The following is a 144179-nucleotide window of genomic DNA, read 5'->3' as shown; positions in this document are numbered from 1 at the left end:
TGCTGCGTGTAGTATTGTAGGTCTGTCCTGAAGAAATGGGTGACGTCAGAAGTGATGGAGAAAGCCATCCAGTACTTGGTGCTGAAGAGTGGAAATAAGCCCAAAGAAAGGGATCAAGGAGAGACTGGCTTATTGTTGGGGGATGGTCTAATTGACGCTGGACTTCAGGGAGTGAGTTGTGCCATGCAGATACTTTCACCAGACTCCTGACTTCCTAGCCAAGTGGAAAATTACTTGTGGTGACTCAAGAAAGGAAATAATTCAAGATTGGGAAACAGATAGACCACAATTTCCTCATTCACAGGATAGTTAGAAAATGAAGCTCATTACCAAAGTCATAGTGAGGCAAACAGCTTAGGTGTATTTAAGGAGAAGCTAGATAAACATGACCGAGAAGGAATGGAGGATTAATTGTTAGGTGAGATAAAATAGATTAAGATGTGGTTCGTGGGAAACACAAGCTAGTAGACCAGTTGAACCAAATAGCCTGTTTCTCTGCTGTAAATTCTATATAATTTCATGTAATCCGTTATACTGTCACTATAATAGTAAAGTGGAAAATACAGGGTTTAATTGTGGAATATACAAAGAATATTGGTATAAAGGAGGATGATGACATAAGAAAGTTATCTTGTTGTTTTGCAAGCTCTTTGGGACGCCAGAAAGAGGAACGTTTATTTTCAACACTTCCAGATATTGGAATGGTTGGGTTCTATGGCAGGCAGAGGTTAATGGCCCTCAACAGCAACTATCTCTGCTGGGAAAATGAACCAAGTTAATATACCAGTGAGTAGGGATGGGGTAAATGAATAAGAACAAAGGCATTGAAGAAAGCAGATCAATTCAAAGCTCAAATCTCATCACAGTGCTTGCATGTCAAACCAGGATCTTGATACAGAAAGAAAGTGAGGGCTTCTGTTTGATTGCCAAAAATTGAGTGCCAGCATGGACACAAATTATTAGGACTTTGGGCACCCTTAATGAGATGCACGTTGTGGGTTGGCTGCTTTTATGTATGAAATCAATGAAAGGAATTTCTTGTTTGCCCCCATGGCAAACTTGGAGGTGTGTGGGAGCGTTAGCATCTAATCTGCCTGTCTTGGGGGGGCCAGACTGCCTTCCTACCTCTGCCCTGATGAAGTCTAAGGCAGTGTGGCTCAAATGGATGACCTCCCAGCCCAATGTCTATTGCAGTCCTTAGGGGCACAATCAATGCCATTTAAGGGCTTCTCCCACTGCCACTGACATTTAACCAATGATGGAGTCACCATGTGGGGAACCAAAAGCAAACCCTAAAAGTCATCCATTCTTGATTGAGGGACCTGACACTGGCAAGTGGGACTGTACACAGCTAGTGTCTGCCCATTCTTGCAAACCTCTGACCTTCCCTCACTTCAGTGACTCTTTGCCCATGACCTCATCTCCATGATTCCCTCCCTATGATTCCCAACCTGCTGTCATTCAGCTACAGCCTGGTCTCTTACTGAGCCTGGGCCTATGGCATTGCTGCTAGGTGCCCCCATTCCTACACTGGCACTGCACAGTAATGTGGGGGGTGCTGTCAACCCAGGTTCATGGCAACTCTCAAAGGTCTAGGATATCTCACTCCCCTTCCCCTCTCAGAGTATGCGGGGGGTGGGGGGTGGGGGGGTGGGTGAAGTCAGTTAAGTGCCTGAGAAGCTCTCGATATTCTCTGAAAGAGGCAGCACAGGGCACTCGCCAGCTGATAACAGCTCCATTGCCTGGACTAAATTGTGCCCTGTGTCAGTAAAGAGGAAAATGTAAGCACTGTTATGGTCTCTTTAAGGGAGGCAACAGCAGTGAATAAGGCAGAATGCTTGGAGAAATGCAGTTGTACTTAGTGGACTGCCTTGCTTGCCATCGTCATGTAGTCTCCCCCTCTGCTGCAACTGCCTTTATGTGACAGCCTTGAAACACAGAGAGCTGTCCTGGGCGTCCTAGTATACAGCAGCACCAATTTTAGACTTACTTCTGGAAATAACATCAAGATTTTGCTTCAACAGAGAGATTGTGGCAACAAGGTATTTTTAAGACTGGCCTGCGTCAAATCAAACACTAAGCATTTTCAGTGACAACCTCAGACAGAAATAGTGAAGGCCTGTCCAATCTGACCAGGGATTCTGCCCTCTAATGCCCTTGTTTTGGTTTACTGGTTAACCACAGAATGACAGATGCTGAGTTTTTAATCTTAAGTGACTAGATTCTACAATCTGCCAGCTAATGAACCATGAGGAATTCAGATCAAATGTGCACTTTTGGTCATTTACTGTCAGGAACCTGCCTCCAATCTCTCCCCCACCTCCTTCATTGCTATTTTCAACCACTCCCATCCTCCCATCATCCAAGCAGACCGCTCATCCATACTGTTTCTGATCACTTCCACTCTGTTTGAGCAGAGGATGGAGCTGAGGCCTTGGAAGTAAAATGCCTCATCGCAGCATTTTGTGCAAACCTTACCAACCTTGTTCCACTTGCTCACTGTGAACAGAATTGCAGAGGGTCATAGATTTGGGCAGCATGACAATGATTCCATCCCGGACTCCCACCTTCTTTGCTCATGCCACTGAAATATTACCACTGCGGGGGGTGGGGAGGGGTGGGGGGAGTGGGGGATGGTGGATGGTGTGGGCAGTAAGGCTAACATCAAGTACCTAGTTTTCCCAGTCAAACCGAGGCTGGTAACAGCCAAGGTGAAGGTAACCTCCTTTTAGAGTCTTGGAGTTCCACAGCACAGAAACAGGCCATCACCACTGTTCCAGTCAAAAATAATTCCCTAACTAATCTAATCCCATTTTCCAGTACCTGGCCCATATCCTTATATGCTTTGGTTTTCGAGCCCATGTTTGACCACAGCCCCTGAAACTTGATGGAGTCCAGAATCAATGTTGGGGAATCCTAAGCAAACTCCCTCCCACCCTAATTTTTAAAATGCGCTCTTGGGACGTGGTTGTTGCTTTCTAGGCTAGCATTTAATGCCTTTCCCGAGCTGCCTTGAAAAGGTGATAGTGAGCCTCCTTCTTGAACCAATGCAGTCTATGTACTAGACTGGGAATAGAGAGGGAATTCCAGTATTTTGACCCAGTGACATTGAAGGAATGGCAATATATTTCCAAATCAGGATGGTGAGTGGCTTGAGGGGAACTTGCAGGTGGTGGTGTTCCCATGTATCTGTTGCCTTTGTCCCTCTAGATGGATGTGATCATGGCAATGGTGAGTTCGCAGTTTCAACGGGGCTATGTGTGCCATTGTTATTTTCATTTCCTTGGTTAATACCAGATGGTCTGTGGCAGGTGGGACTAGATTGGGTTGGGATATCTGGCCAGCATGGACGGGTTGGACCAAAGGGTCTGTTTCCATGCTGTACATCTCTATGACTCTATGTGGTTCTACAGTCACTCACAGACCAGACGCTGTGGGGGAAGGCAAATGTTTGCCTTCTCCAAGAACATTTGTGAACAGATAGGTCTACATGTGAATAGTAGCCTTTATAAGGGGAATTGATAATTTAACATTATTAAAATTACACAAAATTTAAAATAACAAATATTTTAAAGGAAAAAATAAAGCTGAGTAAGAAACAAGGGATAGGACCACAAGGGTAATTGTTGTAAACAATTTGGCTCACACGAGGTCAATGAGTTCTATAACCTCCCTTTTGCACTATGAACTTATGCGGTTCAATTATATCACTCACAGAATATGTGGCACTGACTGGGCCAGTATCTATTGCCCATCTCTAATTGCCCTTGGGAAGGTAGTGGTGAGCTACCTTCCTGAATCACTGTAATCCATGTGCTGTAGGTAGATCACACTGCCATTATGGAGAGAGTTCCAGGATTTTGACCCAGTGACACTGAAGGACCAGTGATATATTTCTAGGTCTGGATAGTGAGTGGCTTGGAAAGATCTTCCCATGTATTTGTTGCAGACTCCTCGGAGCTGCTGAAATTGTGTAACTTTCACATCACTAAATGTGAAACAGAAGCCCAATTTACACACATAGGCAAGATTTCTGTTGCACTTCCAGTCAATATTACAGTGGCAAAGTAGGCAAATTTCTTTCTGTCATTTCAACACTGCAGTTTGGAGATCAAATTCCTCTTTGTGTGAAATAATGCTCTATTGCTACAGTTATTATTCATAGTCATATAAAAATCATGTGTTCCCTTTTTCCATATGGTCCAAACCACTTGGCATAGTCTAACAACTCAGTGGAATAGAACTTGGCTCTCATGAAGCTAGCCTTCCCAGAATACATTGCATAAAAGACATGCAATGGCTCCCCCTAATGGTATAAAATTGCACTGTGACAGTGAAGCACAGCAGCTGAGTATTTTATATCTAACACAGAAGCATAGAGACACAGAAGATCGGAGCAAGAGGACTCCATTCAGTCCCTTCAAGCCTGCTCCACAATTTATCATTATCATGGCTGCTTATCCAGTTCAATTACTTAATCCTGCTTTCTCCACATAACCTTTGGTCCCATTTGCCTCAAGTGCTTTTTTTAGCCGCCTCTTGAATAAGTTCAATGTTTTGGCATCGACTACTTCCTGTGGTAATGAATTTCACAGGCTCACCTCTCTTTGGGTGAAGAACTGTCTCCTCATGTCAATCCTAAATGGTCCACCTGAATCCATAGATTTTGGCACCTGGTTCTAGATGCACCCACCATCTGGAACATCCTCCCTGCATCTACCTTGTCCAGTCCTGTTAGAATTGTATAAGTCTCTATGAGATCATCTGTCCTTTGTTTGAACTCTAGCGAAAACCATCCTAACCTAGTCAATCTCTCTTCACATTGTCAGTCCTGCCATCCCTAAATCAGCCTGGTAAACCTTCCCTGCACTCCCTCGAGAGCAAGAGCATCCTTCATCAGAACAGGAGACCAAAACTGCACATGATATTCTAGGTGTGACCTCACCAAGGCCTTGTATAACTGTGCATAAACGAATGAAATGTAGAACATTTTTAAGTGTCATTTTTTTAAAAAATCAACGAATGCTGATTGGTGAATATTGTGCTTGCTTAAACCATGAGTGGCTCAAAGTTATGAACAGAAATAGCATGTTCTTATGGAAATTAAGGATAAGTATTTCAGCTGTCTAATTTGGCATCGTCTGACCTCATGCTTCTGCTAATCGTCATGTGTAGTGACTGTCATAAATAGAATGAAACTGTCTTTCATTCAAACAGAACTTTGTTCATATGATTTACATCAACAGACTGTTGTTCAAATGAAGAGACTGTTTGTTTCTTAAGTTTTCGATGTTTTGGCAGTGATGTAGTTATCTCTATCTGATCAGTGTAGGTGGCTCAAACCATTTCCATGGCAATAAGATTCGATGGTAAAAATAGTTTTTAAATGCCTTCCTATGCATAGCTGAACTTGATCCCAAACTGCTGATTTTTAAAAAAATGTCATAATCCACACTTGTAATCAAATCGTATATTTTGTTCTTAAACATTCCTCCAGGGCCTTAATGCCAAATCATCTTAACTGGGTCAAAGACAATAAAACGAATAGTCTCTACTTGATCCTAAAATAACTATAGACCATGCCTGGAACATCCTCGTAGCTATTATCTTCTAAAAACATTGTCCACCTTCCTGTATGCTGAGGAAACTCTATCACAGAACTTTTTCCTCTTTAGGTGGGATTGGAAACTACTTGCTTCCACTCTACCCTGATGAATTCTGGAATGCCTGACAAGTTCAATGCGCAATCTGCAGATTTTGCAGTACACCTTGTTCTCAGTTAACACTGTTTCAATTAACATGGTTACATTATAACATGGTTTTTATTTCACTACCCATGATTCTAATAACACATGCTTGATTTGTGATAGCACAGTTTTATCAGCAACACAGAGGAATAATTGCATGCCAAGTTCCTGTTCATTCAGTTCAGTTCACCACTGCCTGCCTCAATTAAAGCTGGATAAATGATTACAATCCGTCCCCAGTGACACTTCACCCTCCACTTCAGAATCAGCAGGAGATCAATCTGATGATCCACAACCTTTAACTTCCAGATGGAGTTGGATGAAGATTCACAGCCTTCTACTTGCAGAAAAGCAATCTTGCACATGAGGCAAGAAGCTTGAAAAGATATTAATTTTGCACATATTCATTTCTATCTTGGTATTTTGCATTAACTGTGTGTTTATTGTTTGTACTTGTTTGATACTTGATCAGGTTATTTTCCCAATGCTTTGTTCAGGCAAGATAGTCTACACATTTACATGGGTTTCGATGGGGAATATGTATTTCCAATAACACAGTTTTGCTTAACAGTATGATTTTCAGGAATTTAGCTTCCAAGTTAGGCGAGGGCTATCCATATGAGGATTAGGTGCTGCCTAAAGGGTTACTTAGAGTCATAGAGATGCACAGCATGGAAACACACCCTTTGGTTCAACGTGCCCATGTCGGCTAAATATCATAAATTAATCTAGTCCCATTGGCCAGCATTTGGCCCATATCTCTCTAAACCCTTCCTATTCATGTGTTATTAGAATCATGGGTAGTGAAATAAAAACCATGTTATAATGTAACCATGTTAATTGAAACAGTGTTAACTGAGAACAAGGTGTACTGCAAAATCTGCAGATTGTGCATTGAACTTGTCAGGCATTCCAGAATTCATCAGAGTAGAGTGGAAGCAAGTAGTTTCCAATCCCATCTAAAGAGGAAAAGGTTCTGTGATAGAGTTTCCTCAGCATACAGCATAATTGTACCAGCCTCTGCCACTTCCTCTGGCAGCTGATTCCATACATGCACCACCCTCTGCATGAAAAGGTTGCCCCTTGGTCCCTTTTAAATCTTTCCCCTCTCACCCTAAAACTATGTCCTCTGGTTCTGGACTCTCCTACCCCTGGGAAAAGACCTTGTCTGTTCGCCCTATCCATGCTCCTCATGTGTCATTTATTGTATCCGTCACTCCTGATGTGGTCTCCTCTACATTGGGGAGATTGGACGCCTACCCGCAGAGCGCTTCAGAGAACATCTCCAGGACACCTGTACCAAACAAACCCACCACCCCATGGCCCAACATTTCAACTCCCCCTCCCACTCTGCCAAGCATATGCAGATCCTGGGCCTCCTCCACCGCCACTCCCTCACCACTCGACGGGACCCTTCAACCCCATGGCATCAATGTGGACTTCACCAGCTTCTTCATGTCTTCCCCCACCCCCCACCTTACCCCAGTTCTAACCTTCCAGCTCAGCACCATCCTCATGACCTGTTCCACTTGTCAATCTTCCTTCCCACCTGTCCGCTCCACCCTCCTCTCCAACCTATCACCTTCACCCCCACCTCCATTCACCTATTGCACTCTCCCCAGCCCCACCCCCCCTCCCACTTATCTCTCCATCCCCGAGGTTCCCAGCTTCATTCCTGATGAAGGGCTTTTGCCCGAAACATTGATTTTCCTGCTCCTCGGATGCTGCCTGACCTGCTATGCTTTTCCAGCTTGACTCTGCCTCCAGTGTGTTCTGGGACAGTGTGTATTTTGCCTGCTTCTCCTTAAAGGCATTAATACTATCCTCAACTGCTTGTGTGATAGCAGGGTCTACATGCTAACTACCTTCTCATTGAAGAGCTTTCTCCTCCATTATTTATTGGTGTCCCATCAACTCTTACAATCTGCCTTCCTTTTAACATATTTGATATTGTTGTTTATTAAAGCACTGTAAACTGTGACAGGCTCAGTAACACGTGATACTTGAATTTCTTTATTTCCTCCTGGACTTGAGTTATGCTAGTTGAGATGTCGAATGCTGAGGAACCTGTCCTATTGGCTGTTTGCACATTGTCCTTTTTACAACATCCGTAGTTCAATTAAACATCCTAAAATATTATGCATTTCTTTTACTGAATGAGGAAACAACTTACAAAGTATACTGATTTATTTACTGCATTTCTCTTATAAAGTGAATAGGAGGCATTGTTTGAGTTGACAATGATAATGATTATATTGTGTCTTTGATAACACTCTCTAAACCAAGTCTAGAAGGATAAGGCCAGCAGATGCCTCCAAATTCCTCTCTAAGTCACACACCTTCACTATTGCTGGGTCAAAATTCTGGAATGCACTTCTGTCACAATGCTGGTCCCTTTTTTCGAAAAGCTGTTCCTCTCTCAAGGACACTGTGTCCTTGCTTTTCTTTCAGAGGAGTCATAAACCAGCTCCCAGTTCTGATCAGACTGGTTTGGTACAGAGATTAAAAGGCATTGAGAGGCTTTTTTGTTTATATGTACACAGATGAGACTTCAGGCCAAAGTGGTCATGTTTTAGAAGTGGCCTGTATAATGAAAGGGGAGTGGTCTGCTCTGGAGGCAAAAATTAAGTTGGGCGTTCAACAGTGAGCTGTGTGGAAACATGTTGCGAAACTCCCTTTCTCCTTCTGCCCTTCTAACGTCAACCTGTAAGCATGTGTTCTGTTTATACTGGTTTTTAAAGGGGATTTGCTTATTAGGACTGCTATGTATATTCGGAACAACATAATTAAGTCTAGCTTGGATAGATTGAGTTCTGTAGGGGTTCTTTATTCTGTTCTGTGTGTATCATTGTGTAATTGTGTGAATAAATTTTTTGCCTGTTTTTAAATCTAGTAGTCAGCCTAACTATCTTACTCCAGGTAATTTTCACTGCACATTACCAAAACAAATTGCAAAGTTATGGTCTGAGCTGCCTGCTTAAGAATGTTTTGAGTGGTCTGGCCTAATCCATAACACTTCCTTACTGCACTGTGGGGCTATCTATACCCCAGAGACTGCAGCCGCTCAAGAAGACAGCTCACCACCATCTTCTCAAGGGCAATTAAGAAAAGGCACATGCCGGCCCAACCAGCAATGCTTACATTCTGTGAATGAATAAAACAATCATGAGACTGAATCAATCTTTCAAAGGAAATGCAAATTATGATCAATGCCATGAAATTTGAATATAACAGTGGCACAAAGTTAAAAACTCAAAGACCATACAGAGTACAAAGGGATCTCGATCAGGTGGGGCAATGTGCTGAAGAGTGGCAGATGGAATTTAATTTAGATAAATGCGAGGTGCTGCATTTTGGAAAAGGAAATCAGAGCAGGACTTATACACTTAATGGTAAGGTCCTAGGGAGTGTTGCTGAACAAAGAGACCTTGGAATGCAGGTTCATAGCTCCTTGAAAGTGGAGCTGCAGGTGGATAGGATAGTGAAGAAGGCATTCCTTTATTGGTAAGACCATTGAGTATAGAAGTTGGAAGGTCATGTTGCGGCTGTACAGGACATTGGTTAAGCCACTTTTGGAATATTGCATGCAATTCTGGTCTCCTTCCTATCAAAGAGATGTTGTGAAACTTGAAAGGGTTCAGAAAAGATTTACAAGGATGTTGCCAGGATTGGGAGGTTTGAGCTATGAGGAGAGGCCGAACAGGCTGGGGCTGTTTTCCCTGAAGCGTCGGAGGCTGAGGGGTGACCTTATAGAGGTTTATAAAATCATGAGGGGCATGGATAGGGTAAATAGACAAAGCCTTTTCCCTGGGGTCGGGGAGTCCAGAATAAGAGGGCATAGGTTTAGAGTGAGAGGGGAAAGATATGAAAGGGATCTAAGGGGCAACTTTTTCAAGTAGAGAGTAGTGCATGTATGAAATGAGCTGCCAGAGGAAGTGGTGGAACCTGGCACAATTGCAGCATTTAAAAGACATCTGGAGGAGGTTTAGCAGGATACGGGCCAAGTGCTAGCAAATGGGACTAGATTAGGTTAAAATATCTGGTCGGCATGGATGAGTTGGACCGAAGGGTCTGTTTCCGTGCTGTATATCTCTATGACTTTATGACTACTTATTTTGTGATGATATGAGTAATGTGTACAAACTGAAATCCACCATGCCACTCAAATGTTAAGATATGAATTGCAAAAAGTGTACATTAATTTCGAGTATTTGTCAAATAATTTCTAGAGATTGGATAGTTTATCCCTGCAAAATCTCCCATTTATTTTTCAACTGGGAATTATCACAATAAGGAAGCTCTCATTTTGTAATTTTATAACACAGAACTTGAGCATTGCTGAAAAATGACACTTTGCTCATTGCAGTTTATGTGCAGTGTGGTACATTAGTAATGCACTGGAAGCTACATACACTAATACCCAATATCTCCATCTTTGTAGGTGGAAAAAAAATGCGCACACACCATACCTATTTCAAGTCAACTAAATAGATGACAAACATTACCAATAAAGAGAAAATGCTGGAAAATCTCAGCAAGTCTGGCAGCATCTGTAAGGAGAGAAAAGAGCTGACGTTTCGAGTCTAACTGAGCTTTTGTCAAAACAGCTTTGACAAAGGGTTAGTTAGACTCGAAACGTCAGCTCTTTTCTCTCCTTACAGATGCTGCCAGACTTGCTGAGATTTTCCAGCATTTTCCCTTTTTTTGTTTCAGATTCCAGCATCCGCAGTAATTTGCTTTTATCCAGATGACAAACATTCACTGGTTCATTTCTCAGGGCAATGCCCTAACCAATTAGAGTCAACCAGCCTGGTTTAAAATTTAAACAAAACTTGGCTGTTGGTTGTCAATCAGAATTCTATAGAATCCGTCTACCAGTCCCACTGTCGAGGAAAGGCCGCCAGCATTCTCAAAGATCCATCCCACCCTGGCAATGTTTTTCTACAACCTCTACCATCGGGGAGAAGGTACAGAAGCCTGAACACACGCACCAGCCAGTTTCAAAACAGCTTCTACCCGACTATTATTAGAATAATGAATGGACTCAAACTCATTCACATTCGCCTGTACTTGTGCTCATATTTTTGCCACTGTCTACCTATTATTTACTTATCTATGCTACTTAACGTTATGATCTGCCTGTATTGCTCACAAGACAAAGCTTTTCACTGTGCCTCGGTACACGTGACAATAAATTCAATTCAATTCAATTCTCCAGGTTAATGTTTCTCCCAATCTGAGTCCATTTGTCAACACTTGCCTCTCACATTGTGTAACTGTTCATTTGCCCCTTGAATTAGCGTTCTTGTGAATTATCCTGAGAAGTGTGATTCTAAAGACTTTGACAAAATATGTCCTTTTCCAGCAATCTCATTCTTTGATCATCATGGTCCTTACACAACTGAGGATGAGGCAGAATTGGGGGAACAGCCTTTACTAACACTCGTTTGATCAGTTGTGCAAAGATTGGACTGATTTTAGTTTACCGCTGCCATCCCCTTTCGAGCCACTCCACCAACTGAGGTTTCCAATTTTAGAGGTTGACAATTCTTTATTTAGTCAAACATAAGGATATAAGACCATGAGACATAGAAGCAGCAATCGGCCATTCAGCCCATCAAGTCTACTCCACCATTCGATGAGATCGTGCCTCATCTGATAATCCTCAACTCTACCCTTCCTGTCTTTCCCCACAAACTTTGATTCCCTTACTGATTAAAAATCTGTCTATCTCAGACTTGAATGTACCTAATGACCCAATCTTGACAATCTTCTAGAGTAAATAATTCCACAGGTGCACCACCTTCTGAGAGAAGAAATTCCTCCTCATCTCTGTTTACATGTGTAATCCCTTTTTCTGAGATTATGCCCTCTGCTCCTAGACGTTCCCGTATGGTGTAAGAACCTTTCTGCATCTATGCCATCAAGTCCACTGAGAATCTTGTATATTTCAACAAATTTGCCTCTCATCCTTCTAAATTCTAAACATATAGGCCCAACCTACTCACCCTTTCCTCATAAAATAGCTCCTCCTGATATTATTCAAGAGAATCTCTTCTGGACTGCCTCCAATGCCAGTATACCTTTCCTTAAATATCACCCGGGCCTCAATGCAAATTCTGCCTCCTTGCTGGGTCATACAAGGTCCAACACCTAGTCCAAGAATCCATTCATTATCTGTCACATGTTTCTGACATGACTGAATAACAATGAGCTAGCCTTTCACTGGGGCATCACACTCAAATCCAATCTTGTCAAATCAAGAGCACAAAGAAATGCTAATGTTCCCTTTCCTTGCCTGGGACTCCGAAGCTGATTGCTATCACTATCCTGGCCTAGACCAGCGAACTTAACTCCAGCCAACAAAGGAATTTGAGACTTCAAGATCTGTACAGCTGATTAAAGCTAAGTGCTGAGCAAATGGGGGAGTTAGTTGACATTTTATTCAAAGTCGTAAACAATTTAGTCAGTTATTCTGGCAAGGGCTGTTAGCAGGACAGCTCTGAAAGATGGAAAACGGAACATTGTTTTTGGCTAGAAATCACAATCAACACCACCCCTTCCTCACTTTAATCCTTAAAATTAAAATATAAAAATGCCACCAAATTGATTTACTTCTCTTCTAACACCTTACCATTTTTCATTTGATAATTGCTATGATAAACAGCTCTAAATTAAGATAGTTCAAATAAAATAGCTGGAGTTTCACTTTAATTTTGCCTTTTCTGAGAATTTGACACATTTATTAGTAAGATGATGGAAAATATTTTTATGATATTTTCTTTGATTTCTATCAGAAACTGAATCTATTGCAGTGAGGTGTCAACATTAGACCCTAACATGAAGCAGACTATTGATCATTTCCTTACTTTATGATAGATTAATTTTAATTTGCAAATATTTGCAGCATTCAATCTGCAGAAACATAATATAACTGTACTGCAGGGAGTAAATAAGGACATATTATTTCAGTGTATGCCAGAACACACATACAAGGAAGTGCTTTACATCAGATTCACAACATAGAAGAGAAAATTTTTTTTTAACTAAGTGCCTATATTCAGCATGACATTATCTGGACACAATGTAATGCAAAGCAGAAACAGGAAACTATGCTACATGGGGAATCCGGAGTTTGTTTTGATTTGTTTGGGAAAGAAGGAAATTTTAGTCTGTGCCTTTCTCAATAACATCACAGTTCCCACGGTATATCCAGCCACAGGCTCTGTAAACTTCGTACCACAACTTAGCAATACTGATTACACAGAATAAAGATAATCACTATTTCCACATGCTTGCAACATGTTCATAAAGTATTGTTATTGCATATTTCCTGAGTGGGAAAATGTACCTCCTTGTGTGGTACTGAGACATTCAGGCACTATTCCTGGTGGATTAAGTGATCTGGTCTTAGTGGAGGTGGTGGGGCTGTGATGGAGACAATAAAAAAGGAATTTACATTTACATAGATCCTGCCACTTTCTCAGAATGTCCCAATGACATTCAAAGCGATGGATTACAGCCGATACAGTAAATTGGGTGGAATTTGCAAACATCAACACTAGCACATACACAATGTGCCTGGCCCAGGAGACAGACTGCTGGTTCAAATTTCACTTGGACATCATTCAAGGAGAGGAGATACCAATATCGGCTGCAAGATCACAGGTAATGTGTGTTTCTGTGGGAGCAAGTGTTGATTGAAACAGTTGAAGCAAGACTTCAGTACTCCAGTATTAAAATCCTCCTGCGATGTAGGCTAGCATTCCATTAACCTTCTGAATAACTTGCTGCTCCTTCATGTTAGCCTTAAGTGATTTATTGACAAGAACATCAAGGTCCCTTTGTACATCTCCACTTTCCAACCTATTACCATATAACAAATACTCTGTACATCTGTTTCTCTTATCAAAGTGGATAAAGCCCAGATTTCTCCACACTGCATTCTATCTATCGTGTTCATGCCCATCACCAAGCCTTTCTAAATTGTTCTGAAGCCACTTTAAACTTCACCTACAACACAAATTCCCTTCTAGCTTTGTATTAGCTGCCAATTTGGAAATAGTACATCCAAATCATTGATATATGTTGTGAGCAGTTTGGGCCCAAGCTTGCTGTACCCCACTTCTTACAACCTGCCAACATGAAAATAAACCATTTATTCCTATTCTTTTCTTACTGTCTGTCCAATCATTCTTCAATGCCAGGACATCATCTCTTATTCTATCTGCTTTAATTTTGCTAATCAACCTTCTGTGGGGGAGCATTTTCAAAACTCTTTTAAAAATCCAATTATGCTACATCCACCAACTCACCTTTATCAATTTTGATACAACAGCCTCAAAAAAACTCAACCAAGTTCGTCAAGTATGATTTGTTATTCACAAACATGTGCTGTCCATGCCTGATCAAATAATTATGTCCATATATGCCATCCTTTACAATAGATTCTAACAATTTCCATATGACTGCTGTAAGGCTAACAAATGTGTAGTTCCCTGTTAGCTCTTTCTCCTTGTTTTTAAACTGTGAGGTTACGTTTGCTAGTTTCATTCTGCAAGTTTCATTGCAAAATCTACAGAAATTTGGAAGTTAATCAGGGATGCATTGATTTATCTTGATAGCTTTCTTCTTCAGCTCTCTGAGATGCGGAATTTCTGGTCCAAGGGACTTATCAACTTTCAGTCCCATTACTTTCTCCAGATCAGCTTCCTTACTAATGCTCACTCCTCCAGCTCCTCATTCAACTGAATTCCTTGAATGTCTAGCTGTGGGAGACTTGTATCTTTCTCAGTGAAACAGATAAACACTGATCATTTAGATTCTTAATAATTCTCTAATCCCCATTGTAAATTCTCCTTATTCTGCCTTTACTGGGCCCTCATTGATTTTAGACAAATGTTTCTTTTTTACACATCTATAGAAACTTTTGCAGTCTGTTTTTATGTTTGAGTTTGGTAGATTGATTTCTCAGTCCTCCTTTACTATATTCAAAAAATGTTCAAAGTCTTATATTTACTATTATTTTTGACAAGTTTATAAGTCTTTTCTATTAATCTCACATAAATCCTAATTTCTATTGTTAACTATGATTAGCTGACGTTTTTGAGTTTTGGCATTATGAATGAATGTGTAAGCCATGTAATAATTCTTTAAAGAATATGCATTGTCTACACATAGTTATGCCTACTAATGTTTTTCCCAAACCATGTCAAATAGCGGGTTTTGAGAAGATTTGTAGCTCAGGTTGAGGTTCTGGGTGTAGATTTGCTCGCTGAGCTGGAAGGTTCATTTTCAGAAATTTTGTCACCATACTAGGCAACATCTTCAGTGAGCCTCCAGATGAAGCACTACTGATGATTCCTACTTTCTAATTATATGTTTGGGTTTCTTTGGATTGGTGATGTCAGTTCCTGTTGTAATGTCATTTCCTATGGTAATGTCAGTTCCTGTTGTAATGTCATTTCTTCTTCTAGGAATTCTCGAGCGAGAATTGTTTGGCCAAACAGAGATATGCACGAGAATTCCTAGAAGCATGGCATTTCAACTGAAACTCTATCAACAAACACATTGATTTGGACCCGATTTACCACCCACTGAGAAAAAGAACAGGAAATGACATCACCATAGGAAATTACATCACAACAGGAAATGACATCACCAACCCAAAGAAACCTAAACATATAAATAGAAAGCAGGAATCATCAGCAGTTCTTCGTCCAGAGGCTCATTGCAGATGGTACCTAGTATGGTGATAAAACGTCTGAAAATGAACCTTGCAGTTCAGCGAGCAAACCTACATCAATCTCAAATAATTTGGACCTCATACCTTCAAAATTTCTCTACTCAAAATTACAACCTTTGCTCCATATTGAACGACCTCACTTTTGAATATAATGTCAAACTCTATGTTATCACATATCAATAAAGGTACTTTTAATATAAGTTTATGAACTAGACCATTTTAATTATGTAATACTGGATCTACAATGGACTGTCCTTTTGTTGTCTCCTCAGCATACTGCTCTAGAAACCCACTTAACATACTTTAGAATCTTAGGTTAAAAACAAGGGCTGCAGATGTTGAGAACCAGAGTCCAGATTAGAGTGGTGCTGGAAAAGCACAGCAGGTCAGACAGCATCCGAAGAGCAAGAAAATCGACGTTTCAGGCGAAAGCCCTTCATCAGGATGAAGGCTCACTGCAGATGTTACCAAGTATGGTGATAAAACATCTGAAAATGAACCTTCCAGTTGAGCGAGCAAACCTACATCCATCTCAAATAATTTGGACCTCATGCCTCCATAATTTCTCTACTCAAAATTACAACCTTTGCTCCATCAGGATGATGAAGGGCTTTTGCCCGAAACATCTATTTTCCTGCTCCTCGGATGCTGCCTGACCTGCTGTGCTTTTCCAGCACCACTATAATCTATACTTTAGAATCTTGTCTTCCCCAGCTTTACTGTTCAATTGTTTTACCCAGTTTATATGGAGATAGAGGTCATAAATTGTAATTGTGTTGCCCATGCTATACGCTTCTCTCATCTCCTGATTTACACCATAACCCACAGTACCATTTGATGGTCTATAAATAACACAATTAATGTTGTCTGCCCTTTGTTATTATTTTGCTTCATCCAAACATTGCTGCTTTTCAATCATCTGTCTTATTGCGAATGCTGTGTGCATTCAAGTAGACTGCCCCTTAACTTTATCTTTGTGACATCATTCACATTCAAGGTTTACTCGGTGCTCCGCTTTCATTCTCTTGTCTTCCTCAGAGCTTTTCTACTTCCTGTTACCAACTTTACTGTTTTTAAGTTTGCATCATCCCTCGGGTTTCCATCACCAAACAAACTAGCTCAAATCCTATTCAATAGCACTCTGTCAAATTTCCTTGCGATGGTCCTGGTTCCAGTCCTGTTAATATGTAACATACATAGTTTGTATAGATGCCACCTGCTCCAGACTGGTCCTAATGGCTCTTGCCCTCCCTCCAGCCATGCATTCAATTAATCAATCCTCCCCTTTCTAGCTGACTAATATGTAGTACTGGGAGTTATCCTGAGTTTACTGCTGTGGATGGCCTGCCCTTTCATTTCATTGCTATCTCTTTAAATCTGTATTCAGGACTTCTTTTCTCTTCCTACGTATGTTGTTGGTTCCAATGTGGACCACACACCCAGTCTGTTCATCCTCTGACAGAAGGATGGCTAGCGTCTGTTCCGTGATAACCTTGACTCTCGCATTAAAGAGGCAACACACCATCATGCACTTGTTTACTCCTGCATATACATTCATCTGATCCCTTCACTGTGGAAACCACTATCACAACACCCTTCCACTCTTTCTCCTCCCTTCTGCCTTCCTGAATTAACCATGGTACCACAGACTCATCTTTGGTTGCAGTCCCCTGACAAACCATCGCTTTCAACAGTATCTAAAATTGCTAGCTAAATAACAAGCAAGATAGATTCAGGGTCACTTCAACTTACTGCCTGGTGCTCTGAAAGAACCTGGTGGTCACCCATTCCCTCTCTGTCTGTAGTGTTTCCACCACCCTAAATGCGATATCCATAGATTTCTCTACCTCATGGATGCACTACAGTAACTCCAGTTAACATTGGAGTTCCAAATCCCCAAGCTCAAACTTGTATAGCAAGTGGCACCTACTGTAGATGTTTGGGTCTAGAACATGTGGTGTACTCATGTCATCTTCCATTCTATTGGCTGTACATTCCACTTGGCTAAGCTGACCTGCCATTCCTAAATTTTAAAATCCATTTATTACAATTGGAATAAGAAGGATATCTAATGAGTTATTCACCAATTAACTACTTCCAGTCTAGCAAAGAGTCAATTTCTAGAGGAAAGGAGTAGCTCTTTCCCCTCCTCACCAAATCCCCTTTCTCACCAAACTCCTACTCTACATTGTGCACTCAAAGCACCTCGCAAGTAACACTGGAAGAGCCTTCATTTTTATCTTTTGTTTAGAACAGCGGAGTTCAACCTTCTGAAAGCTAGTTAGAACAAGCATGTCGTTAAGAATCCAGAGCTGCTGTCAGAGAGTTGGTTTATATCTGTTTTAAGGCTGGAATAAAGCTTAACTTTCTTTAGTGGAGGAGTCATTTTTAGTCAGTTGCTAAATTAAAGAAAGATCAGACTTTAGATAGCAATTCATTTTCAAAACTCACCTACTCAGTAGCTCACTTGCCAGCTCTCAGTGTAGATGAGCTCTGTGCTGGATACTTGTATCTCCAAGACACTACATAGACTCACAGAGTTGTACAGCATTTATGATATCACACAGGAGATTCCATTAGACTGCTAGTGAGGCTTAGAGATGTACAGCGCAGAAACAGACCCATCGGTCCAACCCATCCATGCTGACCAGATATCCTAACCTAATCTCATCCCATTTGCCAGCACTTGGCCCATATCCCTCTTAAACCCTTCCTATTCAGATGCCCATTCAAATACCTTTTAAATGTAATTGTACCAGCCTCCACCACTTCCTCTGGCAGCTCATTCCATACACGCACCACCCTCTGTGTGAAAAAGTTGTCTCTTAGGTCCCTTTTATATCTTTCTCCTCTCACCCTAAACCTATGCCCTCTAGTTCTGGACTCCCTCACCCCAGGGCGAACCTTGTCTATTTACCCTATCCATGCCCCTCATGATTTTATAAACCTCTAGAAAGTCACCCCTCAGCCTCCAATGCTCCAGGGAAAACAGCCCTAGCCGATTCAGCCTCTCCTTGTAGTTCAAATCCTCCAACCCTGGCAACCTGCTTGCAAATGTTTTCTGAACTCTTTCAAGTTTCACAATGACTTATTTTGTCCTGATGAGGAGATGCTAGTGTTGGACTGGGAGAGGGGAGGTAGTGGACAGAGTTAAAAATCACACAGCACCAGGTTATAGTCCAACAGCTTTATTTGGAAGCACTAGCTTTCAGACCGCTGCTCCTTTGTCAGGTAGCTAGTGAGGCAGGATCATAAGACACCGTATTTATAGCTATGAATTCTGAATCTTATGATCCTGCCCTACTAGCTACCTGCCGAAGGAGCAGCACTACAAAAGTTAGTGTTTTCAAATAAACCTGTTGGACTATAACCTGGTGTTGTGTGATTTTTTAACTTTGTTCTGCACATTTCCTTTTATTCATATTTTCAGCAGATCCATAATTTTCTCTTGTTGCTATTGGATAAATATGAAAGGCTAGACAGCGTAGAGTGTGTTTATTTAAAATTCGCTCATTCAACTGCAACAGAAAAGGAAGACTGAGAGAGACATTATGCAGTTGGAATATTTCCCAGTATGTATATGGATGTCAGAGGAGGATCACTGCTTGAAGAACCTGGAAGATGATGGGTGGGTGTAGGTGGTCTCAATAGGAGGCCATACTCACTCAGGGTCTTTAGGGAGAAATTCTCCCATTGCAATGCCTGGGAAAAGCAGGGCGTGATGTAGCTGTTCCACTGAGAAGGTGCTCATGGAGAGCTGCAAGCTGCTGCAGGCAAATACATCCAGAGAGCATTTACCATCATTGTGGCAGATTTCCTCAAGGCTGGAGCAGGCAAAATCTTCACTCTCCCATTGCATGAATTGTTGTTGATCAATTATAATGAACAGCAGAGCAGACTTGAAGGGCTGAATGGCCCACTCATACAGTCATAGAGTCATAGAGATGAACAGCACAGAAACAGACTCTTTGGTCCAACTCATCCATGTTGACCAGATATCCTAAATTATTCTACTCCCATTTGCTAGCACTCGGGCCATGTCCCTCCAAACCCTTCCTAAGTAATGTAATTGTACCAGCCTCCACCATTCCTCACTACGATGTTCTATATTTTGGTTGTATTAGCTACTAGTAAGTCTCAAGAAAAGGTATGAAACTGGATGGTGCACTTGACATCGACCGAGACACTGGAAACAACAACAGACCTGCCAACTCTTCAAAGTTCTCCTTACTAACATTGGAGGGCTTGTGCCAAAATTGGGAGAGCTGACCTACCAACAAGTCAAGCAACAGCCTGACAATATTCTACCCACAGAATCATACCCTAACAACAATGTCCCAGACACCACTCTCACCAGTCCTGGATATGTTCTGGCCCAATGGAGGGATGAGTTTAACAGAGGTGGGGGCACAGTGGTTTGGAGTTGGGAGAAAGTGTTCTCAATTGTGAACCCAGGAAGTGTCATGACATCAGGTCAAACATGGGCAAGGAAACCTCCTGTGATTACCTTGTGAATCAGTATTCCGTGCATCTTGAACACCATTTGGAGGAAGCAATGAGGATGGCGAGGGTGTGGAATGTACTCTGGTTAGGGAGACTTCAATGCCTAGCACCAACAATCATTTATTGTCCCCACTACTGCTTATGCTTGTTGAGTCCTTCAGGATTGCTGTTAGACTGGGCGTTTGGCGGGTGCTGAGGGAAGTACAAGTGGGAAAACCATTGCTTATCACTCACCAATCTGCCTGTCTGACAGATGTATCTGTCTGCGGCAGCATCAGTAAGAGTGACCACAGCACAGTCCTTGTGGAGACAAAGTCCTGCCTTCACATCGTGTTGTGCAACACTACAGTTGTGCCAAATAGGATAGACTTCTACAGATTTAGCAATTACACACTGGACATCCACAAGGTACTGTGTACCATCATCATCAGCAGAACTGTACTCAAACACAATCTGTAAGCTCACAGCTCAGCAGACCTCCGATTCTAACATTACCCTCAAGCCAGGTGATCAACAATGGTTCAATAGAAAGTGCAGAAGGGCATGATTTCCTAGGAATGAGGTGTTAACCTGGTGAAGGCACCAAACAGGACTACGTACATGAAAAACAGCATAAACACCAAGAAATAAATGGGATAAGCTACTTCACATCAACAGATCAGATCTAAGCTCTGCCATCCTGCCACATCCAGTCATAAATAGTGATAAGTAATTAGTCAATGTACAGGAGGATGAGGCAACACCTTTACCCCATCCTTAATGATGGGGGAGTCCAGCACATCAGCACAAAAAGGAAGGCTGAAGCATTTGAAACAACCTAACCAGAGATACTGAGTGAATGGAGAAAGTGAGGACTGCAGATGCTGGAGATCAGAGCTGAAAATGTGTTGCTGGAAAAGCGCAGCAGGTCAGGCAGCATCCAAGGAGCAGGAGAATCGACGTTTTGGGCATGAGCCATTCCTGAAGAAGGGCTCATGCCCGAAACGTTGATTCTCCTGCTCCTTGGATGCTGCCTGACCTCACGCTGAGTGAATGGTCTGTCACAGCATCTCCCAGGTGTCCCCAGCATCAGATACCAAGATTCACTTCAGCCAATTTGATTTACTTCATGTGATATCAAGAAACATCCGAAAGTTCGAAATATTGCACAGACTGTAGGCCCCAACATTTTCCAGCAATTGTAATGAAGACCTGTGTTCCAGACGTTGCCACCTCCGTAACCAAACTGTTGTCATATAGCTACAACACTAGCACCTACAGAGTAATGTGGAAAGTTGCCCAGGTAGACACTGTGCGCAATAAAAGAATGCCATCTGGCCAAGTGCCATCCCATCAGTCAACTCTGAAGCATGAATAAAATGATTAAAGGTGTCATCAACAGTGCTATCAAGCAGCTCTTGCTCAGCAATAGCTTGCTCACTGAAACCCAGTTCAGGTTCTACCAGGGCCACTCAGCTCCTGACCTCATTACAGCCTTGGTTCAAACATGGACAAAACAGCTGAATTCCAGAGATCTCAATATTGATAGAAGGCAGAGTCTCTATATCCTAGTTCATGCCTTTAGTCCTCTCAAGGTTGATCGTTCGTTCAAAAGCCCTGTAAGCAAACAGCAACTCACAGACTGTTTTGGTCATGGTGCAATGCTGAACAGCTTGCTATTAGTTCTGGCATGCCAAATATTTACAGTAGTAGTGTGTTATATACATCGATAACGTGTATTGCTTTCTTTCTGGTTTAGTTCATTATGTATTTTGACAGTTTTATAGGATTTGAGCTGTGTGTGAAGTCTTCCACAATGGATTCAAGCAATTTAGCAAAGGTCAGTGCGAGTTTGAAGTAACTTTGGAGTTACAACCCTGACCAGTTGCAACATACACACACTGGGTTTAAAGACAAAGCCAACATTTGGCTCTGCTTCTCATATTTTATTAATAACCAGGAGGTTTCTGATATCCATGATGATAAAACCTTGGATTAGAATGATAATGTGAAGTTTACAGCATGGCGATTTATTTCCAAAATACTGAAGCATTTGCATCATGACTCCGTAGGAGTTCAGAGGCCATGTGGGAATTGTGAAATATGGGGGAGGTATTTATTCTGAGTCTACAGTACAATATTCAGTGGCTCATTTGCATAAATCTTGCTGTTTTCAATGGAGCAGAGAAGTTGCTCCAGCCAAATTTGATTCCCTGCTTTTAATTTATTTTATTTTTATCAATATATGTGGCAAAGATTTTTTTTAGTTTAAGTGTGATTGGAATATTTTGGTAAAATGTAAAATTTAGAAGTGTTGATGAAAGATTTTATGTGATGGGATTAGTGAATAATGAAAATATTAAAAAAAATGTTAGAGAGGAGAAAAGCCAGCAAGATGAAGAAAGTAACCATCAACAAGGAATGATTGAAAAGATTCATTTATGACATTGCACAGGAGATTCCATTAGACCTCTAGTGACGCTAAACAGTCAGAGAGATGTACAGCACAGAAACAGATCCTTCAGTCCAACTTGTCCATGCTGACCAGATATCCCAACCTAATCTAGTCCCATTTGCCAGCACTTGGCCCATATCCCTCCAAACCCTTCCTATTCATATACCCACCCAGATGCCTTTTAAATGCTGCAATTGTACCAGCCTCCACCACTTCCTCTGGCAGCTCATTCCATACATGCACCACCCTCTGCGTGAAAAAGTTACCCCTTAGGACTCTTTTATATCTTTCCCCTCTCACCCAACACCTATGCCCTCTAGTTCTGGACTCCCCGCCCTCAGGGAAATGACCCTGTCTATTTACCCTATCCATGCCCCTCATGATTTTGTAAACCTCTGTAAGGTCACCCCTCAGCCTCCGACATTCCAGGGAAAACAGCTCCAGCCTGTTCAGCCTCAAATCCTCCAACCCTGGCAACATTCTTGTAAATCTTTTCTGAACCCTTTCAAGTTTCACAACATCCTTCCAATAGGAAAGAGATCAGAATTGTATGCAATATTCCAACAGTGGCCTAACCAATGTCCTGTACAGCCGCAACATGACCTCCCAATTCCTTTACTCAATGCTCTGACCAATGAAGGAAAGCATATCAAACGCCTTCCTCACTATCCTATCTACCTGAACTCCATTTTCAGGGAACAATGAATGTGCACTCCAAGGTGTCTTTGTTCAGCAACATTCCCTAGGACCTTACAATGAAATATATAAGCCCTGCTCTGATTTGCTTTTCCAAAATGCAGCACCTCACATTTATCTAAATTAAGCTCCATCTGCCACTCCTCAGCCCATTGACCCATCTGATCAAGGTCCCGTTGTATTCTGAGTTGACTTTCTTCACTGTTCTGGTTCAACACTGATAGACTGGATGTGAACACTGACATTGAGAATAGGATCTACACAGAATTCAGAATCAGTAGATCATCTCTTCAAAACTTTGGGTTCCAAACTCCAAGCAGCAGCAATGGACAACTTCTATCCTCTTTTCCAAGAATTTGAGATCTTACAGAAACCCATTCATCATAGAATGATACAGCATGGAACAGTCCCATTGGCCTAGCTTGTCGATGCCAGTCTTTTCTTTCAGTCATTCTGGCATCTCATCTTTGCTGTCTAGGTCAACATTTATTGCCCATTCCTCCTCTTACTGCCCCCTTGACCACGACCTCACTTCCCATCACTAAACCATCATCTCCCAGACCATCCATAACCTCATCACCTCTGGGGATCTCCCATCCACAGTCTCCAACCTCATCGTCCATGAACCCTGCACCACCCTATTCTACCTCCTATCAGAGATTCACAAATCTGACTTCCCCAATCAACCTATTGTCTCAGCCTGCCCCTGTCCCACTGAACTCATCTGTGCCTACCTGGACACTGTCCTGTCCCCCTTTGTCCAGGAACTTGCCACATATGTTCAGAACACCACCCGTGCCCCTCAGCTCCTCCAAGACCTATGTTTCCCCAGACCCCAATGCATTATTTTCACCATGGACATCCAGTCCCTGTACACATCCATCCGCAATGACAAAAGCCTCCAAGCCCTCCATTTCTTCCTCTCATGCTGTCCCAACCAGTACCCTTCCACCGACACCCTCATCCACCTGGCTGAACTGGTCCTCACCCTTATCAACTTCTCCTTCCAATCCTCCCACTTCCTCCAAACCAAAGGGGTAGCCATGGGCACCCACATGAGACCCAGCTCTGCCTACTTCTTTGTCGGTTACATGGAAAAGTCCATCTTCCACCATTACACTGGCACCAATACCCACCTGTCCCTCTGCTATATCAGTGATGTATCAGTGCTACCTTGTGCTCCCATGAGGAGGTTGAACAGTTCATCAACTTTACAACACCTTCCACCCCGACCTCAATTTCACCTGGACCACCTCGGACACCTCCCTCCCCTTCCGGGATATCTCCATTACTGTCTCTAGTGACCGACTAACCACAGACATCTACTACAAGCCCACCAATTCCCACAGCTACCTAGACTATACCTCCTGCCACCCTACCTCCTGTAAAAATGCCATCACTTATTCCCAACTCCTCCTCCATCACCACATCTGTTCCCAGGACAACCAATTCCACCTTATAAAATCCTAGATGGCGTTCATCTTCCAAGATCGCAATTTCCCTTCCCACGTGGTTGATGATGCCCTTCAGCGCATCTCCTTCACTTCCCGCACCACTACTCTTGAACCCCACCACTCCCAACGCAACAAGGACAGAACTGTCCTGGTCCTCACCTTCCACCCCACCAACTTCTGCATACATTACATCATCCTCTGCCACTTCCGCCACCTCCATACAGACCCCACTACCAAAGATATATTTCCTACCCCACCCCTATCAGCGTTCCGGAGCGATCATTCCCTCTGCAACTCCCTCGTCAGCTCCTAACCCCCCACCAGCCCACACCCCACTCCCGACACCTTCCCCCGCCACCACAAGAAGTGCAAAACCTTCACCCACACCACACCCCTCACCTCCGTCCAAGGCCCCAAAGGATCCTTTCACATCCAGCAAACATTTACCTGTACCTCTACCAATGTCATCTACTGCATCCGTTGCACCTGATGTCATCTCCTCTACATCGGGGAGACAGGACGCCTACTTGTGGATTGTTTCAGAGAACATTGCTGGGACCCTTCACCAAGCAATGCCACCACCCTGTGGCTGAACACTTCAACTCCCCCTCCCACTCCACCAAGGACATGCAAGTCCTGGGCCTCTTCCATCGCCAAACACTTACCACCCGATGCCTGGAGGATGAACACCTCATATTCCGACTTGGGACTCTGCAATTAGATGAGATCAATATGGCTTTCATCAGTTTCCTCATTTCCCCTCACCCCACATTTTCCTAGTCCCAAACCATCAACCTGGCACCACCCTCCTGACCTATCCATCAACTTTCCCATCTATCTGCTTCACTCTCCTCTCCAACCTATCACCTTCTCCCACAGCTTCATCTACTTATTGCATTCTCAGCTACCTTACCCCCAAACCCACCTCCCACCTAGCTATCGATCAGTTCCCCGGCCCACAAGCCTAATTTCTGAAGGGCATATGCCCGAAACTTCGATTCTCCTGCTCCTCAGATGCTGCCTGACCTGCTGTGCTTTTCCAGCACCACACTCTCAACTCTGATCTCCAGCATCTGCAGTCCTCACTTTTTCCCATCCCTCCATTGCCCTTGGTAAGATGGTGGCGAGCTCACTTCCTAAACCTTTGCAGTCTATTTGGTGTAGGTAGACCCACAATTCTGTTGGAGAGAGAGTCCAGGATTTCAATCCAGTAACAGTGAAGGAACAGTAACAGATTTCCAAGTCAGGATGATGGGTGGTTTGGACGGGAACTTGTTGGTAGTGGTGTTCAATTGTATCTGATAACTCTTCACAATTTAGATGGTAGTCATGGGTTTGGAAGGTACTCTAATCATTATTACAAATACAAGTATTATTATGATGATGGTACCCATTGAGCAAACAAGGAATCAAAATACTGCAAACGCTTTGCATTAATCTGATATCTCTAGAGCCAGAATCTATTCTGACTTTTTGCAAAGAACAGGGATCTATGAATCAAGATACATTAGCACTGCAAAATGATAGTTCTGAGGTGAAGACTTTGTTACATTGTCAGATATCGAAGAATGATTCTGCAATTTGTTCTGGAAATAGAAAACAAAGACAAGTTCAGGATAAATTATTTTATTGTTCAAGAGTATAGCTATAATCATTCAACATAATAATACTTCTGCTATAAATTTTAATTTGTAAATGGCATCTATATTTGATGCAGAATTTCTATCACGCAATGCCTTTTAGAAATAGTTTAAAAGTCATGTGTATTACATGTATACAGTTTTAAGTCTTTATCTTAAGTAAACTGCATTACAATGACTGCTGCACACACAGTACACACTAATAAAAATATGTGATTCCATCGCAGGTCTTTGTGCAACGAATATCCTCTTCATGAAGTCTTGATTCAGAGATTGATAGAAAAATGATTCAGGATTCTCAGTTTCAAAGCAGAGGCATCTCAACTCAGCTCAGCTCAGCTCATTGTTCTTGTGGACCAGATTTAGCACCAAACTGCAACAAATTAATTGATAACTTTTGTTACTGGATTCTAAAATTTACTTATCACACAGTGGTGGAAGGGGTCACTGACAGGGCTATCAAAGGGGACTTGTTCAATGATAACTTGCTCACTGATAAGTAAGTTATCCACCTCCCCAACCTTACCTCAGAACCAACCATCCAACTCGGAACCTCCCTCTTGGCCTGTCCCACCTGTCCACCCTCCTCTCCAACCTATCACCTTCACCCCCAACTTCATCTACCCATCGCATTTCCAACTACCTTCCCTCCAGCCCTATGCCCCTTACCAGTTATCACTCAGCTCCCTTGGGCCACCCCCTCATTCCTGATGAAGAGCTTATGCTTGAAACATCAGTTTGATGCTGCCTGACCAGCTGTGCTTTTCCAGCACCACACTCTTTGACCATAACTGTTCTTCACATCAAGACAGCGTTTGACCGAGTGTGGCATCAAGGAGTCCTTGCAAAACTGGAGTCAGTGAGAATCGGGGGCAAACTCTCTGCTGGTCAGAGTCATACCTGATACAAACTTGTGGTTGACTAGATTCCCTACAGTGTGGAAACAGGCCCTTCGGCCCAACCAGTCCACACTGACCCTCTGAAGAGTAACCCACCCAGACCCATTTCCCCCTGACTAATGCACCTAACACTATGGGCAATTTAGCATGGCCAATTCACCTGACCTGCACATCTTTGGACTGTGGGAGGAAACCGGAGCACCCGGAGGAAACGCACAGAGAGAATGTACAAACACCACACAGACAGTCGCCCAAAGCTAGAATCGAAGCTGGGATCCTGGCGCTGTGAGGCAGTAGTGCTAACCATTGAGCCACCATGCTGCCCTGTTATTGGGGGTTACATGAACATACAAATTCAGAGTAGGAGTAGGTTATTCAGCTCCCTTCTGATTGTATGTTCCAACGTTCCCTTATAACTTTTCACCCTACCTCGCTTTCCAACACTTTATCCACCTCTGCCTTAAAATCTTCAAGGAATCTGCTTCCACCAACTTTTTGGGAAAAGCATTGTAAAGTCACACAACCCACTGGGAACAAAAAAATCTTCTCATTTCTGTTTTAAATTGGCGACTCCTGATTTTTAAACAATGACCTCTCGCTCTAGATTTCCCCACAAGAGGAAACATATCTTCCGTGTCAAGACTCTTTAAGATCTTATTACTTCAAAGGGTAAGGTTGACGACTTGATTGAAGGAGATAAGATCCTGAAAGATATGGAGATAATGTTTCTTGTTCTGAGCGAGTCCAGAACTTGGGGGCACTCTTTTAAAATTAGGGATCACTTCTTTAAAGTAGAGATGAGGAAAAAAATATTTTCTGTCAGAGGGTTGTGCAATGGTTGGGGGGGTGGGGGAGTGGAATCTCTTTGTCACAGAAGGCAATGGGGAAAGGGTTCTTGAATAGTTTTAAGGTAAAATTAAATAGATACTTGATAGGTTCGGCAAACAAAGGTTATCAGGAATGGATTGGAATGTGGAATCGGAATCACAAACAGATCAGTCAGTATCTTATTTACTGACCTACATTTCTAATTCATACATTTGTATTTATTGTTCATTCCTAATTGCCCTTGAACTGAGTGGCTTGTGCGGTCATGTCAGAGGTCAATTAAAAGTCAAGCACATTTCTGTGATTCTGGAGTCATATACATGCCCTGCCAGTTGAGGACAGCAGATTCTATTCTGATTTCTGAACCAGATGAGTTCTTACAATCATTCACACTGGTTTCAGTATTACCACTACCAGCACTAGTTTTTAACTCCAGGTTTATTCATTAAAACTAAATTCCAGCAGCTGCTACAGTGAGATTGAACCCACTAATCTCACTTTTTTAAATAATCAAACCAAAAAACCAAATCAACGGGTCTGGCAGCATCTTCAGAAACTGGAACAGAGTTATGTACAGACCTCTTATATACAGGTAGTTCTTCTATAACACGATGGTTACATTCTTGTGCAACTCCACATTAGAGAAAAATCACGTTTTAGAAACAGCGCTTCAAGTGTTGGTGATGTACAGGGGAACCTTGATTATCGAAACAAGATGGGCAGGCAGTATTTAGTTCGGATAATCAATTATTCGGTTAATCGATGAACTGCCTTTCCTCTGGGGCTCGGAGTTTTTAAAGTCTGCTCCCCGTTCAGGAGACTCAGCAGCTGGACTGGACTGGACACCAACAATAAGACTGCTGCTACTGCCTTTGTGGGGTAAGTCTCACACACACACACACAGCGTTTTACTGCAACGTTTTGCAAGGTTCCACCTCTGCCTTGTACAGGACAATGTTGGTCCGATTATCTGGGGAAGGGGGTGGATTCGGGTACATCCCAAACTCCAGAGAAAGTGTGGGGAGAGAGTGGAAGGTCAGTCATTTGGAGATGGTGCCTGTTTAATCACTGTAAACAAAAGACATGATCGCTGTTAGAAACACGTCCTTGATGTAATGTTTCTATCAGGACCTCGAGATCTCCTTCGGATAATCTGATTTTTGGATAATTGGTATTCGGATAGTCGAGGTTCCTCTGTAGTCACATTACACGTTTTAAAAACTCCCCCTTTAGAAACAGTATCCCCACTTTATCAATTGCGTTACAGAGAATTTGCATTAACAAAACATGTTACAGCAGAACGATCTGTATTTGAGTTGATCTTTCTCTGCACCTTCTTGTAGCTGTAACACTATACTCTGCATTCTGTTCTATTACCCTGATATACTTTTATAAGGTGTGACTTGACTGGATAGAGTATAAGGAGAAAGTGAGGACTGCAGATGCTGGAGACCAGAGTTGAAAAATGTGGTGCTGGTAAAACACAGCAGGCCAGACAGCATCCGAGGAGCAGGAGAATCGACGCTTTGAGCATAAGCCCTTCTTCAGAAATCACTGAATCATTCCTGAAGAAGGGCTTATGCCCGAAGCACCGATTCTCCTGCTCTTCGGATGCTGCCTGGCCTGCTGTGTTTTTCCAGCACCACATTTTTCAACTCTGGGTAGAGTATAAAACAATACTTTTCACTGTATCTCAGTGCATGTGGCAATAATAAAGCAAATCAATCAACACTCAAAGTTTAGGTTAGAGACCGTTTGTTAACTATTATTCACGATGGCCCACATGTTCCTGTGTTCAAATCTGATTCTAGCCATTCCTTAAAATATACAATGGTCCTATCTTCCTTTAGTAAGATATTCTATATTCTACGTAATCTAAAATGTTACTGACTCTCTTTTGGCATTTATCGAAACAATTCAAGAATTATATCCGTGGACTTCATATTCTTCAGCACTTTTCTATTCAGTATATATTCCCATTATTTGTTCTTCTTTCCAAAAGGTAATACCTCAAATATATACACACTAAATTGCTTCAACTGCCTGTCTTCACATTCTGTTAACTAGTCCAAGTCCTTTTGAAATCTTTTATTGTCTTCTCGATTATTTGCAAATCTACTCATTTTGTCTGATCAGTGTATTTCAATGTTGTGCTCTGTTTCCAAGCTCAAATCATGCATATACTGAACAACCTCGATTATCTGAATGAGACAGGTAGGGAGTATTTTGTTTTGAAAACTGATTGTTCAGATAACATTGTTCGGATAACAGATAACATTTTTATGGGACCTTGACATCTTATTCGGATAAGCGCAGCAGGTCAGGCAGCATCCAAGGAGAAGGAGAATCAACGTTTTGGGCATAAGCCCTTCTTCAGGAATGAGGAGGGTGTGCCACGCAGGCTAAGATAAAAGGTAGGGAGGAGGGACTTGGGGGAGGGGCATTGGGAATGCAATAGGTGGAAGGAGGTTAAGGTGAAGGTGATAGGCCGGAGAGGGGTTGGGGGCGGAGAGGTCGGGAAGAAAATTGCAGGTCAAGAAGGCGGTGCTGAGTCTGAGGGTTGGGACTGAGAAAAGATGGGGGGAGGGGAAATGAGGAAGCTGGAGAAATCTGCATTCATCCCTTGTGGTTGGAGGGTTCCTAGGCGGAAGATGAGTCGCTCTTCCTCCAGGCATCGTGTTGCCATGGTCTGGCGATGGAGGAGGCCAAGGACCTGCATGTCCTTGGTGGAGTGGGAGGGGGAGTTAAAGTGTTCAGCCACGTGGCGGTTGGGTTGGTTGGTGCGGGTGTCCCAGAGGTGTTGCCACGCGGCGGTTGAGTTGAACTCCCCCTCCCACTCCGTCAAGGACGTGCAGGTCCTTGGCCTCCTCCATCGCCAGACCATGGCAACACGATGCCTGGAGGAAGAGCGACTCATCTTCCGCCTAGGAACCCTCCAGCCACAGGGGATGAATGTAGATTTCTCCAGCTTCCTCATTTCCCCTCCCCCCACCTTATCTCAGTCCCAGACCTCTGACTCAGCACCGCCTTCTTAATCTGCAATCTTCTTCCTGACCTCTCCGCCCCCACCCCCTCTCCGGCCTATCACCCTCACCTTAACCTCCTTCCACCTATCACATTCCCAACAACCCTTCCCCAAGTCCCTCCTTCCTACCTTTTATCTTAGCCTGCTTGGCACACCCTCCTCATTCCTGAAGAAGGGCTTATGCCCGAAATGTCGATTCTCCTTCTCCTTGTATGCTGCCTGACCTGCTGCACTTTTCCAGCAACACATTTTTAAGCTCTGATCTCCAGCATCTGCAGTCCTCACTTTCTCCTATCTTATTCGGATAATTGAGTTCAGATAACTGAGGTTGTTCTGTACATCAAAATCCATCCAACACTGACCCGTGAATTAAGCTATTTCTAACCATTTTCCAAACCAGGTGAAACAGATTAATCCTGATGTTTTATCTCCTGTTCAGAAACACATTTTCTAACCATTCTATACTAGTTCCTCTTTACTGTAAGCCTTTTTTTTCCAACGAGATCCCCCCCATCTTGTTAGATGCGTTATCAAATTAATTCTTAAATCTATATACGCAGCTGCAGTATTAATTCACCGGCAGGTTCTCTTCTAATTCACTTCTTTAATGAAATAATGACATTAAATATGTCAAACGTAACACTTCTTTAGAAAATCCATTCCAGCTACATTTTATATGATTTGATGCTAATTTTAGACTGAATTGTAACTCTAACCACTGGAAGAAGAAAGAGGTACTCAGCAGTACAGCTAAACATGACAGGAGCTAGCAGGTCCAAGGGAGATCCTTAAAGGTTAAACCCATATTGATCTCTGGACCTAGGGAAGACTTTGCAGTTGCCTCAAAGCTGGTGCCATTTAAACTCACAATTTCTCTGCTTGCGGTACCAAGTTCTCAAAATCTGTGTGATGAGTGATTGAATCTGTTTGTATGTCCATAGCAAATCATTCCAGTTACAGGAGAAGAGCAGAAGAACATTGTGATATGATTCTTATTCTCCTACACTTCTTACACTTGGAGTAACTGACAATAGCATATTGTACATTAACGTTCTAGGCTGCAGTACCTCATTTCAACAAGGACAAATAAAATGTCACCAAAGATGTATGAGGAATTTGGAAAACTTTAATTGATATTTTGGAGGCTCTGTTTTGAGACAGCAAGACTTATTTTCTTGGGCAGTGTTGTCTGCAAACATTATATAATCAAAGTTGCCATAAATTAACACAAATCAGTTTGGCTTTACCTAAAGTCTAGACAGCAAAATGATTGAAGACTCTGAAGGCACGAGTCTCTGCCCGTAAATATCACATCATCACTCACTTTTAACAATGGATAATGACTGTAACGCCCCAGGTCTATTTGCTACATGAAGTAGCACATTCTTTTCTCCACGTGTCCATCATTTGATTAAAGAAAAGGTCCCATCCCCTCATTTATCACTCATGCAGAGAACAAAGAACTTAACATAGGAGACTCAGACACCAAATCAACAGCGCATTCACTTCATACTTACACAATCAGCTTCCAGTTAATTAAATGAATAATTCAGAGAAAGGCAAAGATAAATTCAGGTTTTGAAATTCGTGTGGCGAGCTCACTGGATAGCCTATCATCTGGATCATCAGTTACTTTTGTACCTCAGTAAAACTTTAAACCAAAATGAGGTTTGCAGGTAAAGCAGGACATTGTTAAGATGCGATAGTCTTCCTTTGTGAAAGTACCACCTCTGTTAAAAGTTCATGCATTTGCTAATACAGTCATAAATGGCACCAGTATCAATCTAAGACATAAATGTTTCAATATCTGCTCATAAAATTTGTCCATTATGGGTATCAGCAATAAATTAGACTCAGCCTTAAAATGAAACCCTGAAGAACAAAATGGTAAATTGCACCCTCTTTAAATCTTGGGACATTTTTCTTTCAAAAACACAACCATAATTACAGATGTCTGTTTGGTAACTGTCCAGCTTCTAAATCACCCTGTTTTTAATGTACTCCCTGAGGCAATTTTTTTTCTATTCCTTTGAAGCCTATTCCTTTGAAGCCTTCATTTCCCTCATACAGAAACTGCCTTGGGACTGAACTCCTGTCCACTTGAAAAGATGCCCTGCAGCAATACTGCTGAATATAAAATATAGAGTGAATACATTGCAAAGACAGAGCCCTCCATTTTCCTTGATGATGCTTGCTCACTCAACCACATTCTCACCAAACAGCTGGTCACCTGACTTCCCTTTTTGCTCCTGTGTTGCTGACATCATTAGGTGAAAGTGAGGACTGCAGATGCTGGAGATCAGAGTTGAGAGTGTGGTGCTGGAAAAGCACAGCAGCAGGCAGCATCTGAGGAGCAGGACAATCAACGTTTCGGTTATGCCCGAAACGTCAACTCTCCTGCTCCTCAGATACCACCTGACCTGCTGTGCTTTTCCACCACCACACTCTCGTTGCTGACATCATTAGTGTTTCCTCTCCTCAGGGAACATCGCCAACACTTTCAAATTTCCCTCATCACACCAATCCTCAAAATTTCACCCTTGTTTTTATCCATCCTTTCCATTTCCAAACTCCCTTTCCTTCCTCAAGTCTTTGAACATATTAAAATCCATGCCTGCCTTTGGCTTCATAGAATCTCTACAGTGTGGAAACAGGCCCTTTAGCCCATTCACTCCACACCAACCTTCCAAAGAACATCCCACCCAGACCCGCTCCTTTATCCTATCCTTGCATTTCTGATAGCTAATCCATCTAGCCTCCACATCCCTGGACATTATCGGCAACTTAGCTTAGCCAATCTATCTAACCTGCATATCTTCAGACTGCGGGAGGAAACCGGAGTGCCCAGAGGAAATCCACATAGACATGGGGAGAATGTGCACCTCCATGCAGTTAAAAATCACACAACGCCAGGTTGATTTGGAAGTACTAGCTTTCAGAGCACTGCTCCTTTATCAGGTAGCTGTGGAGCAGGATCATAAAACACAGAATTTATAGCAAATGTTCACTGTGTCATGCAACTGATATGATATGTTGAACAAACCTAGATTGCTGTTAAGTCTTTCATCTTTTAGAATGGGTTGCAGGTTTCAGTTCATTAATATGTAAATCTCAGAGGTTCTTTCAAATCACATTCTTGAGATAACTGAGGTGAATTTACATTTGAAGAATTGTATTTGCAGAAATATTCTATTTTGATCAAAAGGCGCACAATCTGCAGGCAATCAATCCATGTAACATTTTATAAATTCCTACTTTGCAAACGGAACCAGTCTGACTCAAGATTGGGATATAAACAGACTCTAACCTCACACTTTTACTGCATTGTTTGAGATGAGCTATCACCTTTTTATTATAAAACATTAAATTATCTCATGAATGTGACTTGGAAGAAGTTCTGAGATTTACATATTGATGAACTGAAACCTGTAACCCATTCTACAAGATAAAAGACTCAACAGTAATCTAGGTTTGTTCAATATATCACATCAGTTGCATGACCCTGTAATCTTTTGCTATAAATTCTGTTTTATGATCCTGTTCCACAGCTACCTGATGAAGGAGCAGTGCTCCAAAGCTAGTGCCTCCAAACATACCTGCTGATCCATAACCTTATGTTGTGCAATTTTTAACTTTGTCTACCCATCCAACACTAGCATCTCCACATTACAATTCCACACGGGCAGTCACCGGAGGTCAGCATTGAACCTGGGTCTCTGATACTATGAGGCTGAAATATTAACTTCTGAGCCACTTTAATCCCTTGGGAGTTAAACAAGGTGGGGAGTTAGGATTAGTGAGGCAGAGTCTTTAATACATTGATAGGGTCTCCTTCCACAACAAGATCAAAATCCTCTCTTACACTTCATAATAAAGAGGTATTCACCCTCAACAGTTTATCACCTTTAAGTCTCTGTGTCACTTATGGAAATTACTTTGTTTCTGTGGGGAAGTGGAAAGTAGAAAACTGAAGAGAGAGCTAACATATCCTTGATGATAACCACCTATTGTCATTTATCTGTAACACGGTGAGTTGTTATGGAGACTTTATAGAGTTATGGGGACAAAAGGCCATAGGTTAGGGTGGAGGTTTTAAAGCAAATCTTAGCAGGACTTATACACTTAATGGAAACATCCTAGGGAGTGTTGCTGAACAAAGAGACCTTGGAGTGCAGGTTCATAGCTCCTTGAAACTGGAGTCGCAGGTAGATAGGATAGTGAAGAAGACATTTGGTATGCTTTCCTTTATTGGTCAGAGTATTGAGGACAGGAGTTGGGAGGTCATGTTGTGGCTGTACAGGTCATTAATTAGGCCACTGTTGGAATATTGCGTGCAATTCTGATCTCCTTGCTATCAGAAAGATGTTGCGAAACCTGAAAGGGTTCAGGAAAGATTTACAAAGATGTTGCCAGGGTTGGAGGATCTGAGCTACAGGGAGAGGCTGAATAGGCTGGGACTGTTTTCCCTGGAGCGTAGGAGGCTGAGGGGTGACTTTATAGAGGTTTACAAAATTATGAGGGACATGGATATGATAAATAGACAAAGTCTTTTGCCTGGGGTCGGGAGTCCAGAACTCGAGGGCATATGTTTAGGGTGAGAGGGGAAAGATATAAAAGAGACCTAAGGGGCAACTTTTTCATGCAGAGGGTGGTACGTGTATGGAATGAGCTGCCAGAGGATGTGGTGGAGGCTGGTACAATTGCAACATTTAAGAGGCATTTGGATGGGTATATGAATAGGAAGGGTTTGGAGGGAAATGGGCCGGGTGCTGGCAGGTGGGACTAGATTGGGTTGGGATATCTGGTCGGCATGGACGGGTTGGACAAAAGGGCCTGTTTCCTTGCTGTACGTCTCTATGACTCTAGTACTTCCAAATAAATCTGTTGGACTATAACCTGGTGTTGTGTGATTTTTAAATTTGTCCACCCTAATCCAACACTGGCTCCTCCACATCACGAAAATAAATGATTCATCATTCCTTTGACATAAACTTACAAGAAAGACTATTGTGTGTCTTCTTAAAAGTTCCAACTAGACCCCACCACTAAGAACACCTTCCTCTCCCCACCCCTCTTCTGTCTTGGTTTGCACCACTTTCCCTACCAACCCCCAGAAACTCCAGGAACTTTTCCCTGCAACCGGAAAAGATGTAAAACCTGCTGGTACACCACCCCTCTGACCTTCATCCAGGGCCCCAAACAATCCTTCCAGGTGAGACAGAGGTTCACCTGCCTCTCTTCCAACCTAGTTTACTGCTTCAAGTGCTCCCAATGTGGTCTTCCCTACATCATGGAGACCAAACGTAAATTTAGGGAACAGTTTGCTGAGCATCGTATCCGGGCCCACATGGGGCCGACTGGACCTCCCAGTCACTGCCCATTTTAATTCCCCTTCCCACTCCCTTTCTGACATGACCATCCTTGGCCTCCTCCATTGCCATGATGAATCAAACTGCAAATTGGAACAACTAGGACTACTATAGTATTAAGGGCTTAGATGGAGAGGGATTTGTTAAGTGTGTACAAGAAAATTTTCTGATTCAGTATATGGATGTATGTAATGGAAAATGAACAAAATTAACAATTACTCTGAAATCTGAAAGAGAATATTTAAAACTTTTCTGACACTTTGCAACTTTGCTGAAGTCTGCAGTCGAGGGACAGCTTGTTCTCTGCGGAACTTTGTAAACATTCAAATTGGCCTTGTGAGCAGGGAGGAGAAAGTGAGGACCGCAGATGCTGGAAATCAGAGCTGAAAATGTGTTGCTGGAAAAGCGCAGCAGGTCAGGCAGCATCCAAGGAGCAGGAGAATTGACATTTCGGGCATGAGCGGCTCACGCCCGAAACATCGATTTTCCTGCTCCTTGGATGCTGCCTGACCTCCTGAGCTTTTCCAGCAACACATTTTCAGCTCTGGCCTTGTGAGCAGTCGATTTCAGATTTGAGCGAAGGAAAACAAAAGAACAGTATGTTCACAACAAAGGAATGAAAAAAATAACAACTTGAGTTTTCCCGGTCTTTGTCCTTGAGACTGTGATAAGAATGGTATAAGAAGAGTTTCTGAATTATTCTCAAATGCCCTTACACAAGGTATTTTTGCCACGTGTATTGGTCCCTCTGCATTGCAGAGGTTAAAATTAATAAAGCTCTTTTCTTTGCTCTTACTAATAGTTGAGTCGAGTCAATTTAATTTCCACGACAATGTACCTTCTAGAGATGTTCCAGGATACAAATGCTACAGGAAGGATAGAAAGGGAGGCAAGAGAGGAAGGGGAGTGGCATTTTTGTTAAGGGATAGCATTACAGCTGTGCTGAGGGAGGATATTCCCGGAAATACATCCAGGGAAGTTATTTGGGTGGAACTGAGAAATAAGAAAGGGATGATCACCTTATTGGGATTGTATTATAGACCTCCCAATAGTCAGAGGGAAATTGAGAAACAAACTTGCAAGGAGATTTCAGCTATCTGTAAGAATAATAGGATAGTTATGGTAGGGGATTTTAACAGTCTAAGTAAGACTGGGACTGCCATAATGTTAAAGGTTTAGATGGAGAGGAATTTCATAAGTGCATACAAGACAATTTTTTGATTCAGTATGTGGATGTACCTACTAGAGAAGGTGCAAAACTTGACCTACTCTTGAGAAATAAGGCCGGGCAGGTGACTGAGGTGTCAGTGGGGGAGCACTTTGGGGCCAGCAACCATAATTCTATTCGTTTTAAAATAGTGATCGAAAAGGATAGACCAGATCTAAAAGTTGAAGTTCTAAATTGGAGAAAGGCCAATTTTGATGTTATTAGGCAAGAACTTCCAAAAGCTGATTGGAGGCAGATGTACGCAGGTAAAGGAACGGCTGGAAAATGGGAAGCCTTCTGAAATGAAATAACAAGAATCCAGAGAAAGTATATTCCTGTCAGGGTGAAAGGGAAGGCTGGTAGGTATAGGGAATGCTGGATGACTAAAGGAATTGAGGGTTTTGTGGAGAAGAAGAAGGAAGCATATGCCAGGTATAGACAGGACAGTGTATAAAGGCAGCAGGAGTATACTTAAGAGGGAAATCAGGAGGGCAAAAAGAGGACATTAGATAGCTTTGGCAAATAGGGTTAAGGAGAATCCAAAGTGTCTTTACAAATACATTAAGGACAAAAGAGTAACTAGGGAGAGAATAGGGCCCCTCAAATATCAACAAGGTGGCTTTTGTGTGGTGCCACAGAAAATGGGGGGGATACTAAATGAGTATTTTGCATCAGTATTTACTTTGGAAAAGGACATGGAAGATATAGAATGTAGGGAAATAGATGGTGACATCTTGAAAAATGTCCATGTTACAGAGGAGGATGCGATGGATGTCTTGAAATGCATGAAAGTGGATAAATCGCCAGGACCTAATCAGATGTACACTTGAACTCTGTGGGAAGCAAGGGAAGTGATTGCTGGGCCTCTTACTTAGATATTTGCATCATCAATAGTCACAGGTGAGGTGTTGGAAGACTGGACTTTGGCTAATGTGGTGCCACTGTTTAAGAAAGGTGGTAAGGAATTGCCAGGGAATTATAGACCAGTGAGCTTGACGTTGGTGGTGGGCGAGCTGTTGGTGGGAATCCTGAAGGACAGGATGTACATGTATTTGGAGAGGCAAGGACTGATTAGGGATAGTCAACATGGCTTTGTGCATGGGAAATCATGTCTCACAAACATGATTGAGTTTTTTGAAGAAGTAACAAAGAGGATTGATGAAGGTAGAGCAGTAGACGTGATCTATATGGACTTCAGTAAGGTGTTCAACAAGGTTCCCCATGGGAGAATGGTTAGCAAGGTTCGATCTCATGGAATACAGGGAGAAATAGCCATTTAGATATAGAACTGGCTCAAAGGTAGAAGACAGATGGTGGTGGTGGAGGGTTGTTTTTCAGACTGGAGGCCTGTGACCAGTGGAGTGCCACAAGGATCGGTGCTGGATCCACCACTTTTCATTATTTATATAAATGATTTGAATGTGAGCATAAGAGGTATAGTTAGTAAGTTTGCAGATGACACCAAAATTGGAGGTGTAGTGGATAGTGAAGAAGGTTACATCAGATTTCAATGGGATCTTGATTAGATGGACCAATGGGCTGAGAAGTGGCAGACTTCAGATAAATGTGAGGTGTCGCATTTTGAGAAAGCAAATCTTAGCAGGACATATACATTTAATGGTAAGGTACTAGGGAGTGTTGCTGAACAATGAGACCTTGGAGTACAGGTTCATAGCTCCTTGAAAGTGGAGTTGCAGGTAGATAGGATAGCGAAGAAGGTGTTTGGTATGCTTTCCTTTATTGGTCACAGTATTGAGTACAGGAGTTGGGAGGTCATGTTGCGGCTGTGCAGGACATTGGTTAGGCCACTGTTGGAATATTGCATACAATTCTGGTCTCCTTCCTATCGGAAAGATGTTGTGAAATTTGAAAGGGTTCAGAAAAGATGTACAAGGATGTTGCCAGGGTTGGAGGATTTGAGCTATAGAGAGAGGTTGAATAGTCTGGGCTTGTTTTCCCTGGAACATCGGAGGCTGAGGGGTGACCTTATAGAGATTTATAAAATCATGAGGGGCATAGATAGGGTAAATAGACAAAGTCTTTTCCCTGGAGTGACGGAGTCCAGAATTAGAGGACATAGTATAAGTTGAGAGGGGTAAGATATAAAAAAGACCTGAGGGGCAACTTTTTCACGCAGAGGATGTTAAGTGTATGGAATAAGCTGCCAGAGGAACTGGTGGAGGCTGGTACAATTGCAACATTTAAAAGGATGGGTATATGAATAGGAAGGGTTTGGAGGGAAATGGGTCGGGTGCTGGCAGGTGGGACTAGATTGGGTTGGGATATCTGGTCGGCATGGACGGGTTGGACTGAAGGGTCTGTTTCCGTGCTATACATCTCTATGACTCCATGACTCTGTTACACCTCATCTTCCGTTTGGGCAGCCTACATACCGGAGGACTCAACATTGGTTTCTCCAATTATAAACAACCTCCCTTCCCATCACCCTACTCTCTTCTCAGTCCCTCCCCCTCCCTTCCATTGCTCCCAGCCACTAACCAGGTTCATTCCTCCCATTGACCAACCAGGTCGTACTCTCTACCTGTCTTCATCTGTCCCCACTTCACCACCCTGCCCCCACCACCCCCTTTATCTGCAGCTTCCCCTACACCCACCGCAGTGCTGATAAAGCGTGACACACAAAACATTGACTTCTCCACCTCCCGATGCTGCCTAGCTTGCTGTGTTCTTCCAGCCTCCTTCCTTAAAAATTGCAGAATTCAAGGGGCACATCTTCAGCACAATTGCCAAAGTTTCCCAGGGCAAATAGCCTTTGTTGGAGAGAGAGTCTTTGACATCAATGGATCTGGTTAGATCTGGGGACGTCAGGAAGAGACCGAGATGGATCACTGACTTTACACCAAGGCTGTAGGTGGATATCTTTGTTTTTAATTCATTCACTGGCCAGGTCAGTATTTATTACCCATCCCAAATTTCCAAGAGTGTCAACCACATTGCTGTAAGTCTGGAATCTCATGTGTGCTAGACCATGTAAGGACGGCAGATACCTTCCCTAAAGGACATTAGTGATTGATCGACAATGGTTTCATGATCATTATTTGACTCTTAATTCCAGATTTTTGTTGAATTCAAATTCCACTACCTGCCAAGGTAGGGATTGAACCCACGTTCCCAGAACATTACCAGGTCTCTGGGTTAATAGTCTGGTAATAATACCAGTAGGCTATGTACATTAGAAGGGTTCAAATCCCCCATGTCCCAGAGGTGAGTCCAACATCCAGCATTATAGAAGGATAATATTGGTCCTTTAAATACATGGGGCCTTCACTATGTGGCACTTCAGAATTGGCATGTCCTTCCACTGACGTGTTGTCCTGCTGACCTTGCTGTAATTCATTTAAAACCTCATTAAGATCCTGTGTAGAATGGGAGCCCTCAGCCGGTGGGGGGTTTGGATATTGGTAGCAGCTGTAATGAGAAGTGTGCTGGAATTGAGAAGAGCAGAGCACGCCGAGTCAGATGAGAACTGAGAGCTCGTAATAGAGGATACAGAACACCAGATTGTGCACATTGAGACTTTAGCAGACAACCTCAGAGACTTTGAGAGAAAGACTTCCAAAAGGAGGAGCTGCCAAAAGGAACCAATACAAAGACACAGTGAAAGGGGACATGAAAACTTCACTGAGTCTGATCTTCACACTTTTCCAAAACAAGGGCAGAAAGGCTGATGGGTAATCACGAGTGGAAAGGACTCCCTCAGCAAAATGGTGACATTGAAAGAGGTGGTCATGATACTGCAAACAGGGCAACAGAATGTTCAATGACCTGATGAGGGCAACCGAAGTAAAAAACCAGTCAGTATTTATTTTCTCTCATGAGCAGCACTGGGACTAATCACTATCATTCTCTCTTGTTTCTGGGAATACTAGTCTCCCTTAAAGACACTGAACATCAATGAGGGACAAGCCTTTAAACTGTTGAGTAGGTGCCCAGGTCTAGCTACGGGGAAAGGTGTAATTCAGTCCTCAGTGCAGGAGAATTACAGAAGAAGCATGGAAATGACACAGCATGGAAGGGGACCATTCGACCCATCTTGTCCATGCTGATCCAAAGACACCCAGATGCCCTTTCTAATCCCTGGCTCAGAGCCCTACAGCCCACAGCGCTTAAGGTGCAGATCCCGATATTTTTAAAAAGGAGTTTAGGGTCTCTGCCTCCACCACCAACTCAGGCAGTGAACTCCAGACACCCAGCACCCTCTGCATAAAAATGTGTTTCTTCATATCCCCTCTAATCCTTCTGCCACTTCACTTGAATCTATGGCCCCTGCTACAGGTTACAGTTCTTGGTGCCCACACCCAAGCATTGATCGTTCACAGTCCTGCAACCTTAAATTCGATTTCACCAGAAAAGAAGATTATTCAAGGGAGTCTGAGGGCACTTGACAGAGTAGATGTTGAGAGGATTCCACGAGTGGGGAAATCTTGAACAGGAATGAGGGGAGAATAGTTTCAGAATAACGATAAAAGGGCAGACTCATTTAAAACTGAGATGTGAAGGAATCTCTTCACCCAGAGTTTAGCAAATGAGAGGAATTCTCTACCCCAGAGAGTCTTGGAGGTTGGATCACTGGAAGTATTTAAAGATGAGGTAGATAGATTTTTGAAATGACAATGAATTGAGGACTATGAGAGGCTGGCTCAAAAAAAAGTGAGACCTGGGCAGGTTCAGCCATGGTCTTGTAGATTCATACAATATCCAAGATACAAAATCCACTCTCAATCTACATTAGTCCTATTATCTTCCAATAGATCTATAGCCTTGAATGTTAAGACACTTCTTAAAGGTTGTGAGGTTTCCTACCTCAACTAATCTCTCAGGCAGTCCATTCCAGACACCCACCACCCTTAGGGTGAAAAAGATTTACTTCAAATTCTCACAAAACCTCCTGCCTTTCACTCCTGTTATTGACCATTCAACTCTGCTCTTAATTATTATGATTTTACAACAATTAGGTTCCTCACTGAGAACAGTAAAGCCAATTAAAGGTATGAATCCATTCCCCCCTTTTAAGATAAGATCAGTGTAAAGTTTCCTGGCTGCAGATATTAATGCAGCACATAAATAAACCGAAGAAATAGAAACAGCCATCTGGCATCTCTTTTCTGCTCCACCATCAGTAAGGTCATGATTAAACTTCTAAATTTACTTTCCTGGCTGTTCCCACATTCTTAGATTCCACTAGAATCCAAAAATTCAGCAATCTCAGTCTTAAATATAACCAATAACTCAACATTCACAGTTAGAGAATTCCGAAGATTCACAGCCTCTGACTGAAGACTTATCTCTTCACCTCAGTTCTAAATGGTGAGCCTCTTATCCAGAGATTATGACCCCTCATTCTTGATTCTTCAGTCAGCTGAAAGGACCTCAGCATCTACCTTGTCAAATCCTTTAAGGATCTCACATGTTCACTGATATCATCTCTCAATGGTTTAAGGACCAGAGAATACAGACTCATTGTTTTCAATCTTTCCAGATTGGATAAGATTAACAATCTAGTGAACCACAGGCAAAGCCAAAATCGAGACTCCACTCCAATCAATGTCTAGTGTGTGATTAGAGGTGATAAATCATGAAGATCAATGCCCGGTATCCTGGCAGCACTTGTGCCGCCTTCTGCAACACTCCACCATGCCAGCTGCCATTAAGACATTATGGCAAATGGAAGGCTGGTCTCTGGGTTTCCACTGATCGTATGGCTGACAGCTCTGGTGCACAGCCTACACATGCATGCACTGAAACTGCTCGGCTGGCACAGTGGTTAGCACTGCTGCCTCACAACACCAGGGACCTGGGTTCGATTCCAGACCTTAAAGTGACAGTCTGCATGTCTTTCCTCCAGTTGTTCAGGTTTCCTCCCACAGTCCAAAGATGAGCAGGTTAGGTGATTGGCCAAGCTAAATTTCCCACAGTGTTCAGGGATGTGCAGGCTAAGTGAATTATACGTGGTAAATGCAGGGTTACAAGGGTAGGGTAGGGGGTGCATCTAGCTGGACTGCGGTTTGGAGGGTTGGTGTGGACTTGATAGGCTGAATGGCCTGGTCCCACACTGTAGGGATTCTAATGATTATATGAAAGCCATGCTGCTGCATGAAATTTGATAGAACAGACCATTGATGTGCTGACACAAAGCCTTCATGAGCTAGTTCTGTTAGGTTGACCCTTGCATTCAGAAAAGTTGAACGTCGAAGTTCATCATGGTCTGTTGATAATCAGAAAGCCTTGCTGTCATAAGGGGAAACAGCTCCAGCACTCCAACCATACGGTGATCAGATGAAGAAGAGGAGTTTGACAAATCTTTTTGTCATTTACATAAATGATTTGGATGCAAGCATAAGAGGTACAGTTAGTAAGTTTGCAGATGATACCAAAATTGGAGGTGTAGTGGACAGCGAAGAGGGTTACCTCAGATTTCAACAGGATCTGGACCAGATCAGCCAATGGGCTGAAGAGTGGCAGATGGAGTTTAATTCAGATAAATGCGAGGTGCTGCATTTTGGGAAAGCAAATCTTAGCAGGACTTATACACTTAATGGAAAGGTCCTAGGGAATGTTGCTGAACAAAGAGACCTTGGAGTGCAGGTTCATAGCTCCTTGAAGGTAGAGTCACAGGTAGATAGGATAGTGAAGAAGACATTTAGTATGCTTTCCTTTATTGGTCAGAGTATTGAGTATAGGGGTTGGGAGGTTGGGTTGCGGCTGTACAGGACATTGGTTAGGCCACTGTTGGAATATTGTGTGCAATTCTGGTCTCCTTCCTATCGGAAAGATGTTGTGAAACCTGAAAGGGTTCAGAAAATATTTACAAGGATGTTGCCAGGGTTGGAGGATCTGAGCTACAGGGAGAGGCTGAACAGGCTGGGGCTGTGTTTCCTGGAGCATCGGAGGCTGAGGGGTGACATTATAGACGTTTACAAAATTATGAGAGGCATGGATAGGATAAGTAGACAAAGTCTTTTCCCTGGGGTCAGGGAGTCCAGAACTAGAGGGCATAGGTTTAGGGTGAGAGGGGAAAGATATAAAAGGGACCTAAGGGGCAACTTTTTCACACAGAGGGTGGTACATGTATGGAATGAGCTGCCAGAGGAAGTGGTGGAGGCTGGTACAATTGCAACTTTTAAGAGGCATTTGGATGGGTATATGAATAGGAAGGGTTTGGAGGGATATGGGCTGGGTGCTGGCAGGTGGGACTAGATTGGGTTGGCCTATCTGGTCAGCATGAACGGGTTGGACCGATGGGTCTGTGTCCATGCTGTACATCTCTATGACTCGATGACTCTAAATAGCAGGAAAAGGGAGAGAAGAAAAGGATAAAGGGAAGCGAGGAGGACACCAACACAAGCTTTTGCCAGTTCAATTGCTGGTGAAGAACTTAGCCATGCCACATCAATAAGTGCAACTCCAATTGCCCAGTCACCAACAGCCCCACATTTTGCCTTCGCTCCATCACTAACCATCAGAAAATTAGCTTGGTTAAAAATAATGGCTACCACAAAGGAAGGAATGTATCATATTATACTAAAAGTTAACTAATCACTCTTGGTCATTCCCCTGCGTATCTCCGTGTGCCTGTGCCCACAAGCAGTGAATGCGAAAAACATTTCAAAATATTGTCATCATGAAGTTGGCATGCAGCTTGTATTCCATTTAATGAACATGGTTAAACATACAGCATCATTTCAATGGCACTTTCTCGACGGGCTACTGCACTTAGTCCCCATTTTGCTCCCTTGTTATCAATAACATTTTCCAACAATGCCATAATTGACTCTAAGTCAAGCTTGTAATCAGAGTGGCCTGTGCACTGTAAATCCTGGTAATCTGCTATACAAAGCCCAGCCTGTTTGCTGCAAATCTTACATTTCTTACTCTTAGTTTCTTTGAATTTTGAGAGGATGGAAGAGCAGCGAAGCTTGTCATTCTCACTGGTGGATGAATTGCAAGTTGAAACATGAGAATCTGTTTGTAATTTTGACATGAGATGCATGAACATTGTTGAAAATACTGATTTCAACTTTGTATGTGACCTCCAAAGGTCTCCAGTCTGTGGCTTCTGCCATACATCAACCTCAAGAATGCAGCACTTCACCCCATGACAAATCCCAAAAGGTAACGTATATTAAAGAGCATTAAAGCAAACTTCGTTCCAGGAACTGTCTTTCGTTTGTTCCAAAAACAACATGACATAACTAAACAAATCTTTGAATTTTGTAGATTCAAAATAAACACATCCCTGTGGTTCATGAATAAAGACTTACCTGGGATTTTAACAACATGAACTTCTGGAACATTCTGGTTGTTAAAAAAATATGAAAAGCAGAAGTTGCCGATGTCCGGGTCCATAAACCTGCAAAGCGATTGTGGCAACTCATCTGGATGATCCACTAGAGTTACTTCAAACCCACACTGATCACAGATTTCTTTCTTGGGTCCTTTTTTAAAGGCTTTACACAGGACACAGTCCCTGTAAAAGAGTTAAGATGCAGGTTGGATTAAACCAGCACAAACATAAGGGGCATCTTTCTATGTTTGCCCTCCTGCCGAGGAAGTCACTCGCCAGGGCCGTGAAAATCAGAAATGATCTCTTCAATGTCAAAGCACAATCTTTGGAATTCGCGGGAGCATATGATTCAGATACATTTCAGCCTGTTAAAATGACACTTATGAATTTGCTGTTAAGTCAGTCAGATATATTTGTTCGAGTGAGTTAGAACATAGAACATAGAACATAGAAAAGTATAGTACAGAACAGGCCCTTTGGCCCATGATGTTGGAACGAGGATTATTCCTAATCTAAAATAAAATAAAGTAACCTAACCTACACACCTCTCAATTCACTGCTGTCCATGTTCATGTCCAGCAGTCGCTTAAATGTCCCTAATGGCTCTGCTTCCATCACTCTCACTGGCAACGCATTCCATGCATTCACAACTCTCTGAGTAAAGAACCTACCTCTGACGTCCCCTCTATACCTTCCTCCTAACACCTTAAAACTATGACCCCTCGTGGCAGTCAATTCTGCCCTGGGGAAATGTCTTTGGCTATCGACTCCATCCATGCCTCTCATTACCTTGTATACCTCGATCAGGTCACCCCTCCTCTTCCTTCTCTCCAAACAGCAAAGTCCGAGCCTAGTCAACCCTCTATGTAAGACAAGCCCTCCGGTCCAGGCAGCATCCTGGTAAACCTTCTTTGTACCCTCTGGAAAGCCTCTGCATTTTTCCAGAAGTGGACACAATATTCTAAATGTGGTCTAACCAGGGTTTAATAGAGCTGCAGCAAAACTTTGTGGCTCTTAAACTCGATCCCCCTGTTAATGAAAGCCAAAACACCATATGCTTTCTTAACAACCCTGTCCACTTGGGTGGCAACTTTGAGGGACCAATGCACTTGAACACCAAGATCCCACTGTTCCTCAACACTGCCAAGAATCCTGTCTTTAATCCTATATTCAGCATTCAAGTTCGACCTTCCAAAATGCATCACTTCGCATTTATCCAGGTTGTACTCCAGCTACCATTTCTCAGCCCAGCTCTGCATTCTCTCTATATCATGCTGCAGCCTGCAATAGTCCTCGATACTATCAATGGAGCTCTAACCTTTGTGTCATTGGAAAACTTACTAACCCACCCCTCAACCTCCTCATCCAAGTCATTGATAAAATCTACAAAGAGCAGAGGCCCAAGAACAGAGCCCTGCGGGACACCACTCAACACTGACCTCCAGGCAGAATACTTTCCATCTACAACCACTCTCTGCCTCCTGTCAGCCAACCAATTCTGAATCCAGATAGCCAAATCTCCCTGTATCCCATACTTCCTGACTTTATGATTGAGCCTTCCGTGGGAACCTTATCAAATGCCTTGCTGAAGTCCATGTACACCACATCCACTGCACAACCTTAGTTGACCTGTCTCGTCACCTCTTCGTAGAACTCAATAAGATTTGTGAGGCATGACCTGCGCCTTACAAAACCATGCTGACTGCTTTTAATCATGCTATGTTTTTCCAAATAGTCATAAATCCTAACCCTCAGAATTCTTTCCAAAACTGTGCTGACCACAGATGTAAGACTGACTGGTCTGTAATTGCCAGGGATTTCCCTATTACCCTTCTTGAAAAGAGGAACAATATTCACCTCCTTCCAATCCTCTGGGACGACTCCTGTGGAGTGTGAGGAAGCAAAGATCTTCACCAATGGTTTAGCAACCTCCTTTCTCGCTTCCCAGAGTAACCTAGGATAAATCTACTTTGGCCCTGGGGACTTATCAATCTTAACGTTTGCCAAAATTTCCAGCTCATCAACTTCTTCAATCTTGATCTGTTCAACGAGGTAAAAACAATGACTGCAGAGCTGGAAACCAGATTCTGGATTAGTGGTGCTGGAAGAGCACAACAGTTCAGGCAGCATCCAAGGAGCTTCGAAATCGACGTTTCGGGCAAAAGCCCTTCATCAGGAAACTTGATCTGTTCAAGCCTACCTCCCAGCTCCTCAACGTTCTCATTCACAACAAGGTCCCTTTTCTTTAGTGAAAACCGAAGCAGAAAACCTCATTTAGGGCTTTTAATTCATTTAATCTTTCCATTTAGGGTTTCCTAATCTTCCCAATCTGCTCAGATACACAACTATGTCTGACCGGCCTTACCTTCTCCCTGATCATTCTCTTATTGCTCACGTATGACTAAAATGTCTTTGGATTCTCCCTTATCCTTCCTGCCAAGCCTTTTTTGTGCCCCCTCCTTGCTCTCCTCAGTCCATTTCCGAGTTCCTTCCTAGAAAGCCTGTAATCCTGTCAAGCTGTGCTAGACCCTTGCTTCCTCCACCATACGTAAGCTGCCTTCTTCCTTTTGATGAAAAACTCCTCTGTTTTCGTCATCTAAGGCTCCTTAATCTTACCCCTTCTTGCCTGTCTCAGAGGAACAAATTTGTGCATCACTCGCAACAACTGCTCCTTAAACAGTCTCCACATGTCTGTGCCCTTTCTGTGGAACAATTGCTCCCAGTCTGTACTTTCCAACTCCTGTCTGATAGCGTCATAATTTCCTTTTCCCCAATTAAATATCTTCCCATGGTAACTGCTTCTTTCCCTCTCCATGGCTATGGTAAATGTAAGGCAGTTATGGTCACTGCTGGTCTCCAATGTTACCTCTGCTCTGTCTCACGCTGCTCCTGACAGGAAAAAGGCCATGGGCTTCAAAATTTCTGGTACAGGTTATTAATATCTATCACAGAAAAGGAGCTAATGATACATGGGCTCGAAATCAAAAGAATTATCAAATTACTTCCTATTTGATGAATACAAACATTTGTCAGAGAAATAAATCAGCCATCACATACGTTATAATTGACAGAATACCTACTTAAGGTCCGTACAGACACCAGAACAAGTTGGACAGTGCTCACATGTTGGTCCTGTGAACCCCTCTGTGCATCTACACCGACCACATTCACATATTCCTTTGTTATTACATATCCGTCCATTCAGTGATTTACATGAATCCATATCTATTGAACAATGACAGGCACTGCCTGTAAAAGTAGGTAGGCACTCGCATTTTCCACAATGGCAAATGCCATTTCCTGCAACCAGAAGTCAAAAAGGTTAGAATCATGCAATCTCTACAATACAGATAGAGGCCATTCAGGCCATCAAGTCTGCTCCAAACCACACTGTACCCGGACTCACAGTCTTCCATGCCCGTAACCCACATATACCATGGCTAATCCACCTAGCCTTAATGTGCCCAAACAGTATAGCAATTTACCATGGCCAATCCATCTAACCTGTACATCTTTGGACTGAGGGAGGAAACTGGAGCACCCAATAGAAATCCATGCAGAAATAGGGAGGATGCGCAAACTCCACTCAAGACTAGAAGCGAACCCAGGTCTCTGTCACGATGAGGAAGCAGTGCTAACCACTGTGCCACTGTGCCTGCCATTTTTCAACCCCGTTTCATTCAGATACACTCCAAACTTTCTATCCAGCTGAAATTTTTAAACATACTTCCTGCAGTGATTGCTGTTTTAGATGGTAAGCATGTTGTGCAGTAGCAGCACCATAGTGTGGGAAATGACCAAAGGATACCAAATACAGCAAGGGGGCTGTCATGTAAGAATTCCTTTTGAAGTAAATTTCACCAATCAGAATGGCTATCAGTGCTATATCTGTATACTTCAACCTTCGTAAAGGTTGTTTAAGCATTAAGAAAACTGACTAAATAAACATGGAACAAAAAATACTGTTAGCGGGAAGCTAATGGAATGTTGCAGTCCCTAAACCCATGGTCTCATGACCAGTAAAGCAACTTGCTATGAGTAAAAGTAAGATGTGACAGTTTAGCACTCCAGGAGCTACTCCTCCAAGGGCAGCAGGTCTGTGTGATACTTTAACTGGTCTTGAAGCTGCTCGCAAAAAGTTATAAGACCATAAGACCATAAGACATAGGAGCGGAAGTAAGGCCATCCAGCCCATCGAGTCCACTCCGCCATTCAATCATGGCTGATGGGCATTTCAACTCCACTCACCTGCATTCTCTCCGTAGCCCTTAATTCCTTGTGACATCAAGAATTTATCAATTTCTGCCTTGAAGACATTTAGCATCCCAGCCTCCACTGCACTCTGTGGCAATGAATTCCACAGGCCCACCACTCTCTGGCTGAAGAAATGTCTCCATATTTCTGTTCTGAATTTACCCCATCTAATTCTAAGCCTGTGTCCACGGGTCCTAGTCTCCTCACCTAACGGAAACAATTTCTTAGCGTCCACCCTCTCCAAGCCATGTATTATCTTGTAAGTTTCTATTAGATCTCCCCTTAATCTTCTAAACTCCAATGAATACAATCCCAGGATCCTCAGCCGTTCCTCGTATGTTAGACCTACCATTCCAGGGATCATCCGTGTGAATCTCCGCTGGACACGTTCCAGTGCCAGTATGTCCTTCCTGAGGTGTGTGGACCAAAACTGGACGCAGTACTCCAAATGGGGCCTAACCAGAGCTTTATAAAGTCTCAGTAGCACAACGGTGCTTTTATATTCCAACCCTCCTGAGATAATTGACAACATTGCATTCGCTTTCTTAATCACGGACTCAACCTGTATGTTTACCTTTAGAGAATCCTCGACTAGCACTCCCAGATTCCTTCACTTTGGCTTTACGAATTTTCTCCCCATTTAGAAAGTAGTCCATGCTTGTATTCTTTTTTCCAAAGTGCAAGACCTTGCATTTGCTCACATTGAATTCCATCAGCCATTTCCTGGACCACTCTTCCAAACTGTCTAGATCCTTCTGCAGCCTCCCCACTTCCTCAGTACTACCTGCCTGTCCACCTAACTTTGTATCATCGGCAAACTTTGCTAGAATGCCCCCAGTCCCTTCATCCAGATCATTAATATATAATGTGAACAGCTGCGGCCCCAACACTGAACCCTGCGGGACACCGCTTGTCACTGGCTGCCATTCCGAGAAAAACCTTTTATCCCAACTCTCTGCCTTCTGTCAGACAGCCAATCCTCAATACATACCAGTAGCGCACCTCGAACACCATGGGCCCTCACCTTGCTCAGCAGCCTCCTGTGTGGCACCTTATCAAAGGCCTTTTGGAAGTCTAGGTAGATAACATCCACTGGGTTTCCCTGGTCTAACCTACTTGTCACCTCGTCAAAGAACTCCAACAGGTTTGTCAGGCACGACCTCCCCTTACTAAATCCACGTTGACTTGTTCTAATCCGACCCTGCTCTTCCAAGAATTTAGAAACCTCATCCTTAATGATGGACTCTAGAATTTTACCAACAACCGAGGTTAGGCTAATTGGCCTATAATTTTCCATCTTTTGCCTTGATCCTTTCTTGAACAAGAGGGTTACAACAGCGATCTTCCAATCATCCGGGACTTTCCCTGACTCCAGTGACTTTTGAAAGATCTCAACCAACGCCTCCGCTATTTCCTCAGCCACCTCCCTCAGAACTGTTTTGGGCGGCACGGTGGCACAGTGGTTAGCACTATTGCCTCACAGCGCCAGAGACCCGGGTTCAATTCCCACCTCAGGCCACTGACTGTGTGGAGTTTGCACATTCTCCCTGTCTCTGTGTGGGTTTCCTCCGGGTGCTCCGGTTTCCTCCCACAATCCAAAAAATGTGCAGGTTAGGTAAATTGGCCATGCTAAATTGCCTGTGTTGTTAGGTGAAGGGGTAAATGTAGGGGAATGGGTCTGGGTGGGTTACGCTTCGGCGAGTCGGTGTGGACTTGTTGGGCCGAAGGGCCTGTTTCCACACTGTAAGTAATCTAAAAAAAAGAACTCTAGGATGTAGCCCATTGGGGCCAGGAGATTTATCAATTTTAAGACCTTTTAGCTTTTCTAGCACTTTCTCTTTTGTAATGGAAACCATACTCAACTCAGCCCCCTGACTCCCTTTAATTGTTGGGATATTACTCATGTCTTCTGCTGTGAAGACTGATGCAAAGTACTTATTAAGTTCTCCTGCTATTTCCTTCTCTCCCATCACTAGGCTCCCAGCATCAGTTTGAAGTGGCCCAATGTCTACTCTTGCCTGTCGTTTGTTTCTTATGTATTGAAAGAAACTTTTACTATCATTTCTAATATTACTGGCTTGCCTACCATCATATTTGATCCTCTCCTTCCTCATTTTTCTCCTTGTTATCCTCTGTTTGTTTTTGTAGCCTTCCCAATCTTCTGATTTCCCAGTGCTCTTGGCCACTTTATAGGGTCTCTCTTTTTCTTTGATAGATTTCCTGACTTCCTTTGTCAGCCACGGCTGTCTAATCCCTCCCCGGATAATCTTTCTTTTCTTGGGGATGAACCTCTGTACTGTGTCCTCAATTTTACCCACAAACTCCTGCCATTTTTGCTCTACTGTCTTCACCACTAGGCTCTGCTTCCAGTCGATTTTGTCAGTTCCTCTCTCATGCCCCTGTAATTACCTTTATTTAACTGTAACACCATTACATCCGATTTTGCCTTCTCTCTTTCAAACTGCAGACTGAACTCTACCATATTATGATCGCTGCTTCCTAAGTGTTCCCTTACTTTAAGATTTTTTATAAAGTCTGGCTCATTACATAGCCTAGGTCCAGAATAGCCTGCTCCCTTGTGGGCTCCATGACAAGCTGTTCCAAAAAGCCATCCTGTAAGTATTCCATGAATTCCCTTTCTTTGGATCCACTGGCAACATTATTTACCCAGTCCACCTGCATATTGAAGTCTCCCATGATCACCGTGACCTTGTCTTTCTGACATGCCTTCTTTATTTCCCGGTACATGTTGCGCCCCTGGTCCTGACCACTGTTAGGAGGTCTGTATATAACTCCCACTATGGTTTTTTTGCCTTTGTGGTTCCTCAATTCCACCCACACAGATTCCACATCATCCGACTCTATGTCATTCAGTGCCATAGATTTAATTTTGTTCTTAACTAACAAGGCAACCCCGTCCCCTCTGCCCACCTCCCTGTCTTTTCGATAAGTTGAAAACCCTTGGATGTTTAACTGCCAGTCCTGACCCCCCTTTAACCACGCCTCTGTGATGCCTACCACATCATAATCATTCACGATGATCTGTGCCATTAGTTCGTCTGCTTTGTTACGAATGCTACGAGCATTAAGGTAAAGTGCCTTAATGCTAACTTTCTTATCATTCGAGATATTGGAAGTCATAAGATGTCCTAAGTTATCCTTCCTTTTTGCTGCATTCCTAGTCTGTCTCAAGTTTAAATCTGCCTGCACATATGCTATCTTGCCGCTTATCTTTCCCATTTAACTCCATACTCCCTGTTGTTTTCACTTTCCCTTCCCCCCAACTCAGAAGTTTAAAGTCCTACTGACCACCCTATTTATCCTCTTCACTAGAACATTGGTACCTGATCGGTTCAGGTGAAGACCGTCCCAACGGTACAGATCCCCCCGGTTCCAAAACTGATGCCAATGCTCCATGAAGTGGAATCCCTCTTTCCCACACCAATCCCTTAGCCACATGTTTACTTCCCTAATTTTCTTATCCCTATGCCAATTGGCACATGGCTCGGGCAGTAATCCGGAGATTATGACCCTTGAGGACCTGTACTTCAATTTCCTTCCTAGTGCTTGATAGACCCCAAACAGGTCCTCCACCCTAGCTTTGCCTATGTTGTTAGTCTCAATTTGGACCACAACAACTGGATCTTCCCCCTCCCGCTCCAATATCCTTTCAAGCCGGTCGGAGATGTCCCGCACCCTGGCACCGGGCAGGCAACACACCATGCGAGACTCCCGATCCGGCTTGCAAAGGATACTATCTGTCCCCCTAATTATAGAATCCCCTATAACAACTACTTGTCTTTTTGCTCCCCCCTCTTGAATGGCCTTCTGCACCATGGTGCTGTGGTCAGCTGGCTCATCCTGTCCAGAGCCCTTTTCCTCATCCGTACAGGGAGCAAGAATCTCATACCTGTTGGACAAGATCAAGGGCTGAGGCTCCTCCACTCCTGAACTCAGGTTTCCCCTACCTGCTTCACTTACAGTCACACTCTGATGTCCCTGATCACTAACTGAATGTGAATTACTTAATCTCCCAGGTGTGACTGCCTCCTGAAACAAAGTGTCCAGGTAACTCTCCCCCTCCCGGATATGCCGCAGTGTTTGAAGCTCAGATTCCAGATCATCAACTCTGATCCAGAGTTCTTCCAGCAACTAACACTTGCTGCAGATATGGTCACTGCCATTCACAATGGGATCAGCCAGCTCCCACATCATACAGCTACAGCACACCACCTGACCAGCCATCTCTGCTTAGTTAATTACTTTATTACTTTGTACAGGTTTGAGTTAAAATACTTTCTGATACCTCTCTGCTTTGGTCTTTTTCTAAAAAACCAATTAATAGATAAACAAAAAAAAAATAATTTTTTAGCCAGACACTGATAAAGAAATAGGAAATCCTTACCCTAAAAAAAAACCAGGGTACTTAGTAAGTTGCAATGGTTTGTGTTGAGGTTTATTCCCAGCAGCACAGGGACACAGGACTCTGTCCTCTTCAGCCTGTTCCCTGGGAAGCACACTGAAATAAACATCAGTTGCACCTGGAGGACCATTAATTCGGTGAAAGATGCTCTTTGGTCTGCCTGACATGTGTTGGTCTTCCAGAGCAAGAAGTTGACCCCCGACTGAGTATTGCAGATGGGAACACTCCAAGGTCCAGGACGGCATGCTGGGGGATACATGAAAGCTTGGAGCAGTTGCTGCCAAGGTGTAGCGGGGAAAGACCACTGCCTGAGGTCTTCCTGCTGAAGGTAAATGGGGGTCCATTCAGTTATTGGACCCTCTTAGTGCCTCAAATATATGTAAATATTAGCATTAAATGTATAAGAGAGGTCTTTGGGTATTTTTTGGATAGAATCTTAGTCCAATGTTCATTCATTTGATATACGGCACGGTGGCTCAGTGGTTAGCACTGTTGCCTCACAGCACCAGGGACCCGGGTTCAATTCCCGCCTCAGGCAACTGTCTGTGTGGAGTTTGCACATTCTCCCTGTGTTTGCCTGGGTGTGCTCCGGTTTGCTCCCATAGTCCAAAGATGTGCAGGTCAGGTGAATTGGCCAGGCTAAATTGCCTGGAGTGTTAGGTGCAAGGGTAAATGTAGTGGAATGGTTCTGGGTGGGTTGCTCTTTGGAGGGTTGGTGTGGACTTGTTGGGCTGAAGGGCCTGTTTCCACACTGTAGGGAACCTAATCATATACAGAACCGAACTGCATTTGTCCAGTATATATACACACACACACAAAGAGATGTTTTATGAATAAAGTAAATTTATGAAATAAACAAAGATAGCTCAGCTCTGTAACTAACTTGATACTAACAGAGACTATGGGGTCAGTTCCTCAGGGTTAGTTTCATGGAATGTAGATATGGTTGGTGGAATAATGTGGATGTCTGCATTTTAGCCTTGGTGTCTTCTGGTTTGCTGGGCATCAATTACTTCAGTTTGTACCAATTTTAAGAACACACATTTGGGGCAAGTCCAAATTAATTTCCACCATTAACGTCATCATAGCTTGTTGCCCATCAGGACTCCCTAGAGTATAGACCATGATATTTTGGCTGGAAAAATATTTTCTCATACTCATTTTCCTGCCTGTTCCTTTCTCATTCTTCCTCCATTGTCGCAGCTGAAATAAAGGGCTACTCTTGGAATTTTTGAAGAGAAACTGACCAATAAATGGATTTTATTAAATCTTCCTTACTGAGCCAATTGCAAAAGATTATCCCAAAAATATAGACTATATGAAGAAAAATACAGGACTTGTTTCCAGGATTCATGAAACTGACATCACAATTCTAAAAATGCATTGGAAACATTGAAACAAAAATCATCTGAAGCCCCTCACTCTCATTCAAAACGGACTCGAATCATAGAATCCCTGCAGTTTGGAAGCAGGCCACTCAGCCCATTAAGTGCACACTGACTCTTTACAGAGCATCCCACCCAGACCCAAACCCCCTACTCTATTCCTTTAACTCTGCATTTCCCATAGCTAATTCACCTAATCTACACATCCCTCGACACTACAGGCAATTTAGCATAACCAGTCCACCTAAACCGCACATCTTCGGACTTTGGGGGGAAACTGGAACACCCAGAGAAAACCATGCAGGCACAGAGAGAATGCACAGACTCCACACAGTGTTCTGAAGGCAAATAAACCTGACATTCTGAAGCAAATTGGAATATAGATTAAATACTATTTGTGTGTCAATGCTTCAACAAGTAAGATGTGTGGGCTGAAGTAATCAGGCAGAATTAAAACCTGTTCACCCAATATTTCAACTTCTCTGTACTCATTCTGTGCCTGTGGAATTGACAGCACCGATCAAAAAAAATCTCCATTACTGCAAATTTGGAATGGGAAAACTTCTCCTAGTTTCAGTGTGCCTGAAATACTTGCTTTATTGTACCAACATCACACACCCCTGGCCCCCAAGAATGACAGCAAATCAAATAAACTGTCCTTTTCTCTCACACTTTATGAATACCATTTTGAAAACGAGATTAGACAAGTACAGCTAATCACAGTAGGTTTCTTCAGGTCACTGAGATCAGGGACAATGTGTGAAGAGTTCTTGGCGTAAAACCTACATTGACAACCCTGCTCCACAGATCAGTGCAATAACCCCTACACCCATTGTATCTGTTAACTTTATCTATCAAGTGAAATATAACAACAAATTCAGAGGTTTATAGAGTCATAGAGATGTACAGCAGGGAAACAGATGCTTCTGTCCAACTTGTCCATGCCGACCAGATATCCTAAACTAATCTAGTCCCATTAGGCAAAACTTGGCTAAACCCTTCCTATTCATGTACCATCCAGATGCCTTTTAAATGTTGTAATTATACCAACCTCCACAATTTCCTCTGACAGGTCATTCCATACACACACCGCATGAAAAGGTTGCCCCTTAGGACCCTTTTTAAATCTTTCTCCTCTCACTTTATACCTATGCCCTCTAGTTCTGGACTCTTCCACCCCAGGGAAAAGACCTTTCCCAATAGCCCTATCCATGCCTCCATGATTTTATCAATCTCCATAAGGTCACCTCTCAGCCTTCGATGCTCCAGGGAAAACAGGCCCAGCCTATTCAGCCTCTCCCTGTAGCTCAAACTCTCCAACCCTGGCAACATCCTTGTAAATCTTTTCTGAACCCATTTCAAGTTTCACAATGTCCTTTGTGAATCCCATCTCAGTTCAGCACTGGCTTCAGTGATCATGATATCATTTTTCTAACAGTCCTGATAGATAAAAAAATTCTGTATGACGCACTTAGTCATAGATCCAAACATTGGCCAGGAATTTTGCCACAACAGAGACCCTCTCCACTGAGGCAAATATACCCCAGAGCTCAGGAATTTTCAATTTCTGTATCCAAACCTGGCACCTCTCATCTTTTGCAGGAGCAGCTGATAGCTAGTGTATGCATAGATCCTGGAGGTAGGTGTCCATTTAAAAGACCAGAGACCTCCAATGAAAGGGGATTTCGCAGTCACAGTTGTTGGGAATCTAGAGTGTCGAGATTAGACTTGGTAAGAGCAGATCTTTTGTCTTTACATGTCTTTCTGATAGCAAGGTACCCCTCTGGAAAGCTGAAGTTTCCTTGTGGATATGTTCCTAGCATACCTTGGGATCAGGGATCCTTTTGGTGGGTGGTGTCAGGTGGAATTGTTTGAGTCTCTCAACTGGAGAAGGTTGTGTTTGAAAAGTGCATAAATATTATGAAACTTCCCGATTTGTCAAGAGCTGTCAAGTTGCCTTAAACTGTGTCATAATGTGTCAACAAGTGTTAATGTGTCAAGATGTGTCACTGTCAAAAACATGCGCATTTATGAATATCAGTACTCTTCTTAATATAGTGTAACCTAAAATATAGAAATTATAGAAATAAAACTACAATTTTTCCCCACAAATGGGCACTTGTGGTTAATTAATACATTGGCATGATACATGAAGGGGAAAGAGTGGTGGGTAGCAGGCACTTCTTTCATAGAGGATTGCAAAGGATGATGAGGAATTTGGTTAGGTTGCATGAGGTGTGTGTGTGTGTGGTGAAGGGGTGAGGGGATGAAAGGGGCAAAGGTTGAAAGGATGCTTGATATTTCTGCTCTTAGGGAGAGGTAAGATATCCCGTTGGATCTGGTCTCAGGATACCTAAGGTGAGGTAAGGCACCATTTGCGATTGTGAAAAGACATGCTTGTGCATAAATATTGCATATACTGGATATTGGTTTGCTTGCTAAGCTGGAAGGTTCATGTTCAGATGTTTCGTCACCCTATTAGGTAACGTCTTCAGTGAGCCTCCTGATGAAGCATGGCTGACGATTCCGGCTTTCTATTTATATGTTTGGGTTTTTTTAGATTAGATTCCCTACAGTGCAGAAACAGGCCCTTCGGTCCAACTAGTCCACACCGACCCTCTGAAGAGTAACCCACCTATCCTATTTCCCTCTGACTAATGCACCTAACACTATGGGCAATTTACCATGGCCAAATCACCTAACCTGCACATTTTTGGAATGTGAAAGGGAACCGGAGCACCCAGAGGAAACCCACGCAGACAACACAGGGAGAATGTGCAAACACCACATAGACAGTTGCCTGAGGCTGGAATTGAACCTGGAACCCTGGTGCTGTGAGGCAACAGTGCTAACCACTGAGCCACCATGCCGCCCTATGGGTCGGTGATGTCATTTCCTGTAGTGACATTATTTCCTATGGTGATGTCATTTCCTGTTTTTTTCTCAGGGAGTGGTAAATCGGGTCCAGGTCAATGTGTTTGTTGATAGAGTTCCAGTTGGAATGCCATGCTTCTAGGAATTCTCATGCATGTCTCTGTTTGGCTTGTCCTAGGATGGATGCATTGTCTGAGTCGAAGTGGTGTCCTTCCTTATCTCGATGTAATCAGAGGCTCACTGAAGATGTTACCTAGGACAAACCAAACAGAGACACGCACGAGACTTCCTAGAAGTATGGCATTCCAACCGGAACTCTATCAGCAAACACATTGACCTAGACCTGATTTACCACCCCCTGAGAAAAAGAACAGGAAATGACATCACCATAGGAAATGACATCACCACAGGAAATGGCATCACCATCCCAAAGAAACCCAAACATATAAATAGAAAGCAGGAATCATTAGTAATGCTTCGTCCGGAGGCTCACTGAAGATGGTGACAAAATGTATGAACGTGAACCTTCCAGCTTAGTGAGCAAACCTACATCCAGCACCTCAACCTGAGCTACAAATCTTCTCAAAACTCACTAACTGTATGCACTCATTGGGTTTGGCTTCATTGTCAAGAACTGTCCAAACAATAAAACAAATGGAGTTAGTGCTCACTATTTCAGAGTGCAGCACTAAAGCAATTGTGCAGCATTACTGATTTCCCAAACTACCAATTTCACAATGGAATTCCTATTAACAGACAGCTCTAACTGATTATTGAATGGAAATGTTTTTTTACAAAAGACTTTGTGTTTTGCATTATCATTTTCTAATAGTGATATTCTCAAAGACTGGTAACTTCAATTTTCTGTCAGCATGATTGTTGGGTTATCCCATGCTAGGTATTAGCTGAGGGATGGACAAAGGATTTTATGAATTGGCACTCAATTCGCATATATGGGTCATGGATTTACTGGGGACATTTGGGTATGAGACACTATGGTAGATGGGTAGATGGGTATAATGCCATGGATGGCCAGGGCGATTGGAAGATTGGCATTGGATGCAGGGATATGAATGGCTATGCAGAATGGATAGATTGGTATGGAGTGCAAAGGAAATATGTGAGGTCAAGGGTTTGGCACATTGGTGTTGAGACATGAATGGCCTTAGACGATGAGGAGATGGGCATAGATTGGCACAGAGGATATGACAGACAATAGAGGTGACGCCATTGGTATTTATAGGCATAAATAGGGCATGGAGACTAAGGGATGTGAGTGAAGGCAGTGAGAGCACATAGGACGTTTAATATTCAATCTATATTTTTAAACTGTAAACACAGTGCCAGAGTCCCAAGGCAAGCTGCCTGCCCAGCCCATATTGTGATCTGGGCAGCAATGCAGTTTCTTACCAAGCCACCCGGCCTGACTTGTAATCCAGCTAGGCCCCTGGATCAAAACACAGATGTGGAGGTGGACAAATTTAAAGATTGGTTTTATGGAGCTGGGATCTTTCCTGACTCTCCACAATTAACCCATGAAGAAAAATCTGCGCTATTGATTTTCTTTTAGCTCGGTGCACTTAGCCCACCTACTTCAGCTGAGTTAATGGAATTGAACAGAATGGATCTGGATTAGCTACTGGAGATATCAGAATACAGGAAGGTCCCCAGTCAATATCAAACTGAACGTCTAGCTCGGCTAAGTAAAGACTGCTATTTCCATTTCCCGCAATCTTCTTACCAATCCTTTAAACTGTGATGAAATACTCTATATCCATGTTTTCTACTGAGCAAACCAGCAATCAGTGCATAATAACATTTATGGAACAGCCATTCGAAGAGTTCCTAGATAGCAACATTCAATTTGGCCCAGCAATAGAGGGGAGGGATTTATCACAAGATATTTGATTGGTCACTCAGGAGAGTTCGCAAGTCACTAAGAGGAGTTTAAAGGTTCCACCTTGTGAGAGAGTGACAGAAGCAGACTCCATGTTAAGAGTGATGCAGCTGTCCTGATGAAACAGGTGGATTCTGTGTAAAGGAGGAGTTGGATTGCCCTGTGCTAATAGAACTCCAGAAAAAGTTCTAGGAATCCGTAGGCAGCTAAATGTTGGAATCAAGACTCAGAAAATGTTCTGGGGAGCTGAAAATATGGGTAGGTCTCTGATCTTCTGTGTTGGAGGGAGGCCACAAGGATCTTGGAAGGAGCCAGCAAGCATCAACAATTTAGTGCAGCTGAACGATGAGGAGATGAAAAGCTTACATGAATATTTGCGTGATGCAGTCGAGCACAATTGGAGCTTGAGAGAATACTCAAAGGCAGACCAGTTCATGGAGACTGTCAGTCAGTCAACGGCTCATAATGGAGTGCTGACACATCATATCCAGAATGCAGGGACCACTGAACTACGAAAAGGGGGGGATTGGCCACAGTCATTGAGCCAGTCCATGACTGAGTGGCTCCTAAAAAAGTTTTTCAATGTCAAAACAACAAAATTGAAGAGTTGAAATCCCATGTAAAATTTAATGAAATTTGATGACTGACCACATCTTAACATCAAATCTCTACAGTGTGAAAGCAGGCCAATGAGCCCATTAAGTCCACACAATGACCCTCTGAAGAGCAGCCCACACAGACCCTCCCCCCCCCCCATTCCTGTAAGCCTGTATTTCCCATGGCTAACCTGTATATCCTTGTGATTGTGGGAGGAAACTAGAGCACCTGGAGAAAAACCCATGCAGATACAGGGAGAATGTCTGTGTGGAGTTTGCACAGTCCTTGAGGCTGGAATTGAACCCAGGACCCTGGTGCTGTGAGGCAGCTGTGCTAACCACTGAGCCACTGTGCTGCCCTATAAAACAGGCAGGAATTACAGTGAAATCCATTTGGTGTGACTGGAATGTCTGATTACTGTGCATTAGCCATATTGACCAATGTTAACTGGCTCACTGACTGTGGTCAATCATCCTCTTTTCATGGTTCAGTGTCCTGGGGTTCTGGATATGATGTGTCAGCGCTCCGTTATATACCATGGAATAACTGCATGATTTCATGCTTTTACTATGTTTTCTGCATCTCAACATTTTTTTTACTTTAAAAGTAAAAGTTACTGGTTCCTGGCCAGATCATAACATAAAATTGGCAGTTGGATCCAGGATCATAATAATACCCAATGATGTTTACCAACTTTCACATTTGTGTCAATCACAAATAAGTTCAAATTCTGAAGACCTAGAACCAGCATATGGAAACGCAAATAAAACAGAAAGTGCAAAAGAAGCTCAGCAATGAGGCAGCAGCTGTGGAGAAAGTCAATATGACTCCTCTTCAGAACTGAAGGGGGCTGGAAAGTGATTGTTTTTATGCTGTTAACAGAAGAGGAGGACGGACAAGTGGAACAGATGGAGATGGTGTTGGAGTAAAGGACGAAGGGATGGTAGGGGAGGAGGAAATATAGATACAGAATTGTTGTTAACAGTTGGTTTGAATCATAGAAAATTGATCAGCTCTGTGTGGAGTAAACCAATGCTACCATGCCATGCAGTGGGTGAGGAAGATGTAATCAAAATGGAAGACAGTGTTCATGGTCAGAAATTGTTGAACTCAATGTTGAGTCCTGAAGACTGGAATGTTCCTAAGGAAAAAATGAGGTGAGCTTGTCTTGGGCTTCACTGGAACACTGCAGCAAGCCTGGGGTAGAAATAGTAAGTTAGCTCGCTGAGCTGGAAGGTTTGTTTTCAGACATTTCATCACTATAACTAGGTAACATCATCTGTGAGAGTCTCCTGTGAAGCACTGGTGGTATGTCCTGGCTCTCTGTTTATAGGTCTTGGTTTTTTTAAGATGGTCGAAATGTTAGCATGAGAACAAGATGTGTATTCAAATAGCAAATAACCAGAAGAGTCATATTGGACTCAAAATGTTAACTTTGCTGTTAACATCCACAGATGCTGCCAAAGTCATTCAGTACTTTTGTCCATTATGTCCTGTTTTTATTTCAGCATCCCACAGTATTTTGCTCAGATTATGGGAAAGTAAATACAGGTAGATTCTGCATTCTGCTGTACACTTGCCTCCACAGAGCAATCCATTGAATCGGTCACAACTGAAGTTATCACATTCGCAATATTTGCCTGAGATGTATTCATTGGGATTTTCCCTCTTTTGGCATTCACATTCCCCACAGATACAATCTCCAATACCACTGCAAACTAGAGATGCATTATCTTTTCTACAGGAGGCAAGCATATCCTCACGATGTATTTCATCAATGTTGCATTCACAAAATCGACCAATGTGTCCTTCATTGCATCTGAAAATGAAACAGTTAAATCTTAAAATCAGCTTCAGGAAATCATAATCTTAGCTTCTTCTTTAAAAACAATGACCCTTAGTCTCAAGGGACATCACCTCAAACTTTGGACTGGGAACTTTATAGTTTTCTGGGTGCATCATTAAACTAAATAATGTCCCTTTTATTTTGTGTTTTATTTTTGCTCTTATCTCTTTCTTAATCGTAAAACCACAAGACCATAAGATGTAGGAGCAGAATTAGATCATTCAGCCCATTGAGTCTGTTCCACTATCCAATCATGGTTGATATGTTTTTCAATCTCATTGGCCTGCCTCTCCGTGTAACCTTCAAACCCCTAACTCATCAAGAATTTATAAATCACTGTCTTAAATGAAAAAACAAAAATTGTTGAAGAAGATCAGCAGGTCTGGTAGCATTTGTGGGAAGAAAGCAGAGTTGACAATTTGACTCTGGTAACTCTTCATTAGAACCTCTGTCCTAACTCTGTCTTAAATGCACTCTTTGCGTTCAGAGGACTGTTATCCTGCCATTTTCACTTCATTGAGACATTTCATTGTTTCTTATTTGTCCCATTATCACTCTCTTTGGCTTTTACACCATCAAAACTTGTACTATTTAACCTGTCCTGCCTTGCACTCTATCAAAGAATACTCCATTTGGTCTGCTTCCTACTCTCCTCCTTTTCACTGATTCAAAAGCAATTATATGCCTGGTTCTCTTGAAAATAATCATTGATCTGAAACGCTACCAGATCAGCTGAAAGTTTCCATGTTTTCTGTTCTCGGATTTCACACATCTGCAGTATTTTGTTTTTGCTGTTCTCAACTGTGTTGTTTCACTCAGTAGGAAATACTTGATTTAAGATTATCAGGAAAAAGAGCAAACAAATTCTCAACTAAAATAAAAACATTTGTGAATGAATAGGAAAATTATGTTCAAAACAATGTGGCAGGAGTCAAATATTAAAAACAGAGAAGGCAATGGGCATGATTAACTTGTGCTCCAGAAGAAACCACATTCCGAGCTATTTGCTGTGTACAGCTATAACACTGGCATCTAACTGAAAATGTGGGAAATATGGGTTGAGAGTGGGGTGATGGAAAAGCACAGCAGGTCAGGCAGCATCTGAGGAGCAGGAAAATCGATGTTTTGGGCAAGAACCCTTCATCGGGAATGAGTTCATTACTGATGAAGGACTCTTGCCTGAAACGTCGATCTCATGCTCCTCGGATGCTGCCTGACCTGTTGTGCTTTTCCATCACCCCACTGTTGACTCTGATCTCCAGCATCTGCAGTCCTCACTTTCTCCAATGTGGGAAATATGTCCTGTCCACAAATAAAAACATCAAGATGAATTCAATCCTGTCCCTTAATGCTGGACTCAATAATGAGACATGCAGGGCCATGTAATTAAGCAAAATTGCTCGAGAAAAGGCAATTCAAACTTGAATTTCAGTTCTGAAATTGGCAGAATTTCAGGTAAAATTTTGAAGAATGTGCAAGGACAGAGTTGGCTCGCATGAACAGATCTTTACAAGTGGCAGGACACACTAAGAGAGCAGGTGGGGAAGTATCTCAGGAAAATAGGAGCAGTAGAGCCCTTCAGCTCCTTGGGCCTGCCCCTCATTCAATAAGATTGATCTGACCATAGCCTTAGTTGCTTTCTCCTGTCCTTCATAACTTGTGACACCCTTGTGGATCAAAAATCTGATTAATTCAGCCGTGGATATAGTCAATGACCCAGCTGCAATTATTTTTGGGGAAGAAAATTCCAAAGATTACCAATCATATACGAGAAGAAATTCTTCCACATCTAATTCTTAAATGGGAGATCTCTGACATTAAACTGTGATTTCCCCCCCACCCCCACCCCAATCTAGGTTCTCCCATGAGAGGAAATATTCTCTCTTTAATCCCCTCAGAAAAATAAGATTAACTTTTATTCTTCTAAACTCTGAATGGGTTTGCTCTGGATCTGGTCAAACTTTCCTCATACGACTGCCTCTTCATTCCTGGTCACAGTTCAGCGAACGTCTCTGAACAGTTTCTATGCAGACATATCCAAATTTAAGTAAGGACATCAGCTATACACAGTTTTCAGAAATGACCTTTGTCGTTATAGCAAGCCTTCACCACCTTTACAGTCTGCTTCCCTGACATAATCTCCAGAGGCTGGTATCCCATCACCATACGCCCTTTATTTGAACATGGAGATTCCTTGACACTGATGTAGCTCCCTCAGAGCCAGCTCTCAAAGTGAATAGGGTGTCTGACACTCTTGTTCTTATCTGTCAGCCAGGAATCCCTGACTGGACCAGAATTACAGCCCCAATCGGGGAACTCATATTCTATGAGGTCCACCTGGCTGACCTTGTTACAATCATTACATACCTCCTCCTCTGAGTCCAAGGACATAGGCTGGTTCTTTCTATTTTAAGATGAAGCAGTTCATTTAATTGATATTAATGCTGTTATCTCATTACCCATTTTTTTTATAGCCATTTGTAGTATTTGAAGTTCAGTTAGACTTCAGCTAGAATGCACTTTTGCATGATTGCATCATTAATCCTATACACCAATGGTAACTCAGCATCTCATTAAGGGTTAAACTAAAGTCACATGCCTCTACCAGTCATCTTAACCAAGTCAAAAATCCTGACACAGATTTCCCGGTTCTCAAATTGCCAAGTAAAACCGATAGCATCTCAGAATTAAAGAAAGTTTGGGGTTGTAGTATTCCTTACTAAATCTTATCAGCTCCTGAAAGGTTTTAGTATCTGGTGTCTCATGGGAAGTTAGGCTCTTAATAACTTAAAAAGCTGTAGGTCCACAAGCTCTGAGGAGAATTACTCAGTGCTTTTCATCTGCCCCAATGTTATTTGCCCAGAAAATTAATGCTTTCTTTCCACATGCTGGGCCCAGTCTTCGACAACATTGTTGAACAAATCAAGCTTCTACAGTAATGGCATGATTTCCAGAAAATCTTACCCCAACTCAAAGACGACGGTTATGAGCGAATATCGTCAAATTCTTTCGAATAAAGTCCAACTTTCTTCAGTCTCTTTCTGTTTAAATCATATTCTATATTTCTATTCTTCCTACCAAAATGGACAATTTCACATTTTTCACAATGTATTCCACCTATCAAATGTTTGCCTACTCTCTCAACTAATCTATGTTTCCTTGCAAACACAGGTATTATCCACACAACTTGCTTTCCTACCTAACACTGTGTTGTCAGAAAATTTGGCTACAATGCAATCATCCCTTCATCCAAGTCATTAATATAGATCATAATTACTTTAGCCACTAGCACTGATGTTTGTGGAACTCCATTAGTTAAAGCTTGCCAAGTTGTAATTCCCAATACACTGTTTCCTATTAGTTATCCAATCCTTTACCTTATTTAATATATATTACTTCCAACATTAGAGCTCTTATCTCAAGTGGGAACATTTTTTTGCAGTACTAGCCAAAGGTATCCTATTTCTTATCTTAAATTGTGGCGTTAATTCTTACTTTTTTTGTTGTTTAAGATAATTTTAGTGATCTCTTAATGTTAGGAATTGTATTAGGCTCCACTCAATCCGATAATAAAGAGTCCAACAAGGTGAGAGGTGCTATTTCTGGCTCCTCATAGTCTAATGAGCCTATGATAACTTGCATCTTTTCTATCATGCAATGAACTATATATTGTTGTTAAGACAGGTGCCTCTTCTTGTTAAACCCATTCATGGTTCATCCCCAAGCACCTTTCATCATTAGGCTCTTTGATTCAGTATAGAATGGCAATTTGGCGGCAAAACCCTTGCCCAATCATTAGCTGGCAGTGGTTGGTTCTGAAAGACACAGAACATTCTGCAACTAATGGGATCCTTTCAGAATTGAGGGAATTCTGCAAGATTTCATTCAATGCATCTACTATCTCTGAAACCACTTCTTTTAAGACCCTGGGATGTAACCCATTAGTTTCAAGGGGCTGTCATCCATGTGTTAATACGGACTGGGTCAGAAGACTGTTCCTCTGTACCTATTTTTCTCCATTTTAAAATTTATTCCTGAATCTGCAATGCTGGACTTTTTGTTTTAAGAACTGTAACTGAAAGAGCTGTGCCTAGGGACCTTTGTACCTAAGATAAGCAGCAACTTGCACTTTTCACTGTACTCATTTCAGCACATGTAACAACTAAGCTAATTCATTTATTCCAGCTACATTAACATTCCTCCAGAAATGATGCTGTAGGATCTTTGCTTCATGATGTAATGAGTACAAAAGCAGGGAAGCTGTGTTGAAACTTTATAAATCTGGCTAGCCTACATTTGGAATTTCTATTTCAAGTTGTGGTGACAACATAAGTGTCAGCAATTTAGGGATGAGAAGGATTGTAGGTGCTCAGTTATTGACAGCTCTCCCAATTTTGGCAGTAGCTGCAGATGTTGGGAAGGAGGACTTTCCAAGGTTGACAGGGCTGAATGTCCCCTTTGTCATTTCCAATGACTAGTTCAATGCCAAGTGATCCATTTTGTTTCATTCCATTTTGGAGATTTTTCAGCAGTTTGATATAATTGAGTGACTTACTAGAATTATCAGAAGGCAGTTAGCGGTCAACTAGACTGTTGTGGGTCTAAAGGCACATGTAGGCCAGACCAGCAGTTTGCCTTCCCTAAAGGACATAGTGAACCAGATGAATTTGTTTACAGCAATCAACAATACTTTCACTGTCATTATTAGATTTTTTAAATTCCAGACTTCGTCAAATTCAAATTCCACCATCAGCTATACCGTGTTTCAAACACCCCCCCCCCAAAACATTACCCCTGAATCACTAATCCAGCAATAATGTCATCATGTCATCACCTCTCTACTTTTTTTTTGTAATTTTCCCTGTTATCAATAATGTGCTAAGTAACTTAGTAACTTACTTGCAGACTCCACACTCTATTTTTCCATTCCCCTCATTGCAATCTGGGCGTTTTGTGATTTCCTGTTTATTGCACTCACATTCACATAAAAACTTCAGAGTGATTTCCACTTTCTCATTAAAACCCGTTGGCTTGAGCTGAATAGTTGCCTCCTGCTCATTTTTTGGGCATTTCTTTGCTGTAATATGTATGTCAAATTTCACCTGGAAAGACCAGAGTGGCATTTTAAAAATTGTTCTTCTTGTAAAGGTTATAAATGAAGTGCTGCTGCAGACTGATCAACACAGACAATATTTTACTGCTGAGAGATCAAGGGTGAAGGTTTAAAACCACAGAACAGATATCTACATGGTTGTAAAGAGTAAAATGAAGTCATGTATTAAGAAATGGTGATTAAATTGCAAGATACTGGAGATTTAGAAGCTGCAACCCCACAGGAAGAAGGAAAGATGGAGGAAATTAAGAACATCCATAAGTTTGCAGTCACGAAGAAGAATAAATTAGAATTTTTAAGTCTGAAATCAAAATTTATTTGTATAATGCACTAAGAACATCAAAAGAATGCATATGACAATCTATTCATAGGTTCTACCAGTAAAGTAGCTTTATCATACTGTATTAATGCTTAAGGAGGAAAACAATATTCTAAAATCAGCTTTTAACCTGTCAAATATTTAAATACGCAAAGCATGATGACGGTATCCATGCAAGAAGTCCAAAGTATTGTTGTGCAAATGTATGATAAGATGCAAATTTCACCACTTCTTGGCAAGTGGTTGTGATCAAAACTACTCAGCTTTGATAAGGTGCCATGCATGTTGGGGAGTTGCCCGTTCTGGCATTACAGGTTACCTAGGAACCAGGCTCAAGGGAAAGTAAGCTGTGAGAAGGACTCGGCAGATGAATATTAATAGGTTTAGTAAGTGGGCAAGAACCTGGCAGATGGATTATTTTGTGGGAATTGTAAAAGTATCTATTTTAGTATAAAATGTTGAATGTTTTTTAAATGGTGAGAGATTAGGAAATGTTGGTGTTTAAATGTCCCTTTCACACATACCACAAAAAGTTAATGCATAGATGCAACAAGCAATTCAGGGAAATAGAATGTTAATTTTTATTGCAAAGAGACTAGATTATATGAAAAAGAAACCTCATGCATTGACACTGTGTTATAGTGAAGCATCACTTGGAGTACTATGTGCTATTTCAATCTCTTTACCAAAGGAAAGTTCAATCTTTCTTCAAAAGGATTTGAAAAGTGTTTTGCTGGAAAAGCACAGCGGGTCAGGCAGCATCTGAGGAGCAGGAGAATCGACCTTTCGGTGATGTGACAAAGAGTGTGATAAAGATTTACAGGAGTGTTTTCTGAGAACTGAGACCAGATTCTCCAGTAGGTGATCAGTTTCTGGCCCCATGTGGGAAGATGCCTCAATTCCAAAGCTGTCAGCAAATTATTTGACTTCTACAGCCAGTGGTTTTGGCAAAACATTGAATGTTTTCAAGAAGGGTTTAGATTTAGTTCTTGGGTCAAGTGGTATGATGACGAGACGGGAACAGGATACTAAGTTGGATGATCTATCATCTTCATATTGAACATTGGAGCGGGCTCGAAAGACAGAAATAGCCTACTCCTGCTCCTAGTTTCTATGTTTCCATCAGATCTCTGGCAGCTCTTCAGTCCCACCAGTGGCGCTGTTAGCCATTATCACTGCTAAGATTGCAGACGGTCCTTGAGCATGTGTGTCGCTGGAGGTCAGAGTTCAAGGTTAGAGTGTTGCCCTTATAAGGCATGCCCCAGAAGGATGACACAATTGGGATGTTGGTTGGGGAGGTGGGGGCGCGGAGTCACAGACATCCACAGCACAGAAAAATGCCCTTTGGCCCATTTCAACCAAGCCAGTCAAAATTAACCACCCAACTATTCTAATCTCATTTTCCAGTACTTCTATGCTCTTGCATCACAAGGGCATATTTAAATACTTAAATTTCCACTACCCTCTGGATGAAAACATGGTTCCTCATATCCCCTCTAAACCTCCTGCTCCTTATTTAAAAAGAACATGTACACTTGAAACAGAGGCAGTGATTGCAAGTCTTTCCTGGAGCATGCAACAGGGAGCCATACTGTACCTTGTGGCACTGCCATGTGACACACTACCATGAGGATGATGCCTTAGAAAGCCATTGATTGGCTGCTTAAGGGTCGCGGATAGGAAGCGAGTCTCCCCAGAACCCAAACTGTGTCTGCTAAGACTGAGGACAGGCAGATAAACAATGGGCTTGGCAATCCCGGTCATCACACCCAATTATACACTGCCTCTGCCCATCTGCCATCTTGCTCCCATATTCTGATAAGATTGGCATTAAGACATTTCTTCACTTCCCAAATAGTACACACAAAGTAATTCATCAGATGTATTACTGACCGAGTATTACTGACCACGATCGAAGTGCAAACATACATTATGTTCATTGTGACCTATAAGTTACCTTGTCACCAGTGTGAATCCCTGAACACTTGGAGCTGTCTTCCTCTGTATGTACAGTATTGTTATTACAGTAGACTGTAGAATGCATTATCACTCCTTCTGGCAATGAGCTGTTCTCCAAGATCACAGCAAAAGACAAAGCCTGCAAAAAAGGATGAAAACATAACCACCACTATATTTTTAGGTACTGGATCAGTACAAAATGTTGGGCAGATTTTAATGCAAGAATTACTATACTGGTCAGTACTTACATGATAAGCGTCAAGGATTAACTTGATTACGTCACTAGAATTCGGTGTCAGAATGCCCACTTCAGATTTTGGAATTGAATCGCGAAACATCTATTAAAATAGAGAAGCAGGTTTTTATCTTGTCATATTGTTACAGGCTGCAGCTTTTATAATCATGCTAAGCTCCTTGGACTTTCTCTTTGTGAATAAAAGATAGCAACAGAAATGGGCACAAAATGCTGAAGAATTAACAATCCAAGTTTAAGGGTACTGATTCTGTCTTCAATGTTAAATATAAAAATGATTCCTATATATAAGATTTTGAATGAATACCTTCCTTAATCCACCACTACACAGTTAGAGCAACACTTTTACCATTTGAAAAGCTGCGTGACTTTGGCCTAGTTTCTCAGGCTGGTGTTATCATGTATTCACAGCAAGCTCAAAGAAGCATCCTGCCAATAACTAAGAGATGGCTACTGACCATGAAGAAAAGACAAGTGCTTTTTACAGAAAAAGATCACGTGCAATGCCAGAAGAGGAAGAAGGCCACTTTAGAAGCAAAAGACTCAGCTAGCTTTGCTATCCAGTTTTCCCAATTATATAATCAGGACACTGGGAAAGGGGGAGCACTCAGCATAAGGAAACTTCATCCCTGAAACTGCAACAGCAAACTGGACACTTCAGTGTATTTGATCTCTTGCTGGTTTTAGCTGTCCAAATGATAGGGAACACAAAATAGAATTATAGTTAATCTTTTCTCCAAATCATTTCATATTTTGGATTTTAAATACTTCTCAAACTCCCCCTTAAATAGGGTCATTACTTGTTTTTCAATTCTCATTGACACTACACATTCCCATTTAACATCCTACTTTCAGAAGATCTTTCTTCCAATTCTTCTACATTCTTATAGTGATAATCCTGAACCCTAGGTCATTTATTACTGACCTACCAACTAGTGAGATTAGACCATCATTATTTAAATCTTTCATAATTTTGCATTCTTCTATTCAAATAAACTTCCTAACCTGCTCTGTAGTGCCCAACCATTTGTTTCAGTGTAAGGCATAAAAGCTCAACTTTATAAGTATTTGCAATGAATGACCTTAAGTTGCATGTTTTCTCCAAAACTCCTGTCTCTACTCAATGTTAACAAATGACTTTCTGACTCCTGTAAGAATCCAAGTCATATTTATAAACTAAAATACATTTACCCCTACTTTAAAATCCAAGTTCTCAAATTATTGTATATTGTAAGCCTTTATCATATCTCTACCCCCCAAAAAATGCAAAGTAATCTTTAAGAGGCACTTTCATTTCTTTCATTTCTTCTTATTACTACTTCTATTTTACTTAAACAATAGTAATATACTTAAATTAAACAGACAAGGACTTTTAGAATCATATTCTACATAAGTCAAATTTTCATTTGGTATTCATTTTCTTTCACAATTCCTTTAAACAGAAAATCTATTATAATATTGACTTCTCCCATAATATGCATGGTTTTTAGATGGTATGGTTTGATGCAATAAACTCCAGTAAAACAATGTCTCAAACTCAAATTTTATAAATTTAATTTCTTGGAAAAGTAACTGATGTGCCCTTGATAATCATTTTATCCTCCTGCAACTACACTGCACCAACACCAATGTCACTGGCACCCACAGACAGTTTAAATAACTTCTTATAATTAGGTGATAGTAAAACTGGTATGGTAGTCAGTATCATTTTTAATCTACCAAACACACTCTGTCATTTTTTTGTCCATTCAAATTTCTTGCTTTTCTTCATTAAACTAATGAAAGAGAGTGACCATATTCCTGAAATTTGCATGAACTTATGATAAAATCTACTAATATGTGGATTTTAATGATCACAGATCATTTGCACTTTGATGAAATGAAACACTTCTCTATTATGAACTAAATTGCATTACGATGTGGTTTACTCAATGTCATGCATGTACAATCTATTGCACCCTGCACTGAGGGAAGCCAGCTACTTTGCTGAATCTGACTGTCTGGGCTATAGCACTGGCCTCAAGGTGGGGAAATGAGATGAAGCACTGTGTTCTGGAACAAATCAGCTTCTGCTAACAGCCTCAATATACTGTGTATTAGCAACTGAGAGATCCCTCACAGGTCCCCAGTGGATCTGACAGTGCATAGAGGTTCAGTGTAGATGGCACCACCAGGATAAAGGTGGCCACTTATGGCTTTGGGCCACAGGTCCCACACCAGCAGTTGACAGTGTGAGTGTCCTGGGAGATCCAAAATCTGCATTGATATTCAAAGTTTGGGAGAAGATTTGTAGCTCGGGTGCTCATTGTTGTGGTTCTGTTCGCCAAGCTGGGAATTTGTCTTGCAAACGTTTCGTCCCCTGTCTAGGTGACATCCTCAGTGCTTGGGAGCCTCCTGTGAAGCGCTTCTGTGCTGTTTCCTCCGGCATTTATAGTGGCCTGTCTCTGCCTCTTCTCTGGTTGTCAGTTCGAGCTGTCCGCTGTAGTGGCCGGTATATTGGGTCTCATTATGGCACTCATCCACAGACTCTATCAACAAACACATCGCCCTGGACCCAATATACCGGCCACTACAGCGGACAGCTCGAACTGACAACCGGAAGCAGCAGAGACAGGCCACTATAAATGCCAGAGGAAACAGCACAGAAGCGCTTCACAGGAGGCTCCCAAGCACTGAGGATGTCACCTAGACAGGGGACGAAACATTTGCAAGACAAATTCCCAGCTCGGCGAACAGAACCACAACAACTGCATTGATATTGTGCCTCGCTCATATGGAGGAAATGGCATTGAGGACAAAACTCTCTGGACCTCCCACATCTCCTACACACAGCTGTGACCTTTACTTGTAGAGGCCGTTCCACATCTGCTGGTGATTGCTGCTGATCCTGGGCTTACTGCTGCGTCTGGGCCAATTTCATTTCGCTTTATGTTTGTTGTATCACAGCAACAGGCTCAGGGATGGCCAGGACTGGCAGCTTAATGTTCCAGGATACAAATGAAATAGGAAGGATAGGAAGGGAGGCAAGGGAGGAGGGGGAGAAGTGTTTTTGATAAGGGATATCATTACAGTTGTGCTGAGGGAGGATATTCCTGGAAAAACATCCAGGGAAGTTATTTGAGTGGAACTGAGAAATAAGAAAGGGATGATCACTTATTGGGATTGTATTATAGAACCCCGCAATAGTCAGAGGGAAATTGAGAAACAAACTTGTAAGGAGGTCTCAGCTATCTGTAAGAATAATAGGGTAGTTATGGTAGGGGATTTTAACTTTCCAAACATAGACTGGGATTGTCATAGTGTTAAAGGTTTAGATGGAGAGGAATTTCTTAAGTGTGTACAAGTAAATTTTCTGATTCAGTATGTGGATGTACCTACGAGAGAAGGTGCAACACTTGACCTACTCTTGGGAAATAAGGCAGGGCAGGTGACTGAGGTGTCAGTGGGGGAGCACTTTTGGACCGACGACCATAATTCTATTCGTTTTAAAATAGTGATGGAAAAGGATAGACCAGATCTAAAAGTTGAAGTTCTAAATTGGAGAAAGGCCAATTTTAACGGTATTAAGCAAGAACTCTCAAAAGCTGATTGGGGGCAGATGTTCACAGGTAAAGGGATGGCTGGAAAATGGGAAGCCTTCAGAAAAGAGATAACGAGAATCCAGAGAAAATATATTCCTGTCGAGGTGAAAGGGAAGGCTGGTAGGTGTAGGGAATGCTGGATGACTAAAGAAATTGAGGATTTGGTTAAGAAAAAGAAGGAAGTATATGTAAGGTATAGACAGGATATATCAAGTCAAAGGCAGTAGAAGTATACTTAAGAGGGAAATTAGGAGGGCAAAAAGGGGACATGATTTAGCTTTGGCAAATCGAATTAAGGAGAATCCAAAGGGTTTTTACAAATACTTTAAGGACAAAAGGTAACTAGGGAGAGAATAGGGCCCCTCAAAGATCAACAAGGCGGCCTTTGTGCAGTCGCAGAAAATGGGGGAGATACTAAACAAGCATTTTGCATCAGTATTTACTGTGGAAATGGAAATGGAAAATATAGACTGTAGGGAAACAGATGGTGACATCTTGCAAAATGTCCAGATTACAGAGGAGGAAGTGCTGGATGTCTTGAAACACATAAAAGTGGATAGATCCCCAGGTCCTGATCAGGTGCACCTGAGAACTCTGTTGGAAGCTAGAGAAGTGATTGCTGGGCCTCTTGCTGAGATATTTGTATCATCGATTGTCACAGGTGAGGTGCCGGAAGACTGGAGGTTGGCTAACGTGGTGCCACTGTTTAAGAAGGTTGGTAAGGACAAGCCAGGGAACTATAGACCAGTGAGCCTGATGTTGGTGGTGGGCAAGTTGTTGGAGGGAATCCTGAGGGACAGGATGGACATGTATTTGGAAAGGCAAGGACTGATTAAGGATAGTCAACATGACTTTGTGCATGGGAAATCATGTTTTTTGAAGAAGTAACAAAAAGGATTGATGAGGGCAGAGTGGTAAATGTGATCTATATGGACTTCAGTAAGACTTTCGACAAGGTTCCCCATGGGAGACTGGTTAGCAAGGTTAGATCTCACGGAATAAAGGGAGAACCAGCCATTTGGATACAGAACTGGCTCAAAGGTAGAAGACAGAGGGTGGTAGTGGAATGGTTGTTTTTCAGACTGGAGGCCTGTGACCAGTGGAGTGCCACAAGGATCAGTGCTGGACCCTCTACTTTTTGTCATTTACATAAATGATTTGAATGTGAGCATAAGAGGAACCGTTAGTAAGTTTGCAAATGACACCAAAATTGGAGATGTAGTGGATAGCGAAGAGGGTTACCTTAAATTACAACAGGATCTTGATCAGGTGGGCCAATGGGCTGAGAAGTGGCAGATGGAGTTTAATTCAGATAAATGTGAGGTGCTGCATTTTGGGAAAGCAAATCTTAGCAGGACTTATACACTTAATAGCAAGGTCCTAGGCAGTGTTGCTGAACAAATAGACCTTGGAGTGCAGAATTATAGCTCCTTGAAAGTAGAGTCACAGGTAGATAGGATAGTGAAGAAGGTGTTTGGCATGCTTTCTTTTATTGGTCAGAGCATTGAGTACAGGAGTTGGGAGGTCATGTAGCGGCTGTACAGGACATTGGTTAGGCCACTGTTGGAATATTGCGTGCAATTCTGGTCTCCTTCCTATCGGACAGATATTGTAAAACTTAAAAGGGTTCAGAAAAGATTTACAAGTGTGTTGCAAGGATTGGAGGATTTGAGCTATAGGGAGAGGCTGAACAGGCTGGGACTGTTTTCCCTGGAGCATCGGAGGCTGAAGGGTGACCTTATAGAGATTTACAAAATCATGAGGGGCATGGATATGATAAATAGACAAAATCTTTTCCCTGAGGTGGGGGAGTCCAGAACTAGAGGCCATAGGTTTAGGGTGAGAGGGGAAAGATATAAACGAGAGCTAAGGGGCAACTTTTTCACACAGAGGGTGGTATGTGTATGGAATGAGCTGCCAGAGGATGTGGTGGAGGCTGGTTGCAACATTTAGGAGACATTTGATGGGTATATGAATAGGAAGGGTTTGGAGGGACATGGGCCGGGTGCTGGCAGGTGGGACTAGATTGGGTTGGGATATCTGGTCGGCATGGACTGGCTGGACTGAAGGGTCTGTTTCCATGCTGTACCTCTCTGTGACACCATGACTCTATAATCCCTCTGTGCTTGATGCATCAGTGTCTAATTCAATGAACTTGAGTGGGGAACAGCCAGATGGATATGGAGCACTCTGACAAGGAGTGATGCAGAATGACAGCATGAAATGAAGGCATGATACTTTGATATTAGACCTTATTCTAATGAAGGCATGTTGCAAAGAGAGAGTAGGAGATTGTAAGTGTGTCATGCATACCGAACCATTCTCTTCCTAGCCCTAAATCATTGCACATAAGTGCATCTTACAATGTGCATGCAGATTAATTTGGATGGGATTCAGTACTATGCCAGGCATACACTCTGATTTTTAAGTGCGGAATGCTCTGCATCTAGCTACTATCAAGATGGTGATACAATGGGAGCCTACAATTTTAATGCAGTAACATTAAGTAATAGTGAAGTTAATAATGAGTGATAATCCACACCAGTGAGCTTTTTGCACTCAGTTAGAGTTAGAGTTAGAGTGTCGTCTCAGGATCCAATAGTTGGTTGGAAAAAGGGGCTTGTTCTCTCCATGTCAAGAAGGCCCACACTGCACATCTCACCTGATCCTCTGTATTTTCACCCAGGCCATATCATTCAGGGACTGGGAAGAGTCTACCCTGCATCTTGTTTAAGACAATAAAAAACCTCTTCTCATTAGGCTGACAAGCAGATTTCAATGATTGGTCCAGACCCCAACTAAAAGGAGGATGATGGCAGCAAATCTACATGATGTAGCTTTTGAAAAAACTGACTTTGGTGAGGATCCATCATACAACAAGAGCCAGGGTTTACATTGAAGAGAAGAAGGTGGTGAAAATAGTGTATACTAATCTTGAACTTGGATCAAACAACTATGAGAAATAACTCAACTATGATCTCAAATCACTATTTGAGGGTTTACAGAAATATTGTGCTTATCTGGTGGATTTTTGGTGTGTTACAAGGTAACACACTAGGAACCAAGACCCAGCATCACAAGTTAACCTGAACAAACTTCCCCATTTTCTTCTGGACTGAGTTAACAGTAGGCATGGACTAGTTTCTGCATGTCACAAAAGTATTATTCATTACAAATAATTAAACTCTAAGCATTTATAAACAATGTCGAACCATCAGCACATAAATCTGCTAATTAAAGCTTTAATCCATGTATGATATCCTCCTCTCTCACACACATATGAACATGCACACAGACAAAGAAAGAAAGACATGGCTTATGGATAAATGGAAAAATTGGGAAAACAGTACAGTAGTTCCTGTCCCCAAGGGTTTCTGAATCTTATAATTCTTGCACTGGTCAGAATGTTTCTTCTCAATCATCCTTCTCTGGATGCTTATTCTGGTTTGCAAGAGGCACAGGGTGGCTGATTCACTTAGAAAATGCCTTAGGTAGAGACCTTATCAATCACAGCTTACAGCAATTATTGGTTTTCTTCAGATTTAATGTGGTTTTGCAGAGAACAGAGAAAGATAGCACCTAAGATGGTCATGGACCAAACACTTCTCTATAAGTTCTTCACAGCCCAAAGCTATACAGTTACCTGCTAACCAATCGTGTGATTGTTTGCAGGTATAAGTCTTTATCATTGATAACTGGTCCCTAGTCCATAGACCAATCAGCTTCTTGTTGCCAACCAGATCTCGATTGGTACACAGCCCTTTGGCTCCAGTTTATCCACAAACCACATTACATTTAATGGATGATAAGCAGCTTTATAAATAATGTGTGCAATGAGAGTCCAGTTACTAGCTTTTGAACATGCACCAATCCTCTAGCCATCCTCAGTTTTTAAAATATTTCAGTCTACAATTAGAAACACCAGAAAATTAAAATGCAATCTCGACTGGTGGCTCTTCTAATAATTCTATAACCTTACTGAAATCATTTCAAACATTAAATCTAAATAAACTAAAATATTTTAAACACCCTTTATCTCAAGCTATAGTCAGCTAACAATTGCTACTGACAGGAAACAGCAATAATGTTCGTTGTTGTATTTTCAAGGCACTTTACTAAAATAAGTTTAAACTGGAAACTTTTAGAGCTCACTGGTTTTTGATGACAGCAAATAGCTTTTAAGTGTCAAACATTAAAATGAAATATTTTAACCAGTGACACAAAAATAAATCCACTTGAACCAAGGTGACTAGAAGTGTAAAGCCACAGAAATTATTTCCTATCTTGTCCAGGGGATCTACAGATGAAAATGTAAGTTTTGGAGATCTGTTATAAGTTCAACCTATCTCTGGGCTGGGAGAGAAACAGGAATATGTGAAAACACACATGAGAACAACATACTAACTTCATTCTGAGGAGAAAGTGAGGACTGCAGATTCTGGAGACTCAGAGACAAAAAGTATGGTAGTGGAAAAGAATCCACACATCCCCCCACCTCCATCCAAGGCCATAATGGATCATTCCAAATCCGCCAGAGATTTCCTGCACATCCACCCACCTCATCTACTGTGTCCATTACTCTTGATGTGGTCTGTTATACACTGGGGAGACAGACCGTTAACCCATGGAGCATTTCAGTGAACATCTCTGGGACACATGCACAAACAACCCCACCACCCTATGACCAACTACTTCAACACCCCCTCCCACTCCCCCAAGGACATCCAAGTCCTGAGCCTCCTCCACTGCCAAATCCAAGCCACACGACAACTGGAGGAAGAACACCTTATCTTCCGCCTTGGGATCTTTTAACCATACGGCATCAACATCGACTTCACTAGTTTCCAAATCTCCCCTACCCCCACCTCATCCCAGAGCCAACCCACCAATACAGCACTGCCCTCTTGACCTGTCTTCTTTCTCATGTATCCGCTCCACCCTCCCCATTGACCTATCACCGTCACCCCCCCACCTGCATCCACTTATCCCCTTCCCAGCTACCTTACCCCAGCCCCACCCCTACTCTCCTAGTTATCTCTCAGCCCCACACACCCCCACCTGCATCCACCTCTTGTCTTCCCAGCTGCAACCCCAACTCTCGGAGCCCCCTTCCCCCTCCACATTCCTACTGAATGGCTTATGCCTGAAACGTCGAATCTCCTGCTCCTTGGATGCTGTCTGACCTGCTGTACTTTTCCATCGCCACACTTTCCGACTCTAACTTCACCCTGAGCACCTTACAGTGTACATCAGTCTCTACAAAGATGTCAGAGCTTTATCAAGCTAAGATATCAATTTTACAAAACAGTTCATGCACTCTTGGCACCATTGCCTGCTTGTAGTTGTTTTGCTTGGATGTTGATATTTTCATTACCTTTACAGATTGCAGTAGTTTGATTCTAATATTATGTCAATGAGCATTAAGCTTAACGTTAACTGTTTATTTTTACATGTAAGTTGTTTATTAATGTTGTCTCCTTATTTTATCATCAAAGTTGTTTCTCATGTCAGTCGGTTGCCAAAAACTAAATCATTATTTTGTAGATTTATCCTTTATGCACTCCATGTGCTCCAACTAGGTTTTGGCTTTAAAAATATCAGCAGTTTTAGTCTAAAGAATGCATCACCAATTAATCTCTTTAAGATTGTGGTTTGAGCTCTTTCTGATGTAACAATTTGCTAAATTATTTCATGCAAAGAGAGCATTTATTTATATGATACATTTAGCAATAATCATTCGCCATTTCTTCCAGTTAAAAATGATGAAAGTTGAATTGCTACAGCAGTACAATCATGTGACAGAGAATTCAGATGTCATACAGTGTCATTTAAAAACACTTGACCACTAAAGTGCCTTCATTGTTTATGTTTCATATGTAGGAGGGTTTGAAATTTCACAAAAGTTAACAAAACTGAACAACCAACTTCGACAGCAAGATCCACAATATCAATGACTCATACTGCAACAACAGGAATTCTTAACTATTTCATTAATTGTTACCAGATTAAAATACCATAGAAATAGGCAACACTTCATCAAGAATTTTTCAGTAGGCCATGTCTGCAGTGACAATGGTCTGAATCTATTGAAACACTGACTAAAATTAATAAAAGCTTTTATCATTTGTCTTGCAGAACATTATGCATCATTTAAAAATGTATAGTATAAATTGTTTGAATTTAATCTATAATGAAATTGGGCCTAGAAACCCACTCTTATCTAAACATATTGCATATTGGTTTAAGGCACAATCCCACTCTCTTTCTAAAATTTCTTTTAAATAAGATAAATGGATTATGTTTATATTGACTTTGATCTTTGGCACCTAAAGACCACAGGGAGGCTTTGTTCAGAGTAAATGTGTTCACTGGTTTATAAAAGAAGCAACAATTCAAGACATTAAAATAGGGTTTGGGTTAGGGTTAGAATTGTATTAGGGTTAGAGTTTACTGACACCCTGTCAGTTAAAGAACTATACAATAAAATATAAAACAGAAAGTGCTGTGGGAACACTTTTTGAGTCCAATATGATTCTAATATGCCCTACCTGCCAATGTAGTTAACTCAGCCACATTAGGGAGATTTAAACAATCCTTGGATAAGGACACGGATGATGACGGGATCGCGTAATGGGACGACCTGAGAATAATTCACAGGTCGGCGCAACATCGAGGGCCAAAGGGCCTGTTCTGAGCTGTATTGTTCTATGTTGGATGTTCTTCAAAACCAAATGAAAGGAATATGCAACTTGCTACCATCTACAAGTTTTGAAGATAATCTTTTTGATAGTTGCCCAGTTTTGCTCCAAAAACATGCTAATATATTTTATTTTATGTCTGCCTTGTACACATTTTATTACAGAAACTTGAGACTTGGTGTTTTTGCCCATTTGTGTCAGAAGGTTATTTTAAGTCAAGGGACCTCCTCACATATATACATTTCAAAATAAGTGGAAACGGTCAACTGGTGGTTCCATTCTGTATTTCCATAAGGAAATCAGAAGGGATAAATATCTTCTGATACAGATACACAAAGTCCCACAAAATGCTGTCAACAAAAACTTCTGATTCTCGAAGTCCTAGGTTACTACAGAGTCTGGGGGAGAAGGCATAATCTCAGAGTAATGGGTTGCCAATCAAAGGCAAAGCTAAGGAGAGATTTCTTCTCTTGAGGTAAATGAATCTGTGGAATTCTTTACCATGGAAGGCTGTATAGATTAGGTCAATCAGTACATTCAAGACTGAAATGGATGGATATTTAGCCAGTAAGGGAGTCAAGGGTTATAGGGGAAAAGCAAGAAAAGGCTTCCAGGAAGCCTTTGACAAGGTGCCACACAGGAAGCTACTGAGTAAGATAAGGGCCCATGGTGTTACATGCAAGGTGCCGGCATGGATCGATGCCTGATTATCTGGCAGAAAGCAGAGAGTGGGGATAAAAGGGATGGCAGCTGGTGACAAGTGGAGTTCCACAATGTTCAGTGTTGGAGCCACAACTTTTCACTTTAACAATCTAGATGAAGGAACTGAGGACATTCTGGCTATGTTTGCAGATGACACAAAGATAGGTAGAGGGACAGGTTGCATTGAGGAAATGGGGAGGCTGCAGAAGGACTTAGACAGGATAGGAGAGTAGGCAAAGAAGTGGCAGATGGAGTACAACATGAGAAAATGTGAGGTCATGCATGTTGGTAGGAAGAATAGAGACAAAGACTATTTTCTAAATAGGAAGAAAATTCAGAAGTCTGAAGTGCAAAGAAACTTGTGAGTTCTAGTCCAGGATTCTCTCAAGGCAAACTTGCAGGTTGACTCAGTAGTTATGAAGGCAAATGCAATGATGGCATTTATTTCAAGAGGACTTGAATATAAAAACAGGGATGTATTTCTGAGGCTCTGTAAGGCTCTGTTTAGGCCACATTTGGAGTATTGTGCACAGTTTTGTACCTCATACCTCAGGAAGGATGTACTGGCCCTGGAACATGTTCAGAGGAGGTTCATCAGAATGGTCCCAAGAATGAAAAGTTTAGCAAATGAGGAATTTTGAGGATTCTGGGTCTATAATCAATGGAATTTAGAAGGATGAGGGGGAATCTAATTGAAACTTACAGAAGATTGGATGGCCTGGACAAAGTAGATGTTGGGAAAATGTAGGAGAGACAAGGACCTGAGGGCACAGAGATAAGGAGAAACTTCTTCAGCAAGAGAGTGGTGAATCAATGGAATTCATTGCCACAGAAGGCTGTGGAGGCCAGGTCATTGAGTATATTGAAGACTGAAATAGATTGGTTATTGATTGTAAAGGGGATCCAGGGAGAAAGAGTTGAGAAATTAGTAGCCATGTTTAGATTACTTACAGCATGGAAACAGGCCCTTCAGCCCAACAAGTCCACACCAACCCTCCAAAGAACAACCCACCCAGAAACATTCCCCTAACACTGTGGGGCAATTGAGCATGGCCAATTCACCTAACCTGCACATCTTTTTTGGATTGTGGGAGGAAACCAGAGCACCCGGAGGAAATCTGCACAGACACAGGGAGAGTGTGCAAACTCCACACAGACAGTGGCCTGAGGCGGGAATTGAACTCAGGTCTCTGGTGCTATGAGGCAGCAGTGCTTACCACTATGCTACCATGCCGTGATTGAATGGTGAAGCATACTCAATGGCCTGAATGGCCTATCAATCTTCCCACCTCTTCTGATCTATATCTACAGAGAAGCGTACTGTTAACACTGACTGTTAACATATCAGTGTTTTCATTAGATTCTCGGAGTGTTCAATTCTATGCTAGAACCTACAGTAAATACACCTGTAATGGTTTAGAAATAATTCCTGTCCTTATGTATAATTTTTTTTTTGGAAACTTATAATTTCAGTTTCTCCAACTGAAAAGCAGGATTGGTCTTCTACCATGACAAGCTTCTCCCCACACCCTCATTTCCTATCCACTCATTCAATTTAACATACAGCTCTGTCATTACTTACACAATGGTGCAGGATCACTGGCTTCTACTGTGCAGCACAATTAAACCATGGCAGAATTTTCTTATAGAAGGCCTGTCAGTCAAAAAGATCAAATTCTTTTCAAAATATTAATAATTGCTGCAACAAGTGTGTGAAATTATTGCAAAAGATTTGACCAATAGTGGCTGTTATTTTGATCCCTTCTGCCAAACTCTGATTCTGGATAACTAGGTTCATCACTATGCTCTGCATCCCAGCTTCTCATGACCCTAAAACACCAATGGTGTGTTTCCTTCTCTTGTGTCTAGCTTGGGTTCAATCAGCTACATCTGTGCAAATTCATCCCATTTTTAATAAAAACAACATGAAAGAAATGTGTGAGGAAAGCTGGGTTAGGGTACATGCACTGTCATTGGATTTTCCAGCTCCATTAATACCTGGCCCTCCCAACAGCTGTCTTACCTTGTAAATGTCTTTGAACTCTTCTTTAACAGCAAAAAAAAGATGGATGTTATTGTCCGCAAGCTTTTGTGCCAACTGAGAAATGGATGGATGATCCTATAAATAAAAAACATTTTGGAAGTTGCAGAATAGCAAAGGAAAGGAAATACAAGTTGCACAACAATATCAGTGGCTTTGAAAAATTGCAACGTGATCATATCAGGTCATTTCCGCATCTATATAACATCTTTATTTTTACAATTAACTTTCAACAGTAATCTGTGATATTGATTTCACGCCTACCGACAGCATGGGGCAGACACACCTCCAATATGTCATTGGCAGGGTTGCCGATTTTATTTAAGTGTGTTCCGAGAATGCAATAGTTATCACATCCTGTTTGATTACATGACATTCAAACGTGTGACATTTGATCTTGTGACATTTACTACAAGACAATAGTCTAGTGGGTAGAGGAATTATGGTCACCACATTCCTGTACTGCCGTGAGACCTGATTAGGTATCAGTGTGCAACAAAAGTTCCTTCAGTTATGCCTTCATCCTCCTGACTGAATGGGAGGATTGTTGAACAAATGTTAGGTTCCTTCTTCAAACCATAACTGTTCAGGAAATGTGTAAAACAATTGTAAAAACAACTTTGGTGGACTAGACATCCGGATGGCTGAAATTCTTCTCTCCTGACAGGTCAACTCTTAAATAGTCAATGGTCCTGGTGTGTGCAGTTATCTGCATTTTCTAAGTGCACGTGTTCTTTCAGGAGTTACGTAGTCCAGTGTGTGCCAGGATAGTCACCTTCCAGTAGAACAAGAAGGGTCTTCTAGTATAGATAGGGTGATATTTACTGCATCTCTGCAACTGTTCACAGGTTACAACAGGAGGTTCTACATTATACAAGGGCTGTTGGGAAGACCTAGCCTTATGCCTGACTCTCAAGAGATCCTAGCTTTCTCCTGAAGTCTTCATTACATTGTCATAATGGGTGGCACTTACTGCATCCAGGCAAGTATTGGTTCTTCTAAACCCTTTCAGATGCACAACAGTTAAGAAGAGGTCATAGAAATCACTTTTAAAAAAACTTGAAAGGTCCCATTGAGGCATGGAACCATCGTCCTTAATAACCAGGAGAAGCTAGTTACATTAAATCAGAATGGCAATAACTTGGCCATTAAGAAAGGGTTGTGCCTTAGTCACAGCACCATATGAATGACACAAGTGGGGAACAAAAAAAAAAGAAGCATATCCTGCAGTCTGGGATTGTCCTGCCTTATGGGGCAATCATATCCACAAAGTTCTGTAGGCCAAGAATCCACCTGTCTCCCCAGTGTCAAAACCCATGGCAGAAGCTCAGGACCCTGAGAAAATGTCACCCATGAATCAAAGAACAGACAACAATGATTTTCTGTACCCAGAAATTTAATTAACTCAACTGGACTTGCCACATAAACACAGAGGCTACAAGAGCAGGTCAGAGGCTAGGAATACCACAGCGAGTAACTCACCTCCTGACTCCCTAAAGCCTGTCCACCATCTACAAGACACAAGTCAGGAGTGTGATGGAATACTCCCCACTTGCCTGGATGAGTGCAGCCCCAACAACACTCAAGAAGCTTGACACCATTCGGGACAAAGCAGTCCAGTTGACTGGTACCACATCCATAAGCACCCACTCTTTCCACCATTGCCACTCAGTAGCAGCAGTGGGTACTATCTACAATACGCTCTGCAGAAATTCACCAAAGATTCTTCAACTGCACCATTCAATCCCATGAACACTTCCATCCATTAGCACTAGGGTAGCAGATACATGAGAATACTACCACCTGCAAGTTCCTCTCCAAGCCACTCATCGTCCTGACTTGGAACTATATCATTGTCCTTTCACTGGCACTGTGTTAACTTCCTGGAATTCCCTCCTTATGGGCATTTGGGTCTACCTATAGCACAGTGACTGCAGCAGCTCACCACCACCTTTTCAACAGCAACTAGAGACAGGCAAGAAATGCCAGCCAGCCAGTGATATCCACGTCCCATGTTTGAATTTTTAAAAATTCTTAATACACATGGGTGGCCTGAAATAAAAACTGCATTACTAGAAATGTACTGGAGATTATACCTAAGTAAGCTAACATCCCGAAATATATCACGTTTTCATTCCTTGTTGCCAGGTCAATATCCACAGTTTTCTTCCTAACAATATTATAGAACCACCACAAGTGATTCAAGGAGATGTAGTCTACCAGATCTCAGGGCATCAACTGGTAGTAATGCATGTGAGGTAGCCAGAATTACCATATCACAAAGACCAACAATAACACTAAATCATTGATCAATTGCTGTGTTGGGTCTAATGTCCAGCGCAATTAGTAGGACAAGACAAACAATCAATCCTAACTATTTTCAAGCCAAGGTCTTAGAAGACAATGGAAAATGCTTTGAATTATGTAAACCCCAAATAACACCTTTTTAATATAGATTCTCAAGAAGCATAAATAAATACTTTTCATCTTAAAATAGCTGTAACATCTATCGATATGTTTTTATGTTGAATTTAATAAGTTAAAAAGCAAGCTTACATGATGATGATTCAATGTATATACACCTTGACTATCAATGTGGCATTTACCATCATTGGGCAACAAACCGCTCCCTTGACCATCTCTAGCAAAATGGAGTCCTGTATTAGTGTAATAGACAAGCATTTTTGTGACAGACCTCCAACCAGTTGTATCCTGTAAGGTAAAGCAGATTTAAATAAATTAAAGGTAAATATAGACTTAGTTCAAAGAACAGCTTTACTTGGCGAAATGACGAAAAGAGGAAGGATATAGAGATAAACTTGAAAAGTTGATTTCAGAGATATAAGCTTTAGAGAAAGGTCTTCCACATACTATTTACATTACAATATTATAGGAAGATGGCAATGTATGTACAAATATCTGCAGACAGGTTTAGCGCACTAAACTAAGGGGTCAGATATAATTAAAAGAATGTTATGATGCTCCCAATTAATGTTATTATTGGACAAATCAGATCCCAGATTGAAACCTGTTTTGATACTTTTCTTTATTGGAAGAGGTGGCCCCTCACTGAAGCACAACCATGAAATTTTGCAGGTTTAGTTCCATAAACCAAACTCGACATATAACCCAATTCTAAACATTTAGAAGCACGCAGTAAAACACAATCCCATTAACCCCAAAAGAAGTCCTTTACAGTAGTGAGACCAGAGTGAATTGCCTTCTGTTTTATATTTATAAGGCTTTACTTAATTACCTTTCTTAAGAATCCAACAGCATCTTACTACAGTCTTCATGCAAATGAGCTTAGACTTTCTCAGCTTCAAACAACTCCTGTAGCATTTTGACCAAATGCTTTTTGTCTGGAACCTTTGAACTAAATTTCATACACTAAGGTGAGCCTTTCTTAATAGTCCTAATAATATCCCCCATGGAGGTCATGAAGAGCACCAAATATCTTGGAGTACAGCTGGCGGAGAATTTCACTTGGATCTTCAACGCCAGCTCCATAACCGAGAAAGCCCAACAGAATCTCTACTTTCTGTGCAGGCTGGGGAAAGTCCATCTCCGAAACCCCATCCTCTCCAACTTCGGCAGAGGGTTCATTGAGAGTACCATGAGCTGCTGCATCACTGTCTCGATTCGCAAGATTCTACAACGGATAGTGAGGAGAGCTGAAAGTATCATCGGGGTCTCTCTTTCCTCCATTACAGACATTTACACCACACGCTGCATCCAAAAGGCTAGGAGCATTGTAGAAGACCCCACACACCCCTCAATCAAGCTCTTCTCCCTCCTGCATCTGGCAGAAGATACTGGAGCATTCAATCTCTCACGGCCAGACTGTGCAACAGTTTCTTCCCCCAAGTCATCAAGCTCCTTAACACAGTATGATCAGACTCTTTCCCATCTGAGATTCTTTGTACAATTTTGAGTTGCTGCTAGAAAAATGTGTATTATTTATCATTCTTCTATTACACTGTAACTTGGGTGTTTGCACTTTTTATGTACGTTAAGCCATGCACGAAGTGTTGCCCAGGTAGCACCCTTGGTGCTGGAGGAACGCTGTCTCATTTTTACTGTATCAGTTGTATACAGTAGAAATGACAAATAAAAAGCTACTCTACTCTACTCTACCTTCCACAGGAGTAATTGTTTTATGTATCCAGCTTCACCTAAGACTTCTGCCAAACTACCAAACTGAAACCCAAAAAGCTTTTGTCCTAAGCTATGACTGTTTCCCCAAAGCACCCCCAAAATTCCAAAATCTTCTGTCCGAAAGCTTAAACACGACAATGTTTACTTTCTTGTTGAGTAACATTCAGTAATAGTTATAGAGCTAACCTTTATCATTTTTAAGACTCAGGTTTTGCTGTGGCTTATTTCTAAACACAATTGCTATAACATTGTTGTTCAAGTAAAGCTTTGACAGCCTCAGGATCAGGGCCAAATGAGATCAACACTCAATGAGAATAATTCCAACACGCAGAACAGCTGGTGCACACCACAGATGTTGGATCAAGAGGTCATTTAGAGACCTTGATCCACCCATCACTGTTTCAAAACTCCAGTTGAACTTAAGGATTTTGAGAAAACACACAGCCATCACCTTCCTCAGCTTCTTGGGAACATTCCTTAAGACAGCTGTCACCGAGCACCTTTAACACTGCTTCAAGCACATTAATTCTCTCAAATCAACATCAATCAAGTGGGAACTTGCTTCAAATGTCAGAATAAATCCCTATGCAGTTTCAATAAAATGATTGCCGACTTACTCTCCTGCTGAATATCAAAAAGGTTTTGATAATGAATACAAAATACCACTTCCCAGAATGACATCCTCAATAATCTGATTCATTGTTAATACAGCAAGATCTTTCCTAACACTATAGGAAACTTGAATGTTTATTTTTGACTCATTTCTTCTGGTGTTAACAACATCAAAATGGGGTCACTCATCTTATAGTCCAATTAAGACCAGAGACATGACCAGGAATATGTTAAATGGGTGCTATAATTGGTAGGCGAAAGTGAGGACTGAGAATGCTGGAGATCAGAGTCAAGATTAGTGGTGCTAGAAAAACACAGCAGGTTAGCAGGAAAATCGACGCTTTGGGCAAAAGCTCTTCTTCAGGAATGAGGCAGGGCTTTTGCCCGAAGCACGATTTTCCTGCTTCTTGGATGCTGCCTGACCTGCTATGCTTTTTGATTGTTAATTGTAGTCTAACTTGATTCCTGATGAAGGGCTTATGCCCTGAAATGTCAATTCTCCTGACCTGCTGTGCTTTCCCAGCACCAAACTCTCAACTCTAACTTGACTCATGATCTGATGACTGTGTCACATGATCCTGCCCCATTAGTTACCTGATGAAGAAGCAGCGCTCCGAAAGCTAGTGCTTTCAAATAAACCTGTTAGACCTTAACCTGGTGTTGTGTGATTTTCTCATGACGTGAAGGTGTCGGTGTTGGACTGGGGTGGACAAAGTCAGAAATCACATGACACTGGGCTATAGTCCAACAGGTTTATTTGAAATCACAAGCTTTTAGGGTGTTGTCCCTTTGTAGTGTGGACTACATCTGATGAAGGAGCTACACTCCATAAGCTTGTGATTTCAAATAAACCTGCTGGATTATAACCTGTTGTCATGTGATTTCCAACTTGATTCAGACAATAGACTCATTATAGCACAGAGATCAATGCTCTGTGAAGCCCCAATTGTTATTTTCAGAATTTCTGTTCATCATTCATAGTCAAGAATGACCACAACTTCATATAGAATTCACTGAGTTAAATTTCAACTGTGATGTGTTCAAAAATAGCTAACCAGTCCAATTTGGCCACAGTGTGATATGCTGCATGTTGGATACACATTGTTTGTACAGAAGAGTTTCTGGCAGCTCTGGACTCATAAAGCTTACATTTCCTGCTGGCCAATGGGAATTTGTTCAGATTCTAAGAGATAGCTGATGAGACCGTAACACACAGAGGAATCTTATGCAAGGTTTTGCCATGTAGCAGGGGAGAAGTTCAATGCTTCAGTGAAACCTACAGGATGCCCCTGAAGTGTTTTTTTTGTGTCTCCATGTGAACATTTGTCTTAAGTAAGTCCACCATTGGAAAGTTTTCCTGGCAAATGCTCAACAGTCATCTGGCACCATGTGCTTAAAGCTCCTCTGCAAAATCGGGGACTGAGACACATCAGAACTATCTGTAAACCATGAAATGGCTGAAGCCTTGTCTAGTGCAAGCGTCATGCAGCTCCACCAGTAAGTGTTACAAGCATATTATGTTTAATCATTTTGTCAGCTTGAATGGGAAGAATTGAGGATGCCTGGTTTATGCATTTAAAAAACATCAATGAAAAGTTGTCGGAGAATAGCGCTTTATCAGGCATTTCTTGGTAGTAACAAGCCTTGTGGTAACTGCTTGTGTACTGGAGGGCCTCTGTCTGTCAGGCTGAAAGGTCTGCTTCGGATATTGTTTGGTGATCAGCTTGCTACCTAGCTGAGCGCTCCTGTATGCTACCTGACACACTGATCTAACTGCTTTTGTGTGAGAAGTCTCTGAAAGAATGATATGTATTGCAAGATAGTCAACATTTCCAGTGTTTTGCTTCTATAACACTGATTGTCATCTTTGGTGGGAAGTGGTTGGCTGCTGTACCAAACACACTGTGAACAATTTCACAGGTAATGGAGCAAAAGGACTCCAGGAGCCTGATCAAGATCAGATTAGGATCTTTTCTTGGGCAGATGGAGTAATAGTCATAGAGATGTACAGCATGGAAACAGATCCTTTGGTCCAACCTGTCCATGCCGACCAGATATCCCAACACAATCTAGTCCCACCTGCCAGCATCTGGCCCATATCCATCCAAACCTTTCTTATTCATATACCCATCCAAATGCCTTTTAAATGTAGCAATTGTACCAGCCTCCACCACTTCCTCTGGCAGCTCATTCCATACACGTACCACCTTCTGTGTGAAAAAGTTGCCCCTTAGGTCTCTTTTATATTTTTCCCCTCTCACCCTAAACCTATGCCCTCTAGTTCTGGACTCACCGACATAGGTATATAATTCCAGTTCTGCTACTCCAAGCCTCTCTCCTTGAAGAATCACAGACCTGTAACTTTGATAAAAGCAAAAAAAAAATGCACTTGCTGGAAATCTGAAACAAGAGCAGAAATTGCTGGAGAAACTCAGCAGGTCTGGCAGCAGCTGTGGAGAGAAAGCAGAGTCAATCCAGGTTCAGTGACCCTTCTTTAGAATTTCTGTAACGTTAACTCTGCTTTTTCTTCACAGATGCTGCCAGAGCTGCTGAGGTTCTGAAGTGATTTCTGCTCTTGTTCCTGTAACTTTGCTGCTTGGTAAGGATGTCATATAGTGGGCGTCTCTGGGCCAATAGGCTGCGACTCTGCAATTTGCAGACATGATATTAGTAATGTCATTGCCTCAAACTCATGGACACGCATTCACTGTGGGCAAAAAATGGTCACCTCGTAAACACCACAGATACATGCTGGCATCTTGACCTACGCAGCAAGTGTGTTCCTCTGGTAACACAAAACTCCCCACCCACTCACCTACACAGTAACAGGAGATCAGATAGCACACTCTCTCGGCACATGTAGTCAGCAGCAATCACCACAGGTTACAAGATCTCAGTGGGTGCACCCCTCTGTGCATGGGCGATCAAACAGTGCACTTTATGTATCCCCCAAGTGAAATTCAACCCCATTTGTGCAGCAGAGCTCTGTACTTTCAACAAACCTTTTCCACATTTAAACTTGACTTCATTTACTTTGCTATCAAATTTGCAACTGAATATTGGGCATTCCTCAGTGAATCAGGCTTATTGGCTCCTATTAACATAAGTTAGCTAACCTTGCTAATTTATCTTTTTCAGCTGCACAGTTAATGATATTACAGGTTGAGTTGTTTGGTACATTTCTGATATTAATTATCATGATGCTATTATAGTTAGTTCTCGTCTGCCCAGTGCAGTTTTTCTTGGTGTTGTTACAGGGTTCGGGTGCTAAGCCAGTATTTGTTGCCCACTCCCAGGTTCCCTTGAGCTAAGTGATGTGCTGGGCTATTTCAGTGGGCAGTTAAGAGTCACTCACAATTCTGTGGGTCAGATCTAGCACAGACAGAGGAAAGACAACACTAGTCCTCCTTAAAGGCTCTAAGCGAACCAAATGATTTTGTATGACAAGGTGGAGGATTAATCTAGCTGTATTATCACTAGACTATTAATCCAGAGACACAGGTCAGGTTTGGTCTTGTCCCACAAGGACAGGTGGTGAAGTTCTAAACCAATAAAAATCTGGAATTAAGATTTAGGAATCAATTAATAATTCCGTAATTAATAATTAAGGAATTAAACTATTGCTGATAGTCAGGAAAAACCCATCTGGTTCAGGAAACTGCCATCCTTACCTGGCCTGACCTAGATGTGACTCCAGACCTACCGCAATGTGGTTGACTCTTAGCTGCCCTCTGGGTGATAAATACTGGTCTAGGCAGCAATGCCCACATTCCATGACTGAATAGTAAAAAAAAACAATAGTTCCATTGTCACCGTTGCTAAATTCAGCTTTCAAACTGCTTCAGCCTCAAACTTCCTAGTCCAGTGACATTCCCCATGGTGATTGATTTGACCGATTAGTCCTACTGTACGACATATCACTGGCATTCAGTCTGTGATTAAAGTCATAGACTGTGCTCTCATGATTTCCAAATTGAGATTTCAGCTTCTGGCTGAAACACACAGATCACGGATTGCTTTCTATTGCAATTTTTCATCAGGAGGGCAAAGCTGAATGCAAGACTCTGCCGAAAATTGAAGCTTATTTGAAAAGAGGTACAGGGATACACAATTATTAGAAAGAAGAGGTTCTTGCTGTGCTGAGAAAGAAAGCTTCTATGCCTGCAAGGTGAAGATATTCAGAATTATATTCAGCTAAAGGTGGGAATGGCAGCTCCTATGCTGCCTTAGTACATGGAAATGAAATGCTGGCTGAATGGGATGAAAATAGTTAGTCTGTCGTGGTTGACTAGTACAGACTCAATGGGCCGAAGGGTCTTTTCCTGAGATAATAGAAACACCTACATTTAGGTTAAAGAGGCATTGATATTTAAACTTTGAAGTATTTCCACTCACCCCACAGACCACAGCCTGCATTATAGCATCAGCACCATCTTCTGAAGAATTCTGACTTGCAGTGAAAGTCTGACTGTTGAGGAGTGTATTGAATCTAGCCCCATCAGAGGTCAGTGATAGAACGTTCTTGAAACTGAATTGACTTCTACAGATTTCTCCAGCTGTACAAGAATTTTTCTGCAAGATACCAAGCCCTAAAAGAAAACACATTCACTGATAAATAAATGTTACTTGAGCCAAGATTAGTAAAGTAGAGAAGACTAATTTTTAAAAAGGATGCAATGAAAAATGTTGTTCAGATAGTCATAGAATCCTGCAGCACAGAAACAGGCCCTTTGGCCCAAACTGGTCTATGCCAACCAAAATGTCCGTCCATTTTCCTGCACTTGACCCATATCCTTTCAAACCTTTTCTGTCCATATATATGTCCAAATGCCTTTTAAATGTTGCTAATGTATCCACCTCAAATACTTCTGCTGGCAGCTCATTCCATATGCATACCACCTTCTGTGTAAAAAAGTTGCCCCTCAGGTTCTCTATTATTGTTTCCCCTCTAACCTTAAACTGATGCCCTCTAGTTCCCCCACCTGGGAAAAAGACTAAGTGCATTCACCCCATCCATGCCTCTCAGGATCTTACACACTTCTACAAGATCCCCCCTCAGTCTCCTCAGCTCTGAAGGTAAAAAGCTTGATCAGGTTTACAATAAATTCAGGGCTGTGACATGAAACTTATTTTACCAAAGTCAACTTTTCTGAGGGGGAGAAAGCTGTCTAGTCTTATCTTACAATTCTTATGCTGTCTATTGTGGTGTTTTATACAACTTCAAGGATCCAGATCATGAAAGAAAGGTTTAAGGCTTTCATTACCAATCCTGAAATCAGTAGTTGTCTTCTGCAATTTTCTCTCCAGCTCAATTCCTAGCCTTTTCATGTTTTCTAAGTCATCCTGCTGAGAAAGGGAGGGGTCCACAAGGTAGTAAAGATCAATGGGATAGTCTTCAGCTCTCTGAAACTGCAGTGAGAAGGTTTGAGGCTCACCTGAAAAGTCACAAAAAATTTTCATGTTATGAAATCACAAATATGAAATATACAAGAGCTATCTACAAGATGCACTGCAGCAACTCACCAAGACTTCTTTGATTGTACCTTTCCCCATGACTTCTATCATCTAGAAAGACAAAAGCAGCAAATGCATGGGAACACCTCCCACTGCGAGTTCCCTCTAAGCCACACACCATTCTGATTTTAACTGTAGCACGGTTCCTTTGATGTTAATCAGTTAACATCCTGAAAGACCTTTTTTAACAGCACTGGGGGAATGTGTTTATTGCAAACATTTCAGAGGTTCAACAAAACCTGTACCTTCCCAAGAGCAATTAGGGATGGGTAATAAACACTGACTATGCACATATCCTTCATGCAAAAGAAAAAATTTACAAGATCATTAATGCTGAGAGACTCCTTAATGAGATAGTAATCCAGCGGAAATCAGCAAGTAAACATGTGAATTCAAAGGCAGTGTGTTCCGAATGCAATTCAATTGGTCAACCTACCAGGCTTGAAGCAAAACACAATTTATTTTTACACTATAGTTAAAATATGGACAAAATAAGAATTTAATAAAAGCTTCCCTGTAACTCTATTGAAATAATTAACAGGAATATATATATGTTACCTACTGTTGATTAGCTGTTCAAATATGGTAACATCCCATAAACACACCCTTGGCAAACACAAACTCAGTCAAATAGATTGTCTCACATGCATCGTTTCTCCTGTCCAGGAAGAAAGAAGACCAATAGAAAATACTGAGAGAAAGAGAGATGAAGAAAACTCAAGAGCTTCACTGTAGCTACTGAAAGTTAAAATAAATTTGTGATTCCGTGGGAGCTTGATTCCACCTCTTTAAAAATAAACCCATGGCCTCACAAGAACAGACCTTTGTCACCTCTTAAAGCCATAGTATTGTCTCACTAAGAATGAAAGGGTGTTTTGCACTATCTGGTTGTCTTCCCTCGGTATTCTAAGATAGGTAAGAGCAGTCTTTTCTTGGTGGAAGGAATCCTGCTGAAAGCCCACTGTGCAGTGTTGAGGTTTCATTATGCAAAAAGCGAGCAATACTGAAGTTATCATTGTTACGCATTAATTATTGGCAAGTAAGTCAGTCTATACATTAGTAAATCAAGTCCATTTCATGTCTTTGACAACTGTGAAATGGGGCAGGATAGGGCTGGTGTTCAAAATTCAAAGTTTATTTAATTTTTTCATAATGTCTATTTAATGCAGGATAAAATGGAACATTGAAAAGGTCATGTGACCTGTTCTAACACCTGCCCAACAGGGTTGGTTTTTAAAGTTTGAAAATGGGAAGAGAAGTTTGGTTTAGTGGGAACAAGGTGCAACTGTTCATACCTGTAGACAATAGTAAGAGCAATATATTATAATATAAGATTCATTATAATCTTCATGAATTGGTGATTCAAGTTAGAAGAGAATACTTGCAGTATGGATACAGGCCATTTGGCCCAACAAGTCCACACTGACCCTTAGAAGAGTATCCCACCCAAACCCATTCCCCATTACTCTACATTTACCCCTGACGACTGCACCTAACCTACACATCCCTGAACACTATGGGCAATTTAGCATAACCAATTCATTCAAAGTGCACATCTTTGGATTGTAGAAGGAAACCGGCGTACATGGAAGTAACCCACGCAGACACGTGGAGAATGTGCAAACTCCACACATACAGTCTCCCGAGGCTGGAATCTAATCTGGGTCCCTGGTGCTGTGAGGCAGCAGTGCTAACCACTTAGCCACCGTACTGCCCAAAAGTTGGCAAAAGAAAGCCGAGAAGATGAATTCACAGCCTATGGTATAGATCAATCCATTCTGACGCCACCAAGGGGACAGATTATTTTAGATCTGGTAATGTTTAATGAGACAGGATTGATTAATGACCTCAGAGTAAAGGATCTTCTCAGTCAAACTGATCTTAACATGGTAGAATTTCAATTTTAGTTACATGGTGAGAAACATGAGTCTGAAATTAGTGTCTCAAACATAAACGAAGGCAATGATATGTGTTTGAAGTTACAGTTGACTCAAATGAAATGGAACTTAAACATTGCTTAAAGATGACAAGTAAGTGAAACTTTTCAACTTGCACTGAACTGAGCTATAGCTGAATAAAGGGACACTATTTAATACAGCATGACAAGAGGATGCTGATTGAGTTGACCCTCATTGGCATGGAGATTTAGCAAGAACAATTACCCATTAAGTTTAATTCTCAGCCAGGTGGGCAGATTCTGATTGGCCACAGTATTAACACAAGGATGTCGCAGAGGCTAGCTGTCTCCATGACAATCTTTCTGGAAAAGGTGCAATATTTGTACAAGTTCCTTTTGACCACATAAAAAGGGTCCTGTACATTTTTATAGAGTCATAGAGATGTAAAGCACTGAGCTTAAATGATTACTGGTGTAATTATTAGTGCAGACCAGATTACAGAATTATAGAATGTAGAATGGGAAAATCGGGTACAGGGAAGGTGATAGAAAAGTAGGGGAGATATTTAAGGAGATATTTTCTAATGCTGAACTAATGTATGGAGAAAAAATTGCTTTATGCTGTGAGAGCAATCTTTGACTAACTAAAGAAGTCATTGACGGCATCAATTCAAATCAAACATGTACAATACCGCAAAGATTAATATTAGGCTATAACATTGAGAAAATGTTAAAAACAAACAAAAAAGGCAGAAATTGTAATGGGAGAGAAATATTGGAAATCCTGAATAAGAAGATAAAGTGCTACAGCATCCACATGAGGAAGAGTGATCAACATTTTGAGTAGAACTTACCACAAGACTATATTTAACAGCATGCTTATAGAAGTGAGTTTGCATATGTATATATATTTAAGATTAAGAATTATTGATGCTGCATAGACAATGGTAACTATAAAGTCTTACACAACAATCTGTGAATAATTATGTTTGATCGGAAGCTTTCACTGGGCTTTCCTGTAATTTGATGTACCTGGTCGTAATTTCACAATATGCTTCTGTGTTTGAATCTGGCTTACATCCTCGGAATTCACCTTCTTCCCATTTTCCACACCAGTCAGATTTTTATCACTAATAATTGTCACAGAACCTTTAGGATTTTCAATATGTTCCATTGGACATCCTCTTCTTTTTAATGATTCAATATCATCACAGCGCGCCATTGGTAGTACCCCATGCCTCAAGAATTCCTATAAAACAGGACAGACTGGATAAGTTCATTTGCTTTTTTAGCAGGAAAGCTATTCAGATTTTCCAAGAGGCATACAAAGTTTTACAGTACAAAGGCAGCCAATCCACCCAACAAATGTCTGTGCAGGTTTTTATTGAGAGAAGTCCAAAGTTAATCACATGATCCTGCTCTGTCCCTACAGTCGTGCATCTTCTCTAACTCAAACATTGAGGCATTTTACTTTAGCTGATGTCTCTGTCTTTCTGGTAGTGTCATTATGAATCTATGCTTTGCTCTGTATATGCCTTAACCAAAGAAAACACAATGCATGATTGTAGCACACGCCAACTAGATGTTGCTTAGATATTCGACTGATCTCTGCATCCAGGTAGCTTGCACTGTCCTGTTCATTGGCTGGATATATCAGCACTGGGTGGATATTGTGAGTGGCTAGCACTGCTTAAAACTGGACTGTGCTTCTTCCAGTGAAGGTACATAGTGGCTGAAGGACGTACCGGGAGTTGTGATATTGCAGAATCTGATCTGGGAAAGCATTCCTGGAAAAAGTGAACTTCAAGTTTTTTTTCAATTCTTGGTGGCCTCATCAGAGGAGGCAAAAGGAGAGATATCCTGTATCCACAGGAGAGCCTCCAGAAGGATGGTCAAAAGGCGATTGGATAAGTTAACTGTGAATGTCAAGTTAAAAGAACCTGGATGTAGTGCTGCAAGACACTTTATGCTCCCTTAAGAGTAGTCAACAATCATCAAATGCTATATCCTATCAACTACACCATTAGCGTCAGTACTGCTCAAACTGCCAGACCCCTACCACTCACCGTCAGCCATCTCTATGGATTAGACCTCATTGATGTGCTTCACCTCATCCTCATACACTTAACACTGCTCCAAGCCTCTCATGGGCTACACACACTGGTGGCGATTCCATTCTAATAAGTAATTCGCCAAAGCAGACTGCATCACCTTCACTGACCCACTTTCCTCTCTCTTACAGGATAGATGATTTATTTTTCACCTACAAAGAAAGGAACTAGCTGTTCAGTGAGTCCCTGATCACTGTTAAGGTCTTTTCTATTCTTCAATTTCAACATAGTACACAAATTGGTGACAACCTAATAAAATTTACTTTAAAATGACGTAAATAAGTGAATAATGGAATGAAATGATGAATTAAAACTAACTATGTTGGCTGCTCAGGTAGTGCATCAAAACTGCAGCATGTGGGAGCTCTGGGACACCATTGTGATCCTGGGTAAACCCATTTGCAATAAATGCTTTAAGTCCAAGCAGCTCCAGCTCAGAGTCTACAGACCAGATGCTTAACTACAGATCAGAGAATGGGGCAAGGTCCCTTGGGTTCTTAGTACTGGGCACAGTAATGCCACTTACAATAGGGACATGATGTTGTAGCTATGAGTATGGCAGATAATGTGACTCAGAAGGCAGGAGTGCAGGAGTGTCAAACTTTGCTGTCGTCCAATAGGATTGAGGCTCTCTCAGTGAGTTTGGATGAGCAAAGGGGTTATAGGGTGGGTGAGCTAACTGACCATGACGCTGTGGTACAGGGAGACATTCAAGTGGCGTGAACAACCAGGAATGGCGTTGTTATGGGGACAGTAGAGTGAGGAGGATTGACACTCCTGCAAAGTGAGAGCCCACGGCAGTGTTCTCTGCCCAGTGCCACAGTTTGTCTACACAGAGCTACAAAGGAACTTGTAGCGAGAGGCTGCGAATCCAGTCACGATAGCCCATGTGGGTACCAACAACATAGCAAGACATAGGCGTGAGGTTCTGCATATAAAGTATGAGCAGATAGGCACCAAATGTAAAAACAGAATCTCAAAGATTATATTCTCCAAAGTATTACTTGAGGTGCATGCAGATTGGCACGGAGGTACATAAAATGAGAAAGCTGAATATGTGGCTCAAGTTCATATGTTGGAGAAGTGGGTGCTGGTTTGTGACCAATAGGAGCAGTATTGGGGAAATGGAATGATCTACACTAGAACCATGTTAGAACAGTGTTCTTGTGAACTGCATAATGAGGGAGGTAGAGAGGTTGCAAATTAAATAAGGATAGAAAATTAGGTGTGGAAAGATGAAGTATATCAAATATTAGAGACAAGGTAAGAGGAGAAACTGTTATATGGGAAATGAAGGTCAGAGAATGATAGAAAGGGACAAAGAGAGAGGAAAAAGCAAGGACTATACAACCAATGAAAGATAACAAAAAGACAAACTAAAAGCCATCTGAATGTGTGTATAATTCATAGCAAAGTTAATAAATTAATAACACTCACTGAGAAGATAAATATGAGCCAATTACCATTATGGAAACATGGCCATAGAATAACTAAGAGTGGGTCCTCAATATTGAAAGGTATATGACATGCAAGAAAACCAGGAAGCTAGGTAAAGGTGGATGGGTAGCACTGCCAATCAAGGCTGGCATTTGTAAAACAGTTAGAGATAATCTTAGTTCAGAGCAGGATGTGGAATTGTTTTGGGGGATATAACAAATATTCGGGGAAAAAAGTCAGTAGTGGGAGTTGTCTACAGGCCCCATAACAGGAACTGCAATACGGGATAAAGTATACATGAGGAAATAGTAGGTGCCTGTGGTAGAGTTGACAATAATCATGGATGATTTTAATCTACATACAAACTAGAAAAATCAGATTGGCTATAGCAGCCTGGATGAGGAGTTTTTAGAATGCTTTGCAAATAATTTCTTTAAAGCAACACATGTTAGAACTGAGCAGAGAGCAGGTGATATTAAGCTTGGTATACTGTTTAATGTGACAGGATTAATTAATGATCTCAAAGTAAAAGCACTACTAGGATAGCAGTGACCACAATCTGATTAAATTTTATAAGTAGTTTGAAAGAGAGAAGACTGAGGCTGAGTCTAGTATTTCAAACCTAAATAAAGGCAACGATGTGGGAATGAAAGCTAAACCATCTGAAGGAACTGGCATACAAGGCTGGGTTACAGATCAATAAGCATTTGAAGTAAGTGTGACCACCCTCTGGAGCCCTTTTCTTCTAGGTTACGAATCTGTGGAATTCGCTACTCAAAGTGGAACAGTGAGTAAATTTAAGGAGGAGTTAGACAGATTTTTAAATTGGCAATGGGTTGAAAGGTTATGGAGAGAAGGCAGGAAAATGGGGGTGAGGAGCATATTATATATATTTCAGAATATTTCAGAAAATGTAGTATAAGTATGTTCCCACTATAAAGAAAAATTCTCATATGGAATCCAAAGCTCAAACAGATCAGCCATGATTTTGTTGAATGACAGAGCAAGCTTCAGGTCTACTGGTCTACTTCTGTCCCAATTCTTAGAGTTCACGTGAAGCCCAGCCTACCAGAAGTACCCCTTTCTAATTCAGTTTTGATGCCAGTGCTCCAAAAGCTAAAGCCCATTCCACCCAAACCAATCTCTGAGCCACACATTTGACTCCACAACTTTATTTACCCTACGCCAGTTTGTTTGTAGCTCAGTAGTAATCCTGAGATTATCTTGGAGGTTCTGCTTTTCAATTTACGTCTTAACTGTTCAACATCTTTCAGAAAAGCCTTCTTTCTTGTCCTTCCTAAGCTGTTGGTACCATCATGGACAACAGCTACTGGTTCTCTCTCTCACCTCCCTCTCTGAGTTCTTCCACAGCCCCAAGGAGCTATCCTTAACACTGGTACCAGACAGGCAACACAGACTTCAGGACTCCTGCTCATGGCTGCAGAGAACACTACCTATTTCCTCTTATCACACTACAGCCTACCTCAACTACTTTCCTATTTCCTTCCCCCACTTGAATGGCTCCCTGTACCAAAGTGCCATGGTCACCCTCCCTGCAGTGCCTACTCTCGCTCACACAGCTTGTAAGAGGCTTGTAACTGTTGGATAATTGCAGGGGTGGAGGGTCCTCAATTTGAACCCCCTACGCCCTCAGACCTGCCTCACCACACCCTCCTGTCCCTGATCACAGACCGATTTAAAAGTACTTAGTCTGAGAAGTATGACCTCCTTCTGGAGCAAATGCCCAGGTATCTTTCCTCTTCCCTAGTGTGACATAATGTCTGACACTCAGACTCCAGCTCCACTACTCAGGTCCAAAGATCCTTCAGCTGCAAACACTAACTGCAGATGTGTTCGCTCTGAATCATGTTGGAGTTCAGTAGCTTCCGCATGTTGCAGCAATGACACGTCACCTATCCTGCCTTCACTCTCACACTTGATTCAGCTTATATATTAATTACTCAAGATTCCTTGGCTTTTATACAACACTGTACTGACATATTGTTTTTATTAACTAAAGAGAAATAAAAATTCACCAGGATCAATCTAATACTCGAGTCATTTTCGTAAGAAGGGAAAAAAACACTAGAGCTGAAAATGTGTTGCTGGAAAAGCGCAGCAGGTCAGGCAGCATCCAAGGAGCAGGAGAATCGATGTTTCGGGCATCAGCCCTTCTTCAGGAATGAGGAAAGTGTGTCCAGCAGGCTAAGATAAAAGGTAGGGAGGAGGGACTTGGGGGAGGGGCATTGGGAATGCAATAGGTGGAGGGAGGTCAAGGTGAGGGTGATAGGCCAGAGTGGGGTGGGGGCAGAGAGGTCAGGAAGAAGATTGCAGGTTAGGAAGGCGGTGCTGAGTTCGAGGGATTTGACTGAGACAAGGTGGGGGGGAGGGGAAATGAGGAAACTGGAGAAATCTGACTTCATCCCTTGTGTTTGGAGGGTTCCCAGGTGGAAGATGAGGCGCTCTTCCTCCAACTGTCGTGTTGCCATGGTCTGGCGATGGAGGAGTCCAAGGACCTGCATGTCCTTGATGGAGTGGGAGGGGTAATTGAAGTGTTGGGCTACGGGGTGGTTGGGTTGGTTGGTCCAGGTGTCCCAGAGGTGTTCTCTGAAATGTTCCGCAAGTAGGCGGCCTGTCTCCCCAGTATAGAGGAGGCCACATCGGGTGCAGCGGATGCAATAGATGATGTGCGTGGAGGTGCAGGTGAATTTGTGGCAGACATGAAAGTGGACATTTACTATAAACCGACCAACTCCCACAGCTACCTAGACTACATCTCCTCCTACCCTGCCCCCTGTAAAAACGCCATCCCATATTCTCAATTCCTTCGTCTCTGCCGCATCTGCTCCCAGGAGGACCAGTTCCAAAACCGTACCACCCAGATGGCCTCCTTCTTCAAGGACCGCAATTTCCCCCCAGACGTAGTCGACGATGCCCTCCACCGCATCTCTTCCACTTCCCGCTCCTCTGCCCTTGAGCCCCGCCCCTCCAACTGCCACCAGGACAGAATGCCACAGGTCCTCACCTACCACCCCACTAACCTCCATGTCCAGCATATCATCTGCCATCATTTCCGCCACCTCCAAACGGACCCCACCACCAGGGACATATTTCCCTCCCCTCCCCGATCAGCATTCCAAAAAGACCACTCCCTCTGTGACTCCCTCGTCAGGTCCACACCCCCCACCAACCCAACCTCCACTCCTGGCACCTTCCCCTGAAACCGCAAGAAATGCAAAACTTGCGCCTACACCTCCCCCCTTACTTCCCTCCAAGGCCGCAAGGGACACTTCCATATCCGCCACAAATTCACCTGCACCTCCACACACATCATCTATTGCATCCGCTGCACCTGATGTGGCCTCCTCTATATTGGGGAGACAGGCCGCCTAATTGCGGAACGTTTCAGAGAACACCTCTGGGACACCCGGACCAACCAACCCAACCACCCCGTAGCCCAACACTTCAACTTCCCCCCCCCACTCCACCAAGGACATGCAGGTCCTTGGACTCCTCCATCGCCAGACCATGGCAACACGACAGTTGGAGGAAGAGCGCCTCATCTTCCACCTGGGAACCCTCCAAACACAAGGGATGAACTCAGATTTCTCCAGTTTCCTCATTTCCCCTCCCCCACCTTGTCTCAGTCAAATCCCTCGAACTCAGCACCGCCTTCCTAACCTGCAATCTTCTTCCTGACCTCTCCGCCCCCACCCCACTCCGGCCTATCACCCTCACCTTGACCTCCCTCCACCTATCGCATTCCCAACGCCCCTCCCCCAAGTCCCTCCTCCCTACCTTTTATCTTAGCCTGCTGGACACACTTTCCTCATTCCTGAAGAAGGGCTGATGCCCGAAACATCGATTCTCCTGTTCCTTGGATGCTGCCTGACCTGCTGCGCTTTTCCAGCAACACATTTTCAGCTCTGATCTCCAGCATCTGCAGTCCTTACTTTCTCCTCGAAAAAAACACTAGAGTCCTAAACAAATTGAAGACCTGACTTTCACTTCAACAACTTGAAATCTTCGCCAACCCTATTCACCAATCAGACTCTTTCCTTGCACTTGTATCATGCTGGAGTTTGTTATGCGGCTCCAATGCTGGACTCACTGCAAGACAACCACTTGATCCTCACATTTTATCCTCTCCCACTTACTTCTAACTCTGGAATGCATATTTCCTGCAGTAAACCCTAGCTCAGCCCCCCACCTTCACACTAAATTTCCACTTCAACTCAAGTTTCCAATTATAGTCAGTCAATAATTCACTTTGTCTTGCTCAGCTGTGGTCCAACAATGCTGAAGTCCCAATTCTAACTGTGCTCCACACCCAGGGGCAATACCAACTTGGTGAAGCTAGCTGTCTGTGGACAAGCTGAAATTGTGCAAGTAATTAGGGGCTAGAGGGCAGCTGTAGAATCTGAGGGAGTGTGGTCCCAGGAAAGGATAGCAAACTATGAGGACGTGAGCAATCATTGAGGTAGTCTGTGATGGAGTGGCTTTTAAGGATGCTCTAAAATGAGGTCTTCAGAAGTGAAGAATTGGAATTGTTTGTAGAGGAGACAAAGTTTCAATAAGTTTTGATAACCTGCAGTGTCAGTACTGGCTGAGTGGTTGCTAAAAAAAATCTATGGAATCTCTCTTGACCACTTCTGCTTTTTAATTAGTTCTGCTGAGTGCTCAACCACAGTTACTCTAACACCTCCTTACTCTAATGGTACGTTAGTGGGATCTCATACTTTTAGGTCCCAGTCAGATGATGACAAAATGTAGGCAGTCTGGCCTGGGATTGTAACTGTTTGTAGCAGTGGAGTTTATGACATGGGATATTTGTGCTTCTGAAAGCAATGTTACCATCCACAGCCTTAGTGTTCTTTATAAATTGGAAAACTCCAGCCATCAGCAGCAGGTGGAACTGCCTTCTATTTCAAACATTGCTAACTTACAACTTGTGAACACCATCCGCAATTTTGTCCGGCTTGTATACATTCCTCACATGATTCTGCATTGGCTTCTAAACACACCCTGCCATCTGTAATAAAAAATGGAAGACCACTGTAATGTATCTGTAGTAATTAATGCCAGAAAAGGTGCAAATCAAATACTTAACTTGGCGAGAAGGTATCTCCAAAATTCATAATTTAAACCAGAATAGATTAATTAAATTCCTGTGAATTGGATATGGCCAGGTATGTCTTAAATTGTACATTGTAGTTACCTTGGGACTAAACTCCACAGGTCAATGATCCCACTACTTATAACCAATGTGATCTGTGTCAGTGACCCTGTAAATATACTGGCTCAGGCAAAAAAGCACTCAGTAACGTCTCTGTTCGCTCTCAGCGTCACTAGTAAAGCATTAAAGGGTAATCTAATTTGTCAAGCACGGAAAATAGTGCTGTTGGTGCCTGGATAAGTGGGGTATCAGGATTCACCTTTGGAAAGTCCTTTTCTATGCCCTCAGCAAACCCTTAAGATTTTATTTCAATTTTCAAAATTTTCCTCTTAGGCTGAGACATGGCCCCCTCTGGTGGAACCCACAATATGTTGTAATCTCGTCACATTACCTACTTTAACAGAGGGGAAATAAGAAGTGAAGCTCAAAAGGAAATCCAGAGGAATAAAAACAAGTTTGTTTTCTGATAATTAATTTCAGGCCTAAAGCGGTTACATGTTTGTGAAAATAGTGTGAAAATATTGCTTCGTGCAGCTTTCGAGAGATCTCATCTGCCCAGTTTTGGTCAGCATTGATAAAATTGCTCTTTATAAATGTAGATTATTAGCAACTGATACTGAAGCCACGACAGGCCCGAGGTCTCTCAGTATCTGAGGTATCACCAAGTCAGCACAGGGAAAGGGAGCACCCGCAGGGAGAGGGGGCCAGTGCAGGGAGAAGGAGCCCACATGAGGAGAGGGGGCCCCCGTGAGGAGAGGGGGCCAGTGCAGGGAGAGGGAGCCAGCGCAGGGAAGGAGCCCACATGAGGAGAGGGGGCCTCTTTGAGGAGAGGGGGCCAGTGCAGGGAGAGGAAGCCAGCGCAGGGAGAGGGGGCCAGTGCAGGGAGAGGGAGCCCCCATGGGGAGAGGGAGCCCACATGAGGAGAGGGAGCCCACATGAGGAGAGGGAGCCCCCTTGAGGAGAGGGGGCCAGTGCAGGGAGAGGGAGCCCACATGAGGAGAGGGAGCCAGCGCAGGGAGAGGGGGCCAGTGCATGGAGAGGGAGCCCCCATGGGGAGAGGGAGCCAGCACAGGGAGAGGGAGCCCACTTGAGGAGAGGGGGCCCCCTTGAGGAGAGGGGGCCAATGCAGGGAGAGGGAGTGCCCATGAGGAGAGGGAGCCCACATGAGGAGAGGGAGCCCACATGAGGAGAGGGAGCCCACATGAGGAGAGGGAGCCAGTGCAGGGAGAGGGAGTGCCCATGAGGAGAGGGAGCCCACATGAGGAGAGGGAGCCCACATGAGGAGAGGGAGCCCACATGAGGAGAGGGAGCCAGTGCAGGGAGAGGGAGCCCCCATGGGGAGAGGGAGCCCCCTTGAGGAGAGTGTGCACAATGTGGTTGAGGACTGCAAGATGGAGAATTTGGAGCCCGTGTGGGGATTGTGAGGCCAGCATGACTAAGCACTTAAGAAAGGCTGTAAATTTGAACTTTAAACTTTTTTTCTCTTCTTTCTATCTCAGGTTTTGTCCCTTGATGTCTTTGTACCTAAGATGGCATCGGTAACAGCGACATGGTAAACCTTTCACTGTACTTGTGTATCCCTGTACTTGAGTACACGTGACATTAAAACATGACCCTGCTGAAGCAAATAAATTCAAATGACATGTGCTCTTGAAACCCCTAAGTTCATCTCATTTCTGAACTAGATTTCTAACCACCTGAACTATTGCAAAAATAGTCAGATTTTTGGGAAATATAGAAACATTTTTTAATGCCTGTTTGAGCATGGCACGGTGGCTCAGTGGTTAGCATTGTTGCCTCACAGCGCTAGGGACCGGGTTTGATTCAAGCCTCAGGCGACTGTCTGTGTGGAGTTTGCACGTTCTTCCTGTGTCTGTGTGGGTTTCCTCCAGGTGCTCTGGTTTCCTCACACAATCTAAAGATGTGCAGCTTAGGTGAATTGGCTATGCTAAATTGTCCATAGCGTTCAGGAATGTTTTGGTTAGGTGCATTAGTCAGGGGTAACTGTAGAGTGATAGGGTAGGGGAATGGGTCTGGGTTGGATACTGTACAGAGGGTCGGTGTGGACTTATGGCTTGTTTCCACACTGTAGGGATTCTATGAAAAGAGAAACAGCATTTCTATACCACCTTATTAAAACACTACACAGCCACTTTATTACTAATACAGATTCAAAGTAAGTCTGCTTCAGCTAAGTAGATAGATCGGAGAGGTTAGGATACTGTCCTTGGAGAAATAGCAGGTTAAGGGGACATAATGAAAATCATAATGGATTTGGACCAGATAGGGAAAATATTGTTCCCATTAGTGGAAGACTTGAGAACACAAGTGGTCATTGACAGAAGAAATAATGATGACATTCGGGAAAAAGATATCTTTTACAGTGAGAGATTAGGACCTGGAATATGCTGCCTGAGATTGTGATGGAGACAGGCTCAATTAAGACACCCAAAATGGAAATGATTTACTATCTGGAAGGAATGAATATACAGGGCTATAGGTAGAAGGCAGGGGAGTCGTACTAGATAACTTATCGCTGCAAAGTCACCCCAGACGTGGCTGAAAAGCCTCCTTCTGTTCTGTGGTTCTGTGAAGTCCCAGTACCTACAATGGAACTAACAAATCTTTTTGATTTTATCAGATAAAGGATATTGCTGGTACTGACACCAAAAAGCTGTCTCTGTTCTTAATTCAAAGAGCATCCAGACTGCAATTTAATCTAGGAAAAAGTGAGGACTGCAGATGCTAAAGATCAGAATCGAAGAGTGTGGGCTGGAAAAGCACAGCCAGTCAGGAGCATCCGAGGAGCAGGAGAGTCGATATTTTGAGCATAAACACTTTATCAACTTATGCCCGAAACATCAATTCTCCTGCCCCTCTGATGCTGCCCTGACCATCTCTGCTTTTCTAGCACCACACTCTTTGACTGCAATTTAATCTACATCACATCTGAAAGACTGCATATCCTACACTGCCATGTTAAAGCTACCAATCTTAATCATGGGCTTGGGTTCGGCTTTGGGTGTTTTATTTTAACCTGATGTAGAGGCATGAGTGTGACACTGTGTGAATCAGCCTTGTGTGTGTTAAATGTGCAGGGATTAAACCTTATTTGTTTAGAAGGTGTTACCTGAGTGAACTAGACCCAGCCACATCCAGCAACAAACAATCGCTGTGCCAAGGTTAGTTTTCAAATCCATCTGAAGATAAAGAAACATTAGTGAGGGAATCTGGCAGTATACATCTGTTGGAACAATATTATCCTGGTATTGTTAAAACACAAAGAATTTAGTTTTGACAAATAAGTAACTTACTTGAATATTCACAATACTTGCATAGATTTTATTGGCTCTACAGCATGATGTGATTAAAAATGTCAATTAATTTTATAAATTCAGTCATAACCAAAATTGACATTGTAGTGATGTTTCCAGATTTACCTTTTTCCTGGATCTCTCAACATCCATTTCCCCACCACAGCCCCCTGCATTTTGTCAGAACTCAAAGTCCAAAGAAAATACCAACACATCTGTGCATCACGTACCTGTTAAAACGTGAACTTTAAACCTTTACTATCTGCATTTCAGAGGCTCATGCTTGCCTATGGGAGCATTTAAGTCAGTTTTTATGGCGTGAAAATCTTCAATACTTCATAACCACCTGATGAAGGAGCAGCGCTCCGAAAGCTAGCATGCTTCCGAATAAACCTGTTGGACTATAACCTGGTGTTGTGTGATTTTAAACTTGAGACAAAGCATGGTATCTTATATTTTGCAATTTGAAACACAGTTTGTCTTATCAAGGCTTTGTGTAACAGAGGAAACATCTCATTAGAAGTAGCTATTAACTCATGTACAGTGCCTCAGGGTGCGGCACTAGTCCCCATGTTATGCCTGTCAAAGCAAATTAAACAATGCAAAAAGCAAAGCATGGCTTCAGAGTGTGATTTCACTGCAGATGTGCACTTTGTATTTGAAAATGTCAAATTTGGTATTTATAAATCTAACATCTCAAGTTAAACAACTATAGATTTGATGATAAGATTTCTGATTTAAAAATCACACAACACCAGGTTATAGCCCTTCACAATCACCTGATGAAGGAGCATCGCTCCGAAAGCTAGTGTGCTTCCAATTAAACCTGTTGGACTATAACCTGGTGTTGTGTGATTTTTAACTTTGTACACCCCAGTCCAACACCGGCATCTCCAAATCAAGATTTCTGATGGTTTTGTAAAATATCTTCAGTTACTGAGATGCAATTATACGAGATGCTATTGGACTTCACTTTGCATTTTAAACAGCATTTCAAGATTTTGCCGTTTGAGAAAATGAAAGATAAAAGAAACAGATTAAAGCACACAACTGCAATTGTCAAACCTTCTACACTTCAGAATCCACTTTCTCAAATTCATTGGAAAGGTTCTGTGTCTGTTAAGAAATCCTGTAATTTTGGTATTAAACTACACAATTATCAAATTGTTAAATAGCTACTGGAACCTCATTTACACTTCAGCTTTGAGTCATCTGTTGGGTTGAATTTATCTCTCCACCCTGGAGGCTTCTTGCCTCTATTCCTGATGAAGGGGTTTTGCCTGAAATGTCAATTTTCCTGCTCCTCAGATGCTGCCTGACCTGCTGTGCTTTTCCAGCACCACTCTGATATAAAAAATGTTGGGTTGAATGTAAGCTAACCTTGTATTTCCGAAGTGAACTTTAAGTAAATTCCAAGGAACTGGAGGATATCAGCAACATCAAAGCAGTTCATTATAATGTATGAAACAACAAACTTAATAGAGATTATTTACTACAAATCATATGATGAAAAAGCCTCACATCTCCACTCACACTGTAGCTATTAAAACCACACAAAGGCACAGATAATTCGAATGTGACTTGGTAGAGTGTTGGTTCAGTGCCAGCCATGGCTCAGTCAGTATCACTGTTGGCTGCTCAGTCAGAGATTGTGAGTTCAAGCCCTATTTCAGAACCTGCTATATAAAAATCTACACTGAGACTCACTGAGTGTCCCAATATTGGAAGGGCAAGCTGTCCAATATGATGTTTAAACAAATCCCTATCTGCTTTCTTAGCGGCATGTAAAAGATCCCATAGCACCATGTTGAAGATCCAGCATGTCTTCCATTGTGTTCTGACAAATGTTTAACCCTTAAACTGAAAACAGATTGTCTGGTCATTGGGTGGCACAGTGGCTTAGTGGTTAGCACTGCTGCCTCACAGCGCCAGGGTCCCAGGTTCGATTGTAGCTTTGAGTGATTGTCTGTGCGGAGTTTGCACATTCTCCCTGTGTCTGCGTGGGATTCCTCCCACAGTCCAAAGATGTGCCGGTCAGGTGAATTGGCCATGCTAAATTGTGTTAGGTGCATCATTCAGAGGGAAATGGGTCTGGGTGGGTTACTCTTCGTAGGGTCGGTGTGGACTGGTTGGGCTGAAGGTCCTGTTTCCACACTGTAGGGAATCTAACCTATTGCTGTTTGAGGAGTTTGCTGAGGACGAATTGGCCACTAAATTTCCTACATTACAAGAGTGAATGCACTTTAAATGTAAGTTATTAGCTGTAGAATACTTTGGGGTGTACTGAGATTGTTAAAATCTGAAATATAATTGTTTTCTACAAAATTCTGATTTTGGTGCTACTCCCTTGAAGGTGGCGAACTTTCACCCCCAGCAATAAAGAAAATACGCTGTGATTAAAAGTTACATGATACAGCAAGTACATGGGAACTTCAAGTTCCAATCCTGGCTTGGAAATATATCACTGTTTTTTTCACTGTCACTGGGTCAAAATCCTGGAAGGGGATTTAGGATGATGGCAATCCAGTAAGTCTGCCCCGCTGAGCTCCGCGCCAGAACCCAAACAAAGTGGTGCACTCACCCTCCCTTTATTACCCACCGTGGTAGAAATTGTCAGTTTTGGACCCCTTGTTCAGTGCTAATTTAAAATACTTAGAAAAATGACTAAAGGGAAGGGACCACGAGGATCACAACAAGCAGGGATCTCCCCTGCGGTAACCAACATGCCCGCATGCCCGGTGTCGGGGTCCGCAATCTCCCCAGGAGACTTACCCATGGAGCAGAGCCTGGTCTCAGAGTTTTTAAACACTGAGAGAAGATCGATTCAGCAATGGAGGAGACCCGGACCATGCTCGATCTGATCTCGGTCAAGCTGCCGATGCACGACCAGGAGATTTAGTGTCTCGGGCAGTACGTTATGGAGGTGAAGCAGCTGACCGTGGGTTCTGAAACCACGGCAGAATCCTTGGGGGGTCTGGTCCAAGCCTTGGAAAGATGGGTACAGGTTTTGGAAGAGCATGTCGATGACCTTGAAAATCGAGGCTGTCGGAAGAACATCCGTCTGCTGGGGCTGCCGGAACGGGAGGAGGCTCCTGCAGGTTTTGAAGCTGGACGTCGAGGTAGGGTGGGTGCAGGTCAAGTGGGCCCACCAGGTCGCAGTGCGCAGGCCTGGATCGGACCAGCACCCCCACCTGGGACGAATCCAGCATTATAGAGATAAACAAATGATGCTGGAAGCACTTATACACAAAGGGTCATGAATTATCCTTTTGCAAAAGTTTTCTCTGGTCGTGATTCACAAGAGGAAGGCCTTTGATGAGGTAAAAAGATGGCTGTGGGACTCGAATATCCAGTACTCTATAAGATATCCAGCAATATTACTTTTCAGTCACGGAGGATCCACATTCAATTTTGATTCACCGGAAATGGCAAAGGACTTCCTGAATATTTTAAGATAAACTGGCTGGCTCGAATAGTATGGGCAATAATGTTTACTTTGTAGTTTGTCTGGTTTACCTGGTTGTTGGTGTTCCTTTTAATATATACGGGAGGCCTAATTGTATTTTCTTTTTCTTCCTCTTCTCTCTCCCTTCCTGTTATCCTTCTTTTTTTGCCTCATCATTTCCTTTTCATTTCTCTCCCTTGGTATGGGAAGGAGGGGAGTGGTAGCAGTTTCTCTGCCAGGACTGCCTCGGATTAAAATATGGGTAGGACAGGTTGAATGCCCACTTTTAACTTTCTTCTAATAAGATGCATGTAACTTTTTCTTCCTCTGTGTTGTCTGGGGCTAGAGCACAGCTTCAGGTAGAAGGAGCCATGGAGGGGTTAATGGGTAGTATGAGCGCCCCCTGTGGGCAAGGGGGAAAGTCTCCTTTCATTTGTATTATATGTTGGTGTGTTATAGAAGTAGTTGTTAGATGTTTTGATTGGGTAGTTTTGGCAGTTGTATTTTTAAATTTATACAAACTGTTTACTGTTTCCACTCAGTGCACTGAGTGGGGTTCTTCCTCCTGGGGGGTCACAGATGTTTCGGACAGCTATAGCTAACCATTCATTTAAATGGTGCACTTGGAACATTAAGGGGAGTCATTCACCAATTAAGAGAAAAAAGATACTTTCAAACCTTAGGAGAGAAAGGGTCGATGTAGTCTTGTTGCAGGAAACACATCTAACCGATAAGGAGCACTTAAAGTTACAGCAAGGAGGGTTCGGACGGGTGTTTTTCTCAGCCTTTAATTTGGAAAGTAGAGGAGTTGCTGTACTCATCCAGAAGAATCTCCTCTTTCAACTGTTAGACCAAATTAAGATGAATATGGACGGTTTATGATTCTTAAAGCGTTAATACATGGTATTGGATTTTGAATGTATATTGCCCCTGGCACATACCCTCAAATTTTTAATGGATGCACTTTCCAGGTTGATGGCCCTTGGGGTGCATCATACAATTATAACTTTAACCAACTTATTGACCCCAAAGTGGACAGAATGCTTAGGGGGCTTTTTCCTGTCTGAGAGCAGCAGGAGGCAGAGTGGAGGTGACGCTGGGACCAAGAACTTGTCAGAAAGGTAAGAACATAGTATATATTTGGGCAGTGGCTAAACCCAAGATACAACACATGTAGTATCTCCCTCCCACTTCACCCTTTCCTCTAACCAGAAGAAAAGGACTCTGTAAGGTAAGGATTTTGTCTTTTCTTTTATATATTTAAGTGTTTCTTATTAGTTAGTTGACATAAAGCTAAGGCTTATAATGGCAGGGGACCTCAGATCCATGGCATGTGCCTCTTGCTTGATGTGGGAGCTCAGGGACGTGGCTGACATTCCTGACTCTTACACTTGGAAGAAGTGTGTCCAGCTGCAGCTCTTGTTTGTCCACATGACGGCTCTGGAGCTGCGGATGGACTCACTGTGGAGCATCTGCGATGCTGAGGCCATGTTTAGTGAGTTGGTCACACTGCAGATTAGAATTGCTAGGTAGACAGTGAATGGGTCACCAAAAGGCAGAGAAAGAGTAGGAAGGCAGTGCAGGTGGTCTCTGCGGTCATCTCCCTCCAAAACATGTATACCATTTTGGGTACTATTGGAGGAGATAGCTCACTCGGGCAGGGCAGCAGTTGCCAGAATCATGGCACCGTGGCGGGCTCTGCTGTTCAGTAGGGCGAGAGATTCTATTGTAAAGGGAGTAGAAAGACAGTTCTGTGGTCAAAGACAAGACCCCTGGATGGTATGTTGCCTCCCAGGTGCTCGAGTCAGGGATGCCACTGATTGGCTGCAGAGCATTCTGAATGGAGAGGGTGAACAGCCAGCCAATGTATAGACACCAATGATATAAGTAAGAAATGAGATGAGGTCCTGAAAGCAGAATTCAGGGAGCTAGGAGAGAAGTTTAAGAGGAGAACCTCATAGGTAGTGATCTCGGGATTGCTACCAATGCCACATGCTAACCAGGGTAGAAATGAAAGAATAGGCAGGACGTACACGTGGCTTGAGGGGTTGTGTAGAAGGGAGGGGTTCAGATTTGTGGGACATTGGGATTGGTTCTGGGGAAGGTGGGCCTATTATAAATTGAATGGTCTACGCCTGAACTAGACTGAAACTAATGTCTTTGGGGGAGTTTTTGCTACTGTTGTTGGGGAGGGTTTAAACTAATATGGTAGGGGGCTGGGAACCTAAAAAGAAGACTAGTAGACAGTGAGATAGAAATACAGACTGTAAGGAACAGGATCATAAAGTCAGCATTACCAAGGAGAAGAGTAGGCAGAGAGAAGATGAATGCAAAGGAACTAGTGGTCTGAAGTGCATATGCTTTGATGCAAGGAGTATCGTGGGTAATGTTGATATGTGGGAGGCTTTCAAAGTTAGGTTGAAGATAGTGCAGGATAGGCATGTCCCTTTGAAAACAAGGGATGGGAAAAGTAAGATTTGTGAACCATGGATGATAGGAGAAAATGTGCGACTAGCCAGGAGGAAAAGGGAAGTGTATATAAGGTCCAGGCAGCTAAGAACAGAACAGTCTTTGGAGGAATATCGGGAGAATAGGACCAATCTTCAGTGAGGAATCAAGCGGGCTATAAGGGGTCATAAAATAACTTTAGCGAGTAGGATTAAGGAGAATCCCAAGGCCTTTTATTAATATATAGAAGCAAGAGGGTAACTAGAGAAAGGGTTGGTCGACTAGAGGATAAGCAAGGAAGGTTGTGTGTCGAGCCTGAGCAAATGGGTGAGATTCTTAGTAGTTACTTTGCATCATTGTTCACTGAGGAAAGGGACATAATGAATGTTGAGATTAGAGATAGAAGTTTGTTTACTCTGGATCACATTGATATAAGAAGGGAGGATGTGTTGGTAGGCTAAAGGATATTGAGGTGGACAAATCCCCAGGACCAGATGGGATCTATTCCAGGTTGCTGAGGGAGGTGAGAGAAGAAATAGCTGGGGCCCTGACAGATAACTTTGTAGCATCCTTAAATACAGGTGAGGTGCCGGAGGACTGGAGGGTTGCTCATGTTGTCCACCTGTGCAAGAAGTGTAGTAGGGATATTCCAAGTAACTACAGACCAGTGAGCCTGATAAAACATGGTTTTGTGTGGCAGAGGTTGTGCCTTACCAACGTAATAGAGTTATTTGAGGAAGTGGCCAAGTTGAATGATGAAGGAAGGGCTGTAGATGTCATATACATGGACTTTAGTAAGGCGTTTGATAAGGTTCCTCATAGTAGACTAATGGAGAAAGTGAAGTCACATGGTGTGCAGAGTGTTCTAGCTAGGGGGATAAAGAACTGATTGAGCAACAGAAGACAGAGAGTAGTAGTTGAAGGGAGTTTCTCGAAATAGAGAAAGGTGACCAGTGGTGCTCCACAGGGGTCAGTGTTGGGGCCACTGTTGTTTGTAATATACATAAATGATCTCAGAAGAGGGCATTGGTGGTCTGAGCAGTAAGTTTGCTGATGATACGAAGATTGGTGGAGTAGCAGAAAGCATAGGGGACTATCAAAGAATGCAAGGGAATATAGACAGGCTGGAGAGTTGGGCAGAGAAGTGGCAGATGGAGTTCAATCTGGGCAAATGTGAGGTGATGCATTTTGGGGAGTCTAATTCTAGAGCCAACTATATTGTAAACAGAAGAGACTTGGGAAAAGTTGATGAGCAGAGAGATCTGGGAGTTCAAATCCATTGTACCCTGAAGGTGGCTGCACAGGTGGATAGAGTGGCCAAGAAGCTAAATGGTATGGTTGCCTTCATCGGATGGGGCATTGAGTATAAGAACTGGCAAATCATGTTAAAATTGTATAAGACTTTGGTTCGGCCGCATTTAGAATACTGTGTACTGTTCTGGTCGATGGGGAGGGTGTAGAGATATATTATGAGGATGTTGCCTGATATGAAAACTGCTAGGTATGAAGAGAGGTTGAGTAGGTTAGGATTGTTTTCGTTAGAAAAAAGGGAATTGAGGGGGGACCCGATTGAGGTCTACAAAATCATGAAGGGTATAGACAGGGTGGATAGAGATAGGTTTTTTCCCAGGCTGAGGGATTCAATAACAGAGGTCACGCGTTCAAAGTGAGAGGTGAAAGGTTTAAGGGGGATACACACAGCAAGTACTTTACACAGAGGGTGGTAGGTGCCTGGAACGCAGTGCCAGTAGAGGTAGTAGAGGCAGGCACGGTAGATTCATTTAAGATGCATCTGGACAGATGCATGAGTAGATTTATAGAGTCATAGATATGTACACTATGGAAACAAACCCTTCAGTCCAACTCATATATGCCGACCAGATATCCCAGCCCAATCAAGTCTCACCTGCCAGCACCCAGCTCATACCCCTCTAAATCCTTCCTATTCATGTATCCATCCAGATGCCTTTTAAATGTTGCAATTGTACCAGTCTCCACCACTTCCTCCGGAAGTTAATTCCATACATGTATCACCCTCTGCGTGACAAAGTTACCCCTTAGGTCTCTTTCATATCTTTCCCCTCTCACTCTAAACCTATGTCCTCTAGTTCTGGACTCCCCCACCCCAGGGAAAAGACGTTGTCTATTTACCCTATCCATGCCCCTCATGAGTTTATAAGTCTCCATAAGGTCACCTCTCAACCTCCGATGCTCCAGGGAAAACAGCCCTAGCCTATTCAACCTCTCCTGATAGCTCAAATCTGCCAACGCTGGCAACATCCTTGTAAATCTTTTCTGAACTCTTTCAAATTTCACAACATCTATTCAATAGGAGGGAGACCAAAATTGCACGCAATATTTCAACAGTGGCCTAACCAATGTCCTGTACAGCCGCAACATGACCTCCCAACTCCTGTACTCAATACTCTGACCAATAAAGGCAAGTATACAAACGCCTTCTTCATTATCCTATCTACCTGCAACTCCACTTTCAAGGAGCTATGAACCTGCACTTTGTTCAGGAACACTAAGACCTTACCATTAAGTGTATAAATCCTCCTAAGATTCAGCAGACGGATACAGATCCTTAGGAATTGGGCGATAGGTTTGACAGTGTATTTAGATCGGCACAGGCTTGGAGGGTTGAAAGGCCTGTTCCTGGGCTGTAAATTTTCTTTGTTCTTTGTTGTTGCAAGTATATCCCCACAATCCAGGCAGTTGTTGGACCTGAACAAGGAGCTGGGGTTGGTGGATTTGTGGAAGTGTCTTCACCCTGATGGTAGGGATTTCACATTTTTCTCTAGGCTACATAAGTGCTATATCAGGATTGACATGTTTTGCTCCCTTTGACCTTTTTGAATTCGGTGCTGTCTTGCAGAATAGGGAACATAGCCATTTTCGATTATGTGGCAGTGTACATGGAGGTCAAGGCTAGTGGTAACGGGACAGGCTCCCAGCACTGCCACATGGACCCTTTCCTCTGGAAGGATAGCAAGTTTGTAGAGTATTTTTCACTGGAATTTAAAATCTTTTGGGACATTAATTTTGGGGATGGATAGTAATCCATCAATGCTCTGGGAGACTGCCAAGGCCTGTGCATGGGGGTTGATTATTTCTTACTCTGCGATTCGGAAGTGGCAGAGGAGAGAGCAGCAGCGTTTGCTCAAGGCCCGGCTGAAGGCAGCTGAGGGAGCATACTTTGACAAACCGTCTGGAACCAAATTACAGTGGATTACAGCCCTCAGGGCTACTTTCAATGCTGCACTCACCCAGACAGCAAGGAGGGAAATCTCCTTTACAAAACAGAGGTTATTTGAGTACGGTGATAAACTGGGTAGATATCTAGTGGACCTGGCCAGAAAGAAGAATGCCCCACAATCTGTCACATCCATCAGAGAGAGTGCTGGTACTCTTACTTTCAATGCCATAAAGAGTAACGCTGCATTTCAGAAGTTCTATCCTGAGCTGGACTGGTTGGAGGGCTGTGAGAACAAACTGATGAAGATGGAATCTTTTTTTAAGACCCTGGACCTTTCAGGTGCAACTTCAGAGCAGGCGTCCTTTCTGAATGTCCCCCTGACAATACAGGAAGTACAGGAGGTGGTGAGGCAGCTCCAGAGTGGTAAAGTGCCCAGCCCAGATGGACTTCAAACTGAGTTTTACAAGGGGTTTATAGACATGCTGTCTGGGCTACTGTTGGATATGTACAACCAGTCGTACAGTCAGCACAACCTCCCATCCAGTCTGAGAGAAGCAAATATTTCACTTATTCTCAAGAAGGGAAAAGGCCCAGAGGATTGCACTTCCTACAGGCCCATATTGTTACTGAATTTTCTTCAACTAACTGATGAAGGAGCAGCGCTCAGAAAGCTAGTGCTTCCAATTAAACCTGTTCATCTATAATCTGGTGTTGCATGATTTTTAACACAATATTGATGACTCCTCTGGAACCATCAAGTCTGCAGCTTGTCTTATTATCAGAAGTAACTTCCCTGTTGCTTATCACACTTGGCATTGACCGTCTGTTTGAAGGCAGGAGTTTCCTGTAATTAACTTCTTCTACAGGGCAATCATTTGTCCTTGTGGCATTAGGCAGCCAGTTATCAAGCAGTTGTTAAAACAGTTTTGTTTATGTAACCTTGACTCCTTCTTTTCCCAGAGATAGTTAATTGCTTTCAATTCCTGTATAAGTTTGTCCTTGGCCCTTCACAGTTTTTTTCCAGACAGAGTTATTGCTGATTCTTTCAATCTATGAACAGTTCTTAAAATTCTGAAGTTTGCACTATCACAAAAGCCCCTTCCAGGATGTATGAGCTGGTTTTGAACTTCCTTTCATTGAGTAACCTTCTGTTGCTGATGTACTGGACAGACCCTACTTAGTGCAAAAGACTTGTGGACCCGGTTATTTTTTTCCCAAGGTACATACTTCATCCTCTCAAGATTACTGTCAAAGTCTCTGACAAACCTAATAGATGTTCCTGTGCTTCTCTGTGCAATTTGACAAAGTCATTAATGGCCAACACTGTGGGATTGCCTTCTGCCTGGAACTGAGTGGGTGTCTGGTTCCTGACCGTTCTGTGAGTGAAAGAGACTAGGGCACTACTTCCTTGGCCAGTTCTGGAGGATGTGGTGGGCAAGTGCTCACCAGATTGGGTCCATGAGTCTAATCTAGGAAGTGAAACCACCCCAAGGTGGAAGTCTCTGAGCAGGAGCGTGGTGCAAAAGAAAGCCTTGCCAGTGCTACCTCTCGGGGGCCTATGGCTTCTTCCTCAGACGTGAAGTTGGAGGTGGAGCTGAGTGTCTCTGGTGTAAGTTTCCTCAGAATGAAGGTTTGCTGGGTGCTGCTAGTGTCAACAGAAAAGGAGATTAGTTATGTAAGAGATGTGCAGATTAACGATGAAATCACACTGGCACATTGGGGGAGCTGCACAATGAAGCTAATTGGCTTTGCTGCCCTTTGCGGTCTCCACTCCCCACATGAACAGCCGCATTCTCCTCTGGCCAATTCAAGTATTTTCTACATTAATTTGTGAGCACTTTTATGTCTGTGACTCCGTCCTCTCCTACCTTCAGGTTTTAGCCCTCGCTTGGTTGTGGGACAGTGTTTCCTGCAATAAGATAAAGGGAGGGGCTGAGTATGACAGAAGTAGATGGAAGAGCAGTTAGCGATGACATAGAAGGCAGGAAGGGTGATAATGTGTCCCGAGTGAGTGAATCGGAAGTGCAGAGGTTTCATCGTTCAAGAGGATGAGCTGGTTGAGAGCCATTGAAAGACATGATGTGTACAATACTGAGAGGTGATGCCCCTGAGCTTTGGTGTGAGGCCTGTGCATTGGAAGAGTTGACGTAATTGGTGAATCTGTGTGCATGTGAGGTAGCAGAGACAAGATGATGGCATTCATTCTTGGGCAACACAGAAGATCATTAACCCTCGTCCTGCTCTGCTCAGTGTTCAGTTTGACCCTCGACACAGCACTGATTTGGGCTCTTATTGCCATCCTGGCTGGCTGGATCAGGTCATGTGGCTTCCTCCATCAGTCTACAGGATAAAGCACAGGCCTATTCTGCACTGCCCATGCAGTTCCCTGGCAAGGAAGTAAGGAGTAACAGTACACAGTTGTGTTGGGGGAACCAGGTCCTGCCTTGCAGTGCCTGAAGTGCACTTTTAATACAGTGCCAGCTGCATGAATTCCAGAAGGTCCCAGCAGCAGCAACTCTGCCACTTCTCCAGCAGCACAATTCCATTAGGCGGGCACTGTTCAGCCCAGATACACACTTAATGAGGTGAATTGTGGGAAGTTAGGGTGAGAAAAACTGCTGTTAGCAATAGTGTGCCATGAATCTCACTCATCAAAACACACTAAATCAAAATGGGTTCATAATCTCTTGGGCAAATGCAGATTAATTAAAGAAAGGCTATGCAGATTTGTTGAGGACAAATCATGTTTAACAAACTTGCTTGTGTTTTTTTAATGAGGTAACAGTGAAGGTTTGTGAGCACAATGCTCTTGACCTGGTGTATGGACTTTAAAGCACTTAATAAAGTGCCACATAACAGATTTGTGAGCAACGTTGTAGCTCATGAGGTAACGTGAACTGTATCAAAATGGATAAAAGATTGGCCACATGACAGATATTTTCTTGTCGTAGCTGCTGTCATTTGTTTTGGGTTTGTATACAAGGCAAAATGACAAAAAGGGATTAGGCGATTTGTATTCTTACAGTGATTCACTAAATAAGAAAGGCTACGCGATCCATTTATATTATAAAAGTCATTTTAGAATTAGAATATGATTAATAGCTTATGTTCCTCGTGACTGATTTTTTTTTCCCCTCAAATACTGAGTCTGAAATAGAACAAAGCAAATTAACAAAATATTTCTTGATATGGTAACAGTATGTACGCTGGGAGTACAGCACATGACAAGCAACAAAAAAAAATTCTGGCACAGATTATGAATTACACTGCAACAACTAACAGTGAAGTTGTTTCCATATATGGTCAGAGCTTTACTGCCAGTTCAAAGGTCAATCTCTCCAACCCCCTTGAGCTACTCAGCTTCCTTCAGAATGAAAAAACCTTGATGTTACAAGCAATCTTGTTGGAGGGCAGTGTATGTTCACATTAGACGAATATTCACTGCATCTTGCAATGTGACCATGATTGTTCAGACAGTGCTCTTCAAAATGTCACAAGCTATTACTGATGAAATAATTCTTAATCAGAAAAATTACTTTTAGAAAGCAAAAGGACATCAGTCACTTCCTGTTTTCTCTCGTCCTTCCTCACACTTCTCTCTAAAAGTTGGAGCGGAGCTTTTAGATGCAGCCTGTGATCCCCAGAAACATCCCAGAGCAATTAGATTTTAATTGATCTCAAGATGTGCATGTTTATTACTCTTCCCTTCCACGTGTGAGATTAACTACAACTCACTTCCACAGCTAAAGCTCGCAACCATTGTTAAGTCTAAAGACCACCATTGGAGATTGTCTAAAATAATGCACCCCAAGCTATTTCCATTTTAGGTTCAGAGCTATTTTAGGAAACCTTGCAAAATGATTCTACAGTATCCTCCCAGGAACTCCTCCCCTCTGAAAACCCATATTCATTGCAATATAAATCACATGAATGTTATATCCAGATAGAAATGCTAATTAGCTATTCTATAGACTCAAATTTCATTCTGTCATGGAATTAATTAGACCATTTGAAGAATGGCCCATTACAAAATCTGAGACTACTAAACTGCCCTGTGACTTAAAGATATCCAGTCTATTCACCATCTGCACAGTTGATTCCGCCATTAGTTTTGAGGTGCATGGGGATTTGTACGTAAATCACAACAGATCAGTATGCAAGTTCACATAACCAAGAAGACTAATGGTGTGCTAGCCTTTATTGCAAGTTGAGCTGAACATAAACGTAAGGGTGTTGCACATCAGTTACAGATGGCATTATTGACACTACTATGATGTAAAGTTTGTAATTTAGATATTTTTTAATATCGTTCATGTTCGAGTTTGGATTTTGAACTTAGGTAACTTTTGACCTATTTACATGAGGGATTTTAATAATTAATGAGTCAATATTTCTGCAGTCATGATTTTTTAAAAACAGTATGTGTGAGAGAATCCCTGAAGTGATAAACGGGAATTTAGAGTCATAGAGTCATAGAGATGTACAGCACGGACACAGACCCTTCGGTCCAACCCGTCCATGTTGACCAGATATCCCAATCCAATCTAGTCCGAACTGCCAGCACCCGGCCCATATCCGTCCAGACCCTTCCTATTTATATACCCATCCAGATGCCTCTTAAATGTTGGAGTTGTACCAGCCTCCACCACACCAGCTCATTCCATACACGTAGCACCCTCTGCATGAAAAGGTTGCCCCTTAGGTCTCTTTTATATCTTTCCCCTCTCACCCTAAACATATGCCCTCTAGTTCTGAACTCCCCAATCCCAGGGAAATGACTTTGTCTATTTATCCTATCCATGCCCCTCATAATGTTGTAAACCTCTATAGGATCACCCCTCAGCCTCCGACACTCCAGGAAAACAGCCCCAGCCTGTTCAGCCTCTCCCTATAGCTCAAATCCTCCAACCCTGGCAACATCCTTGTAAATCTTTTCTGAACCCTTTCAAGTTTCACAACATCTTTCCGATTGGAAGGAGACCAGAATTGCACGCAATATTCCAACAGTGGCCTAACCAATGACCTGTACAGCCACAACATGACCTCCCAACTCCTGTACTCAATACTCTGACCAATAAAGGAAAGCATACCAAATGCCGTCTTCACTATCCTATCTACCTGCGACTCCACTTTCAAGGAGCTATGAATCTGCACTCAAAGGTCTCTTTGTTCAGCAACACTCTCTTGGACCTTACCATTGTGTGTATAAGTCCTGCTAAGATTTGCTTTCCCAAAATGTTCACCTCGTATTTATCTGAATTAAACTCCATCTGCCACTTCTCAGCCCACTGGCCCATCTGGTCCAGATCCTGTTGTAATCTGAGGTAACCCTCTTCGCTGTCCACTACACCTCCAATTATGGTGTCATCTGCAAACTTACTAACTGTACCTCTTATGCTCGCATCCAAATCATTTATGTAAATGACAAAAAGTAGAGGACCCAGCACCGATCCTTGTGGCACTCCACTGGTCACAGGCCTTCAGTCTGAAAATCAACCCTCCACCACCACCCTCTGTCTTCTACCTTTGAGCCAGTTCTGTATTCAAATGGCTAGTTCACCCTTTATTCCATGAGATCTAACCTTGCTAACCAATCTCCCATGGGGAACCTTGTCGAACGCCTTACTGATCCATATAGATCACATCTACTGCTCTGCCCTCATCAATCCTCTTCGTTTGCAATTTGAGAGATTTTGCGATTGGACAGAATAAACATTAGCTTACTTTTGGTTCAGAAGAATGAGGAACTGCTTATGGGTAAAACCCCATAGCTTAGAAGTTTTTGGTTTCAGTTCACAGCAGTTCTGGTTGAAGATCGATGTAAGAAATATTTTCTGTCAGACAAGACAGTTAGTTGATAACAGTTAGGAATTAGGTTACCTCAATGTAAGTGGTCAATGGAAAGTTGAAAATAAATTGGTTTATTCTACTTTATCTTCATTTATTTTATATAGTAAACTTCTGTTTTCATGTTAAAACATGATCTGCAGTTTTGTGTGTACGTCATTGAGTCATAGAGTAATACAACATGGAAACAGGCCCTTTAGCCCAAACTGGTCCATGCTGACCATGGTGCCCACTCAGCTGGTTCCAATTGCCTGTATTTGGTCCATATCCCTCTAAACCCTTTTCATCCATGTACCTATCCATATGTTTTTTAAATGGTACTATTGTACCTGCCTCAATCACTTTCTCTGGTAGCCTATTCCATATACGCACCATTCTCCACTCTGTAAAGAAGTTGCCTCTCAAATCCTTCTTAAATCTTTCCCCTCTCACCTTAAACCTATGCCCTCTAGTTTTCAATCCCTATCTCTGGGAAAAAGACTGTATGCATTCATCCTTTCTATGCCCCTCATGATTTTATTCACCTCAATAAGATCACCCCTCATTCTCCATATTCCAAGGATTGGTGGGCGGCACGGTGGCACAGTGGTTAGCACTGCTGCCTCACAGCGCCGGAGACCCGGGTTCAATTCCCGCCTCAGGCGACTGACTGTGTGGAGTTTGCACGTTCTCCCTGTGTCTGCGTGGGTTTCCTCCGGGTGCTCCGGTTTCCTCCCACAGTCCAAAGATGTGCAGGTTAGGTGAATTGGCCATGCTAAATTGCCCGTAGTGTTAGGTAAGGGGTAGATGTAGATGTAGGTGTATGGGTGGGTTACGCTTCGGCGGGGCGGTGTGGACTTGTTGGGCCGAAGGGCCTGTTTCCACACTGTAAGTAATCTAATCTAATCTAATCTTAAAGTCCTGTCCTAGCCAACCTCTCCTGTAACTCAGGCCTGCTAGTCCTGGCAACATGCTCATAAATCTTCTTTGTATTCTTTCCAGTTTAACTATATCTTTCCTATAACAGGGTGACTAAAACTATGCACTGTACTCCAACAGCAACCTCACCAATGGCTTATATAACTATAACATAACATCTCAACTCCTGTACTCGATGCGTTGACTGATGAAGGCCAGCGTGTTAAATGTCTTCTTCACGACCCTGTCTACCTGTAACGTCGCTTTCAAAGAACTACGTATTTGTATGCCCAGGTCCCTCTGTTCCAAACACTCCTCAGGATCGTACCATCTAGCAAAAACAATCTAAGTTAGTCCAACCTTACCTTATAGTTAATGTATTTCAATCCAGGCAACTTCCTGATAAACCTCTTTACCCATATTGTACCTAGGTTTGACTTTCCAAAATGTAATACCTCACATTTATCTGTATTGAATTGCATTTGCCAATCCTCAGCCCACTTCTCCATCTGATCAAGATCCCTCTGTAATCTTTGATAACGTTCCTCACTATCAATGATACCTCCTAATTTCTTATCATCGGCAGGCTTACTAATCATGCCTTGTACATTCACATCCAGATCATTTATATAAATAATATCAAAGGTTCCAGCATCAATCCCTGTGGCACACCGCTGGTCACAGGCCTTAAGTTTGAGAATCAACTTTCAAACATCACCCTTTGCTTCCTACCATCGAGCTAATTTTGAATCCAATTGGCTAGTTGTCCTTGGATCCCATGTGACCTAACCTTCATGACTGGCCTGCCGTGCAGGACCTTGTCAAGTGTGTTTCAGTAAAAGATGATGTTGTTAGAACATAGAACAGTATGACACAGGAACAGGCCCTTCGACTGTGCCAATCATGATGCCATTCTAAACTAATCCCATCAGCTTGCACATGGTCTGTATCCCTCTATTCCCTACCTGTTCATGTGTCTGTCTAAAAGCCTCTTAAACTTTGCTATCATACTTATTTCTACCACCTTGCCTGGCAACACGTTCCAGACAACTATCAACCTCTGTATATAAAACTTGCCTCACACATCTCATTTAAAATTTGTTTTGCTCACCTTAAATCTGAGCCTTCTAGTAGTTTATATTTCTACCCTGGGAAAAAGACTCTGACTATGCATGCCTCCCTTAATTGTAAATCCTTCTATCAGATCGCCCTTCAGCCTCCAACGTCCTAGTGAAAACGATCCAAATTTGTCCGACTTTACCTTATAGCTAATGCATTCCAATCCAGGCAACTTCCTGGTAAATCTCTTTACCACATCCTTCTTATAGTGTGGTGGTCAGAACTGTATACATTACTCCACATGTGGCCAAACTAAAGTCTTATACAATTGCAACATGATTTGCCAACTGTATACCCAATGCCTCAACCAATGAAGGGAGCTATGGATTTGCAGCCTAATACCCATCTGTATATCAATGCCTCTAAGGAGCTGCCATTTGCTGTATACTTTCCTTTACATTTGATGTCCCAAAATGCATTACATTTGTCAAAATTAAATTCTATCGGCCATTTCTCTGCCCGACCTTCCAACTGATCTATATCTGCTGTATCCTTTGACAACCTTCCTGTTTATCCACAACTCCACCAATTTTCATGTCATTTGCAAACTTACTAATCAAACCACCCACATTTTCATCCAAATCATGACATTAAACCAGAGGTCCCAGCACTGGTCACAGGCCTCCACTCAGAAAACACTCATCCACAAAACTATTGTCTGTCTTCAGCCAAGCAAATATTTTTATCCAATCACTGTGGATCCAATGTGACTTAATCTTCTGGGTAAAAACAGTGACTGCAGATGTTGGAAACCAGTTTCTGGATTAGTGGTGCTGGAAGAGCACAGCAATTCAGGCAGCATCCGAGGAGCAGGACCAGCCTATCATTGTCAAATGCTTTACTAGAGTTCACATAGACAACATCCACTGTCGGACACTCATCAATCATCTTTCTCACTTCCTCAAACGTTAAATAAATCAAAACAAAGTATGATCCACTCAGTCTACGTTTTTTGACTTCTCCAGTAAGAACATTAACTGGAATGACAAGACCACATCTCAAACAGTGTAGTTTTTGTCTCTTTAAGGAAGAATGTAAATAGATTGAAGAATATGCAGAGGAGGCGTATTAAATTGACAACTGGAATGAGCAGGTTATGTTATAAGGACAGATTGGACAAACTTCTCCTTGTTTCTGTTTGCGTTCAGAAGGGTGAGGGTGATTTAATTGACATGTGTAAGATCCTGAATAGTTTTGACAACGTGGATTATGGAAAGAATAAATATTTCCTCTTGTGAGTCAGCCTCAAATTAGGACAGAGATGAGGAGAATTCTTTTCTCTCTGAATGCAACTCTGAAACTGGTTGCCTTAAAAAGCAGTAGAGGCAAGGTTAACAAATATTTTTAAGACAGAAGTGGATTGATTCTTGTTAGGCAGGGAAATCAAGGGTTATTGAGAGTCAATGAAAATGTGGAATTCAGAATACAAGAAATCAGCCATGATCTAATTGAATGGTGATGCATGTTCAAAGGACCAAAGGGTCTCCATCTGCTCCTGTTTACAGACATGAATAGCTTCCATTTTGTCCTCACAATCTCGTTAACCTTTAGCAATCAAACCACGCAGGATTGTAAATCCAATTCAGAGCAAATCTCATACCCTCATCAATTCTCTATCTCACTCTAAATTAAAGATCCAATCCCAAAGCATAATGTTATAAACTGCATAAGCATATCATACTTCAGATGTTATGCCAATTGTACTTCTGTAATGCTGCCAGATAGGGAATTCAAGGACTTCAACAATGATGAAAGCAATGTGATAGATGTCCAGATGAGATATGAAGGATAACTTGGAGGTGATAGTTCTCTACTGTTAAAACATAGAACATAGAACAATACAGCACAGAACAGGCCCTTTGGCCCTCGATGTTGCACCGACCTGTGAACTAATCTAAGCCCACCCCCCTAAACTTACTCCATCATCATCCATGTGCTTATCCAAGGATTGTTTAAATGCCCCTAATCTTAACTACATTGGCAGGCAGGCCATTCCATGCCCTTACCACACTCTGAGTAAAGAAATTGCCACTGACATCTGTTTTAAATCTATCACCCCTCAATTTGTAGTTATGCCTCCTCGTACAAGCCAACGCCATCATCCTAGGAAAAAGACTTTCACTGTCTACCCTATCTAATCCTCTGATTATCTTGTATGTCTCTATAAAATCCCCTCTTAGCCTTCTTCTCTCTGGTGAGAACAGACCCAAATCTCTCAGCCTTTCCCTCCAGACCAGGCAACATCCTGATAAAACTCCTCTGCACCTTTTCCAATGCTTCCACATCCTTCCTGAAATATAGCGACCAGAACTGTACACAATATTCCAGTGCAGCCGCACTAGTGTTTTGTACAGCTGCAGCATGACATTATGGCTCCAGAACTCAATCCCTCTACTAATAAAACCTAACACACTGTATGCCTTTTTAACAGGACTATCAACCTGGGTGGCAACTTTCAGAGATCTATGTTCATGGATTCCAAGATCCCTCTGCACATCCACACAACCAAGAATCTTTCCATTGTCCCAGTATTCTGCCTTCCTGTTATTCTTCCCAAAGTGAATCACCTCACATTTATCTGCATTGAATTCCATTTGCCACGTCTCAGCCCAATTCTGCAGTTCATCTAAGTTCCCCTGCAACCTGCAACATTCATCCATACTGTCCACTACTCCACCGAATTTGGTGTCATCTGCAAAATTACTAACCGATCCACCTAGGCCTGTGTCCAAGTCATTTATAAAAATTACAAACACCAGTGGTCTCAAAATCGAATCCTTGTGTCACACCACTAGTAACTGGATTCCAGACTGAATATTTTCTATTAACCACCACTTGCTGCCTCCTTACAGAAAGCCAGTTTCTAATTCAAACTGCCAAATCATGCTCAATCCCATGCCTCTGCATTTTCTCCAACAGCCTACCATGTGGAACCTTATCAAAGACTTTACTGAAGTCCATGTACACCACATCAACTGCCCTACGCTCATCCACATGCTTGGTCACCTTCTCAAAAAACTCAATGAGGTTTGTGAGACATGACCTGCCCTTGATGAAACTATGTTGACTATCTGCAAATTGTTACTTGCTAGATGATTATAAATCCTACCACTTATAATCCTTTCCAAAAGTTTTCCTACAATAGATGTAAGGCTCACTGGTCTATAATTACCTGGGTCATGTCTACTGCCCTTCTTGAACAAGGGCACAACATTTGCAGTCCTCCAGTGCTCTGGTACTAAACTTGTAGACAATGATGACTCAAAGATCAAGGCCAAAGGCTCCAACATCTCCTCCCTAGCTTCACTGAGAATCCTTGGATAAATTCTATTCAGCCCAGGGGACTTGTCTACTTTCACTCCTTCTGGAATTGATAACACCTCTTCCTTACTAACCTCGATCATTTCTAATCCAGTACCCTGTAACTCATTCTTCTCTTCGCCTTTTCCTGAGTGAAGACAGATGAGAACTATTTGTTTAGAACTTCTCCGATCTCCACAGGGTCCACACACAACTTCCCACTTCTATCTTTGACTGGCCCTATTCCTACCCTAGTCATCCTTTTTTTCCTCACATACCTTAGGCTTTGTCTCCCTCGCTTAAATGACCATGTCACCACCTTCCTCCTTGACATCTCTACCCAGTTTCATCCCAGTTGCTTTCTTAAGTATGAGGCCCTCTAGCCCTCACCTCTCATCCCTCACCCCCTTACACTTACCCATGATAAATGGGTGATTCATGAAGGTCTATTCAAAATTGTTACGCACTTGACCCGTTATAAAATCAAACATTGGCATTCATATATAAAGACAACTAACATTTATTAACATCATTAAAAGCAGTCAATCAAATTGAGAATTTATAACCCTCATTCCATCCCACACCTGCAACCTCACATTGTGATAATCATAGGTATAGAAGTAGCCATGTAGTAATGAACATATAATAGGATGGGATAAGCAATATATACTTGCCCGGCAAGCAAAGCCCACATTATCTGAATTTTCTTTTGAAAGTTTAGCACTTCAAGTTGTCTTTGTTTTCAAACTCCTGGAACAGATATTTTTCAACTCTCTCAGACAAAAACAGACTTTTTCTTTCAATATTTAAAGGGCCAGTTATTTAAATAAAACCCCACCTGCTGCCTGCTCTATGTCCCATTCTTGTCTTCACTTGCTGCCCACCCTGTGCTTCCAAACTTGCCACTCTGGTCTCTGTCCCCATCTCCACTCGCTCAAACCCTGTTCAGCTTACTGTTTCATTCAGCACTCAGGCTGCTGAGGGTTGGTGAGGCAGCCAGGACTCATGAGTTGGGAGTGGGTAGCAAGATGATCGAGAAGAGGGGCTGTGCGCAGGAGGTGAACAAGGCGATGAGATGCTGCCAAGTGAGGCAACAAGGAGCAGCAACTGACAAGCATCCAAAACATTGTTATTTTCCATAGGCATTGCTGCATTGTGGCAGTGATTTCACAGGCGTGTAGCAGTGTGGCTGCTGGGAGATCAAATGGAGCCTGAAAATAAACAATTTTCCTCTGGATAGTGTTGAACTTCTTAACTGTGATCCTATCCAACTGAGCCATGGATAGTTTATTAGATAGTATCACTACAGTGTGGGAAGAGGCCATTCAGCCCATCAAGTCTGCACCGACCCTCCAAAGAACCTTCCACACAGACCCAGCCTCCCCACCCTGTCCCTGTCATCCCACATTTCCCATGGCTAACCCACTTAATCTGCACATCCCTGGACACTATTGGCAATTTAGCATGGCCAATCCACCTCAACTGCCTATCTTTGAACTGCAGGAGGAAACCAGAGCACCTGGAGGAAACCCACACAGACACAGGGAGAACATGTTAAGTTCACACAGACAGTTGCCTGAGGGTGGAATCGAACTCATGTCCCTAATACTGAGGCAGCAGTGCTAACCACTGCAGCCTTCCCTAATTTGAGCTCTGAAGATTGTCAAGAGGGAACAGAGAGGGCAACCACTGCATATCACAAGCTGCTAGCTTGCTCTTGTTGTTACTGTCAGTATGACTGGCCCAGTTAAAGCTTTGATCAGTGGTGACCGTGACTCTGTTGGTGTGTGACTCATAGATTGTGGTTCTGTTCATGGTCAGGAAAAGCTGACGAGACATTTTTTGCTGTTTGGACACCCTTCAAATCCTCCTATTGCTGGTATGGTTTTTTTATCAGAGAGGTTAGAAAGACTGAACTTTGTGAAATAATCAGCAAACATCCCAGTGCTTGACCTTCTGATAGTTAGCAGCAGCTGCCAGTGGTTTCAAAGCTTTACAATAATATCTGAAGGCTGTATACAGTAACAACCAAAATCCATGATCGATTTCCTCTTTATCATCTCATATTACACCATTCTGGGAAGATTGCTTTTTCTTCAACCCACAGTGAACTCAGCTTTGCTAGGGCTCTCTGCTGCCATATCCAGCTAAATATTCCCTAACGTCAACATTGGCTTCCCTTATCTATTTTCCAGCATTTAACTCTTGAGTCAACTTTGGCAGAATGTAATCTAAGTGTCAATGTCCTTTTTTTGTTTTCACAAATAAGGCATACCCAAGCAATCATCCACGTAGTTAGGTGGATGCCAAGGCCATGGGAACATGGGGGTTAAGAGGGTAAATAACTCTGACACAGATCTACTACACTCTAGTCACAATGCTGTCAGGATCCACAGAAACATAACAATACAGAAAATGAGAAAGAATGAGCCACAGACGCACAGAATTTGTTTATAGTTCCCCTGTTAGTTGCCAACCAGCAAGAAAACAACGTTGTTACAAATTTAGCTCCTTAGTCCAGTCAACGGAGTTACTTTCAGTCAGCTTGGGCAGGGAAGGTGGCGGGAGATGGTAATGGTCTTGACACAGTATTAATTGGTGATTCATGCAACTTTATGTGCCTTTTCTTTTAATACACAAGGATTAACTTTCTTTGTTCACCACAATTCACTGAACTTTCTTGAGTTTTTGAAACTTGAAGGAATGCATAGTTGCTGTAAGTCAAGAATTGAGTGGCAACTTGTCTTTCTGTAATTTTCTCACCGACCCCCTGGGTGAGAGACAAATTGTAATGTGGCTATTCCTATGCAATTGGTTTGGACAAGCTTCATCTACCAGTTGCACTGCAGTAACTCACCTAAGTTCCTTCACCTGTATCCTCAAAAACCACGATCTTTACCATCTAAAGAGACAAAGGCAACAAATACATGCAAATTCCACCACCTGAATGTTCCCCTCCAAGCCACATACCACCCTGACTTGGAAATATGTCATCGTTCTTTCAGCGTTATTGGGTCAAAATGCTGGAGTTCCCTCCTGAGCAGCATAATGGGCATTCCTCAATCCAAGGGCTGCAGCATTCACGACAGCAGCTCACCACCACCTTCACCAGGGCTATAAGAGATGGCATTAAATGCACACATCCCTTAAATGAATAAATAAAGGAAAAATGTTTATGCCTCATTTATTATGTTATAGGAATCTAACAACACCGTAAGCAAAGGTGTTGCTCTTGCTTTTTTGTCATAAAAGTCCCCATTCAGTCTTGTAACTATGACCATGTTCTAAATCCCATAACTATTGGAAACAATGGGCACAATCTACATCAATAGAGCTGAGGTGGGGAAGGTCAAGAGTGTCAAGTTCCTACGAGTGACGATCACCAACAATCTGTCCAGCTCCTCCCATGTAGATGCAACAGTCAAGAAGGCACAACAATGCCTCGCCTTCCTCAGGAAGTTTGGGAAATTCAGCGAATCCATGAGGACCCTCACCAACTTTTACCGATACACCACAGAAAGCATTCTACCTGGGTCCATCACAGCCTGGTACAGCAACTGCTCTGCCCAGGACTGTAGGAAACTACAGGTAGTTGTACACAAAGCACAGACCATCCATGGAATCCATTTATATTTCCTGTTATTGGAGAAAGGCTCCCAACATCATCAAAATCCCTCAAACCCGGTAATAGTCTGTTCCATTCGGCAGAACATACAGAAGCTTAAACACATGTTCCAGCAGGTTCAAGAACAGCGTCTTCCCCGCTGTATTTAGATGCTGAATGGAACTCTCCAAATTCAAATCTACTGTTGATCTTGCTTTGTGCATCTCCTGTGCAGCTGTAACTTTCTAAACCTCACTCTGTCTATACACACTACGATGTGTATGTCCTTGTATGTTATGATCTGCCTGTACTGCAAAACAAAAGGTTTCACTGTACTTAGGTACATCTGACAACAATAAATCAAATCAAATCAAATTGCAACCCTCTGTGCTCGCTGGTGCCAAGTTTGGAGGTGGAATTAATGACCAGTTCATGGTCTCTTGCCACCTCTGCTGGTACTAACCCTGCTTTGGGCAGGGCAGGAGTGTTGCTATGGGGCAAGTCAGCAACTAAATCCTGATGACCAGCGTGTCACCTTCAGTCTCTGCTTCAAAGGGAGCTGCTGGTCTCTCTATGCCTGGTATCTCTTGGTCAGAGAGAAAGTGAGGACTGCAGATGCTGGAGATCAAAGTCAATAAGTATGGCACTAGAAAAGCACAGCCAGTCAGGCAGCATTCAAGGAGCAGGAGAATCAACGTTTTGAGCATAAACTCTTCATCAGGAACATTCTTGATGAAGAGCTCTTGGTCAGTGAGACTACTCCCATTGAGGCCTTGACTCCATAGAAATGTAATCAGGAGCCTGAATGCCTGATTGGCTGGCTTGGGGTGAACCTTCTCAAAAATAAAACAGGCATCCCACGTCTCTTGACAGTTCTCCAGGCTGTGGCTGAGACCCTTGACACCACAAAAAAGATCCCACCAGTGCGTTCCCATTCCTGTGCCAACCTTTCACATTGCTCCATACTACACATTATACAACAGAAAAAAAATCCCACAGCTAAAACTAATTGTACAGTTAAGTTACCTTTACAGTCGCTTGAGTGAACATACTGTGGATAAAAGTCATGTAGAGGCCAGATGTGTAAGGAGGGTTTTTAAAAATTCATTGACAGAATGTGGACCTTTCTGGCTAGGCCAGGATTTATTGTCCACCCCTAATTGCCCAGAGGGCAGTTAAGAGTCAGCCATGTTGCTATAGATCTGGAGTCACACATAGACCAGGTAAGGATGGTAATTTATTTTCCTAAAACCCAGATAGATTTTTCCAACAATCAACAATGGATTCATGGTCATCATTAGGTTCTTACCTCCATATTTTTGGGGGTTCAAATTCCACCATCTGCTGTGGTTGGATTCGAACCTGGGTACCCAGAACATTTTCTGGGTCTCTGAATTAACAATCCAGCAATTATATCACTAGGTCATCACCTCCCTAATTACGGTAGTGGGATTTTCTCCTGAAAGTTTGTTTTATTGAACGGCTGAGCTATATTGGTTCCAGTACTTTTCCAATCCAATTCTGCAAAAGTGCCAAAAGGCAACTTGCGCAGGTGGAATTCCCCACCTTTCACCTTGTGGTTTCTCCCTTCATCTCATACAACAAAGACTAGAAGTGACTCCACACCACATGAAGTTCAGAAAATTCAGTGGTAATTGTGAATTTGACTGAAAGTGCTAGAAGGGCAGAGGATGCGGATTATTGGATAGATTTACATTAGTATAAGGTGATATCAAAGAGACAGACAATGCCTGGTGCTGAGCTAAATGAAGGACTTTAATTTGTCCAGTACACATTACTTGGACTGAGAAGTTGCAAAGTGTCCAGTTTCAATAATTGACATTCCTGAGATCTATGGTAGGGAGTGGTGCTAGATATTGTTCGCATACATACAGAATGGTCTTCACACAAAACCATATATAAAAGCATTGACACAAATCATGCAAATTCCAATATCCACAGCTTTGCATTTATACTTCAGTATCATTGTAGAATGTTAACCCAAAGCACTTCACAGAACCACAGGGAAATGTGGACATCTAGACAAAGGGGGAGACTTCAAGTGAGGTGACGAGTCAGGTTTTGATGAGAATCTGAAAGGAAGAGAGAGATGTGGCAAAATGGGAGCTGGGAGGCTGAAGGCAAATTGATCAAAGCAAATGGAAAGTGGGTGAAAGCACGAGAGAAGGAGATAGGTTAGTGCGAGGGCATGGGATTGAACATAACAGGGTCCAGGGCAGCCATGGTGAAAATTAAAACCAAAACATCAATCTGATCAAGACTCGAAATTGTTAACATAGCCAGCTGGGTGCAAATCCCAAAAAGAAACGTTATTGACCCAGAAGAAGTTTTCAATCGGTTGTCTGACTAGCAATCACATTTGCAAAAACAAACTCAGAATGATAGAATAAAGCCAATTCCAAACGTTTGCAACGGTTACTGTGTTTCTGGATTTGCTCACTGAAACCAGCAGAACTGTACAGGAAAGACATTACAACCATCAAGGGAACAGAAAGAGAAAACAGGGCACATCTGATCACCTTACCTTGACAGTGCAACCAATGTCAATCTTTGACCAGCGAGTGATTAGTGACAGACCTGAGTCTGGACTGTAGGCAGTGGCACACACACAGAGCCAGAGACACTTCCGTTTCTCTGTTTACTTTCTTACTTAATGTTTCTGACCCTCGCCCACCTCCTGTGCAGCATTGGAAGCTTGTCCCATTTGGAAGACACTTGTCTCAGCAAAGCTGTGAAAAAAGACACTTCCTGTGAAAGTGTTTGCCAAAAATAATATTCATTGTTCTTGGAGGAGCTCAATTTTCTCCGACTCCTCACCCAGAAGAGCAAACTGATTGACATCTGAAAATTTAACCCCTCTTTTCTTTTTCCCTAGCAAATAGCAAAATTATATCCTCTTCTCCAGAAAAACAGCGACATATCAAATGTGGGAGCTGCCACCCAGTGGCACTTATCATTGCAGTTAGCTTGAATCTGTTTGTGTGCTTCTTATTCAAAATGAAATTAATTCAATCAACACACCTGATCAGAAAGGTTTGTAACCATTTACAATGTAATGCTTTCTTCAGTGAGTAATTCACCACTACACGTACCAATGCCATGTATCATACACTTTCTATTCATTTTGTCCACTTTTTAAACCAGATTTTTAGTGCTAGTACCTTTGACACAACATTCCACCATTCACCATTCACTTCCTTGAGTAGTCAAGAAGTAAACTCAAACAGGTTGTTACGTTGAGTGATCTGACTGCACAGCAGGAGAGGAAGACAAAAGCAGGAGTGGGAGTGGTAGAGGATTTATTAGTTAGGGGAACAGACAGGTTCCACAGACATAACTTCAGGACGGTGTGTGTCTTCCATAGCACCAGGCTCAGGGAAGTCACTGAGTGGCTGCAGGAACCCTGAAAGGAGAGGGTGACAACACAGAAGTCATGGTACACATTGGTGCCAATAGTATAGATAGAATGAGGGATAAAGTCTTACATCAGGAATTTAGGGAATTAGACAGTCAACTAAAGAGCAGGTCGTAATCTCTGGATTATGCCTGGTACCAGCAAGTGCAGAAATAGAGGTACAGGGCAGGTGAAAGTGTGGCACAGGAGTTGCTGCAGGAGGGAGGGCTTGAGTTTCCTGGATCACTGAGACTTTTTCTGGGAAAGGTGGAAGTTCTACAGGGGGACAGTGTGCAACTGAACCAGAGTAGGCTTGACATCCTTGTGTTGGTGGTGGTGGCGAAGGGGCTCTTAGCACTGCTGGGAAGGATTTAAACCAGTTTAGAGGGAATACAGACATGGTGCATTCATTCAGTACAGTAGAAAAGGAATCAAGGCAGAGGGTGCTCAGTCATATTGAGTTTCCGGAGTATTGTACGTAAAACAGATAAAATTCAGGATGTAGCTTGACACATGGATTTATGATGTGGCCATCACAGAGACATAGTTTAGGGAAGAACAGGACTGGCCACTCATCCTTCTGAGGTGGTAGTATTGCATTATTAATTCAGGTGCCGATTACTGCAATAAGAAGGGATGATATCTTGGAAGGGTCTTCAAATGAGGCTTTCTGGGGAGAGCTGTTTCTGGGGAACAGAACTGGGGCAGTCAAACTGATGGGAGTGTATTATAGAATCCAAAACAACAGACAATAGAGAAGCAGAAATGTGGTCAATTCACTGGTGTGTAGAAAAAATAAGAGGGTAATTATATTGGGAGATATCAATGTCCCCAGCATTAATTGGGATCGTCATAGTGCAAGAGTATAGAGGGAGCAGACTTCTTGAAATCTATTGAGAACAGCCCTTTATCATAGAGGTGAATAGGGATGGGGCAGTGGTGTACCTGGGCAATGAAGCTAGATTGGAACTCAAAGTGGTGGGGGAGTATTTTAGTGATCATGACAAACAGCATAGATTTTAAGTAGAACAGTGGTGGGGAGGGGGTGGGACATTCAACATGGAACTGGCAAGAGTACAGGCCAAACATGTACCCCTTTGGGTGAAATGTAGTAGCAACAGCCCAGAGAACCCTGAATGTCGAGGAATATTCAGGACTGGATAAGAAGGAATAGAGAGGCTTTGGTACCAGGTATCTGATCACATGATATCGGGGTGAGCTGGCAAGATGGATACAGAACTGGCTTAGTCATAACAGACAGAGGGTAGTAGCGGAAGGATGTTTGTTGCAACGGAGGGTTGTGACTAGTAGTGTTCCACAGGGATCAGTACTGGGACCTCTGCTGTTCATGGTCCATATAAATGATTTGCAGGAAAACGTAGCTTGTCTAATTAGTAAGTTGGCAGATGATACAAAGATTGGTGAAGTTGCAGATAGTGAGGAGGATTATCAGAGGATATAGCAGAATATAGATCAGTCTGAAGCATGGGCAGAAAATGGCATTTGGAGTTTAATCTGGACGAATATGAGGTGATGCGTTCTGGAAGGTCATGTGCAGATGGAAATTATACAGTGAATGGCAGAACCCTTAGGAGTATTGACATGCAGAGGGATCTGGGTGTGCAAGTCAACAGATCACTGAAAATGACAGCGCAAGTAGATAAGGTAGTAATAAAGGCCTCTGGCATGCTTACCTTCATTGGAAGGGGCATTGGGTATAAAGATAGGCAAGTTATGCTGCAGCTTTAGTTCGGCCACACTTGGAATATTGCATACAGTGTGGATCATCACACTACCAGAAGGATGTAGATGCTTTGGAGAGGGTACAGAAAAGAATGTTGGCTGGTATTAGGGACTTTAGCTATGAAGAAAGGTTGGACAGAGTGGGTTTGCTTTCACTGGAATGCAGGAAGTTGAAGGGTGACCTGATACAAGTTTATAAGATTATGAAAGGCATGGATGGAGTAGAAAGTATGTGGCTTTTTCCCAGGGTGGATGAGTCAATTATTAGAGGACACAGGTTCAAGGTGTGAGGGAGGGATGCTTAAAAGAGATGTGTGAGGAACATTTTTCACACAAAGGGTGGTGAGTGCCTGCCAGAAGGGGTGGTGAAAACAATAACAGTGTTCAAGAAGTATCCGGATGAATACATGAATAAGAAGGGAATAGAGAGATATGGAGACTGTCAGTGAAGCTGGTTTTAGTATGAAGGGGCAAAATATGTTGGTGCAGGCTTGGAGGGCAGAAAGGCCTGTTATTGTGCTGATTTGTTCTTTATTCTTTGTTCTTTTAACAAAGGAAGCAAATCAATACAGGCCTTAATGGAGCATAGAAAGCATAGGAATGAACCTAAGAAAGCATTTAGGAGAGCAAAGAGGGGGCACTTCAAAACTCCCATGGTAAGATTAAGGAGAATCCAAAGATAACGGTTAAATACATGAAGTGGAAGAGGATAACCAGGGAAAGAGGGACGAGGGACCAAGGGTGCGATCTTTGGTAGGAGGGCTGGTACGGTGTTGAGCAAGTACTTCACATCTGCCTTTATTTTGGAGAAAGAGGACTTTGGTACAGAATTCAGGAAGATGGGCTATGAGGTTCTTCAGCAGTTCGACATAGGGAGTGAGGAAGTATGGCAGGTTCAAAAATGACCAGATCCCCAGGTCCCGGATGTGTTGTATCCCAGGCTATTGAGGGAGTTGAAGGAGGAGATTACAGGAACCCTGAACTAAATTTTGAATTCCTCTCTGGCCACTGGGGAGGTGTAAGTGGACCAGAGGACAGTTTCTCAAGAAGGGTGACAGGAATAAACCAGGGAATTACAGACCAGTGAATCTCCCAACCATGGTAGGGGAAAATATTGGAGAAAATTCTGAAGGACAAAATAACTGTCCACTTAGAGAAACTAGATATGATCAGGATTAGTCAGCTTGACCTTGTCAGAGGGAGGTCATGTCTATCAAATCTCTGAATTTTTTTAAGGAGGTGACCAGGTGTGCAGATGAGGGTAGTGCAGTCGATATAGTTTATGTGGATTTTAGCAAAGCATTTGACAAAATTCTACATAGGAGCCTGATAAAAAAGGTTCCCGGGTAACTTAGAAAGTTTTATCTAAAATTGGCTTAGCGACAGGAGACAGAGGCTGATGGTAGAAGGTTGCTTGTGTGACTGCAGGCAGGTGTCCAGTGACATACCACAGGGATCAGTACTGAGTCCCATACTCTATATAAATGACAAAGAAGAAAATGCGAGAGCGAAGTGATGTCAGTTTGTGGATGACACGAAGATTGGCCATATCGTTGATAATGAGGAAGAAGGTCCTAGGTTACAGGAAGATATAGATGGATTGGTCAGATTTGTAGATGGGTGACAGATGTAACTTAACACTGATAAGTGTGAGGTGATGCATTTTGGAAGAAGTGACAAGACAAGGGAGTACTCAATGAATGGCTAGACACTAGGAAGTTCAAGGGAACAGGGGGATTTCGGAGTAGTTTTCCTTAAATCACTGAAGGCAGCAGATTAATAGGGTAATTAAGGCATATGGGATTTGTCTTTAGTCGTCAAGCATTGATTATAAGAGCAAGGAGATTATGTTGGAGCTGCATAGAACTTTGGTTAGGTCACAGCTGGTGTACTATGTGCAGTTCTGGTCATAACACAAGAGTACAGATGTGATTGCACTGAATAGGGTGAAGAGATACGCTAGGATGGTGCCTGAGATAAAGCACTTTAGCCAGAAAGGGAGGCTGGATAAGCATGGGTTGTTTTCTACAGAGCAAAAAAAGACTGAGGTGAGGACCTATCAGAAGCGAATAAGGTTATGAGGGACATGGATAGGGTGAATAGAAATCAGCTGCTCCTAAGTTAGAGGGTCAAAAACAAGAGGGTATAATTTTAAGGTGAAGAGCAGGAAGTTTAGAAGGGATTTCAAAAACATTTTTTTCAGCCAGAGGGTGGTGGGAGATCTGGAACATCCTGCCTGGGAGGGTGGTTGAGGCAGGAAACCTCACAACCTTTAAAAAGTACTTAGATGAGCATTGAAGTGTCATAACAGTGAAGGCGATGGGGCTAGTGCGGGAAAGTGGGACTAGTTTAGATTAAAAAAATTTTTTATTGGGACAGATAGATGGGACAAAGGACCTCATCTGTATTGCATGATTCTATGATTTCCTTAATCTGACTATCTGACTGCATACCCTAAAGAACTCAGTTCTAATTCCAGTCTCAATTCTCATTTAAATATACTGCCACAGCACAGAAAGGCATCTTTTGTCAAGCAAGGGCTTTACCATTTATGTACCGCACTTGAGCAGTGTCCATATGGGTGCTGTGAACTCACACTAGCCCAGCCACAATCAATAACAATTCATTGAAGGCCATAATCCTAATCAATGACTTTCAGACACTCCAAGTGCTTTTTTTTTGTAAATCAATAACAAGTGTGACACATGCACATGTAAATACGTTAGATTGAAAAGAAAATCCCAGCAGAAATCCAAAAAGCACCAAATCCAGAACACAAACTGTTTTGTTTTGTCTTCATCTTGAATCAACGATATCACAAATAGCTATCTACTTTTCGGAACTAGATTGCTGACTCCTTTGTTCCACTGAACAAGTGCCCCAGAGTGAGGTCATGAATCAGATATTCCCATTTCATCAACCTACACTAAACACCTTCCTTTCCCTTAGCTCCAGGCTCCTACAAGCAGCAGACTTCATATTTCATACCACCTTTTCGGAATTAGTGCTAATGTCTCTGAATGACTAATGATCTGGGGACAAGGATTCAAATCCCTCTACCACAGTTGGCAAAATTCAAATTCAATCAGTAAATTCAATTAAATAAAATTAATGAATGCAGAATAGAAAGCTAGTTTCAATAATGAGGCCTGGAAATTAACATTGATTGCAGGAAATACCCATCTGGTTCACTAATGAACTTAAGGGAAGGAAATCTGCCACCCATATCATTGTAGCTATTTATAACCAATCTGTTCAGGCATGAATGAAACACGTTTGGAGCAGGTGGGTCTTGAACTCAGGCCTGCTAGCCCAGAGTTAAGGATACCACCACTGCAAACAGCGCCCCTCCTTACCCGCCATATATTGTAGCGGTACTGAAGGGGTTAATGCTCATGTTACTTTGGTTCCACCTATCCTACTGATGTCATATACAGTCTGTTGTAGGGAAACAAGGAGTCTATTATAGCATTGGAGAGGGCAGATGTATCTGACCCAGTTTCATAAGGTCTTTTTTATTTACGCCTGACTAAATGTTGTTGTACTGTTACTATTTGTAGTAACCCTGCTTGTTATCTAAGAACAGTACTTCTTCTATAGATGCTCTATGGTGACATATTCTCTATCACTAATCACTGGATGCGTCTAAGACAAAGCCTAGAATGAGCAGATTGCTTTATGAGGTAACACCAGACAGGCTAGGCTTGTATCCTCTGAAGTTTAGATGAGTCAGTGGTGATTTAATTGAAACATATCAGATCCAAAGGGGATCTGACTGCGTGAGTGTTGAAATATGTTTCCTCTTTTCAGGAGATCTAGAGCTAGGGTTACAGATTGAAAAACAGGGAAACATTTTTTTTCTCTGAGATAATTGGAATTTGCTTCCTCAAAAGGCAGTGGATGCAGAATCTTTAAATATTTTTAGGCAGAGGTGGTAGATTCTTCAGTACCATGGTGATGCTAGCACCCTTATTGGCCATGATATGCATAAACTGTATAAATGAGCATGTGATAAGTAAGTTTGCGGATGACACAAAGATTGACTGGGTCATGAATAATGAGGAAAAAAGGCCACAGGTTACAAAAAGATACAGATGAATTGGTCACATGGGCAGATGAGTGGCAGATGGAATTTAACCGTGATAAATGTGAAGTGAGGTACTTTAGAAGAAGTAACAAGACAAGGGAGTACTCAATGAATGGCAGGACACTGGGAAGCTCAGGGGAACAGAGGGATCTTGGGGTATTTGTGCACAGATCCCTGAAGGTGGCAGAACAAGTTAACAGGGTAATTAAGAAAGCATAGGGGACACTTGCCTTTATCGATTGTGGAATAGGTTATAAGAGCGGGGAAGTTATGTTGGTGCTGTAAAAAACGTTGTTTAGGCCACAGCTGGAGTAGTGTGCAGTTCTGGTCACTGCCATTAGGAAGGATGTGGCTGCGCTGGAAAACATGCAGAGGTTGGATGGTGGCTCAGTGGCTAAAACTGCTGCGTCACAGCATCAAGGACACAGATTCAATTTTAGCCTTGGGTGGCTCTGTGGTGTTTGCACATTCTCCTCATGTCTGTATCACACTGTGACTCTATATTTGGGGATATGCAGCCATGGTCTTATTGACCAGTAGAGCCGGCTTGAAGGGCCAAATAGCCTATCCTTGTTCCTTGCTTTAATGTTCATAAAGTAAAGACAAAGAAGGATTGGTAGGAGCAACCTATCTCAGACAAGACTTAGCCAGTGATTCATACTGGTAGATGACTGAACCAGGTACCAGGAATGGTGATCTAGTAAAATACCATCCTTAGAGTGGTGCTGGAAAAGCACAGCAGATCAGGCAGCATCAGAGGAGCAGGAAAATCAGCGCTTCGGGCAAAAGCCCTTCATCGTTCCTGACGTCGATTTTCCTGCTCCTCGGATGCTGCCTGACCTGCTGTGCTTTTCCAGCACCACTCTAATCTTGACTCTGATCTGCAGCATCTGCAGTCCTCACTTTTGCTTAAAATACCATCCTTACCTGGTTTGGCCTACAAGTGACAACAGATCCACAGTAATATAGTCAACTTTTAATTGACATCTAAAATAGTCTCGCAAGTTACTCAGATCAAGGGCAATTACATTTTGGGCAACAAAAGCTGGCCTTACCTCCTCTGCCCACACCACGCAAAAAAACCCCCAAACATTATAAAACAAAACATGACACCAAATCACAGAAGCGGAAATTCAGTCAGTTTCGAAAATTTTAAAAAGTGCATTATAACAGAAACATGAAGCTTGAGAAGTACATTTGGAGCTTAGAACTTAGACACAAGTATCAATAATGGTGCAATTAAAATTAGAGATATGCAGGAGACCAGAATTAGATGGACAAACATCACTCAACTATTTGAACTGTCCTTTGCAAATTCTTTACTCAGTAAAACTGTGAAGAATGCTAGAGGATTTCTATTTCCTCATCTGCCCATGTACGTGGCCAATAAACTGCAGAGACAAGTCTACGGTCAGCCAACTCATGAACTGATTGATTGATCCATAAAGTTAGCTGCAATTGTTTTTGTGTGGGTATCCTACCTCATTGTCTGATGTTATCAAAACACAGCAGATATATTTGGACTATAAATAGGAATTTGCTAAGAAAATAAACAGGCTGATCTGGTTTACGAACTATATCAATTGCCAATGGGATCAGTATTGAAAACGGCATTGGGGTTGGGCGTGATGGCGGGGATATGGCAATTTGAGTGACAGCTGGGGAGTTGACATTGGTAAAGAAGGAAGAGATAAACAACAGACAAACTAGGATTACATCAGAGCAGCAACAAAGGGTTAGACTATAAACCATTAAACATAGGAGCAGATGTAGGCCAGTCAGTCCAATGAATTTGCTCTGCCATTTAATGAAATCATGGATAATCCTGAACTCTACTTTCCTGCCTACAAGACTCAAGTTAGGAATGTGATGGAATACTCCCCATATACCTGGATGGATGAAGCTCCAACAACACTTGAGAAGTGTTGACATCATCCAGGACAAAGCAATGTCATTGGCACCATATCCACAAACATCCACTCCTTCTACCACTGACACTCAATTACAGGGCAGTGTGTACTATCTGCAAGATGCACTGCAGAAATTCACCAAAAATTCTTAGCTAGCACCTTCTATAACCAAATCCACTTCCACCTAGAAGGACAAGGACAGCTGCAAGTTCTCCTCCAAGCCTCTCACCATCTTGAATTATATATCACCATTCCTTCCCTGTTGCTGGGTCAAAGTCCTGGATCCCATTCCGAAGGACATCGTGGGTTAACCCACAGCACACGGACCTTCAGCAGTTCCTTTTTTGTTTTCCCTGTAACTTCTATTTTCTTTATAAATTAGATTGATTGGCTCACAGAGTTGGTTCACATAGCACTACAATGGATCTGTTAGCAAGTGGCACGCATTGAAGGAACTGCATTTTTCTTAGACCTGGACAACCATTCCAAGCAATTGAAGCATTATATATAAAAACATTTCCAGCCTCCCCAGTGAACAGTGAACTGTAAAATGTATCCAGTATTCCAACATCTGTCTCCATTTGTAAAATTGGATGCATTCCATCTAGTGCAAGAATCTTACAAATGTACAGTGCGGCATTTAAATTTGAAATCCTCACTTGATGGATTACTGCTATTTGCTCCATGCATTCCTCACTACTGCACTTTCCAGATTGGAAAATACCAAAGGTGTTTTATCAAGTCTTTTTTATTGCTTCGGGGTGTCTGTGTGTGACACCATAACAAAAATAAGTATTTCACAAATTCAACTCTGGTAGTTGCTGTTAAGACAGAATAAAACTTACAGCAATTGTACAGCACATACTATCCTAATATACACTCAATGACTTTCTTCACTGCAACATTTCAATATCTCAATAGAATTGGCCCTGAATTCTGCCAAAGAAAAGTCAACGTAAAATAATTCGAAAAACACAAAAGACAAATTTGGCAATTATTGACTATAATTCTCCATGCAGTTGCTATATTTAGCCACTGGATGGTGTGTACCCTAAGGTTTCCTGGCTTCAATCATCAAAAGCTGGAAGTTCAGAAGAATTTTCCAGTATGGTATAATCAGTTAGGCGGATCTAAACCCACCCAGATAAATCT

At 42.4% G+C, this 144179-nt stretch overlaps 1 protein-coding gene across 1 annotated transcript; it reads right to left on the bottom strand.

The window, feature by feature from the left end:
- Positions 1-26212: 26212 nt before the first annotated feature.
- On the bottom strand, positions 26213-134703 carry LOC140480767 (integrin beta-1-like). Its single transcript, XM_072576109.1, has 15 exons — positions 134418-134703; positions 107830-107899; positions 104470-104555; positions 97008-97224; positions 93829-93999; positions 92960-93153; positions 86351-86506; positions 83777-83872; positions 70768-70857; positions 70518-70658; positions 68028-68230; positions 62863-63101; positions 48933-49152; positions 45830-46035; positions 26213-26592 (listed from the first exon to the last, which is right to left on the bottom strand). Exons 2-15 carry the CDS (start codon positions 107897-107899, stop codon positions 26582-26584), a joined length of 2100 nt encoding a protein of 699 aa, XP_072432210.1. The 5' UTR covers positions 134418-134703; the 3' UTR covers positions 26213-26581.
- Between the last annotated feature and the right edge of the window lie 9476 nt (positions 134704-144179).

The sequence above is a fragment of the Chiloscyllium punctatum genome, chromosome 8 (assembly GCF_047496795.1).
Source record: "Chiloscyllium punctatum isolate Juve2018m chromosome 8, sChiPun1.3, whole genome shotgun sequence".
Lineage (NCBI taxonomy): Eukaryota > Metazoa > Chordata > Chondrichthyes > Orectolobiformes > Hemiscylliidae > Chiloscyllium > Chiloscyllium punctatum.
The sequence above is the reverse complement of the archived record's forward strand: the minus strand, read 5'-3'. Positions and strand labels throughout refer to the sequence as shown.

Excerpts from the sequence above, each read along its gene's own strand:
- LOC140480767 (XM_072576109.1), bottom strand. The coding sequence starts at position 107,899 with ATGGATTTGAAAACTAACCTTGGCACAGCGATTGTTTGTTGCTGGATG. Across the intron at positions 70,858-83,776 it reads AGTTCAAAGACATTTACAAG|ATGTTTCGCGATTCAATTCC; the intron begins GTAAGACAGCTG and ends CTATTTTAATAG. Across the intron at positions 68,231-70,517 it reads GGATTCACACTGGTGACAAG|GTGAAATTTGACATACATAT; the intron begins GTAACTTATAGG and ends TGGTCTTTCCAG.